The sequence below is a fragment of the Mercenaria mercenaria genome, chromosome 17 (genome assembly GCF_021730395.1).
Source record: "Mercenaria mercenaria strain notata chromosome 17, MADL_Memer_1, whole genome shotgun sequence".
Taxonomy (NCBI): Eukaryota; Metazoa; Mollusca; class Bivalvia; order Venerida; family Veneridae; genus Mercenaria; species Mercenaria mercenaria.
Genome location: NC_069377.1, coordinates 44,571,163 through 44,715,341, shown reverse-complemented (window position 1 = coordinate 44,715,341; position 144,179 = coordinate 44,571,163). Strand labels below are relative to the sequence as shown.

General features: G+C 35.4%; 4 protein-coding genes and 1 long non-coding RNA gene across 9 annotated transcripts in view; 3 read left to right on the top strand and 2 right to left on the bottom strand.

Annotated features, from left to right (window-relative positions):
* LOC123536254 (choline/ethanolaminephosphotransferase 1-like) overlaps positions 1 to 33,030 on the top strand; it is a 40,824-nt gene extending 7,794 nt beyond the window's left edge. Inside the window, exons 2-8 of the mRNA XM_045319252.2 lie at positions 2,548 to 2,695; positions 11,345 to 11,486; positions 19,705 to 19,786; positions 21,961 to 22,092; positions 22,504 to 22,656; positions 26,582 to 26,707; positions 29,855 to 33,030. Coding sequence (XP_045175187.2) covers positions 2,548 to 2,695; positions 11,345 to 11,486; positions 19,705 to 19,786; positions 21,961 to 22,092; positions 22,504 to 22,656; positions 26,582 to 26,707; positions 29,855 to 29,995 — 924 coding nt within the window. The 3' untranslated portion in view covers positions 29,996 to 33,030. The remainder of the gene's footprint in view (positions 1 to 2,547; positions 2,696 to 11,344; positions 11,487 to 19,704; positions 19,787 to 21,960; positions 22,093 to 22,503; positions 22,657 to 26,581; positions 26,708 to 29,854) is intronic.
* A 220-nt stretch (positions 33,031 to 33,250) lies between these two features.
* Positions 33,251 to 42,814, top strand: LOC128550065 (uncharacterized). Its single transcript, XR_008368021.1, has 2 exons — positions 33,251 to 38,455; positions 39,268 to 42,814. It is a non-coding gene; the product is annotated as an uncharacterized LOC128550065 (long non-coding RNA).
* A 6,549-nt stretch (positions 42,815 to 49,363) lies between these two features.
* Positions 49,364 to 68,598, bottom strand: LOC123536478 (protein pitchfork-like). 4 transcript variants are annotated; one of them, XM_053528052.1, is made up of 9 exons: positions 68,439 to 68,598; positions 58,721 to 58,804; positions 57,792 to 57,875; positions 56,224 to 56,369; positions 54,143 to 54,241; positions 53,103 to 53,192; positions 51,779 to 51,915; positions 51,074 to 51,200; positions 49,364 to 49,530 (listed from the first exon to the last, which is right to left on the bottom strand). In XM_053528052.1, exons 1-9 carry the CDS (start codon positions 68,443 to 68,445, stop codon positions 49,462 to 49,464), a joined length of 843 nt encoding a protein of 280 aa, XP_053384027.1. In that variant the 5' UTR covers positions 68,446 to 68,598; the 3' UTR covers positions 49,364 to 49,461. The 4 variants fall into 4 exon arrangements, with proteins under 4 accessions (XP_053384027.1, XP_053384028.1, XP_045175615.1 ...); XM_053528053.1 differs by lacking the exon at positions 53,103 to 53,192 and having other exon boundaries at positions 68,439 to 68,597; XM_045319680.2 differs by lacking the exons at positions 57,792 to 57,875; positions 58,721 to 58,804 and having other exon boundaries at positions 68,439 to 68,596.
* A 5,497-nt stretch (positions 68,599 to 74,095) lies between these two features.
* On the top strand, positions 74,096 to 115,997 carry LOC123536154 (condensin-2 complex subunit H2-like). 2 transcript variants are annotated; one of them, XM_053528048.1, is made up of 17 exons: positions 74,096 to 74,215; positions 82,833 to 82,970; positions 88,688 to 88,845; positions 90,757 to 90,907; positions 94,178 to 94,257; positions 95,822 to 95,973; positions 96,495 to 96,572; positions 97,242 to 97,345; positions 100,702 to 100,776; positions 101,201 to 101,270; positions 103,347 to 103,457; positions 104,798 to 104,916; positions 106,580 to 106,667; positions 109,208 to 109,327; positions 111,045 to 111,103; positions 112,354 to 112,602; positions 112,849 to 115,997. In XM_053528048.1, the coding sequence occupies exons 2-17, from the start codon at positions 82,842 to 82,844 to the stop codon at positions 112,987 to 112,989; spliced, it is 1,884 nt and encodes a 627-aa protein (XP_053384023.1). In that variant the 5' UTR covers positions 74,096 to 74,215; positions 82,833 to 82,841; the 3' UTR covers positions 112,990 to 115,997. The 2 variants fall into 2 exon arrangements, with proteins under 2 accessions (XP_053384023.1, XP_053384022.1); XM_053528047.1 differs by lacking the exon at positions 74,096 to 74,215 and adding an exon at positions 74,453 to 74,598.
* Positions 115,998 to 128,502: 12,505 nt separating this feature from the next.
* On the bottom strand, positions 128,503 to 136,991 carry LOC123537295 (uncharacterized). Its single transcript, XM_045320965.2, has 2 exons — positions 134,769 to 136,991; positions 128,503 to 133,848 (listed from the first exon to the last, which is right to left on the bottom strand). Exons 1-2 carry the CDS (start codon positions 136,629 to 136,631, stop codon positions 133,633 to 133,635), a joined length of 2,079 nt encoding a protein of 692 aa, XP_045176900.2. The 5' UTR covers positions 136,632 to 136,991; the 3' UTR covers positions 128,503 to 133,632.
* Positions 136,992 to 144,179: the final 7,188 nt, after the last annotated feature.

The following is a 144,179-nucleotide window of genomic DNA, read 5'->3' as shown; positions in this document are numbered from 1 at the left end:
CAGATGTGCAGGCTGATCTTGGTCTGCACTGTTCGCAAAGGCAGAATCACTTGCCACTAGCAGGCTAAAGGTTAAAGAGCTTTAGAGGTATACTAAATCATTTGAACTGTGTGGAAACTGGACACTTTGGGAGAAGTTGAGTATGTTATGTATGTATGAAGTACAAGTTGTGAATGTTAAAAGAAACCATAAATTAAGGTTTTTGAATAGTCAGTCATTTGTTGATGTCCTCTGACAACACTCAGTGTTTTATATTTGAATAGTTTTGTATAGTTTTAGAGGCTTATTTGTCAGGTCATGGTGGGAAATTTGTTTCTTCGCAGGGTTTTAATTTTATTGATTTGCACAGTGACAAAATCCAGGAAAATTAGTCACCCATGGATAATTTAAATTATGATTTCACAGAAAATGCAGTATGATTGAAAACTTTAAAGTTAGTTTTTGTTTAATTTTTTGTTGTTAAAACGATCAAGGAAGTTTGTTAAAGGTGAATATATATATATTTGTGAGACATGAAAACAGAGATTTGAGTATATATATGCAAATGTTGAACCAGTATGAATGTGTAGTACAATTCGGGCTCGTATATAAAGCAGTATGGAAACTAATCTTATTGGGTTAGTGGACTTGCTGTGGCATGTGCGTGTTCGTTTGTACTGCTAGGCGCTTGGCCGTAATTGGTCTGGTATATTGTGGTGGTGATTTAGTTCGTATTAATTAATTCTCTCTACTATATAATAATTTATAATGCGAACTTGTATCCTAGCGGATCTCACGTATGGGAAAGTCAACTGTTCTGAATATAATTATATCCCTTAACGCAAATTATCTATATATATTCAATGTATCCTCGAGATCCAGTTAACTTTTAGAGAGAGAAAATATAGCTTCTCTGGTCCCAATCAGTTATAAAGACTAAAAAGTCACTACTGATTTGTGAGACATGAAAACAAGAGATTTGAGTATATATATGCAAATGTTGAACCAGTACGAATGTGTAGTACAATTCGGGCTCGTATATAAAGCAGTAGCGAAACTAATCTTATTGGGTTAGTGGACTTGCTGTGGCATGTGCGTGTTCGTTTGTACTGCTAGGCGCTTGGCCGTAATTGGTCTGGTATATTGTGGTGGTGATTTAGTTCGTATTAATTAATTCTCTCTACTATATATATATATATATATATATATACTGTCATACCTGTATTGAGCAGCCAGCAAAAGGTGCAGCAAAATTTGGCTGTATAAGACAAATAACTACTAAGGCAAGTTCAGTCGTATATGTCCATGAATTTCGCTTATGAAATGCAGCTGCTAAAGACAAGTAACTAACCACTAAAAGATAAATTCAGGCGAATATATGTCCGTGAATTTGTTTCAGTAATACTTTTTTTTTGATAATACTTTTTTGAAAGAACAAAAAGTCATTTTGAGAAGATAGCTGACAGGCTTCTAAAGGCAAGTGGATGCTTAACCCTTAGCCTGCTGCAGGCGAATTTAACAGCCTTTGCAAACAGCTTGGAACCAGATCAGACGCCGATTAAATCGGCGTCTGATCAGGTTCCAAGCTGTTTGCTACTCTGACAATATTTCTTCCAATTTTGGAGCAAATTGAATGAACTTTAGAATTTTAGCAGACGACATTTCCAGCAGACGACAATTTATCTAGCATGCTAAAGGTTAATACAGGTCAGCACTGTGGCAGGTTCAACTATACATGTCAATGGATTTTATACATGTCTGTGGATTGGTATAAGTAGTGGTTATGTTAAGGTGATTTTTTACTATTATCAAAGTATGAGTTCATTGTCCTTAATGACCTTCAACTGGTTAAACTGATAAATACATTCTGTCATGAAAACAGAAATACATATAAGATGAAACCTTGTAAATATCAACATTGCGTGATGAAGGATGTGCACTGCGTAATAGTTACTAAAATTTAACATTTGACAGAAACAAATTCCAGTTTACTAGACTTTGAATGGAATTATTTTGAGTAAAGAATTGCCATTTATAAAATAACCAGACTAAATAGAAACCTTAGCTCTTTTAATTTAACTGATTGTTTACAAGAACATTTCTAGGTTGTAGATGCAGTGAATTTGAAGGGGGTCTGAATCATAACCCAGAGATTGCAGGTTTGAATTCTTGTAAGAATAGGATTTGACTTTGGTCACAACAGTACCTTACCTAGGTGCGAGTACTGGTCAGTCATCAGGATAAGTTAACAGAAGTAAAAACTTTCTCTGCAGTTAAAGCATATTTATGATTTTAAACTAAAGTATTAAAGTAACATGTATAGAGTTGTTGTTGAGAAAAGTTAAAATGTTTTTAGCCAAACAAACTAAGATTTTGAAAAAAGGAAATACAGTTTAAACACGATATCTCGAACTCCCTTATCTCAAAGTTGTAGCTATGTCAAAGACGTGTTCAAGTCCCATCCCGAAAATAAATTTTTAGTCAAAATTTGGTTATCTCAAAGTAGAACGCTCGACCCCTTGGAGTTGTAGATACTGGGTTTAAACAGTATTTTGAAACTATTTTCAGGCTCCAGGCTGGGCATACCTAGGATGTGCTGTTGGTCTGTTCATATACCAGTCACTGGATGCTATAGATGGTAAACAGGCAAGAAGGACACAGTCTAACACACCTCTCGGAGAATTGTTTGATCATGGCTGTGATTCTTTATCTACAGGTATTTCTTTGCCGTAGCCTCTAGGTTGTAAGTCTTTCATGAAATTGGCACTGTATCATTTTGATTGAGGCATGCCAATTAATATAAGAGCTGTACTGTACAAAGTATATGGAGAACTATCCTACTTGTCTTGAGGTCCATGTCAACATCTTTGTTAAGGTTTTGTCAACACTTTCACTTTATATTTGATAAATTAGACCCTCTTTTTACTTGAAATTTCTGTTAAAGTTTTTCACCTTATGTGGGTTATTACTAAATGGATTTAATTTGACTTGAGATAGTGGTTCCACAATATCACCCAAGATACATTACTATGGATTGTTGCATGAATTATATTCTTACTATAGTTAAAGTGTTGGTGTACTTTATCTCTGTTACTTACTAAATGGATTTAACTCAAACTGTTGTCCAATATCATCTTTCATCAGATGGGGTGGGGGTGTGAGGTATTGGGTATTAATCAGTTAATTAATAGCTCTAGTTTCCTCAGATGTGCACTGTTTTTCTATCAAACACCAGAGTAGTCAGGCATGCTGTCTCCTCTAACCGCACTGGTCATGTTTTATTTTACCTTTTAATAAAAGCTTGAAGCTGACAAAGAGTACTTCATGGATACATTTTACATCCATATTAGATTCTTCACATATCATAAAATAATACAATAAAATGTGTCTTATACAGCTATATACATTTTATCCTGAATCACAATACGCGTCGAAGTACAGATATCTTGAGATGCAGCTTCCTTTGTTTAGTTTGTAAAGTTGGTTTAGAGAAAACAGAATCTTGGGGAGATTTTTTTCTTAATTAATTTAAACATACAGATGCCCTGCAGTGTTACAGGAGTGTTTCCAGACAATCAAGCTATCATCATTTCATTTTAAAATTTAATTTAAATTTGGGAAGTCCGATAAAGTACCTATTTTTAGCTAACCTGTCACATAGTGACAAGGTGAGCTTCTGTGATCACCCTTCGTCCGTCGTCTGTGCGTGCGTGTATGCGTGTGTCTGTCAGTCAACAATTTCTTGTCTGCACGATAGTGGTTTCATTTATGATTTTATTTTAACCAAACTTGCACACAACTTGTATCACCATAAGATCTCGATTCCTTTCTTGAACTGGCCAGATCCACTTATGGGTTCCAGAGTTATGGCTCCTGAAAGGGCCAGAATTAGCTATTTTGACCTTGTCTGCACAATAGCAGCTTCATTTATGATTTTATTTTAACCAAACTTGCACACAACGTGTATCACCATAAGATCTTGGTTCCTTTCTTGAACTGGCCAGATCTGTTAATGGGTTCCAGAGTTATGGCCCCTGAAAGGGCCAGAATTAGCTATTTTGACCTTGTCTGCACAATAGCAGCTTCATTTATGATTTGAATTTAATCAAACTTACACAAAACTTGTGTTACCATAAGAACTCGGTTCCTTTCTTGAACTGGCCAAATCCCTTAATGGGTTCCAGAGTTATGGCCCCTGAAAGGGCCAAAATAAGCTATTTTGACCTTGTCTGTACAATAGCAGCTTCACTTTTGATTTGATTTTAACCAAACTTGCACACAACTTGTATCACCATAAGTTCTTGGTTCCTTACTTGAACTGGCCAGATTCCGTCATGGGTTCCAGATTTATGGCCCCTTAATGGTCCAAAATTTGCTATTTTGGCTTTTGCAGCCATATAGAGACTTCATTTATGGTTTGATTTGATACAAACTTCCAAAATATCTTCAGCAACAATACATCTTGGATTCCATGACAAATCTGTCAGATCCAATCATAGGTTCCAGAGTTATTTATATCTGATTACCTCCCCTGATGGTAATCAAAATGGATTTATATCAGTAAGTACTTATAGGACTTATTTGAAATTTCATTACATTAGTTGAACTGAGACAATCAAGGTAAATAAGTATGGACTGATTTTATGTCAAATTACCTCCCTTTATTTCAAATTAAAATGGGTATATCTCCATAACTAATGAAGATACTGATCTGAAATTTCATTTATGTCAACAGATGGACTTGGACAATCAGTGAAGATAATATTGACTGAATTTATGACAAATTACCTCCCTTTATTTTTTATCTAAATGAATACACCTTAGCAGCTTCTAATGAGATTGGTTTGAAACGATCATATCAAATTGAGCAATGGTACTCAGGTGAGCGATACAGGGCCATTATGGCCCTCTTGTTTTCAGTTTGTATTAATTATTGTTGCACTTCTTACATGATTGTTCCTATCACATATATATTTCCTGTAGCTGTTTCCTCAAAAGTATTTCCTGTAAGATATTTCTTGCAAGATATTTCCTAAGATGGTTCCTGGACAATATTTCCTGCAAGGTATTTCGTATATGATAAATGGTAATATGAGCCGCTCCATGAGAAAACCAACATAGTGGGTTTGCGACCAGCATGGATCCATACCAGCCTGCGCATCCGCGCAGTCTGGTCAGGATCCATGCTGTTCGCTAACAGTCTCTCTAATTGCAATAGACTTTGAAAGCGAACAGCATGGATCCTGACCAGACGGCGCGGATGCGCAGGCTGGTCTGGATCCATGCTGGACGCAAAGCCACTATGTTGGTTTTCTCATGGAGTGGCTCATATATTAATGTTTCCTGCAGGATATTTTCTACAAGATAATCCTATGATATATTTTCTTAAAGATTTTTTCTGCAAGATATTTGATATTCAGTCTATTCTTGTTCAAATTAATGGCGTTATAAATCAAAGAAAAGCATAATAGATGTAACCTGCTTTTATTAGCTCATCTGAGCACAAAGTGCTTGGGGTGAGCTATTGTGATCGCTCATTGTCTGGGGTCCCTCCGTCCATCCACACTTTCCTTCAACAACATCTCCTCTGAAACCTTTCAGTGGAAGTTGATGAAACTTGGCCAGGATTTTCCTTGGGTGGTCCTCTTTCAAAGTCGTTCAAATTGTTCCGCTTGGTTGCACATAGGGGCCGCCAGAGCTAAAAAAAATTCTTCTAACAACATTTCCTCTAATACTGCTGATCCGATTTCAAAATAATTTCACATAAATGGTCCTTATATAACTCTCTGTCAAGTTTGTTCAAATTATCAGATTCGTCAAAAAAACGTGGCTGTCTGTGGACGTGGTCACTTTTCCCTAATTATGTATGTTGTGGAAACTTAAAAAATCTTCTTGTATGAAACTGCTGGCCCGATTTTTAAATAATTTTACACAAATGGTCCTTGTCTTACCCTCTGCCAAGATTGTTCAGATAGTTCAGATTCCTCAAAAAACATGGCTGTCTGTGGGCGTGGTCACTTTTTCCTATATGTTTATAGTGGAAACTTTAAAAACTTTCTTGTGTGAAACTTCTGGCACAAATTTCCTTGTGTGACCCTCTGCCAAGATTGTTCAAATTATTTTGATTCGTCAAAAAACTTGGCTGCCAGTGGATGTGGCCATTTTTTTCCTATATGTATATATTGTACAAAGTATGTCCTGAGGTCCATGTCAACATCTTTGTTAAGGTTTTGTTGCACTTTCACTTTATCTCTGTTATTACTTCATCTATTTGCTTCAAGTTCCTAGTCATCACCCACATCATACGCTTCCACCAATATTTGATAAATTAGGCCCCCTTTTTACTTGAAATTTCTGTTAAAGTTTTTCACCGTATCTTGGTTATTACGAAATGGATTTTATTTAACTTGAGATAGTGGTTCCACAATATCAACCAAGATACATTACTGTGAATTAATTTAAATTAATGTTACAAATATAATTCTTGTGTGACACTTTAAAAAATCTTTGTGTTGATATATTGTCATATCACATCATTCCCCTAATGTCTTACCCCACCTCTACCCCGCCCCCACCTCAACCTCAACACACACAGAGTACCTGCCAGTATTTATTTAGTAGTAACTTTTAACTGTTCAAGCAAGCAACTAAGCTCAGGTGAGTGATACAGGGTCATCATGACCCTCTTGTATATTTTACAAACTGCAAGAGTGCATAATAATAGTTTAAAAGTGCTTAAAAATGCACCTTGTTCTGATATCTTGACATAGTCTTGTCTGAAATGTATGTATTAATTGAAATGAGTAAAATTTCAGGGAATGATACATTTTAAATGAACGTACAATCATGATCATGAAATAGCGGTCAGATACTTATAAATACATCCTGAAGTACATGTATTTGTTATGAAAATGAGAAAGAAACAAAAGGAAATACACTCCTGATTAAGATAATTGTAGTGAATGTTCACTCCTCACATGAAATCATTGACCCCATATTTAATCAGCTGCCCTCCAAGTTCACTGAAATATTTATTGATGATAGTTAATACAGATAATTAAAGGAGGGGTTGTTGACTTTTGAACAACATTTGTTTTTCCTTATTAAACCAGATGCTATTTTTAGCTCATCTGATTTTTTGAAAAAAAATGATGAGTTATTGTCATCACTTGAGCGGTTGTCGTTGTCGGCGTCGGCGTCGGCGTCGGCGTCAGCGTTGCCTGGTTAAGTTTTATGTTTAGGTCAGCTTTCTCCTAACTATCAAAGCTATGCTTTGAAACTGGGAATACTTGTTCACCATCTAAGCTGACCCTGTATAGCAAGAAACATAACTCCATCTTGCTTTTTGCAAGATTTATGGCCCCTTTTGTACTAGAAAAATCAGATTTCTTGGTTAAGTTTTTTGTTTAGGTCAACTTTTCTCCTAAACTATCAAGCTATTGCTTTGAAACTTGAAATACTTGTTCACATCATAAGCTGACCCTGTACATCAAGAAACATAACTCCATCTTGCTTTTTGCAAGATTTATTGCCCTTTGGACTTAGAAATCAGTTTTCTTGTTAAGTTTTATGTTTAGGTCAGCTTTATCCTAAACTTCAAAGCATTGCTTTAAAACTTGCAACACTTGTTCACCATCATAAGTTGACCCTGTACAGCAAGAAACATAACTCTGTCCTGCTTTTTGCAAGATTTATGGCCCCTTTTGGACTTAGAAAATATCAGATTTTGGTTAAGTTTTATGTTTAGGTCAACTTTTCTCTTAAACTATCAAGCTATTGCTTTGAAACTTGCAACACTTGTTCACCATCATAAGCTGACCTGTACAGCAAGCAACATAACTCCATCTGCTTTTTGCAATAATTATTGCCCTTTTGGACTTAGAAAATCATTTTCTTGGTTGAGTATTATGTTTAAGTCAACTTTTCTCATAAACTATCAAAGCAATTGCTTTAAAACTTGCAACAGTTTTTCACCATCATAAGTGGACACTGTACATCAAGAAACATAACTCTATCCTGCTTTTTGCAAGAATGATGGCCCTTTTTAGACTTAGAAAATCTTGGGTAGGACAATATTTCTATTACACTAAAAAAAATCAGATGAGCGTCAGCACCCGCAAGGCGGTGCTCTTGTTAAATAATATTATAAATACGTACTCATTGGTAAAGTCACTTGCCTTGATTTTTATAAAGTTTTTTAAAATCTAGAAAATGCTTTTGATGGGTAGATATTGCAGTAGAAAGAATAGTTCAAGTGATTCTCATGTACTTACATATTTAGCATAGATCTTTGTATAATGGTCCTCTACTTAGTGTATTCAGATCATGCCCTGGCAGGGGTCAAATTGACTCTGTTCTAGGGTTCACTTTGCTTTACATAGACATTTTAGGAAAAACCTTAAAAAAATGTTTGTCTAAAACCTCAAGTGCTTGAGGTTAGATATTTTTCATGCAGCTTTGTGTAGTGGCCTTTTACCAAGTTTGTTAAAATCACGCCACTTGGATTTAAATTACCCAGCCCTGGGGTCACACTTGTTTATAGGAAAAAACTTTAAAAATTCTCAATAGATGGAGATCTAGCATTATGTAGTGGTCCTCTAACAAGTTTTTCCAAATTACCTCCCCAGTCGAAAATTGACGGTTTATTACCATGGTAATTCATGGTTTACCATGGTAGTTCATGGTCATGGGACAATGGTTTACCATGACCATGGTTGTGGTAATTGGCACCACAAAACATGGTATCAGACCATGGTCAAAAACCATGGTCAACCATGGTTGTGGACCACAGTCAACCATGGTTGACCAAGGTCCACGACCATGGTGATTATTGACTATAAAAAACTGTATAAAACTGTATAAATATAGAAGTCAGTCATTTATTTGTCATAAAATTGCTAAGATGACAACAAATTATAGTCAGACTATGAAAGTTTACCTTTGAATCTGTCTATAAATGCAGGAAAACTATTCTATAACTAGGAAAACTTTTGGAGCCAAAATGCAGTCAGGCGTCTTTGGTGCATTGTAAAACTTGATAAGTGTGAAAATTACTAACATGACCATGGTAGCCCATGGTCAACCGTGGTTGAAAAAAGTTGACCACGGTAGACCATGGTCAAATTGTTGATCGTCTTCTGATCATGGTCGACCACGGACAATCTTATCTCACCATAGTCGACCATGGCTGACCGTGCTCCTGACCATGTTTTCACCATGGTATTTGATGGTTGACCACGTTAAAACTTGGTCAACCATCAAAAATCATGGTGACCATGGTCAATCATGGTCATCATTCCGCCTGGGTCTGAGGTCAAAATTGGCTCCACCGTGGGTCACTTTTATATAAAAGAACAACTTGAACAATTGTTTTCCTTTAAGGGGTTTATCAGTTTAAACCACAAGTTTCTCTTTTCTTTCACAGTTATGTGAAATAAGGAAAACAGCTGTTTATTAATTCATATTTCATTGCATTTTATGTTTGACTGTTAGCATTGTAATACAGCCAATATAAATATTGCCTCTTTCTTAATATGAACTCAATCAATACTTTCTTCAGATACAAACACAACAGCTACTAGTCCTCAAAAAATGTTAGAATGTATGTTTGAAAGTCAAACAAGGAAAAACAGCAGAACAGGTTCTGTTGTTAAAAACAATGTTGATGTATGGCCTTCGTAACTGCTGTATTTTACATACTTTGATATATCATTTTTGCTTTTTAGTTTTGTCAGTCCACAAAATTAAATCCCAATAAAAAATTATGTTTTCCACTAATATTGTTTTTAGCTTGACTATTCGAAGAATAGGTAGAGCTGTTAGACTCACCCATGTGTCGGCGCCGGCACCTGTGTCCCGATTTCGTTAAGTTTTTGTAGGTAAGCTGGTATCTCAGTAACAACTAATAGGAATGGATTGAAACTTCACACACAGTGACTTTTCACTGTGATAATTTGACTAATATTGCACAGGTTCCATAAACTATATTTTACTTTTTTACAAAACTATGCCCTTTGTTCAAGTTAGCAATTTTTGGTTTAGTTTTGTGTGTAAGGTGGTAACTCAGTACCCACTAATGGGAATAGACTTAAACTTTACAAACTTGTCCTCTGTGATGAGCTGACATGCATTCTACAGGTTCCATAACTCTGTATTGCATTTTTGCAAAAGTGTGCCCCTTTTTCAGCTTTATATTAATTCAATTGACAAGGCTGTTGAATAGTCGAGCATTGCTGTCCTCCGGCAGCTCCATAAAAGAACCATTTTTGCAAAAACAAAAAAAAAATTAATCAATTTTGGTATTGCATATCCACAAATACAGATCCCTCAGAAATAAAGTCACCTCTTTATTCCAAAAGAAAAATTGTTGTATTTCCAGGAAAATACAACTTCTTGAAATACTGCTTTTTAATTTTATATGCTGTAATCAGAAAAATTCAGTTGTGTCCCTTTAACTTAACAAAATTCCTAATTTCAGTATATTTTGACAATTTTCAAGCTATTTCCCATGTACATCCAAGTATAACCATAGTTCCCAGCATATTTTATATCAACTATGTTAGAAATACAAATAATGAATTACTAAAAGATATTAATTAACCCTAGCCTGCTGCAGGCGAATTTAACAGCCTTGCAAACAGCTTGAACCAGACAACGCCATTAAATCGGCGTCTGATCAGGTTCAAGCTGTTTGCTACTCTGACAATATTTCTTCAATTTGGAGCAAACAGAATGAACTTTAATTTTAGCAGACGACATTCCAGCAGACGACAATTTACCTAGCATGCTAAAGGTTAAGAAGTAAATGCTATATCATTTGCATCATATTTTGTGATTTGGGCAAAAATGGCTTAGAATGTCCTGGGGATAAGAATTTGTAGATCTTAAAATTTAATGATGAAATAAATACAGGCTATTTCATGCATGTCTGTACATATTGAATCTTATAAAACAAGTTGAATGAAATAAATGAATGTGATATTCTTTTTATCACATATTGGCTTTTTTTCTGCTGAAACAGAATTCTGTTGACCAAGTCATTTTGACAGTAGCATAAGACCAAAAATATGACATTACTTTTTTCACTCCCACTGTGTCAGACATGTGATAATTATGATTTTGTTTGCCCATTGGGATTTATATCAAAATTTTTGTTGATTGGATTGATTTTACAACGAAATTCTCAAAATTAACTCTCCACCCTCTACTGCTTCACACACATGCACGCATTCATGCATGCACACACACGCACACCACTCGCAAACACTTCCAACAATTTCTTTTGATTAAAAAAGTATGATAATACAGTATTGTACTGATAATGTAAATTGAGACATTCTAATAACATGTTGCATTGTATTTTCAGTGTTTGTGATGCTTGGCTGTTGTATATCATTGAAGTTGGGACACGATCCTATGGTATTGCTATTTGAGATGTGTCTTTCCGAGTTCTGTTTCTATTTGGCTCATTGGCAAACATATGTTACAGGAACCCTCAAGTTTGGAATGTAAGTACCTGTGAAAAAGTACAGGTAGCTGATTCTTAGTTTGCCAAAATAGCAAAAATACAGTTGATACTTTGTGTGCCAAAATAGCAAAAATACAGAAATTTGCTCTAGTTACTTTAGAATTTTGATCATCTAGTTTTTCAGAAAATGAAATACTGCATACTTTTTTTGCAAGATAAACCATTTTTGAGGCATGCAGTTTTTCTAATATACTGAAATGTTTGTGTAAAATGTTCATTATTTATCTGGTTTCTAACACATGTATATGTCTGTGTTAAAAGTTAATTAAGTGTTGCAGTATACAAAGTAAACAGGCTTGAGTCAATGCTGACTAAAAGCTAAAAATATTTTCTAGGAAAACAGCTAAATGGTTAGGTATAATCTTGAATCACTTTTGTGCTTTTATATAGTGATGATTTAGTGAAAATATTAGTTTTTCTTCCGAAAAAAAGGGTAGAAAATGTTTATCATTCTTTTGATTTGTTATACCTTGGTCAGGCTATTATAACGTAGTCAAGATTGGTGAATGCTATTGTAGAAGTTTTAGAGTCCTTCATGCTGGCATACTGACAGACATTTTTAAAAATATGACAAGCACTTGGTGGTATTTATGTCCATCATCAGATGAAGATATTATCATGTGTTCTGGTAGTGAGCTTGAATTTTGAATAGTGGAAAAATGTCTCTAAAAGGCAATGGTAATACAGTGCATTTTATCAAAAGTTGGGTTCATTTAGCATGCTTTTTTTATGCCCCCAAAGGGAGGCATATTAGTTTTCAACTGTCCGGCCGTTAGTTCGTTCGTTCGTTCGTTCATCACAACAGCATTAACTTTTTGCATGAAGGCACTTTACTTGCGAACCACTGCACCCAGGACCTTCAAACTTCACATGCTGATAGTACTTATTGAGTACACGTCCCCTATTGACTTTGGGGTCACCAGGTCAAAGGTCAAGGTCACCAGGTCAAAGGTCAAGGTGCTGCGTGGGCATTTGTCACCATTAATGACAGCTCTTGTTTCAAGATTTATTCCAAATGTACATTTGTCTTAGTATGTCAGTAATTGTTTATCAAAAGTGAAAGCACTGCAGTGTAGGGAGTTTCAGGCATGAATGTAAAAAACAGCAAGTAACAGTAACAGTAGCACATTACCTTTACCTTCCCCCTCCCCTCCTCCACCCACACACCATTTGTGGAGAAATACTCTTGTGAAGATAGAGTTTAAACCTTGAGTGATTTTTTTTTCACTCTCATTGTTGGAACAAGTTACTGTGAAGTTATTAATATTTATGTGAGACTAATTTTATTTAATTTTTGATTTTGTTAATCCACAAAATCAAATCCCATTGAACAAATAAAATTCCCAAGGAGAAAAATATGTCAGTTGACATCCTTGATGTGACCTTCAAACCTTGAAATCCACAAATTCATATTCGCACTAGATTAGTTTAAACCAAGGAATTCCATCCCAGTGACATTGAACGATTTTACAGTATGATGTTATGGCATTTTATCAGGAGGACATTTCATTAACAAGTCTTACATGTTTCTGAGAAATTTAGAAGTGCCAATTAACAGTCATTATCTGAAAGTGTGGAATTTATACAAATAATTCTAGTGAAAGGTTATACACATACTAGCTAGGATATGTGTGTACATGAATCCTTTGGACTTTTCTCTAAGTTTTATAATGCTTTTATTTTCCATACTGGAAAAGAAAAGATACTGTCTTTTCCATTGTATTTATCATGGTCTGCATTGTTCACTATTCAGTCAATAAATTTTCAGTGAACACCTCTTTGAATAATAAGTGGTACTGCCCAAATGAAATGATGGACCAGTCCATTTTAGAAATTTAGCAGGGTAAAGGTTAATATTTCTCTTGGCAGTTTATAAACATAATCATGGACCAGTGGTTTGCACACTGGCCTTCCAATCCTGAGGTCGGGGTTCGATCCCCGGCAGCTACTCGGGAATTTTCAGAAACGCTTTTCAGTGTTTCCCACCCAACTAGAGGTGTACTGGTCAGGAACCCAGGCAATCCTTGCGTGTATCAGTGCTATACACTGGGCACGTTAAAGAACCAGGCTGTCTATTCGAAACGAGCTAGGCTAAGTTAGCCGGATAAGCCTGTATCTGATTTCTGATCTCTCTGTCGTGGGGGCTTTGTCTCACTCTGTCCCTCTGGTCAGATCGCTCTGTGTCTGTACTAGTAGAGGATGAATTATGCGCCCTGTGTGGCTGCATTTGAACTATGTAAAGCGCCTTTGGCGCTATATAAATCTGGTATAATTTAATGTACAACGCCGGTGAATATACTACACGGCTACTAAACGCTAGCGCCACCACCAAATTGTGGTGATAACGAAAAGAGCTATCGACATTTCCGTGGTGCAGCTATCGCCCGTCTCTACTTGTAAACAAGTGAGTAAAATTTATATTTTATCTTATATTTTCATTGATAGAACTTTTTTCGAAAATCGGAGAATGTAGTTCCGTGTAACAACACTTTTACAACAGGTTGGCTGTAATTTCATTAAAATATTATGCAGATCGTGGTGCCAGGAGCTTTTCTCCCGAATTTGACAGTGGCATATTTTCATATCGGCCAGTATTCGAACACCATTCCCATGATTAGAAACACTGTAAGAACATACTTGCGCATGCAAATGGTGTAGAAATGAATTACAGGTATTCCCATACACCAAAGAATTACGAAAAATACAGTAAAAAGTTAAAACACGACTATTTTTGAAAGTGGTGGCGCTATCATTCAAGTGGTGGCGCTATACAGTAGTGGTGGCGCTGTTGTATATGATTAGTGGCTAATATATTCAATTTTAATATATGAAAATGTTTGTCTGAAAGCCACAGAAATTTCTACAATAATCGATGTTATCAACCTATCCCACACTACACCCAAATTACGTTACTCAACAAAATACATGTAGTAACATCTACATGATCGCAAAATAATCTACATGTATATGGATTCAGATTGTACATTTAAGCTCTATTGATTAATCATATTCAATCGATTGGAACTGAAGATGCACTGTACTCACTTTTCAGAAAGAATTGTGACAGTAAGGTCTTTTGTTTACAATGACATGCAAACGACGTATAAAAACAAAGGGAAGTAACGTTCAGAATCTTAATATAACAAATAAATTCTACACTATCTTCGAATTATTTCCTGGACACAAATCTTTGTTTGAAATAAAAGTATTGCTACTATTTTTCTTGACCTGAATTTAAAGTACACTTAGGTTTGTATTTAAGTAGAATATTTAAAGGTTAGAAATAATTCTACATTAACGTTTTAAACAAAGGAAATTATTTACTTTGACTACAAGAGTCCCAAGGGTCTGTGAGTATTTTGTTCTCTTTTTTTTCTTCGATAGAGAATGTTTCATAAAGGTAAATAAACTATGATCGTGTTTTTCTTTCTTTAATAGCGGATATCTGACCTCTGTGACCTATTTGCCCTCAAGGAAATTTCAAAATGGTTTGAAAAGAATATCTTATTATAAAGTGTTGTGTCAAAAAATACATGTACATGCACAAAGATTCATTCAAAACTTATTTTAAAAAACGCAACAACATCATTATTGTTTTTGTTGTTTTTAAACCGCGTCCCGTTCACGAGGTCACGTAACAGAAATCTGCTTGCCAAAAATCGTTTTACTTCATATTTTTAAATTGCTGCCGCTTTTTCATTAATTAAGATTTTTCTATTCTGTTTTTTTATTTTTTGCACTTTCTGGTCAAAAGTCTGAATTTTATGCCTATGGTTTGTATCATTTATTTACTTTTAGAAAGAAATAAGTATTTAGGATCGCGCTGTTTGAAATTTTGCAAGTAATTTTATGAAAATTCGACCGTTTTTATAGAATTTTGCCTACATTTCTGTCGATACCTTTTTAAAATCGTTGTAGAATTCAAACTATATTACTTCTCAATCTATGTTGAAAATCTGAAGCGATAAAATCAAAAAATGAATGTGTGACGCGCGTTTTTTGTATACGTGTCAATAAACAAAAGTAACGGCGTTGTAAGTTAGACATTACGATAGGTCGCAGGTGCTCGTGGAATGGAAAATTACTGGCATGGCGTTTTGATAGCTGTACGATTCGCGGGTAAATTCCAGTCAGTGGTAAATAAAAACAACTAACTAACGGAAAACGGACTTCCTGGCTGCAGTAAAAATAAATATACAACACTTAAAGGTCCAATACTTAGGAAAGTGAACATTTTAATTTCTTTTAAAAAGCACAGAAACTATTTCATTTAATTGGAAAATGAAAGTTGCTATGTAGAAATTTAAAATATATAGCAGTATATGTACAGTTATTTTTCTATGAAGTATGAAGAAAGTTAAAAAGACCTGGGGGGTCATTCTGTCGATTCATTGAAATTTCAACATAATACACATACATTTCTTTGAGATCCAAAGACCTTCTGTAAATTTTGACCTGCCAATCTTCATTATTTAGTGTCTTGCAGAAGTCTATACACTGGCTATGAAAAAAATTGCCAACTCACTTTCTCTTAGTAATGGACCTTTAACTGGTATGGTAAAAAAACACTTTACTGTCAAAAGAATATCAAGTAAAAACACGACACGAAGATGTTAAAAAAATAGTCTTTGGTTCTTATAATTATTTAACATTTTGATCGATACAACACCATACAATGTTTAATAACGGTATTTGACTTATATCTTGAATCAGTAACAACCATAGTCCCAACACTTAGGGACGAAAAATATGCTGAGAAAATACATGTCCGAAAAATTACGGACAAGAAAAATAATTATTTTTCCAGATTTTAAGAGTGTCCCAAGATTTAGGGTGTCCCAAGACTTAGGTAAAATACGGTAACATAATTCCTTGCAGGAAAATTATCAGTTAGAGAATGTTGGTGTTTGTTTTGTTCCGGATGCGTCAGCAGTTCGTATTATTGTATGCCGTAACAGCGCCACCACTACTGTATAGCGCCATCACTAGAGTTATAGCGCCACCACTTTTAAAAATCCTGGTATATTTCTTCTAACCTGAGATTCTATTATTCATGGTGTGTGCGTATTATAGTTATTTATCATTTCTACACCATTTGCATGCGCAGGTATGTTCTTACAGTGTGTCTATTCATCAGAATGGTGTTCGAATACTGGCCGATATGAAAATGTGCCACTGTCAGATTAGGGAGAAAAGCTCCTGACACCACAATTTGCATATTATTTTAATGAAATCACAGCCAACCTGTAGTAAAAGTGTTGTTACACGGAACTACATTCTCTGATTTTCGAAAACAGTTCTATCAATAAAAATATAAGATAAATATAAATTTTACTCACTTGTTTACAAGTAGAAACGGGCGATAGCTGCACCACGGAAATGTCGATAGCTCTTTTTGTTATCACCACAATTTGGTGGTGGCGCTAGCGTTTAGTAGCCGTGTAGTATATTCACCGGCGTTGTACATTAAATTATACCAGATTTATATAGCGCCAAAGGCCATAGTACTATGTGTAAAATTAAGCGTTTAATCAAATAAAGCAGTTTCAGTTTCAGTTTTCAGTTTTACTAAAAATTGGTGTACATAAGTAACTCTCAACTTCTCCTATACAGTTGAACTTTGTTTGCTCCAACTCAACAGGACTTTTTCCAGCCATTGCTGGTAGAAGAAGGCCTTAGGGACAAGTCTAGGCATTGTTACAGGCACCTGGGTAGAACCACCAGCTTTGAACCCTCATTGGTGAGTGGTTTAAAGTTGGCAAGCATAACCACTTGGTCACAGGTTCCCCAAGATCAAACCTGTAACTTTTGTTGACACTGTGTTATGCTGGCATAACTTTGTTTATCTGGGAGACAATTTATTCATTTCACAGGAAAGATTTTGACATAGAATTCTTCATAGCTTTGTGTTAATACATTTTGCACTGGGGTGGTTATATCTGATCTGATATCACATTATGCAAAATCGTAATGGTTATTTATATCACCACGGTCCCAACCCCCTCTCCAGCCTGTAAACTTAGTTTAGGAGGGGATATCATGTAGTCACCATGTTGGCGTTTATGTACATCCCGAATCACCTGTGATAACTGTTGAAAGGATGGATGGATTGAGGTTTTACATTTTAGTACACTTGTATATGATTATAAGATACAGATTGAGGATGTGTTTGGTTAGAATCCACATTTTTGTGCCCCCCCCATGAGTGGTGGGGGCATATAGATTTGGTCTTGTCCATGCATCCGTGCGTCCGTCCGGCTGTCCGTGCGTCCGTCTGTCCATCCGTCCGTCCGAAGTTCGTGACACGCCTAGCTCAAAAAGTATTTGATATAAATTCATGAAACCTTGCATGAGTCTTTATCATGATATGAACTTGCGCACCTCCTATTTTTCGTCTGGCTCCGCCCCCTATTTTTAGCGTTATGGCCCTTGAAATAGTCAAAAATGCACATTATCACTTTGTGATGCGCCTAGCTCAAAAACTATTTGATATAGATTCATGAAACCTTGCATGTGTATTAATCATGATATGAACTTGCGCACCTCCTATTTTTCATTTGGGTCCGCCCCCTTTTTTCAGAGTTATGGCCCCTGAAATAGTCAAAAATACACATTTTCACCTTGTGACATGCCTAGATCAAAAAGTATTTCATATAAATTAATGAAACCTAACATGAGTCTTTATCATGATATGAACTTGCGCACCTCCTATTTTTCATCTGCCTCCGCCCACTATTTTTTAGAGTTATGGCCCCTGAAATAGTCAGAAATGCATATTTTCACCTTGTGACACGCCTAGCTCAAAAACTATTTGATATAGATTCATGAAACCTTGCATGTGTATTAATCATGATATGAACTTGCGCACCTCCAATTTTTCATTTGGGTCCGCCCCATATTTTCAGAGTTATGGTCCCTGAAATAGTCAAAAATGCACATTTTCACCTTGTGACACGCCTAGCTCAAAAAGTATTTCATATAAATTGATGAAACCTTGCATGATTTTTTATCATGATATGAACTTGCGCACCTCTAATTTTTCATTTGGCTCTGCCCCCTATTTTTTTGAGTTATGGCCCCTGAAATAGTAAAAAATGCACATTTTCACCTTGTGACGCGCCTAGCTCAAAAAGTATTTGATATAGATTCATGAAACCTTGCATGTGTATTAATCATGATAAGAACTTGCGCACCTCCTATTTTTCTTTGGGTCTGCCCCCTGCCTTTTGAGTTATGGCCCCTGAAATAGTCAAAAATGCACATTTTCACCTTGTGACACCCCTAGCTAAAAAAGTATTACATATAAATTGATGAAACCTTGCATGAGTCTATATCAAGATATGAACTTGCGTCCTCCTATTTTTCGTCTGCCTATGCCCCCTATTTTTAGAGTTATGGCCCCTTAAATAGTCAAAAATGCACATTTTCACCTTGTGACGCGCCTAGCTCAAAAAGTATTTAATAAAATGGTTGAAAACTTGCATAAGTCTTTATCGTGATATAAACTTGCACACCTCTAATGTTTTGGCTGGTTCCACCCCTATTTTTAAAGTTATGGCCCCTGAAATAGTAAAAAAATGCACTTTTTCACCTAATTATGTGCCTAGCTCAAAAAGTATTAGATGTAAATTCAGGAAACCTTGCAGGAGTCTTTATCATGATGTGGCCTTGCACTCTTGGCATTCTTCTTGAAAATCTTACTCTTATTACAGAGTTATGGCCCTTGAAATAGCCAAAATAGTGGATTTTTTGTTTGTGATGCTCATAGCTCAAAAAGTATAGGGCCTAGAATAATGAACCCTTTTCATAAAATGTTTGTTGAGGCCATTTAGACTGCAAACATTTGAATTATTGCCCCTTATTTGTGACTAATGTACCAGTGGGGGGCACACCCTGTGTCCTACAGACACATTCTAGTTTTGCCAGATTTATGCCCCTTTTCAGTTTTAATTCAGCAAAATGTCTTGTTTGGTAACTTGAAAGCATAAAAAGATTGAATTATTTTTGGTAGAGAGGTACTTGATTATAAAATGCAGGACGAATTTGAATTTGGTTTTGGTTTGGTGTGGGTATTATTTAGTTTGCAGAAAGGCCGGTAGTTCTAGTTTGTTTTGGACATATAGGCAGTATTCCAGTACTTTTTTTTTGCCACTGATGAAAATTCTCATTGCTAATTTCATGTGATTGTTTATATACAGGATAGATGTTACAGAAGGACAATTCTTTGTTATGGCTATTTATACACTGTGTGCAATATCACCTGGATTTTTTGATATCACTGTAAGTTTGTCTGTTAGACATTATATGCGATTATATAAATCATTCTAATGTATTATTTATCATAAAGTGTTATTCATATAGGAGTAAGGTAGTAAGAAAAAATATCAGTTTAGTGTTGAAAACTGTTAGAAATATACTATGTATGGTATATAAACTTTTTATGCCCCTGGCATCTACTGATGCAGGAGGCATATGTCTGTCCATTTGTTCGTCCGTCCATACGAGGATAACCAAATGGGACCGTTTCGTCTAACATCAATACCCCTTTCTAGAATGACTTGATACTAATGCAGATGTAACCTGTGACCATTCCTCATCTTCAGACATCACCTGACCTCAGTTTGACCATGACCTCATTTTGGACTTAGGTTGCTTTATATGGGCCATCTCTTGGTTAACCAAATGGGACCGTTTCGTCTAGCATCAATACCCCTTACTAGAATGACTTGATGCTAATGCAGATGTAACCTGTGACCATTCCTCATCTTCGGACATCACCTGACCTCAGTTTGACCTTGACCTTGACCTCATTTTGGACTTAGGTTGCTTTATATGGGCCATCTCTTGGTTAACCAAATGGGCCAGTTTCGTCTAGCATCAATACCCCTTACTAGAATGACTTGATACTAATGCAGATGTAACCTGTGACCATTCCTCATCTTCAGACATCACCTGACTTCAGTTTGACCTTGAACTTGACCTTGTTTTGGACTTGCTTTATACCGACAAGGATGCCACCTGGGGCATCAAGCGTTTATTGAACGCAGTTTCTTGTTTTTTGCTGAGAATAAGTGGTACCAAGCCTCTGTTATAAATACTGAGTTTAAGTTGAATATTTCTTGTTTTTGAAGTTGTTCCATATGTATTTTAGTTATTGCTGTAAAGCAGAATTACCTTGGATTTTTTGGGCATAAAACTATGTTGTGTTGACAGAATCAAAATTTTAAAGTTCCCTCCCCTTTTCATGCCCCCGTGCATATAGCGATGGAACTGTCTGTTTGTCCGTCCATACAAACCATATTTTGCCATTTGGTCATAACAGCCCACATTTATGAACCGATTTAGTTTATACTCATATTCAATGATCCTTGTGGCAAGACCTACAAACTGACCTATACATAGATGAACTTGAACCTCATATGACCTTCAGCTTGAAACTTAATACCTTAATACCTTAAACAAACAAATTTTATGGTTCTGCAGCCCACATAAATACCCAATTTAGTTAATACTCACACCTAAACCTTGTGGCAAATCTACAAACTGATCTAATATAGGTGAACTTGACCTTCATATCACCTTTAAACTTAAAACCTTCAAAAAATAACATGGTTAACCAGATTTGACCATTTCTCCTACAGTCCACATAGATGACCCTATTTAATTCATAGTCACACTCAACAATGCTTGTGGCAAGACCTACAAACTGACCTACAATGTATATCATAATAAATGACATTGGCTCTCATATGACCTTCAACTTCAAACTTCAAACCTAAACAACATTTTTGGTTCTACGGCCCACTTAAATGACTCAATATAGTTCATACTCGTATTTAACATACCTTGTGGCAAGACCTACAAACATACCTGCATGTAGGTGACCTTAACCTTCTTATGATCTTCACCTTTAAACTTGAAACCTCAAAAAACATCTTTGGTCATACACCCGGGGGCATGATTTTTCATTTTGAATATGCAGCTCCTTGTTAGTTTAGTTTATACTAATTTATTTTAGCTTGATAATGATGAAAGCTTCAAGCTTATTGTAACCACTCTTGAGTCCACTTCCTGGAAAAACCAGTACTGGTGTCATATGAGAAGTCATGGTTGTGACCCCAGTGGGGCTCGAACCCGCGATCCCCTGGATTGAGTGGCCAACACCTTATCCCCTAGACCACCTCTCCCCTTCAGCTCCTTGTTAAACAAAAGTTTGGTTGTTGTAAGAGAATTCAAGTGTTTTTTTGTTAAAAAAAACTAAATTCATTTGCTGAAAAAGTTCAGTTTAGAGCAGTATTCACTTATAATAAAAGAGAAAAAAATCTCTTTGATGGTAAAATAAAAACATCCTGCTGGGGTTTATGTACATGGAAATTATATTGATACAATAAATTGGATGCATGGATGGACACATTGAACAATAATGATTTCACGTTATATTTCTGTTGTTGCAGTTACCAGTGTTTGGAATACCTCTACGATACCTGTGTGTACTAGGCAGTATAGGTCCATCATTGTTCTTTGTATTTAAAACAGGCAGTCTTATTTTACAAGGCGGTGTGGGGAAAAATAAATCTACAGTAGCAGTAAGTTGTTTTTTACTTTGCCAAATACTACTGATTTCTGATAAATGTTTTTGTTTTTTTTAAGAAATTGCAATATCTAAACCTAACATTTAAGTGAATATTTTGTAATTCCTTTGAATAAGTCTAAACAATATTTTCCAAATTGAAAACTTCCTACAGCACTGTCTATCTTAGTAATTAGTGGCTGACCTTAAACAAAATGTATTTGTGTTTATGGTGAAAAGAGAGTCAGTTATTTGGGATGGGATCTTTTCTAGGTCTGTTTTTATTAAATTAAAACCATTTTCTAGATTTCTTAGACATCTAAGAATACTGATCCTACTTAATGAACCAGATAAAAAGAAAACTGTTTACTTGTCCTTAAATTGTGCATGATTCTGTGTAAAAACATAAACACTTATTTTGTTTCAGGACTCTAGTACTATATTCCCCATAGTTCATATAGGACTGGTGATAGTCTTACAAGTGATTATAGCAACAAAAACATCCATATATACAGACCAGCCATGTTTATATCTGGTCAGCTTTGGATTTGTTACGTCAAAAATTACAAATAGTTTAGTGGTAAGTGAAAACCATGTGTATATGTTAAGCTTATTTACACTCAATCTGACTAAAGTACTTGATCTTCTAAACGAAGATCTGAGAACGACCCATTCACATTCGTCTTCTGTATATTTTGGATTTCCAATATTGCTATTTTTATTTTCGCAAATCTATTTTTGTTTGAACCAACCAGACAACCTGTTTGAATGTCAAGGAGTAAGAAAAATTTGCAGTTAATCCAGGTCTCGAACCTGGGACCTCTCATTTACAAAGCAAGTGCCCTACCGACTGAGCTAACCGGCTATCTGACATCTTTCGACATAAAAATTGTTGATATCAAAACCCACGGCTTTTAAAGCTTGCAGGATATTGTAAGGTAGCTTTTGATTGGCTAGCAGAAGGGTCGTCAGAACGAGGCCATGAATAGCTCGTTGTCAGATCCTATGCGTAGCATAATAGGAGATGTACTTTAGTCAGATTGATTTACACTCATACGGGCAACTCCTCCAGAAGACTGCTTGTAACTTTCAGCTGGGATGATAATGCAAAATAAAGAGAATGCTGCATATGCAGAAGCTCTCCTGATTCTTTCGTTTGCCATGTGTAAAACACCCATACATGCAACTGTTATCCCAATGTTTGCAATGTTCAGTTAGAGGAAATGGGGATCAAACTCATGACCTCTGGTTTTTGAAGTCATTGTTATGACATTCTGTTCTATCAGAGGTTAGACATAGCTCCAGAGATGAAACTTTTGATTTCTTTGTTTCATTCATTTATCGAGCAATCAGGTAAGTTATTACTGATGGTAGATTTAACCAATGAAAAAGTCAGTTGCCTTCATCAATCTCAATAATAACTAAAGAAGGGCTCTGCACAGAAATGAACAACTGACAACATAAGGTTACAAAAGAGCATTAACATTATTTTTTGTTGCGGGTTTATCCCGCTACCAAAGTTAAGTGTATTTCTGACAATCATGTAGCATCTTTATTTGATTCCAAATCACATCCAAAGGAATTTGTTCATGTGCTACACAAAGTAGTCCCATTCATGAACAATGCGGATGAATTATCAATGATCAAGCAGTTCTTATTCATCCTCTGTCCATTCACACTGGCCATTTAGCTTATATAAGATCTGTTAATGATTAGGTATTCCAGCCCATGGTTACATCACTGACTTCCAGCTCATGTAAGGTCAGGCAGAGTTTATCTTAGATATGAAGCACATTAGTATTTGTTTCTTATACATGTATATTTATAGGTTGGCATTTAAAATTAAAATAACTAGCAAAACCCGCAACCACCAGACATCTCAAGGCTTTGATTTTCTGTGTTATAAGTACCACTGTCGCAAGTTTTTTGTTTTATTTTGCTTTATTAGTGGTATTGAACAGACAAAGTCTTTAACATTCAGTACTCACTGTCGTATACGTGCAACGGCTGGGATTTTCCTTGAGCCAGAGAGGACACACCAAGATGGCAGACGAAAGTGACGCTAGAAGGTAGGAGCTTGTTTTTGCATCCCGTTTTATTTAATTCATGCCTTTTGGTTCACACATTTAGTCGAGACAGATGCAGAAAACCTTCCTCCGCATGCCGTAATTGCTCATATCTCAAGTATTCCTATGATTTCCCCAAAAAGTCCTCCTGAACCTGACATTTTACAGGTCAGAAAAATCGAAGCAAAGGCGGCATGTTTTCAAGGACACAGTTTCTCATGCAGTAGAAACTAGATCCATATATCATGTCCTGTATGCTGAAATAAAGCACTCTTCATTTCTGACGCTGATTTTAGTTCGATGCACGTGCCTAATCTAAGAAAACAATGTACTTTCGATTTCAACACATACCGGCCGGGACACCACGCTCCGGGAAGGATTTTCCGGAAAATATTGCACAAAAATGAGCAAAAGTCATTTAATAACACCCTTACTTTAAACGTTTAAGCATTGAAGTTGATTTATTCCACCTTACTTGAGCACGGCGTGATAATGGTCTACCATTGAACTTTTAAAGAAGGAATTTTTTTCACAATTGTCAGCTTTATATTTGTCGGTTCCGCAAGCTATTCGAACTCTTGTTTTTACTCTTGTTACGGTCTTGTTCCTCTACATGATTCCAACAGGAACGGATATGTGGTTTAGAAGTAGTGCTCTAAGCTTGAAATCCATGTGATAGGTTTGGCGTCCGGCTCCTCTATTAACATTGCCATTGAGACCTTAAACTTATGTCCCAAGTATTAGCGCTATACATCCTGCATGAAAAAGAATCAGGATTGGGACACTATCTGTTTCTTGCGTAATCTTCTGAAAACCTAAAATAACTACATGTGAATTATTCAGGAGCGTTGGTCATTTGGACAACTAGTACCAACGTTAACAACTCAAATAGGAAAAGACCATTGCAAGAGTTTGTATCACATTAACAGTTAAGAACAAGAGTTCGGATAGCTTGCAGAACTGACCAATATAAAGCTGACAATTGTCAAAAAAATTCCTTCTTTAAAAGTTCAATGGTAGACCATTATCACGCCGTGCTCAAGTAAGGTTGAATAAATCAGCTTCAATGAACGAACAAATGCTTAAACGTTTAAAGTAATGGTGTTATTAAATGACTTTATGCAGTTCTTCAAGTTCCAAAAAGTGTGTCCCAGTCGGGTACAAATCAGCGATGAAGTCCCAACCGGTGCTCATTTTTGTGCAATATTTTCTGAAAAATCCGTCCCGACCGGTATGTGTTGAAATCAAAAGTACATTTTTTCTAAGATTAGGCACTTGCATCAAACAAAAATCAGCGTCAGAAATGAAGAGTGCTTTATTTCCGCATATAGGATATGATATACGGATCTAGTTGCTACTGCATGAGAAACTGTGACCTTGAAAACATGCCGCCTTCGCTTCAATTTTTCTGACCTGTAAAATGTCAGGTTCAGGAGGACGTTTTGGGGAAAACATAGGAATACTTGAGATATGAGCAATTACGGCATGCGGAGGAAGGTTTTCTGCATTTGTCTCGACTAAATGTGTGAAACAAAAGGCATGAATAAAATAAAACGGGATGCAAAAACAAGCTCCTACCTTCTAGCGTCACTTTCGTCTGCCATCTTGGTGTGTCCTCTCCGGCTCACGGAAAATCCCAGCCGTTGCACGTATACGACAGTGAGTACTGAATGTTAAAGACTTTGTCTGTTCAATACCACTAATAAAGCAAAATAAAACAAAAAACTTGCTATTTGTCTTACATTTTTAACAGAAACACCACTGAATTGAGTATTATGTTACAAGAGTGTAAAATGGACAAAATCTGGCTAATCTGTTTAATAGTTATAAGATAATGTTTGTCATGTAAAATCAATAATTATAAGATAATGTTTGTCATGTAAAATCAAACTATCTTTGCATTTTTGAGCCCACCTGCTTAGCTCAGTGGGGAGAGCGTTGGTCTATGGATCCCGGGGTTGCGAGTTCGATCTCCGGGTGGGGCGTATGTTCTCCGTGACGATTTGATAAAAGACATTGTGTCTGAAATTATTTGTCCTCCACCTCTGATAATTCATGTGGGGAAGTTGGCAGTTACTTGCAGAGAACAGGTTTGTAGTGGTACAGAATCCAGGAAATATGGTTAAGTTAACTGCCCGCCGTTACATACTGAAATACTGTTGAAAAACGGCGTTAAACCCAAAACAAACAAATCCTTGCATTTTGAACATCAGATCTTACATTTTCATCTAAGGCAATGCCACATGTGGAAATACTGCTTTTGGTGTTCACTTTATGAAAATTATTTCTACATAACACTGAAAAACAACAAAAAATCTGTTGTATCCCGAACACTGTTATTCCCTAGTATCAAGTTAAGGATTTCAATAACTATTAGACTGCTATGTCACTTCGTTTTAAGTGTTTCTTTGTTCACAATCTATTTTTGTGATGTTGTAGGTAGCCCATATGACGAAATGTGAGATGCCAGTACTAGACTGGAGTTTACTGGGTCCTATGATGTTGTTTATGAACCAGTACTTCAATTCCAAGTTTCCAGAATATATCCTTCTATGGATAGTATGTGTAAGTAACAATGGAATACTAATCATTTTGTCTCCCACACCACTGTGTGGTGGGAGATATATTGATTTACTCCTGTCTGTCTGTGTGTGTCCTTCCGTCTGTCATAAATCTTGTCCACACTCTTTAAGTCGGACATTTTTCATCTGATCTTCACCAAACTTGAACAAAATGTGTTCGCCAATACTTCATCAGCCAGGTTTGATAACTAGCCAAATCGGCCCAGGCACTTCAGAATTATGGCACTTGAATTACCGATAGGCTGTTTACTCCAACACTTATCTGTCACAAATCTTGTCCGCACTCTTAAGTCGAACATTTCTCATAGGATCTTCACCAAACTTGAACAAAATGTGTTTGCTAGTAAGTCCTCGGCCAAGTTCGATAACTAGCCAAATCGGCAGAGGCACTAGGAATTATGGCCCTTGAATTACCAATGACAGTACATGAAGACAGACTTACTATTCAGATGATCAGATGATTAGGCAGTTGTGGGAGACATGCGCTTTTCTCAAAAGCAGCTCTAGTTAGTTCTTGTTGTTGGTGTTTTAACCTTCAGCATGCTGCCTTTGCGACCAGTGGTCTGCGCTGTTCGCTATCCAGTCAGTAAATTAACGAACACACCTTTAAAATATAAATTGATACTGCTTAAATTGAATGATGGACTGGTCCATTTTAGAAATTTAGCAGGGTAATGGTTAATTGAGATTCTGGGATTTTGAGCTCAAATGAAGAAGGGGTACTGGTTGCTAGCTTTTAGGATCATTGAATGTCAGTTGTCCGCCCACCATCTGTTGTCCACAATTTCTTTAAAGGTGGATAATCAGACTTTGACCATGTAAGGGATTTGCTTGTAACTTTAACATCTGATCATTTACACTCATTTATGTTCACTAAACACTTAATACAAGTTAGATTTTCACTGGAGGTATTTTTAAAATTTGATTTTCCTATCCTGGTTGCCCAACCAAGATAGAGTTATTTTATCGTAAGTATAAATTTGATAAACATACTTTGCTTAAGGAAAGGTATTAATATTAGATATATTGTAATATATTTGTAAAATATTTTCATTAACAACTATGTATTTAGATGGAATTCGATAGAAACGCAAGTTTAAAAAATTATTATTATCTCCCTTTGCCTATCTTGGTTGCGCAACCAAGATAGATTAGAAATAAATGAATTCAGAAGCTACACACAGATTTAAAGCTTGCCGTTTGGTTCAGATTGTTAAATAGTTGGTATGTCTATCAAATGCAAACGTAAAACTAGAAATTGTATCGAAATAAAAAGAAATACCCAGCTTTTTATATACTTTCATATTAAAGGGGAGTAATTACAAAATTTTATAAAAATAATAAAACATACATTTCTAATAGGAATCCAACTCTGTGTAATGGGTCTTTTTGTTCCTTAAATAAATCTCTACCCGAATATACAAAAAGTAATAAATGGCATTGAATGTTGTTTAAATGTGATTGACCACCTTTAAAGCACTTATCTTACTAAACTAGAAAGTCTGTCCAACAAAACTTCACAGGAATGTTCCTATGTTGTCTCCTTTAGATCCAGGTAATTCTGGTTGCCATGGCAACCAAAATGAAAAAAATTCAAATATCTCCCCAGAAAAAGCTGGCTCAATTTCAGATAGTTTCTCAGAAATGTTCCTTGGGTTACCCTGTTCCAAGATCCTTCAAATTATTCTATTTAGTTACAAAACATGGCTGCAAGGGGACAGGGCTAGTTGTCCCAGTATTGAACGTGGCAGATTTTGAAAATGTTCTCCTCTGAAACTGCTTACTGCTTTCAGAATAATTCTCAACAAAATATCTTGGGTTACTGCGTGCCAAATTCTTTCAAGTTACTGTGATTTGTTTGAAAACATGGCCTTTGATTCGGTGTGGATGGATGGGGCAACTTATTTACTCTGTATAGCTATATGGGAAGTTTCCAAAATTTTCTCCGAAACTGCTTGTCTGATTAAAAAGTAATCTACAGTATTGTTCAAATTGTTATTCTGATAAAAAAGGGCCCTGAGAGCTGAAAATTATGTTATAATTGTATTAAAATCTTGTATGCTACTTCTGTATGAAATACAAAAATACTGAATTGCATAGAATGAATTTATGGTTTGAAATGTATTTACTCTGTAATTTGATGACATGGAATTATGCTGTAATTGTATGAAATAGATACACAGCTGAACCAGCACCAGTGGTCACCTTTATTAAGATGACACTTTCCACAAGCAGCCAGTCAGATAACCGGATGGACATTTTCTTCTAATTTCAGCTTGTCTTGAGAAGCCACTTGCCTTAAGCAGTCGTATTTTATCACTTCATTGGCGGGCTAATTAATATAGGTTTTGCTGTGTAAAATAGATTCATGCCATAATTTTTCCTTTTAACTAAATTCATAAAAAGAAACAGAACAAAAGTTATTCTGTTGAACAAAGGGCATAGCAGATATTATGTGAGACTGTGAAAACTTGTGACAAAATGTCAGATCCCAAAATGATGAGCGGTAAAGCTGAAGAAAAAAGTTGTTTTATACTTTGCCCCTGTTGCCAAGTTAGCATACTTCTATAAATGAATCTCACACACCATCTGTATAGACTTTTTTATATGCCCAAAGGGACATATTATGTTATGAAACCGGTGTCCATCTGTCTGTCCGTCCGTCCGTCAGTAAGCAATTTCGTGTCAGCTCTGTAAGTCTTGAACCCCTTGATAGATTTCGAAGAAACATGACAGAAATGTTCACCACATCAAAACGACGCGCAGAGCACATGTTTTAGATGGCTCGTTTCAAGGTCACAAATAGGGGTCAAAGGTCATTTATATGCCCAAAGGGACGTATATGTTACGACGCTGGTGTCTGTCTGTCTGTCCGTCCGTCCATTAGCAATGTCATGTCTGCTCTGTAACTCTTTAACCCCTTGAAGGATTTTGAAGAAACTTGACACAAACGTTCACACATCGAGACGATATGCAGAGCGCATGTTTCGGATTGCTCGCTTAAAGGTCAAGGTGACACTTAGTGGTCAAAGGTCATACCTTAGGGGATATATTGCTCCGCATTGCGGTGCTCTTGTTATATACTCCATTAAGAGTTAAATAGCTAATATTGGTGCCTCTGTATTTTCAGATATACAGCATTCAGGACTGGATCATGTATAGTTTGAGAGTGTGTCGAGAAATCTGTTCTCATCTAAACATTTACTGCTTTGATATTACAAGCAAACCAAATCCTGAGCGACGAAATTCTAACGGTCGAAAAGCACGGTAGACTTGTACTCTCAACAGAGACAGTGCAACATTGTACAGCAAATATTTATTCTAACATAGCTATAAAGGAGTGGAATGGCCCTTACTTTGTTTTATATTGTTTGTAAGTGAAAGGAGCGTGTATTTGGTGATCTCAGTCACAACTTTGGCCTCTTAATCTGTACCTCCATAGTTTTAACGTTGTTTCATTTTTAGCTCATCTGATTTTTTGAAAAAAAATGATGAGTTATTGTCATCACTTGAGCGGTTGTCGGCGTCGGCGTCGGCGTCTGCGTCGGCGTTGCCTGGTTAAGTTTTATGTTTAGGTCAGTTTTTCTCCTAAACTATCAAAGCTATTGCTTTGAAACTTGGAATACTTGTTCACCATCATAAGCTGACCCTGTATAGCAAGAAACATAACTCCATCTTGCTTTTGCAAGATTTATGGCCCCTTTTGTACTTAGAAAATATCAGATTTCTTGGTTAAGTTTTATGTTTAGGTCAACTTTTCTCCCAAACTGTCAAAGCTATTGCTTTGAAACTTGGAATACTTGTTCACCATCATAAGCTGACCCTGTACAGCAAGAAACATAACTCCATCTTGCTTTTTGCAAGATTTATTGCCCCTTTTGGACTTAGAAAATCAGTTTTCTTGGTTAAGTTTTATGTTTAGGTCAGCTTTTATCCTAAACTATCAAAGCTATTGCTTTAAAACTTGCAACACTTGTTCACCATCATAAGTTGACCCTGTACAGCAAGAAACATAACTCCATCCTGCTTTTTGCAAGATTTATGGCCCCTTTTGGACTTAGAAAATATCAGATTTCTTGGTTAAGTTTTATGTTTAGGTCAACTTTTTCTCTTAAACTATCAAAGCTATTGCTTTGAAACTTGCAACACTTGTTCACCATCATAAGCTGACCCAGTACAGCAAGCAGCGTAACTCCATCCTGATTTTTGCAATAATTATTGCCCCTTTTGGACTTAGAAAATCATTTTCTTGGTTGAGTATTATGTTTAAGTCAACTTTTCTCATAAACTATCAAAGCTATTGCTTTAAAACTTGCAACAGTTTTTCACCATCATAAGTGGACACTGTACATCAAGAAACATAACTCTATCCTGCTTTTTGCAAGAATGATGGCCCTTTTTAGACTTAGAAAATCATAGGTAGGACAATATTTCTATTACACAAAAAAAATCAGATGAGCGTCAGCACCCGCAAGGCGGTGCTCTTGTTTTGACATTCATTTTTATTGAGCTGATAATATGAGCCGCACCATGAGAAATCAACATATTGCATTTGCAACCAGCATGGATCCAGACCAGCCTGCGCATCCACGCAGTCTGGTCACGATCCATACTGTTCGCTAACAGTTTCTCTAATTGCAATAGGTTTGAAAGTGAACAGCATGGATCCTGACCAGACTGCCAAACGCGCAGGCTGGTCTGGATCCATGCAGGTTGCAAATGCACTATATTGGTTTTCTCATGGTACAGCTCATATATAGAACCAATATTCATCCATGTTTTTTTTATCTGAAATGTAGTTGCAGATGACACAGTTTTTAATTTAATCCAGCTTTCATTAGAGTACATATATTCAGATGAAACTTGGCTGGTATTTTAAGACTAATTTTACTCTTTGTTTTTGCTTTGTTGAATATGTGCAGATAGTATCTGTAATATTGGATTAAGATGAACACGGAAATACAATTTAAGCATTTTAAAGTCAAACTAAGGATTTCGAATGTTTTGATGACATTGAGTGCTACATGTATTTGGAAACTGTTCTGACAGTTATAGAGAGTACCACAGATAATACTGTACAAAGCAGTTTGACTTGAGGTTATATAATAATCTTAGTGACCAGTCTGAAAACACTAACATTTTATTATTTTATAACATAAATTTAGAGCCGACCAATAAGAATGATGCAGTTAGGGAGTGGTCATCATCTTGTGTTTGTAACCTCAGAACCTTTTCTTTCTTGACAAGATTTGACAGGTCTAGCATATTGGGGATGTTAAGGCACATGATTTTGTGTTGAAACAGTATTTGGAATGAAAAAAAAAAATCTTCCTCTGAAAAAATGAAATAAACACCCCCTCCAGCAGTACTGGTCTATGTGCAAGACAATATTTGAGCCTATAACCTACAGGGTAGAAGGCGGCTATATAACCTGTATCACTTAGCTGCCAGTAAAATGCATAATGCTGAAAGCGGTGTCCAGTCTGACTCCAACATTTTTGCTCAAGTGTAAGCTTACATTTTCTTTGATAACTGTCATGCATTGTTTGTGTGAAATGGCTTTTATTGAGCCAGGGTTTTTACACAAATATTGAAAAGACCTTGATTTTTTTTCTTGGAACTTTTATATGAACCATGCTGTCAAAATTTCATGTATAATTTCATAATTTCATTATTACAGAATACAGATATATTTATGCCTTCATTTGTGTATACCGGTACAGATTATTTTTATGTAGTATTAAGCAGAAAGATATTATTAATACAGCTTATCTATAGAGCCTGAACAAACATCATTATTTCATGCTTTTGAGAGACATTTACTGTATATATCCACCAATAAGTCTAGTCAGACTTGTCAAAAATTTAACAATGACCAGTATTCTTGTAATTTATTTGATCACACATTCTTACCATGTCTAAATAAGATTCAACAGAATTCATTTGTTTTGGTAATTGCTTACAGCTGTCAACATGTATTTAAGTCCAGGTTTTAAAACTTAGTTTAAAAACCTGTCCATACACTCTAGCATTTGATTGGTTGATTATGGACTTAGCCATAAAATTATCCAATGACACGGCTGCATTGTAAGACTGGTTCCCAAGCTCAGTTTTATAACCACGGAACAAGACTATATTGAACCTTTAATACTAAAACTTCAGAAATGCAAAACTTTTAACAAGAAGATGGAATTTTATGCTCCTGCTGAAATGTATAATAAACCTTTCATAGAATTACTTAAACATTTTTAATTAGTATATAAGTACGCCCACTTAAAGACATGCAAAGGTAATATGAGCCGTGCCATGGGAAAACCAACATAGTGGGTTTGCGACCAGCATGGATCCAGACCAGCCTGCGCATCCGCGCAGTCTGGTCAGATAATGCTATTCGCTAACGGTTTCTCTGATTGCAGAGGCTTTAAGCGAACAGCAGGATCCTGACAGACTGCGCATGGCAGGCTGGTTGGATCATGTGGTCGCAACACTATGTTGGTTTTTCATGGCAGGTCTATGTTTGTTAGATTTGATATTAAACTACATTCCTACTTGAACACCAAAATATTGCATCCAGCTTTCTTTTGATGTTAGATATTCAATTTTTATCTTATAACAAACAGACATTATCTGTATAAATTAAAAAAAGATATGATTACTTTGTTATATTCTTCCATATAGATGGGCCTTTATTTTTTAAATGAAAGTTGCTGTCATTTGGTCAGCACCATGTATCGGTATGTACCAGTATGTATATGCTATTAAGCAATATATTTTTGAATTCAAGTTTTGAAGATATTTTAAATGTGATTCTAAATATCTAAACAGTTAAGCATAGTTCTTTTGTTGAAACAATATGTCATTTCTGCTTGTGTTGAAAAGCTTTCATGTGTGCTATATTTATGCCCCAAGTGTCAAAGGCGTGAGAGGCATATAGTGTTTGAACAGTCTGTCCTTCCAACATTCTGTCACACTTTTTTGTGTACTCAACTTCTCATACAGATTTCATCCAGTTCGAATGAGACTTTATGTACTTCATCAGTATGTAATGGACATGAGCATATTTTTGGACCTTCATATTCAGTTCCTTTTATAATTGTACCTATTTTTGGGCTGATTTTATGTACTCAACTCCTACTGCAGTTTCCATCAGATTCAGATTGAACTTGGTATCCTTCTGCAACATGTACATGTTGTTGAGAATTTCATGTCAGATTTTTTTTAGTTTGCCCCTTTTTTGACTGTATATGTTACTCTGTGAAGCATTTTAAAGGGCCATGTGTCATACAATGTTGATATCATTCTTGTAGTGACATACCCTTGTTTTGAAAATGTCTGTGACAAAGACTTCTATGTTATTTGAATACATATATGTAATTTGCTTGTATCAAGCTCGTATGTTTTGTAGAATTTCTATTTTTATCTGTGTAATTCCACTTATTTTATGAATTATATTTTTGCACATATAAGGTTTCTGTATAAAAAAAGTTTTATGTTTTCATTTTATGTTAGTTTTATTGCAACTTAGTTAATTAAGTCAGCAATTATTTAATGGTAATTTTACTCATTTAATTTTACTGAAAATATGTATTTTGATATCAGTGCCGTAAAATGTGGTTTATATGGTAACCCTTGCCTTTTTGATCAGTACACCACTTCATACTTAGTTTGCATGCTGCACAAATCATATTTCCGTAGAGAAAAACATCAGGTACCAGGGTTTTTTTTCTCCATACATCGTATACCCCTCTCTAGTAAACAGTCCAGTCTGATATATACTTCTTTTTGAATAGGGCATCTTATTTTAGTGTTGTTTTATGTTGACTTTACTTTATTAAACAAGTTGAATAGAATGATAAAATGCAAGGCTGCGTTGAATATTTTATCAATTTTATTTAAGAAATTTAATAAATTGAGCCGTGCCATGAGAAAACCAACATAGTGGGTTTGCAACCAGCATGGATCTAGACCAGCCTGCGCATCCACGCAGCCTAGTCAGGATCCATGCTGTTCACTTTTAAAGCCTATTGGAGTTGGAGAAACTGTTAGCAAACAGCATGGATCCCGACCAGACTGCGCGGATGCACAGGCTGGTCTGGATCCATGCTGGTCACAAACCCACTATGTTGATTTTCTCATGGCACGGCTCAATTTAATGTGGAAAGACAGAAATGTAAGATTCTTTTTATCATATGTTAGCTTTTTTCTGCTGAAACATTCAAGCTACTTCTTTCTTTACCTACTTTAGATCAAGTCAGTTCCACCAACGTCTTGAAACAAAATCATCGTCAGAGTGTAATTACAAAAGAGTAATTATTGGTGCTAATTCACTGTCACAATGTCAAATATGTGATAAAATAATTTGTTCCTTAAGACTAATTGATAACAATCACTGCTTGAAATGATATGGTTGTTAAATTTCATTCATTTATAGCTTTGTTTGTTTGTTTTTGAGTGGGTTTGTGGGATTATACAGTAGGGAAAAACCCATAGATTGTTTCCCGAACAGGAAGTTTTCCCTACTGGTATTATGGTGATTGCTATAGTAACAGGTAAAACCTAGTTGATCCAGAGCCCAAAACTTTCACAACAAATGGCCAATATTTTTGTGGTTTCATTTTGTTTTTGGAATACACTTTGAATGCATGTTGTCTTCAGAATGCTGCTTGAATTAGTATTACAAGGTATCATTCATTTAAAAAAGTTTACTGCATTTGTAATAATGCTTCAAAATTAAAAACCTGTTTCAAGGTCTTGAAATAATTCCATAGATTGGGTATTCACTTCCCCTTTTTATCATGATTGAAGTTGTAAGACTTATTTGATAATTCAAGACTCATAAATGTTCATATTTCAAAACATAATACTGGAAAACATTCACATTGCTGTTATAATTATAAATTTATGTTTTTATAGATTTGATAACAGTTGTTTTAAAATTGTAGCAAACAAAGCCATGGGAATATTAATGAATAAGTATTTTACAGAGATATCCACTATCGCCATTTGTATAACATGTAGTTTTTGTAGTGTTTACTTCTTTATAATAGTATGCTATGTGACAATGGACTGAATTTCTTAAAATTAATTTGTTGTGTTCAGTGATTGACCTAACTTGCCATTCCTACTGAAAGGCTAAAATTAAGTGTACCAAAATGAAACAAAATACAGTAATTAACTATAATTTAATATGTTAATTGGCCAATATATTTCAAAAAGTCAAAATAAAATCACACAGACTGTGCCAAAATGTTCTAATTTACTGTTATTACTGATACTGCCGGTTAAAACAACACTAAATCTTGTGCAATCTCGATTGATTTAATTTGGATTTTTAAGGATAGTCATTAATAAATCTGGTAGAGGTGAAGAAAAAAATTACCCATGGTACAGCTTTTGCATGGTATTATATAATCAGATATTTCTTTGAGGTTAAAATTTGGCTGTATTTAGAATTGAAATTGCTTTGGGGAGGTAGAGTATTCACAATTTATGGCCAGTTTGTAAGACGTACAGTTCTATATATAGTAATAAAAATGGTTTTGCTTGCATATATTTTTGCGAAAACTAAGTCCATAAAATAAATCCATTGCAAAATTTCAGATTTTACAGTATAAAGCTTTAAGCAGTTTGATGAGGATGTTTGAGCTACTGCAGCTTTTGATATAACTTTGTGATAAGCTTTCTTGTGATCTTGTTTCCTTGTACCTGTCTCGTAATGCATTCTGTAACACATGTGCTTGCTTATCTCTTCTATATATTCTATGTAGGCTTAGGGTTAGGGATGGATGGGGTACTCTCTTTTGTGGAGCAGGGCTTAGTTGTGATCCTATGCCATTATTTATATTATGTAGTATGTAGAGGAATATGCTGTTCTAATTTCTATTAGATGCTCAAAATATTGTCATCCTTTTATTTTGATGTAAGTCATTGTTTTTTTGTTGTGTCATTCGGTAACCTTGTAAGCCAGGTTAGAAAAGCTCTGATATGGTGAGATATTTAAAGGCTGCCAAATCTTCAAGTGATTTTTGCATCAGTATTTAGAACAAGGAAAATTCATGTGTAAATGGACATCATACCAATTCATGTGTAACAGGAGATCATACTGTAACTCTGTTGCTTTATTAATACTTGTTTTATCTCTTTGAACATTTTGTTACTCAAATGGTAAATACCCAGTTGCAAACTTCCCAATATTTTAATGATATCATTTTAAATATACCCTAAATGTTGCTTTATAATTTGCTTTTATAACTATTGTTCATATTCATTTACCTGCAGCATTGTGAATGTCTGTACTATGTATGTAACTTTCAGTTTTGACATAAATTTTGCACACTGATTCCTTTGTGTATTGTTGTGTTATAAAGGACAATTTTACACAATAAGTTATTATTCAGAAACCATATTTGAGCCGTGCCATGAGAAAACCAACATAGTGGCTTTGTGACCAGCATGGATCCAGACCAGCCTGCGCATCCGCGCAGTCTGGTCAGGATCCATGCTGTTCACTAAAAGTTTCTCTAATTGCAGTAGGCTATAAAAGCGAACAGCATGGATTCTGACCAGACTGCGCGGATGCGCAGGCTGGTCTGGATCCATGCTGGTCGCAAAGCCACTATGTTGGTTTTCCCATGGCGCGGCTCATTTACAGTTTTGTTATGCTTTAATCATTCATTTCATTTTTGGGTATGCTTTGTGATAAATTCTAACGACAGTGCAACATCTATAGAGTGAACACTGCTTGAACACCTGAAATGTTTTTGTAGGACAGAGATGGTTGGTTTATAGAGATTAATATACCAGTACTAAACACTTCTCATCAGAAGTAAGATATCTGTCCTAGTAGGGAGGGAGAGGGGCCATGTGGTTAGTCGCTGACTTCACTTGCCCCTGGCTAACCACCCCCAGTATGCCTGAAACAATGTCTATAGTGGCACCTTGGATCTTCCTCCATTGTCATAAGCTGGAAAAGTCACCAATGACCTAAATTGTGTCAGTGCGACTCAACCAAAAAATCTTTTTATTTAATATATCATTTTAAAAATTGTGCCAATTCAAATTTTAAGACAACGTCAACAAAATGGTCTTTTTTAACATAGCAACGCACATTTATTTCATTAGTTTTTATCACCAGCATTGTGAATGAGGGTAATATGTTATATATATTTATACAGATCGTCTAATAAGTGTATGATAGCACTAAATCTTGTATCATTAAAGCTTTAACCTGAAAATTGAGTTAAATTTGTATTAGCAACAGTGGGTCTTGATGTGTATTGCTTGTTTATAAATGGCAATGACTTTGGTTTCTGTAGGTTTAAAGGTTAATTACTAAACTTTAAGAATTATCGTATGTAAACTAGCACTTGTTCCCTTCATTACATTAAACCTAAGAATGTGTTGTTTGACTTAAATAATTTTAACATATATTAGACAGCAGTCAGGTCTTCTATCAGATTAACCTGTTCCAAGTGTTTTTTTACTAATTATTTCATTAGAATAAATCTAGTTTGAAAGTGGAAAGGCATCTCATATTTAATCTTTGAAGGAATTACAGGTGATGGTATAAAATGTTATGGTGACCATCCTTAGAGAAAAATTTTTCAATTAGGTATGTGTAATTTTTGTTAAATGTTGAAACACATTGCATCACGGTGAGGATGCGTACACCGGATATTGCCATTTAGTGATAAGGTATTTTCCGAAAACGTGTTTATTTTTCGTCAACAAGGTAAGTAAAACACCTATTTACTATTGTATTATACTTCTATAGAAGAAAAGATCACTGTTTTTAATAACTAGATACTGTGTATATGCTCTCACAAGCGTAAAATGAGTCAATCTGATGAGGAAACGCTAAAATTTGTGATAAAATGGCATCTTTATCATCTGATAAATGCAGGTCGGGGACACATTTCTCCCGGTATCGTCACTTATTGTCTTGTGATAAAAATTCTGAATCGTATGATTTATTTAGTTACATACAAAGAAAATATGTGCAAAATTTCAGCTTTATAAATGTTTAAATGACGGAGAAATCGATGATAAATGAGCGTCGATGGTGTACTGTGTATTGTAAATACATGTACTGAGTATTGACTTGTATCACATTTTACTGTACTGTGTATTGTTAACATTATCGCTGAGTTTTATAGAATTAATCTTACAAAATGTACATAATCATTTCCTTTCCAAAGTACAAAACAGTAATTTCTTAAGCCCTGAAGATACGTGATGTTTTACATTGATATTTGTAGCGTTTACTCTGTTGTAATTCATGTAATAAGCTCTAAACGTATCTCTCAGTCACCATAGTGCAACAGCGGGCAATATTTTTTGTTACGTTTAGCAGTTGTAAATGTATATATATTTTCTATTCTTCCACTGAGCATTGATTAAGTTGATTTTACACGAATTATCTCAAAAACAGTTAAAGGTATCTTTTATAATTTTGCATTGGGATGCCACTAAGACTTACTCTCAATATCTAGCTGAAGCCCGGCCCTACTAATAAATACTATATTGTGATTTTTTTCGTTGCAGATTCAACTTGTTTATGTGTGTTTATGGCTGGCTCGACGAACGAATTTAAGGGCATTGTATGTCATTTTGTTGAACACCACCCAAAATACGAGATTATAGTACGCTAACGACCAAAACGGCAAAAAAGTAAATTGCATATGCAGAGAAAAAAGCAGAAAAGTACTGTTGATTCAGAAAATATTAACATACTTGTTTCAAAAAGGAATCCGGTTACAAAAGAGACCAATTTGCAACAGAAAGAAACCTTTGATTTGGACAAATGGTGAGTAGCCTGTTCATTGACGGCAGTGGAAATGTATGCTACCTATCTCGCAATTCCATGGACAGACAGGCTTTTCAAAGAGTATTGTTATACAGTCTATGAAAGAATGTGACAAAGAAACGTTTTCTTCGATTTTATAGTTTCCTATATTTCTTGACGTCGCAAAATGTTTTCATCGACAACTTGGTTAATATGAGGTATAGTGAAGACTGCAAGTTGTTTTGAAGAGCAGGCTTATAACTCTTCCACTGATTTTAAAATTATACAACTTCTTGCATAACAGAGACCGCATTTCTGACGCTAAATTAAGAGCAAAGAGAAAAGCAAGACAGACGAATACTTATTGACATTAAAAGAAGCAGCCAGTTACTGCATAAATGTGATGAGTGTACATTACTTCCACATAAGACTTGGCATTGATACTGAAATAGGTTCTGTTGTGACAGATTTATTTTACCACCAAGTATTATTGTAAAAGTCATGTTTTACTTTGATAAAGAACAAAAAGTCATGTACATTGAAATATTTATTAGATAAACTTGAAACGTAAACACAAATTCATAAAATAGCAAAGATAATAATAAGATAGTAGAACAACTCTATAAGATTTGTCTTTCGTTCTAATCCTTTCCACCAACTGTACTTGTAATGTTAGTATATAAATATAGTTATGTATATTGTTGGGAATAAATATGTTTAAACCAAAGATCATAAACATTTGACATTCAACAGTTTGAATACATGAAAAAAAATCGAAATGATCTTTAAGAGAGTTCCCGATCGTTTTATATAGTTCAAAGTTGACCTTGACAATAAATATATAGTTTTGGTCAACAGAGAAGTTGATCACATAAAAGTGATAACGAACTGTTTGCATAGAAATGACATATATCTTGCAAATGAAGTGTGCAAAATACTTTCAAGAAAAACACATGGCACTGTTTCCTCCTACTTTTAACACAAACTGCTCAGTGCATATGACACAAATTTTGTTTCGTATGAAGCAAGTTGTGAGCTAATTACCTTTCAGAACAAGGCATTTAAACCAATAAAAATAGCTTTGACTATATTATTTAAGAAAATTTCAAGTGAAACTAGTTCGAAGGTTTTACGTTGAATGAGTCTAGGGTTATTGAGGAGAAACAACTTTAAAAGTTCAAAGCCCCTACCATACTGACCTTTGAACTATTGACACCATAATCGATAAAGGTCGTCTGCTGACCAAGGTTTATGTCTCTTTGTAGTATGAAAGTGAAAGGATAACATATTTCCATGTTTGCTCTTCTTGTAATGTGAGACCTTTTCCACACTTGTCGTCATCATATCCTGTGTTCCATTATTATAAAACTTAAATTCACGGCTGAACTTGTGGCTGGGTCTTTACTCGGCAGTGGATAGTCTTTAGACAGTTTCTCGGAGTGACTATTGGCATGCCGCTGTAATTGTAAGTTGTAATATCAGTGTTCAAACTGGTGCTTGTTATTTTCGCTGTGAAGTCTAATTTCATCTGCAAACAGAAAAAGATATTCCGTCATTTAAGCCGACGGAATTAAGTGCCTCGTTTATCTAATGACCATAAATGCTGAAAATATGCACATTTTCCAATAACAATACTCAGTACACCAAACTGCAATACACAGTACAAATATTACTTTGAAAACTCAATACACAGTACACCATCGACGCTCATTTATCACCGATTTCTCCGTAATTTGAACATTTACAAAGCTGAAATTTTGCACATTTTTTCTTTGTATGTGACTAAATAAATCGTACGATTCAGATTTTCTCCACAATGCAAATAGGTTATGGTATCAGGACAAATGTTTTTACGGCATGCATTTATCAAATGATAAACTTGTCATTTTATCAAAATGTTTAGCATTTCTACTTAAGATTGGCCCATTTTACGCTTGTGAGAGCATATATGTAGTATCTAGTTATGAAAAGTAATGTTTTTTTCTTATGTAGTAGTATAATACAATAGTAAATCGGGATTTTACTTACCTTGTTAACGAAATATAATCACGTTTTCGGAAAATACCTTATCACTTGGCGGCAATATCCGGTGTACGCATCCTCACCGTGTGCATGGTAACAGAGTAACCTTTGACTACTTTACCTTATTCAGAACTCAATCTAGCTTTCTTGATAAGATTTTTCTCTTTTTTTCAGCCCATTTCATATTTTATCATACAAATTACATTGTTATTGCCTTCTGTTTAATCCATTCCTGTTTATGTGGCCCAAGATGTTGAAAAATTTAGTTGATAGTTTTGATGTGTTACATTTTATGTCATATAGACATTAACCATTTGTTTCAAATAAGCCATTAGACAGTTCAGGGGTGTAAGGCTGTCAACTTAAAGGGACATGCTTCCATCATGATACCATGATACCATGATTTTAAGAATAGATGGCAACAAAGAGGCAATTTAAAAATCATTTATTACTATTATTTAAGTCAATATATTAGGGGCTCCAAAATACAGTCAAACTCCCTGCTATTTTTACAGCATATTTGACTGTGTGACTGCCAAAAAAAAATGAAAACATAGTGATAACTGGCTGTTTTCTCTTTAAATCTTTTATTGCAATGATCATTCCATCAGTACCCAGGATGTTTATTAAGAGTGATAAAAGTGCCATCATCCAAAAACAAGATTTGGTTGCCACAAAATTTTACAAGATTTCTCTCTGATGTTGTCATGAGAATTTTATAATATTATCTGGTTTATTTCATAGATCTTTTGACAAACGCAGTATGGAGCTTTTTTACTTATTTTACAGGCTTTTGCAAACAAGTAATTAGAATTCATTGGGATTACTTTTGGTTTTACTTTCTATGTACTATAACTCACAATAAAGAAGTACATTCTAAGTTTGTAAAAAAATGTTGTCAGTCTGTAGGCATGCCCCTTTAAAAGATACTTCTCGAAAAATGGAGGACTTTTTTTTAAACAGCACGATTGGGTTAAAATATGGTTTCAATACATGAAGTACTATTTTATTACTAAGTATTTTAAGACGTTGATTTAGTAAACAGGCCTTGTGCTTAAACTTTTAACTGTCGTTACTGTTGCTTAAAAAGGCAGCACAAAGATATTAGTTTTCATGGACTTTGAATTGTGCACTACTTTTCCACCCAAAGAATCATTTTACTGTGAAAAGGATTATAATTAAATAATAAATATGTATAAAATATATGCTGAGTTTATTTTATGACCTCTTGATTGTTTGTGTGTTCTGTCAATAGAGCTAAACAAATACATCCATTCATCAACATTGTAAGCTTGATTTTTTGCTTTGTTCAGTGAAAATTCATGCCAACACAGCCCACTTTTCTGTTGGCTTAAGAGTCGCACATACACATTATACTGCGGCTTTTCCAACTTTTGATAGTGGAGGAAGACCCCTGGTACCCTCCTGGAATAACGACGAGCACCTGGGTACAGCCATCAACATTCTGTAAGCTAACTGGATGACCTTCCCATATTAAAGAGTTTTACACCCCCAAGCAAGGTTTTGAACTCTCAAAGATGTGGGGCAAATGATTGGAAGACAGTGTTCTAAATCTTGGCCACAGAGGCCCCTCTGATACAGTTCAGGTCATATGATGGCATTCCAACTTATAATATACATGTAGAATGAAGAGCCTAGTTGCCCTCTTGGTTTCATTTTAGGCATAGGTGGACATGCAGGTAGAACCAACAATCTTCTGTAAGTCAGTTCGATGGTTTCCAACCACGATACATAGAGCATGGCCTGATCCCCAAGTGGTTAAGGGCAAGTGATATGAAGTCGGTGACTATTAATCACTTGGCCATGGAGGTCCATGTAGGTCAGACTTTGAAGATCTAGCAAATCAAACTGAGGCAACTTCCTTCATAATGTACCTATACTGCTGAAAATTTGCAGACTTTTTTGTTAAAATGTGAACTTTCTTTCACAAAATTTCTATGAAAAACAATTTCATTGAATAGAAATAGTGATTTGGAAATTTAGAATTTGAAAGTCTATATTAGTCAGAAGTTTCTGGGATGAACAGATACCAACAGGTTTCTTTTCAAACTACTTCTGTTGAAATCTTAAAGCAAAGTCAAGATCATGGATGCTGTATTTATTTTGATTAAAAATAATTTCACAGTATCTTGGGATGAAAATCACATAGGCCTATGTCAAACATACACATGGCCAATCTAACTTCACATGAATCTTATGTTATTTAGAGCAGGTATATGTCACTCGGAGAGCTTCCTGTAGGCATGTGAGGCACTAGCCAACACAGACTTGACTAGAGGTAGCTCAAATATATACAGGTTGTGGAACAGATCATAATTATGAAAACCAACAGGGAAGTCTGTGCCTAGACCTAGATCAGTATTCTTGCACATCAACATTTAACTTGCGTGTTTTGCCCTTTTGTAAATATTTTTGAAGAACAAATCACTATTTGTCATCAGCAATTGTAACCTACCCTTCTTCAGAAGTATAGTAAGTCCATTTTTCATGGATACAAAACCAGTAATGTTGTTTTCAGGGGTTTTTTTTTGCCGGTTAATGCAACTTCCAGCAGTATTTCAGTCATATTTACTGCAGGTAACAACTATTACAGGTTCAAGCACGATTTTTTCATATATAGACATCTACAATGAAAATCTCAACACAGTTGGCTTTGTTATAGCTGAGTTACAATTGTTTAAACACGCAACACTCATATACACTGGTGTTATTTTATCATAAGCATGGAGGCTCTAGGTAGGAAGGAATTAGGTCCTACATAAAGATGTGTTGTTCTCCGAATATACCAGCCAAGCAGATCCTACAAGAATATGAAAATGTTAAATACAGTCACTGTGATTTTTTCCCATCCAAAGCCATTTTTGGAAGGTGATTTATCAAAATCACCTTCTCTATGTAACTGCGCAGAATTTAGTCAGGAATAGGCTGTCTCACAACTATTTTGTATCTATGCGCTGTACAATATAGTTCAATGCAGAATAATTTACCACCTCTGACGCCAGTATCGTTACAGACCGGAAAATTTGGCCTACTCTATCACCACCTTTGAGGCAGCCGTGGACTTGATCACAAACTTACTAGTACTCATGCCCAGTAAAAAATAGTTCAACATACTTTGAATATATACCAGTGGTGCAGTAATTTACTACGAATAACTATCGGCTGCATGCCTTTACTTAACATCTTTTTACCTTACAGGGGGTTGAATGCATAACTGTATATATCACCAAATCGCAGTATCATATTGATGATTATGGTTAGCCGAACCAAATCCTATATGTATTGGGTTTCTTACTATCAAAGCGCTGTTAGCGCTTGTGCCATTTTTGGAATGGATTCTTTTCTTACACGTACTAACATAAATCACCTTCCATCAGTACTGTACTATCAGTACTTTGATTTATAGGTGGGTTAGGGTATTGAATAAGGGAGAATCTAAAGTCCAAGTTCTACCTTCTGTAGGGTGCCCTAAAACGTCGACATCCTCTCATAACATTGCTGCTGTAGCATCCACTGTAGCAGAAGACTCTAGATAAACAATTTCTCAAATAGCTTTTCATGAAATTCTGATTGAACACTTGAAACTATTGAAGGTGTGTGCAAGGTGGGTACCCCATCTTTTAACAAAAGAGCCCAAAGGATGCAGTGTTGCAAATGACTTATAAAAATCTGTAAGAATACAGTTGAAAGGAGGTTTAATGAACTCACAGAGGATGAGACTTGGGTATATTATTTTGAACCTCAAAGGTGGATAAACAACAAACAGTAGCTTAGGAAAGGGAAAGAATGACCAGATATCACAAAAAGAACTAAAGTTGCAAACCGGTTGTTTTCACAATTTTCTTCAATTTCAAAGGTCCTGTTGTGCAAATACCCTGTGCACCTGGCAGATCTATAATGGGAAAGTTTCAAAGGGACAAGTTTTTAGAATCGGTTAGAAAACATGTTAAAGACGCTTGCTACAGTTTCGTAATTTTTTTCTTAATAATAGATTTTGATGAAATGTTTTGTATTAAAAGATCATGTTATGATGTATTGAAAAATGAAATAAAAATACTAGGTCACCAGCTTTGTTTCAATTTAATTTGCCCATAGATATGGTGCCATTTTAAACATTTTTCAAAATTTCTGTAATCCTAAAATATATTTCAGTAAAGTACAAAAATCAGTATAAATTTGATTATCTAAGCATTTTTATAATGGAAAATAATATATCTATTTGAAACATGCTCAGAGAAATCAAAAGAACATGATTTTGTAAAGAAAGGAATACTTGTTAAGCAGACCCAAGGGCTATTTTTGCATATTTTTCTCAGTTTTAAGTTGGTACTTCTGCTATTTCATCTAGTTTCACATAATAGAATTTAATCAAACTGATAATCAGATTTTAAGGTGTTTCTGAAGCATTTTGATGGCATAGAACGATGAAAGTTTCCGCCTTTTTTTCTAACAAAACCTATAGTTTACGAATGTACAGTACGGGTACGGTACGGGATTAGAAACAGCTGTGACTCAATGCAGAGTTGGAGCGTTGGTATAAATAACAGACTACAGTATATGTCGGATTGAAGCAGTTTGAACTAAAAGTACTTTAAATGTATATATTTTGTAACCATGGTGATACTTACCCTAACCTTTAGTCAGTATATTATACATTTTGTACATTAAATGCATGCGAACATACAATAATTTGTGAATTTTTGCCGTACGCGACATCAGATAATCACTTCCGGGCATGCGCAGAAGACCGCACCAACACTGTAGTGAGCTACATCGAAACCAAATTGGCACGGTGTTGGGGTAAATATCGACCCGTCCGGAAAAACTGTAGCGAGTGCCTTTAAATGCAGCTCACAAACTGGTTTATGGGGCATCTGCCTTAATCATGACATTGCATCTGTACAAGAGTAATATTGTACAGCAGTATTCACAGGACCAGCAGGTCAAGCAATTGCTGCACTCTCCATGTTCCCCCAACCTAAGTCCCTGTGATCCTTTTATTAATCAGAAGTTGACTTTCAGTTCTTCCCAAAATACCCATTGAAGACAAAAAAATGTTGTATGGTCTGCATCCTTAAAAACTCCCTGCTTTAATTTATAGGCCAGAAAACACAGTTGGTAACAACACTTACCCAACAAACGCACAGATCTTCCCTGATCAAAACCTCTGTACAATAAAAATACTTCAGTCTTCCCAGCATGCTTGCACTACATGTATACATATCTATTTTGAACTAGAAGATGCTTTTGTAGAAAAGCACATGTCTCCCCCAATGCATAGTCGTATAAGCAATAAGTCAACAGGGGACAGCCTCACCGAACAGAAGTCGAAGAGACACTGATGGCTGGCTACAATAGGGATCATCTACTTGGCATGTCCAATTCATTGGAAACTGTTTTCTATGTTCAGCCCCTATGACCTTGACCTTTGATTGAGTGACCCCAAAATCAGTATGGGTCATCTACTCTGCATGTCCAATCATCCTATTAAGTTTCAACATTCTGAGTCAAGTGGTTCTAAAGTTACTGATTGGAAAGCGTTTTCAATTTTCAGTCCCCTGTGACCTTGATCTTCCATGGAGTGACCCCAAAAATAATAGGGGTCATCTACTCTGTAAGTCCTATCACCCTATTAAGTTTGAAGGTTCTAGGTCAAATGGTTCTCAAGTTATTGAACCAGAAATGGATTTCAATGTTCTGTCTGCTGCAACCTTGACCTTTAATAGAGTGATCCCAAAATCAATAGGGGTCATCTACTCAGCATGTCCAATCATCCTATGAAGTTTCCACATCCTAGGTCAGGTGGTTCTCAAGTTACTGACTGGAAGTGGTTTTCCATGTTTGTGTCCCTGTGACCTTGACCTTTAACAGAGTCCAAAATCAATAGGGATCATCTGCTCTGCATGTCCAATCATCCTATGAAGTTTAAGCATTCTGGGTCAAACGGTTATCAAGTTATTGACCGGAAATGGTTTTCCATATTCAAGCCCCTGTGACCTTTAACAGAGCTACCCTAAAATCAATAGGGGTCATCTATTCTGCATGACCAATCGTCCTATGAAGTTTCAATATTCTGCGTCAGGTAATTCTCAAGTTACTAACTGGAAATGGTTTTCCATGTTCGGGCCCCTGTGACCTTGACCTTTGATTGGGTGACCCAAAATCGATAAGGGTCATCTACTCTGCATGTCCAATCATCCTACGAAGTTCCAAAATTGTGGGTCAAGTAGTTCTCAAGTTATTGATTGGAAATGGTTTTCCATGTTCAGACCCCTGTGACCTTGACCTTTAACAGAGTGACCCCAAAATCAATAGGGGTCATCTACTCTGCATGACCAATCATCCATGAAGTTTCAACATTCTGGGTCAGGTGGTTCCCAAGTTACTAACCGGAAATGGTTTTCCATGTTCGGGGCTCCTGTGACCTTGACCTTTGATCGAGTGACCCCAAAATCGATAGAGCGCATTTACTCTGCATGTCCAATCATCCTGTGAAGTTTCAACATTGTGCGTCAGGTAGTACTCAAGTTATTGATTGGAAATGGTTTTCCATGTTCAGGCTCCTGTGACCTTGACCTTTAACAGTGACCCCAAAATCGATAGGGATCATCTACTCTGCATGACCAATCATCCTATGAAGTTTCAACATCCTGGGTCAAGTGGTTCTCAAGTTATTGATCAGAAATAGTTTTCCATGTTTAGGCCCCATAATAAGTTTCTTGACATATTAAGCTATCTAGTTCACAAATATGAAATGGCTAGAATCATTCTGGATCATAAACAATAACATAAAGCAAAATTTATTCAAATATTTATTCTGTTCAATACAGTAACATGCTTATATTTTATGTAACATGAAAGTCTAGGTTCTGAAATCAATGCATTTTTCTGAATATAAAAGCTTAACACTATATCTAACAGAAATTGTCGCAACTGCCTGAACTTCAGGCAATGTTGCAATTCTCAATCTACTAGATTAATGTTGTAGATCCATAATAGGTCTGGCAAATTCATATTCTCCACATATGACATTCTTCCTACGGTTCTGAAGTTATCATTTGATAAAAAAATGTGTCCAACTTAACACTTCTTTTTTTACCCTAGAAAATTCATTTTAAAACAGTAATATCAAATACTCAGCACAAAAAAGACAATAAACAACTGTTACATTATGGGAGACAACCCGTGTATGTTTAAATATGTAAATTGCATGAGTTACTGATATTGACCCTTATATCACTATATGCAAGTCTGAACTGCTCAACTTGTTAACAACAAAACAAATATCATGAATGATTATATAAAATATTGTTTAAAATTAACACTAGTTTAAACCTCCAACATGGAAAAGACTATAAGAAGTCATAACGGTAAATACATTTTTGAGGATTAAAATATAACTTAATTTTAACTTCAAGTTATCACTTGATCTATACCCTATTAATTTATATTATCTAGTAAGTCTATCAACACAGACAGTCATTTTGTCATATTTTATACATGACTGAAAGTCCATTATCCTTCTTCCTTCTGATAAAGTTACCAAGAATAACTATAATTCAAAAATTATGTACACTGGGCAGACATTTTCACTGTAAGTGAGGGAAAAGTTTATTGATCGCGGCCTGGAGGCCGCGATCATATGGAATAGGTGAAGTATATGCGTGCTGGGGAAAATATTTCATGATGGACCTGTGAATTATTTACTTATGGGTGTTGGACTGCCTGGCAGTGTACAATAACACTGACCTAACACAGAGATAAACTCCATAGCTTTATCACAGGAATTACAAACATTAACAAAATAAAACATAACAAGTATTCATGTTGTATTCTTAAGGGTATGCACAAGTACAATTCTTTTAAAAAATATTTCTAACAAAATAAGGATATATAAAACATATCACAGTTTATTCATAGTACAACTTCATATATGCTAATTTTCTATTGTATTTCTTCTCCTCTTTTGTACTGTACAGCTGGAAAATAAAATAAAAAATAATCATATTTTAAAAAGCCCGAGAAAGCTTGATATGGTTTAGTGGAATGTTATGCAGGATAATTATTGCATTTAAGTTATATCCAGAAAGCGAAGATTGCAAAAAAAACTTTAAGTACAAAAGGGGCATACTTTTGTCAAAAATACAATTAGAGTTTTGGGGTTTGTAACCACACATGCAGATGATGATTATTAAGAAATATTTTTAATTTCAAGTCATTATCTTTTAAAGTACCAAAGATATGTCTATAAACAAAGCTTCCGAAAAAATTTAACATGAAAATAATTCCAAGTATAACAACTTTGTGACCTTGACCTTTGGTATAATGGGCCCTGCATATACTGTTTATGCTGGACAATGTTTATGTGAATTTACAGTAAGATATAAGCAACAGTAACAAAGATATGACAGAAAAACAAAGGTTGCCGAAAAAATTTTAACCTTAAAAATAACCTAAGTATAACACCTTGGTTACCTTGACCTTGGGTATAATGGGCTCAGCCCCTATACATACTTTGTTTGTATACTGGACAATGTTTATGTGAAGTTACAGTAAGATATAAGCAATAGTAACAAAGATATGACAGAAAAACAAAGGTTGCCGAAAAAATTTTAACCTTAAAAATAACCTAAGTATAACACCTTGGTGACCTTGACCTTGGGTATAATGGGCTCAGCCCCTATACATACTTTGTTTGTATACTGGACAATGTTTATGTGAAGTTACAGTAAGATATAAGCAATAGTAACAAAGATATGACAGAAAAACAAAGGTTGCCGAAAAACTTTAACCAAGAAAGGTCACGCCGACGCCGGGGCGAGTAGAATAGCCCCCCTATTCTCTGAATAGTGGAGCTAAAAATCAGTTTGGAAACCAGTCTCAAAACTCTAGCAATTGACTGGCTGCTTTAAAACAAACCTTTTGATGTTACCAATTGCAAAGCATCTTTCTGAGATAATTTTTGTAACCATGGAAACTGATTACAAAATTTGAGACGTAGTTACTTCAGATTACAAAAGCTTGTCTTGAGACTGGTCTCAAACACCAGATCAGCTTTATAACTTAAAACCAAGGCAACTGTAATGCATAAATAAATATTTTCTTAGAGTTCTCAAGTCAAGGTTTGTAACTCACATATCATTTGTACTCCTTGCAAGTGCTTAGTTTAATATAACTGATTTTCAGCACTGAGTTTTTTGGTAATGGCACTGACCCCCTTTTATTTAGTTGTGACCTTTGAGCTAGGGGTTTCGGCTGTGCATGTGACATGTTGTTGTCTTGTTAGTGTGGTTGTTTGTGCCAAGTTACTTTAAAATCTGAATGAACAAGTAAATTATTGGCCTGACACAATTTTATACACACACATTCATGCTCGGACATGCACACATGGATGGGGATAACATTATAAGCCCAATCCCACCACCTATTTCAATGACAGCAGCTTACAAAAGAAATGGCTTTTGTAAATTCTCAATTTTGTTTCAAAAGAGAAATGTAGCATAAAAACTTCTGCAATTTTACCTTTTCTGTGTTTTGGTCAATAATACTGCGGACCTGTATAGTGGGCATCATGATTGGGGTTCCACCAAACGACTGATGCCACTGTACCTGTCGATTTCTTCTTATATCATGTTCATACACTCCAGGTCTGCAAAGTATTGAATACAATATTATATAACATAGGTACAACAATGCATGACAGTCTAGTGAAAGGTTTGTATCTGTTTGCGGGTATCAAATTTTGCAACAAGTAGCAAAATAAACATTGCACAAAAAATAACAAAATCATATTTTTTTACTTTCACAAGTTTAAAACTGCCCTTTTTTCATTTCCAATGCTTCAGACTATCAAATATAATGATACTGATAGTGCAGCAAAGAATCTTTTAGCACCAAAAAGCATGCAATCCTTTACCCTTACCCTGCAAAATTTCTATAATGAACTTGTCCCTCTTTCAATTTCAACAGTACCATTTACTGTAAAAAGGGGTGTCTACCAAAACGATACTGACAGAATGGCGAACAGTGCAGATCATGATCTACACTGGTTGCAAAGGCAGAATCCAGCATGGTCAGGGTTAAGCTAATATGACAAAACATGGTAACACCATTGTGTATTTTCAATAGGAAATGGATTATGTTTGCAATACATGTATATAGGTTCAGCAAATGATATGTGACAGTTTTGTTATTGTTGATAATTACGTTCTCATGCACAATACATACCCAGGTAATACTTCATTTATATCTCTTCTGTATACTGGAAACCTGTCGGCTCCGACCAGGAAAGGCTTGTTTGACCTATCAAACTCACGGAGATCTGTACATGTTGTCTGATATGCCGTTGGACTAGGAGTTTGGAACTGTATAAAAAGGGATTTTATTCCATGACAATTAACTGAAATCAGTAAGTCTGTATGCTTCATGTCTCTTAATTTGCATAAAACGTCATTTTCTAAAACGTTAAAGCTTACATTTATAACAGTATCTAATGCAAAGTACACTATGGCTTTTTTCTTATTTAGTGTGTTCCTTTTTGTATCCAGATTTCAGCCAGCTTCATGATACAATAGGAGTACCTTTAAAACATGCAAACTATATTTCTGTCAAAATCTGTATAATATTATAATGCTCTTTACATGACATTTTCAAATCAATAAAAAATATTTTTCAGCAATATCTATATAACATAGAAACTAGTGCAAAACCAATTGTCCACTCAGTTCAACAGCATTTGCTCAAATCTGTGCAACCTAGATTCCATATAGAATATAATTGTGCACAATATACTTAAACACTGCAGCAAGTTTTGCTAAATAATATTGTATTCTGTAAAACATTTTACTGCATACATATTTTTTCTGTTATTGTGTATAAAGAGACATGTCTGTTTGATTGATTGTGTTGTGATAAATCTGAAAGAAAATTCAGACAGGACTGAAAAGAATTTATCTGAAAATATCTTGCATACAGAATCAAAACATTCATGGTTAATATAAAATGATTTCATTGGAGAGTATTTTCGAGAAGTTTGTTTTGGTGAAATTCCTACACTTCCTTATAATTTTTTTTTAAAAGTTTGATTTTATCTGACTAACACAATTTAGATAGATCATTTTCCAGTTTTAGTGGCGAAGGAAGATCCCCGGCAGGACCCCTCAAGATGTTATTTCAGATACTGACGAGAACATAAAACTACCTGCAGTCCACCTGGACAGCTTCCTCATATGAACCTGCGGAGGTGAGTGGCAAGTGATTCAAGATCAGAAACCACCACTTGGCCATGGAGGCCCTTTCTTAAAATCACATTGTTGGACAGCCATGGGGACTTTACTTCACTACTCTAAATGTGATAACATGTAATGTAATAACACATCTGTGACTATCCAAAATTGCATAATCAAATCAAATTACTAATATATTTATCTAAATATGCAAAAAGAGAGTACTTCAGAGAGAAAGTAGCTGTCCCAAATGGTATTTATAACATTTTGCAAGTGCCATTCAAAGCCAAATAGTGTGCCTTTCATTTTAGTGCTACTATAGGTACCATTAAGGCAGTGCTTTGTCTTTGTAAAGCATTGATCTTTGTATCAGAGTCCATTAAGTCAAGCTTTGTACTCATTAGTGATAATGGTTCCTGGAAGAAAATACCAGCTTGATTAACATAATTTTATAGTTTCTTTGTATTACATGTGTATACATTATGTATCCTAAATACTTAGGTCAGAAAGAACACTCTAGATTTCAATTACAGTTGAACCCTCATGGTTTACATCAGAATGACAGAAGTGAAATTTTGAGCTGTGTTTATACTTTTGTATCAAAGTTTTTTGTCTAATAGCAGCAACTCACAGCAAACTTAATATTTTCTAAGCAATGTCATAGTGTAATCTCCATTCTGGAAATCAATCAATTTCATGTTACAACTAACAGCCTTCTAGCTTAACAGCCAGTCTACTAGTTAATTTCTAACAAAACAGAATCTAATCACTGTAAAATCATTTAATTCTACGAGCATGAAATTATGTGGTTTTGGTCAAAACAGCAATTTCGTGGGGATATGATTTGTGGACTTCAACTTTTGAACATAAAATGAACGGGAATTTTACTTGTTAGTTACGATTGAATTTTGTGGATTGACTCAACCATGAAATCCATGAAAATTATTCCCCCATGAATATTAACGATTTCACAGTACTATGTTTCTTTCCAAATAACAAATTAAAAGGTTCTTATTTACTGTCTAAACACAATGAAAACACATTGTTGAATATGGAATTGTTCTTTTGAATGATGATATGAGCCGTGCCATGAGAAAATCAACATAGTGGGTTTGCGACCAGCATGGATCCAGACCAGCCTGCGCATCCGCGCAGTCTGGTCAGGATCCATGCTGTTCGCTTTCAAAGCCTATTGCAATTAGAGAAACTGTTAGCGAACAGCATGGATCCTGACCAGACTGTGCGGATGCGCAGGCTGGTCTGGATCCATGCTGGTTGCAAACCCACTATGTTGGCTTTCCCATGGCACGGCTCAATTATTATCCTGACAGAGATCTGATGTAAAATACAGCAACATTCAACTCACGATATTGTCTTTTGGAAGTCTTGGACCTGTTCTAGCTCCCAACGTGTAACCTTTTGTAGAGTTGATCTTATGTTCTATATCATACCAGAAGTTTGTTTTCTGAAACAAAAACATATATTACCAAGAAATGTGACAAGCACAGAAGCTGGGATTTCATATGCAAACACCTACTTGTAGAATACGTCAACTTTGCTGCCACTGCTTTATAATTGTTTGCATTATCAGTCTCAGAATATAAACTTCTTACATTGATATACACTTTATTTGACACCCAAATATAGAAACATCCTCAAAAAATTACTACACATACCTTTAAAAGATAGTTGTTCCCTGGCAGAACATTATTACATGTACCTTTAAAAGATAGTTGTTCCTTGGCAGAACATTACTAGATGTACTTTTAAAAGATAGTTGTTCCTTAGCAGAAAATTACTAAATGTATTCTTAAAAGATAGTTGTTCCTTGGCAGAACATTACTAGATGTACTTTTAAAAGATAGTTCTTCCTTAGCAGAAAATTACTAAATGTACTTTTAAAAGATAGTTGTTCCTTGGCAGAACATTACTACATGTACTTTTAAAAGATAGTTGTTCCTTAGCAGAAAATTACTAAATGTACCTTTAAAAGATAGTTGTTCCTTGGCAGAACATTACTACATGTACCTTTAAAAGATAGTTGTTCCTTAGCAGAAAATTACTAAATGTACTTTTAAAAGACAGTTGTTCCTTAGCAGAAAATTACTAAATGTACTTTTAAAAGATAGTCGTTCCTTGGCAGAACATTACTACATGTACCTTTAAAAGATAGTTTTCCTTAGCAGAACATTACTACATATACATGTACCTTTAAAAGATAGTTGTTCCTTGGCAGAAAATTACTACATGTGCCTTTAAAAGACAGTTGTTCCTCTGCAGAACATTACTACATATACCTTTAAAAGATAGTTGTTCCTTAGCAGAAAATTACTACATGTACCTTTAAAAGATAGTTGTTCCTCGGCAGAACATTACTACATGTACCTTTAAAAGATAGTTGTTCCTCGGCAGAACATTACTAAATGTACCTTTAAAAGATAGTTGTTACAAGTACAAGACAGCATTTCATCACCAGAGGACTTGGTGTCATATATATTACCAAAATATAAATAATCTTTTTCTTTGAGCTACTTTGCAGAATGGTCTCTGATTCATGATTATTCAAAACTTTCAGCTATTCTGTTAAATTTCAAAAATGAAAAATTGAAGACAGTTAACTTGCTGAATTGAAAAATCTAGACCAGTAAAAAACTTTCATATAATATTATGAATGCCTATGGTCAAGTAACAAAAAAACATTCTTATAATATTGAAAATCCTCTATGATGGTTTCAGTGAGTCTTTTCACAACTAGAAATTTACTTACTAGATCTACTATCACCATATTCTTATATAAGATAAATGTGTATAAGGCTGCAAACTATTCAAAATCTGAGAAATTTGCCCTAATGTGTCAGACTTTTTAGAAGCTGACTTAGTCTTGGGGATTTATCACAAAGTTTGAAAGTGTTTCACATAATAACATTTCTACTAAAGTAATTAATATACAAAAAAAATACAGTTAAAACATCATTCTCTGCTTTCTATTTACAGAAAGTATTTCAGGATCAGCATATAGTCCAAACTTATGGACACTTAAGGCAGCCCATCCCAAACCATTTCCCGCAAAAATTTTAAATGTCGGCCAATGTCGTTTATTATCAGACTCTCTGGTAATTTCCGGATATTAACAATTTTTTTCGAAAAGTTTGAAAAAGATAATTAAATTTGTGTTTGATACATAATTTAAGATTTAACATTTGAATGCGAACTAATCACAATAAACATGTAATTTTTGTTGAAAAATAAAAAATGTAAGCGTTTTTCAAGACCTTGAAACTTTTACGAAATACCGAAGTTGTCAACAAAAATGTAGTTTCATGATATGAAAGGACGGTTTTCAAAGAAAGTCAGAAAAAAATGGCAAGTAAAAGCAACTTTGGATCACCAGTAGTGTGTTGTACCTTAAACAATCAGAACTACCTTAAAACATTATCACAAAGTTACCTCCTCATTCTCATAGCACCCAGGCCCTCTGTGTGGGGCTCCTCTCAATGGACAGATCTCGTTCCCAAATCTGTTCTGGGGCATTTTAGTAGGGAACAACTCCCTATCCAAAGTAGTCATGAATGACACTTTTGGTCCCTTCTCCACTGAAATATGTCATATTGAAATTTAAATACATTTGTTTTTGCATAAACATTTGATTACATTTTAAAAAAACTAATACAATAATTGAAATACAAGCAACACATTACAAACTTCACACTGATTTTAAAAAAGCAACATTTAACTAGACTAATTAAAGAAAACAAAACACAATGTTAAGTAAGTATTTAAGCCAAATTTCTAACATGAAATCACTTACTAATTCATCTACAGGCTAAACAATAAAAGATCTATGACTAGACTTAGATATTTGTGAACTGTCAGGTAAAAGGTACTGTAGACTTCTTTGCCAAATCTGAATCTATAATCTTTTCTCTTTATCTTATTACACCCAAGTTATTTTTACTCATTTAAACCAATAAAAATGAAATAAAAGATTGATAACAAGATACACCAAGCCGTATGTAGCTTATTCACTTTTGAGCATCAATACATGAGATTTTGTGTGTGAATAAGTCCATTTTTCCTTGATGCCTCACAAGACACTGTATGCCAAGTCCTCTTTTTACTAATATTTGTATGTTCCACAATAATCCTTTAATGCTTAAATCACTTTTAAAATGTGCTTTTCCATTTAATGCAGAAGTAACAAGAGCTGTCCGTAACACAGCCAATGCTCGACTATGCGAATTATTGTCCCAGAAGCAGGAATATTACCCTAAATGTTAAAATATATTTAGAGTTTCAATCCAGTATCTGCATTACTTTTGGAGAAAGTAACTTTCATTCAAAACTTTAACCAGAAGTTTTTAAGTTCAAAAGGGGACCTAATTTTGCAAAATACATGTCAGAGTTAAGGAACTCGATGCTATGGCCTAGTTTTATAAACCGGAAGAAAAGTGCGAAGTTTCAGTTCAATATTTGCATTAATTTTTGAGATAGTAACTTGCATGCAAAACCTTGACAAGAATTTTCAAAGTCCGAAAGGGGCATCATTTGGCCAAAATAAATGTCAGAATTATGGGACTTGATGCTATCACCTAGTTTTATAACCCCGATGACACAGTCATGAAGTTTCAATTCAATATCTGCATTAGTTTTGGAGATAGTAACTTGCATGTAAAACTTTAACCAGGATTTTCTAAGTCCAAAAGGGGACATAATTTGGTCAAAATAAATGTCAGAAATAGGACCTGACCCAGTGAGATTGGTAACTGACATAGAAAAAGAAAAAATAAGTTTCAAAGCTATATAATGCCTTTAAATGATAGCTATATGTACTTGCATGCAAAACCAAGGTGTGATGCCGTCGCCAGGGTGAGTTACTAAGAATAGCTCGAACTCATTTTTGAATAGTCGAGCTAAGAATGTGTTTATAGAAATATGATCTTCTATATTACACTTTTCTGTCTCTATTTCATAATATATCTTAAAATAAAGAGGACTTGCTGTTGAGTGAAATTTACCTGGTTCTCTTGAAGGTCTAGCTAAGACATTGAATTCTTGTGCAGTGTTAGCAGGATATCTATTAGCTAGAGAAATAGCTTCCACTACAAACACACAACAACACAATTAAATGTTAGTAAAGTAAAAGCAATGATACAAAGAAAACAACAAAGAACTGAAAAGAAATGTATAAACAAGAGCTGTCTCCATAGGATGACACATGCCCCAATGGCACTTTGAATTACTTTTGGAGAAAGTAACTTTCATTCAAAACTTTAACCAGAAGTTTTTAAGTTCAAAAGGGGACCTGATTTTGCAAAATACATGTCAGAGTTATGGGACTCGATGCTATAGTGGCCTAGTTTTATAAACCGGAAGAAAAGTGCGAAGTTTCAGTTCAATATTTGCATTAATTTTTGAGATAGTAACTTGCATGCAAAACCTTGACAAGAATTTTCAAAGTCCGAAAGGGGCATCATTTGGCCAAAATAAATGTCAGAATTATGGGACTTGATGCTATCACCTAGTTTTATAACCCCGATGACACAGTCATGAAGTTTCAATTCAATATCTGCATTAGTTTTGGAGATAGTAACTTGCATGCAAAACTTTAACCAGGATTTTCTAAGTCCAAAAGGGGACATAATTTGGCCAAAATAAATGTCAGAAATAGGACTTGACCCAGTGAGATTGGTAACTGACATAGAAAAAGAAAAAATAAGTTTCAAAGCTATATAATGCCTTTAAATGATAGCTATACGTACTTGCATGCAAAACCAAGGTGTGATGCCGTCGCCAGGGTGAGTTACTAAGAATAGCTCAAACTCATTTTTGAATAGTCGAGCTAAGAATGTGTTTATAGAAATATGATCTTCTATATTATACTTTTCTGTCTCTATTTCATAATATATCTTAAAATAAAGAGGACTTGCTGTTGAGAGAAATTTACCTGGTTCTCTTGAAGGTCTAGCTAAGACATTGAATTCTTGTGCAGTGTTAGCAGGATATCTATTAGCTAGAGAAATAGCTTCCACTACAAACACACAACAACACCACTAAATGTTAGTAAAGTAAAAGCAATGATACAAAGAAAACAACAAAGAACTGAAAAGAAATGTATAAACAAGAGCTGTCTCCATAGGATGACACATGCCCCCGATGGCACTTTGAATGAATAGTTATGGCCGATGTTTAGGACCTTTGACCTACGGACCTGGGTCTTGCGCGCGACACGTCGTCTTACTGTGGTACACATTCATGCCCAATAATTTTAAAATCCATGCATGAATGACAAAGATATGGACCGGACACGCCCATCAATGCACTATCATGAAATATGACCTTTAACGTCTAAGTGTGACCTTGACCTTTGAGCTACGGACCTGGGTCTTGCGCATGACACGTTGTCTTACTGTGGTACACATTCATGCCAAGTTATTTGAAAATCCATCCATGGATGACAAAGATATGGACCGGACACGAATGCACTATCATAAAAAATGACCTTTAACGTCTAAGTGTGACCTTGACCTTTGAGCTACGGAGCTGGGTCTTGCGCGCGACATGTCGTCTTACTGTGGTACACATTAATGCCAAGTTATTTGAAAATCCATCCATGGATGACAAAGATATGGACCGGACACGAATGCACTATCATGAAAAATGACCTTTAACGTCCAAGTGTCACCTTGACCTTTGAGCTACGGACCTGGGTCTTGTGCGCGACACGTCGTCTTACTGTGGTACACATTCATGCCAAGTTATTTGAAAATCCATTCATGGATGACAAAGATATGGACCGGACACGAAAATTGCGGACAGACTGACAGACCGACAGACGGTTCAAAAACTATATGCCTCCCTTTGGGGGCATAAAAATAAATAAAGGAAACAAAAGCACAAAAAGTCCAAGTTCTGACTTCTTTTTGTTACAATATGACTTCCTTTATAGATGAATAAATATTGCATAACATGTCTACAGCAAAATTTTGTTATTTTACTTCTGAAGACAAAAATAGCATAAATCTGCAGGCCTGCCGCTTTGAGAAAAAGAAAACGAGGGCATAAGCTCATATACTGAATAAGTTTTCGGCTTAAAGCAGCATTATACTGTTAACCTGACAAATATTGTTCAAGGAATGCAAGATAATATTTGTCTGTTTACAATCAGAGTGAAAAAGTAAACTTTATGACAATTAAGCATGGAAAGGAAAGTAAAATTCATTTTCTACCGGTATTTAAAATTTTGGGATAATCATAATTTTTTCAACTATTGCAAAACAAGTGCTTCGCTTCATCAAGACACAAACTAAGCCAAATTTACCTAGCTGTTTTAAACTTTTGAAAGTCTAAAAAATTCAAAATATTTTAAATTTTAATTAGAACTAAGAGATGTGTTATCTTTCTACTCAGATTGTAATAGACTAAAGCAAAATAAACCAGAAGTGTGCATTAATGTGTGGAAACAGTAGTGAATCTGAAATAAAGGGTGCAGATTGTACAACAGTGAAATGATTAACATTCTGAATTTTATTATAAAGAGTCAGTAATAATTACCAAATGAGTCAACTGTAGACAAAATATAAAAGTTCGGTATAATTGCCATTCTTATACCTGTACGTTGATCTTAACTTTGCTATAGACTATAGAAATAAGACAGATCTATTTTGGCATAAACTTATCACATGGTCATAAAAACATGGTACAAACTGACAATAAAACTACTAAAAATATGTACAAAATAATACAAAAAGAGCTATCAGATGGGATAGCTGCAGTGACTATTGATAAGCCCTGTAGGCAAAAGAAAGTCATGGGACCTGTGCATTGCATGTCATATCATCATGGTGAACAAGTGTGTGAAGATTCAACCCATTCTAATATTAGGAGTTACTGAGATACCAGCTTACATAAACTAGATGCCCACGGGCAACATGTCAAGCCCACCAAGCTGTCAAAAGGACTGGGAGTTGCACAGGACAATCTGTCTCATTGAGGCAAACATTTATGCCAAATAAAAACAAAAGGGCCATGATGGCCCTAAATATCGCTCCCCAGAGTTGCTCTGGCCTACTGACCTAGTTTTTGACCCCACATGACCAAGAGTCGAACTTGACCTAAAGATAATCAAGGCAAACATTCTGACTAAATTTCATAAAGATTTGGTTATATCTGTGGCTTCTAGAGTGTTCACAAGCTTTTCCTTTGATTTGACCGGGTGACCTAGTTTTTGATCCCACATGACCCAGATTCAAACTTGACCTAGAAATGATTAAGACAAACATTCTGACCAAGTTTCACAAAGATTGAGTTACAACTGTGGCCGCTAAAGTGTTCAAAAGCTTTTCCTTTGGTTTGACCAGGTGACCTAGTTTTTGACCCCACATGACCAAGATTCAAACTTGACCTAGAAATCATCAAGACAAACTTTCTGACTAAGTTTCATAAATATTGGGTCACAACTGTGGCCTCTAGAGTGTTCACAAGCTTTTCCTTTGATTTGACCTTATGACCTAGTTTTTGACCCAACATGACCCAGTTTCAAACCAGACCTAGAGATCATCATGAATAACATTCTGACCAAGTTTCATAAAGATTGGGTCACAAATGTGGTCTCTAGAGTGTTCACAAGCTTTTCCATTGATCTGACCTACTTGCCTAGTTTTTGACCCAACATGACCCAGATTCAAACTGGACCTAGAGATCATCAAGGCAAACATTCTGACCAAGTTTCATAAAGATTGGGTCACAAACGCAGTCTTTACAGTGTTCAAAATCTTTTCCTTTAATTTGACCTTATGACCTAGTTTTTAACCCCACATGACCCTGTTTCGAACTTGACCTAGAAATAAATAAGATTAACATTCTGACCAGGTTTCATAAAGATTGGTTTACAAATGTGGTTTCTAGAGTGTTCACAAGCTGTTTCTTTGATCTGACCTACTGACCTAGTTTTCGACCCCACATGACCCAGTTTCAATCTTGGCCTAGAGATCATCAAGAATAATATTCTGACCAAGTTTCATAAAGACTGGGTCACAAATGTGGTCTCTAGAGTGTTCACAAGCTTTTCCTTTGATCTGACCTACTGACCTAGTTTTTGAAACCACATGACCCAGTTTCAATCTTGACCTAGAAATTATCAAGACTAACATTCTGACCAAGTTTCATAAAGATTGGGTCACAAATGTGGTCTCTAGAGTGTTCACAAGCTTTTCCTTTGATCTAATCTACTGACCTAGTTTTTGACCAAACATGACCCAGTTTCAAAGTACACCTAGAGATCATCAAGACAAACATTCTGACCAAGATTCATAAAGATTGGGTCAAAAATGTGGTCTTTAAAGTGTTCACAAGCTTTTCCTTTGATCTAGCCTACTGACCTTCTTTTTGATCCCACATGACCCAGTTTCAAATTTGAACTAGAAATCATCAAGACTAACATTCTGACCAAGTTTCATAAATATTGGGTCACAAATGTGGTCTCTAGAGTGTTCACAAGCTTTTCTTTTGATCTGACCTACTGACCTAGTTTTTGACCCCACATGACCAAGTTTCAAACATGACCTAGAAATCACCAAGACAAACATTCTGACCAAGTTTCATAAAGATTGGGTCAAAAATGTGGTCTCTAGAGTGTTCACAAGTTTTTCCTTTGATCTGACCTACTGACCTAGTTTTTGACCCACATGACCCAGTTTCAAACTTGATCTAGAGATCATCAAGACTAACATTCTGACCAAGTTTCATAAAGATTGGGTCATAAATGTGGCCTCTAGAGTGTTCACAAGGCAAATGCTGCCGGACGCCGCACGACGCCTGACAATGACCAGTCACAATAGCTCACCTTGAGCACTAAGTGCTCTGGTGAGCTAAAAATGATTGCAAAAAGTTACAATATAAGTTATTATAGTAACAACAAAGGGAAGTAAATCTTAAAACAAGAGCTGTCAGTGGACAGCGCGCTCAACTATTCTCAGTGCTTGATAGTATAAGCTATGAGTAAATCTTTAACATTACAATAAGCATATTCTAAGTCGAAAAGGGGCCATAATTCAGTCAAAATGCTTGATAGAGTTATCTCCTCCTTTTTTCAGACTGGGGTCATGATGGTAAACAAGTATGCAAAATATCAAAGCAATATCTCAATGGACTTTGAAAATATTTGGAGTGGTACGCAAACTTTAACATTACAATGAGCATATTCTAAGTCGAAAAGGGGCCATAATTCAGTCAAAATGCTTGAAAGAGTTGCCTCCTCCTTTTTACAGACTGGGGTCATGATGGTAAACAAGTATGCAAAATATCAAAGCAATATCTCAATGGACTTTGAAAATATTTGGGGTGGTATGCAAACTTTAACATTTGTGTGACGCTCATGCCGATGCCAAGGTGAGTAAGATAGCTCCCCTATTCTTCGAATAGTCAAGCTAAAAAATCAAAGTCCACAAAAAAATCCTTACCAGTAGAGATAGGTTAAAATACACCTCAAAATCTGATGTAACATGCATGTTGTACTACAGAAAAGTGGTCTTGACTTTTCCCTACTACCAGTAATAAAAAAGTTACAATATAAGCTATTTATAGTAGAAGTAATTCTAGGTTCTTGCGCATGACACTCTGTCTCATGACGGTGAACAATTGTGCCAAGTTACATCAAAATCCTTCCATGCATGAAAAAGAAATGCTCCGGACAGTCATTCTTGTATCTGACCTTTGACCTCTGAGTGTGATCTTGACCTTAGACCTAGGGACCTGGTTCTTGCGCATGACACTCCGTCTCATGGTGGTGAGCATTTGCGCCAAGTTACATCAAAATCCCTCCATGCATGAAGAAGAAATGCTCCGGACAAAAAACTTTGACCTCTAAGTGTGACCTTGACCTTTGAGATAGGAACCTGGGCTTTGCGCATGACACTCCATCTCACTGAGGTTAACATTCATGCCAAATATAAACAAGATTGCTCCATGCATGTCAAAGTTATGGTCCAGACAAACAAATCCGGACAGATGGACGGACGGAAGCACATACACCTAACAGCCATTTGGACAACTATGTCTTCGCTTCTGCAAGCATGCTTGACAAAAATGACCAAAAATTGCTTAAGTCTGAAAAGGGGCATAACTAAAAAAAAGCCAGATAGAGTTATGAAACTTGTGCCTCACATGTCTGATCATTGCAGTAAAGATACATGTGAAATTTCAACCGATTCCCACAAGTGGTTACTAAGGTAACAGCTTACATATAAACAAGAGCTATCACAGGAGACAGCGCACTCAACTATTCGATGCTCAAAACATTTACTAAGAATAAAAGGGACATATTTCATGGAAATGTTTGCAAAGGTAATGCACCATGGCATTGTGTCATATCATGTGGCTAATTATGCGGAGCATCAATTTGAAGTTTGAATCAAGTAAGTGAGATACAGCAGAAATGCATCAAAACTTGAACCTGAAATTCTAGTAAAGAGGGGGCATAACTCATAGTAATTTGGTGCCAGCATCATGAACATTGTGTCATACGGTATATGATGTGGGCGATCATGTGGAACAACCGTTTTAAGTTTGAATAAAATCTATTTAGTAACAACAGAGATAGAGTGAAAAAGCATCAAAATTAAACTGAAATTCTAAGTAAAAAGGGGACACAAGTCACTAAATATTTATGCTAGAATTATGGACTTTGTGTCATATGATGAGGATGATGATGTGGAAGAACTATTTTAAGTTTTAATCAAATTCATTAAGTAATAACAAAAAGTAAAAGTGCACCAACATTAACCCAAAATTCTAAGTAAAAGGGTGCATAATTCATAAAATATTGGTGCCAGAGTTATGATGTGCTATGACTATTTAAAGTTTTAATCAAATCCGTTTGGTAATAACAGATATAGAGTGAAAGTGCATCAAAACTTTAACCTGAAATTTTATGTAAAAAGGGGGCATAATTCATGAAATATTGGTGCCAGAGTTATGACTCTTGTGTCATATGATGTAGGTAATGATGTGGAACAACCATTTTAAGATTGAATCAAATCTCTTCTGTAAAAACAGAGATATAATGAAAATGCATCAAAATTAAAATGAAATGCTAAGTAAAAAGGGAGCAAAATTCATGAAAAATTGATGCCAGAGTTATGGACCTTGTGTCATATGATGTGGGTGATGGTGTGGAACAACCATTTTAAGTTTAAATCCATTTAGTAATAACTAAGATAGAATTATAGTGCACCAACACTTTAACCTGTAATTCTATGTAAAAAGGGGGGGATAATTCATAAATTGTTGGTGCAAAAGTTATGGTCTTTGTGCCAGATGATGTGGGTGATGATGAGGAATAAATATTTCAAGTTTGAAGCAAATCAAGTAATTAACGGGGTACAGAGATAAAGAGAAACAAGAACTGTCTCCGTAGGATGACACATGCCCCCGATGGCACTTTGAATGAATAGTTATGGCCGATGTTAGAGTTTAGGACCTTTGACCTACGGAGCTGGGTCTTGCGCGCGACACATCATCTTACTGTGCCACACATTCATGCATAGTTATTTTAAAATCCATGCATGAATGACAAAGATATGGACCGGACATGCCCATCAATGCACTATCATGAAAAATGAACTTTAACGTCTAAGTGTGACCTTGACCTTTGAGCTACGGACCTGGGTCTTGCGTGTGACACGTCGTCTTACTGTGGTACACATTCATGCCAAGTTATTTGAAAATCCATCCATCGATGACAAAGATATGGACCGGACACACCCATCAATGCACTATCCTTTAACATCTAAGTGTGACCTTGACCTTTAAGCTACGAACCTGGGTCTTGCGCAGGACACGTCGTCTTACTGTGGTACACATTTATGCCAAGTTATTTGAAAATCCATCCATCGATGACAAAGATATGGACCGGACAGGCCCATCAATGCACTATCCTTTAACGTCTAAGTGTGACCTTGACCTTTGAGCTACGGACCTGGGTCTTGCGCACTGCATGTCGTCTTACTGTGGTACACATTCATGCCAAGTTATTTGAAAATCCATCCATCAATGACAAAGATATGGACCGGACACGCCCATCAATGCACTATCCTTTGACGTCCAAGTGTGACCTTGACCTTTGAGCTACGGACCTGGGTCTTGCGCACTGCACGTCGTCTTACTGTGGTACACATTCATGCCATGTTATTTGAAAATCCATCCATCGATGACAAAGATATGGACCGGACACGAAAATTGCGGACAGACCGACAGACTGACAGACCGACAGACGGTTCAAAAACTATATGCCTCCCTTCGGGGGCATAAAAAGAAAAGAACATCAAAACTTGAACCAAGGTGAAGACGCGAAAGGACGCCAACGCCAGGGAGAGTAGGATAGCTAAAATTTCCATATACTTTGTATAGTCAAGCTAAAAATTGTTGAATTGAAAAAAGGGGCATAACTTTGTAAATATGCATAAAAAAGGTTATGAACTTTTCACACTGCATGTCAGATCATCACAGTGAACAAGTGTGTGAAGTTTCAATTCATGCCAATAAGTCGTTACTGAGATACCAGGTCACATACATAACTTATTATATAACGAAATTGGGACACAGATGTAGACACAGATGACCTGATGAGTGCAATAGCTCTACCTATTCTTCAAAAAGTTGAGTGAAATTACTTAAGAAGGAGAGAAAAGAAAATTTTACTTTTCATAAAATTCAACTGTTACAGATGTCACTATGTCTTGAAATGCTTTAATTTCTTAGATACTCTTATACAGCAAATAGAAAATTACAATGTGAAAATATGTTGAAAGCAAAACAAATCAATCTATGATTGACATTAAGTTTTAAAGTATAACCACATACCTTACAACCTTAACCTTTACCCTGCTAAATTTCTAAAAAGGACTGGTCCATCATTCAATTTGGGCAATACCATTTATTACATGAAGGGGTGTTTGCTGAAAATTTACTGACTGAATAGCGAACATTGCAGACCATGATTAGACTGCATGGATGTGCAGGTTGATCTAAAGTTGGTCTGCACTGGTCACAAACGCAGAAATATTTGCCGCCAGCTGCAAAGGCCAAAGGTTAAAAAATACCACCAAAATGCCTAAAAGTTGTTAATAAAAATGTTTGTCTAATCTAAAGTTCCCTGATTTCAGAATTATTTGAATAACAATATAAAAACAACATAAATCCACGAGACAATATTCTGGTACCTTGTTTATTTTCATTTCCTGGCAGAACACTTAGGTGTTCACCTGATTCTGCCATGAGTAATAAAATCCCTTCATCTTTTGGAAAGCAGTAAAATAAAAATATCTTATTATCAAAATAACATTCATTTACATTGTTCCAAAGAAGAGTGATTTATTGTGCTTTTTTACTTAAAACACTGCCAATTCACAACTATGTTCATGAAATAATATTACATTCTAAATTCAGAAGCAGTCATATTATGTGAGCTAAAATTTGTATTCTGTTCACTTTAAAAATGAAGAAAACCAGTGCCATAAAGTTGATTTATTTAGATTTTGTTTACAATTTAGTAAAGGAATTTGCAAAATTGAAATAAATAACAGGTGGGAAACAAACTATGTAACAACTTTGACTATACAAGCAGTGTTTCCCACATGATAAATACCCTAAACTTACAAACCATAGTTCATACCATCTTCAAACTTCTTTGATTGTACAAAACCAAATATAACTTAGTCATAGTGGCCACCATCAGCTCAACCCTATCAGGAATCAAAACTTCCTCATTCCACATTCATGCATGCAATATTACTCCAACTGCTTTTTTCCCGAGCAGTCTGATTTTGGAATACCCTCCCAAGTGATGTACAGTCCAGCCCCAGCCTTGGTCTATTTGCTAAGCTCCTGGCTATACAGTAACTGTACCCCATATTTCAGTTTGTTTTTGTTTTGTTTTCAGCCACAGTGCTGCATTTTTATTTGTTTAATCTTGCACTATGGGAGATCTTTCGCACACTTTTATAACAACTGTCATGTGACATGTGCCTCCACTATATAATCATTAATGATAGTGCGGAGCAGGGAGAAGGTGGAAGTTGCAAAGGGTGGAGGATCTTGGAAGTTGGAATCCTCCCATTTGTTTGCTACATGAAATGAAGCTGGGGGTTCAGACCACTATATCTCGGTGAAATTCCTACCCCCAGCACTCACATAGTCAGATTTAGGTTGTGACTATTTCCGGCATGACTTCCTACTGATGACTGTCAAGATTATAGATTATGCCAGGAATTCAGTAAGAAACTTGAAAATTAAAGGGTATGCTTTTAAAGCATTTATGATGGTAGAAAGTATGAGGCAATACACCAAAAAGTTGGACTTGCATGTGGACAAAACTGGACAGAAAACTTGTTAAGTGGTCAGAAACTGGTTGTACCGGGATAATTTTTATCTCTTTCCAGGTAAGATACACCAATTTAGATATATTTCTCTGGGTCTGACATATCAGGCTCAGAGAAGATATAAAACATAAATAGGAAAAGGCCATAAATGCTGCTATTAGTGTTAAATAATACATGTGTCATGTAGCCTTTATAGATGATGTTAATTGGTTAAACTTTTCTATCCGAAACACGTATTGTTTTGACAAACAACGTTAAATTTCAAGATATCTATCGAAATATTCTTACCTTCCATTGCTACTTATTATGTTGTTAATACAATATTAAAAAAGTGGGTATATATTTCATTTGATGTAAAATCTAGCATCAAATTTGATTTTTCAGCGGGTACAGTATTTACGTGTGTTGCTAGGCAAGCCAAAACCAAGAACCAGCAGCTTATTAGGTTATTAATAAAACCCGGCCCAACCCGGCCCGGCCCAAACCACGGAAATAGCCGATTCCGCTTGTACGGAAACCACCGGAAACTTACGGACGGAAGGCTTATATAATTACGAATGGTGATACCGTCATCTTAATCAAGGCAAATTTATGTGTATTTTATTTCATTATTACAAAAGTAGAAGCAAAGTATTTAATATTGATGATACGTATGTTTGATGAAGTATTGCACTTGACATAAGCAAAGACCTAAAATAACAAGATATTTGAATCACTCTCAATCAAAGAAGTAATACGTTCGGCAGTCGATGTGTCTTTTGTGTACCGGACAGACACGAGAAAGCAGTTTGCAGGATACTTTCAACAGAACTAGACAGGATAGTTAATGGTACGTCGTTATTTCACACCTAACGATGTGACACTAGGTTGTGTAGTACGGCGAAGGGGTCTATACCTTGCACTGGAAGTATTTATAAAATTTGGTTGCCCGACCAAGATAGCGTTTTAGCATATTAAGTATCAATTTAATAAAAATATCTTGCCTTAGGGAACATATGAATATAAACACTCCTATATTAAGGTTGTCAAAGATTTGCATTGATAAGTACACATTTTGCGAAAATTAACTAGAAATGTAAGTTTATGAAATTATTATTATACTCCTTTTGCCTATCTCGGTTGCGCAACTTCGAAGCTATGCGCTTTTTTCATACTTGCCACTTATTTCAGGTTGTTGAAGTATTCAAATTTGAATATAAAACTATAAATTATATCAAAAGCTAAAAAAATAGTCCACTTTTTACATTTTTTCATATTAAAGGGAGGCAATTACAAAATTTCATAAAAGTATCAAAGTAAACATTTCCAGAAGAGGTATAACTCTATGTAATAGGTCTTTGTTCCTTAAATAAAAGGGAACACTGAAAAAAAATATCATAAAATGTTGCTTAAATGATAATCATATGATTTAGCTTTAAACAAACCGGGTGAAGTATGGAGAGATACCGGAAAGTTACAGTAAGTTGTAAAAATGAATGAACTGGAGTATAAAATATGAAAGATCGGTCGCAAAGTTTCGAACCCGGAACTCCCCCAACCCCCCCCACTGAACATCCCCGCTCAGTCTGTTTAAAACAAAAAAATAAAAAGAAAACGGTAAATATTTTATATGGATAAATGAAAGGGTAGTGATAGCAAATGAACTTTCGTGTTTTAACAATTTAGTGCTAACGTTATTTTTGTTTTTAGATTATCTAATTTTTGATTTCTCTTTCTTTTATGTTTGAAATAATACTAGCATATCTTTTTAGCACAGAATTAAAAAAAAAAAAAACGGTCTGGTCGGACTACGAAACTATTTCACCCTATGCTTATTCAACTATTCACACAATGTTAACTTTTTTGTTTTAAAATGAACACTTTAAAGCATGGGATTACAAATGTGTGCAATTGAGATGTCAAATTATTATACCCCACACAATGTCCAATGCAATTTTCTCATTAGTTTAACTGAATAATATATCATATTTACAAGCGTTTTTATATCTCGTGCGCAAAATTCGTTATTTTCAGTTTCTACGCATGTGATATTATACAAAAAGTGACTTTTGGTGAGGTCGATATGAGCCGCGTCATGAGGAAAAACCAAATCCGTGCAGTTGGTCAAGATCCATGCTGTTTGCTAAAGTTTCTCTAATCGCAATAGACAATGGGGTTTTTTTCTCATGGGTGGCTCATATGTGGTTTTCGGCCTGTTTAAAAGCAATATCAACCTCGGGCGAATTTACGTCTTGATATCGCTTTAACAGGTCGATAAATCACATATCGACCACACATAAAAGGCGACAATTTTTTTTACTATTAAATCCAGCCTACTCATAAGTATAAACATTAGATGCAAATGTCTGCAGCCTTAGGTCATCTTTCGTGGTTATTTGTATACGACGTCGCATTATTTTAACGTTTAATAACGTGTGGACGTCACAGCTGGAGGTCAATACGTGTGTTTGGTTCCGCCTTCGAGAAAATACGACTTTTTATCGTTGAACATGTGACTTCGTTTAGAACAATGGAAAGGCCTATAAATTAGTTTTTAAATGATTAAAATAATAATTTCATATCACATGCGCAACAACGCTATTTGTTTTTCTGCGCATGTGATATTACTTTTTCATGTCTCCCTATGAGAGATCGTTACTTTTGTACTGTTTAAAAAGACAAATGCGCTTATTTTTACATAGGATTAAATTACTTATCTTGTGTTCATACATGTGTGAACCCGGCCTATTTTTCTGTTCTGTTTTTGAATGATTTGTTCTACATGCAACATTTTGAAAACAATTTTTCATCAAATATTAAACTGAAACTATCACCATTAGACTGGAAATAAACTAACTGCTAAGAAAATGAGTGCTCTCTTATATGTTCCGTGTTATCGCCGTTTTTTCGAATGTTATGCTGCTGATTTTGTTGAAGTATGCCAATAAATACAGCGATATGTAACCTCAAGCTATACTTATCAAAAGTATTTTTATACAGCAAAGACGCGACAATTTCTAAGGCTTACTAGAAAGCCTTTCCTTAATTCTGTCTTCATTATTTGGAAAGTAATACTTTTTTAATGTTAAATAATCATTTCATTAATTTTTGGGTATTTTTAAATAAATAATGTATTCCTGAGAGGGTGACCCCTCGAAATAACTCTATCCGTGACTAATATTTTTCAATGCGACAATTGTAAGTTATGTAGAGAAAGAGTTATTTATCAAAAATGTAAATGCAAAATAAAATGTTGACAAAAATGGGCATAAAATCCTAAAAGGCCACAACAGGCTAATTCTGACTTTTAAGTTGGTCGGCACTTTGATATGCACAGTCAAAATTTTCCTAGCACCGCAGCATGAAAATGAACCTGGTAGTCATTTTATAATTTTATTTCATTCAAAAACATTTCAGGAACTTTTTCAGAAAATAAAAGATACATACTGAGTGGCGAACGATCAGTAAAATGTTTAATAGGAAGTACTATATTATGTTTTTCATTACGCCGCTTTTGTGTGTAAGTATTCAGGTATACCCGCGTAACAATAAGATCGGAAAGAAATCGAAAATGGCTAACAAAATAAGTAAAATTAAAATGAAATTTATGCTGTTGTAAACTTTTTTGTGGTGATTAATTATTTTTCCCTTAGATACAAGCATTTGTATATAAATCGAGTGTGCAATAGTTTGCGCGTGAAAATAGGGTAGGAGAAATTAGACAATACCGCGAAAACGAAGAGACCCCTGTTTTTTTTCGCTCATATTTCAATTCAATTTTTTTATCATAATTGTATTTGTGAAAAAAAGAACACACTACTTAGTCATTTTCCCTTTGAAAAAAATATAGGTTTCAATGGGGCCCGTTTTACCAAATGAAACATAATTACTTTTGGATTAATGGACAACCCAAAAATAAATTTAATCTCCGTAAAAACAGAAAAAGTCACAATTATATATATTTAGGGTTGAGCTAAACTGTGGGTTTCCGACGCGATTTGCGTAAGAAGTACGAATTTTACCTTTTCAATACAATGTAATATCGGGTGAGATCAACTTTTACTCTTATTTAAACAAGTTATGAAGGATGTAACTTGTTTTGGAAAAATCCCGCTCATTACACTTTTTTACCCTAAAGTTGAAAAAAATATGTAAGGTTTAAAACTTCTGAGATGCTTTTGGATTTTGGGCCCCACAGGTACAATTACTCTGTATATAAAAAAAAGGCAATTGTTTAGTTTGCATAATTACAATAGGTTTGGTTCTTTCCAAAAAAACTCACAAAACGTAGGGTCTCAAATGCGACAGCATTAAATTAAGCTGCTCAATATAGATCCAAGTACAGTTCACTTCCGGTTGTAGTCACGTGACCATAGTAAGTAAGCAATGTTGAGTAAATCGTCTGCAGTACACTGTGATATTTATAAATTTTTCAAAAAAAATCTTAATGAAGAAATTTTTGAGATTTGAAGAAACAACATCCATTCAAAGTTTTATTTTTATTTTTCCAGACTTATTTGTAAATTTTGGTTAGCAGGCTCAAATGATTCTTCTGTTGTTATGTATCAAAAATTTCCCGGCAATAGCAAAATTACTGAAAGGGCATTCTGTATACAATAATATACCCAAAACAACCCAAATAAATTGCAAGTTTTGCAAGATATGTCTTACCACTGAAGTTTAATCTTGAAGTATCTAAATGCATAATTGAAAGTGTAGGGGCACTGGTAAATATCCAAACGAACCTTAACAGTTTTACTGGTCTTTTTTCCGAAACAAGTGAATCGGTCTATATATTGAGTGCATTAAAAGGAATTTTGTTCCCTTCTTCGCGTCGAGTTATGGTTCACCCAAATAATGTGAATACACTCGATGACTGCTTCCTGGAAACTAATCAGTATTCGCCCGAAGAAGGGACTGTTGGAGTCACGGTCAAAATCCGCTGACAGGATTCGACCCCGCGACCTCCGGATTACGAGACATCTGTACAAAAATGAAAAAAGGTTAAAATTTGTATCTCAATTTACTCTATATAGTTTGAACTAAATTTGAATATACTTAAGTAAGTCAGTTTATTCAGGATTAATTGCAAAAATTGAAAAAAAAAGAAAGGAAAAAGATGTTAAAACATCATAGCAACCTGCCGAATATGAAATCGATTATCGAAAGTGCAAAGACTATGCCACAAACTGCAATTTTACCACAAATATTCAATGTGTGACTTTCATCGTACGTCATTCAGTCGACTAATTCAAGAGATACTCAGAATACTGCGTGAAAAACCTATCTCAGTATTTATTTCTATTTTTTATACAGGAATATTTTAAAAAAATGGGGTACCGTGTGTAAAACTTTTCAATGTTCAACGCTGCATTTTTCGTTGTAATCGGTACCCGACCTATCCTAAATTTTTTACATAACCCTAAATGTTTTTTGGTCTTTTAGATTTTTAATTTTTATAAAGTTAAAAAAAACTGCTCATTTTTATTCTTTAAAATTGGGAAAAATGTTCAGTGATATTAGAAATTATTCGTATTCATTTTTTTTACATAAAATAATTTCCGTAAAGTCTCATTGAACAAAAAAGTATAAAAAAAGCCCTGCCTTTACTACCTATTTTTAGGCATGTTCCGGACCAAGCATTTTTGGCTTTTGGGAATGCACAGGGGAAACAAAAACTCTTGAGGCCCGAAGGAATTCTTTTCTTCGAAATAAACAACTTTTTGGACAAAACGTGATTACAAATAGTAAATAATGATAACGATACAAATTTTGGGAACTAATAAAAAGGCTCGTCAAACAACGCTGTGAATAACGACTTCCCGCGGCATCATAAAGTTCAGTGTCTTAAAATGTATTTCGACCGTATCATTCGTAATTATATTAGCCTTCCGTCCGTAAGTTTCGGTGGTTCCGTAAATCGGAATCGGCTATTTCCGTGGTTTGGTTTGGTTTGGGCCGGGCCGTGCCGGGTTTTATTAATATTTTATTAATATTTGTGGTACCATCCTCAGGATTTCCGGTGAGTAAGTTGTCCAATCAGATTTCACGTTACAAACACGTCGCGGGAACTTCAAAACACGGAAGTAAGTCCAAAAGTTTTTCAATCTGTAAATTTACAGATCAAGTGTTTGAAAACTGCTAAAATTATATTTAGACACAAAATCGCAGCTTGAAATTAATTGATTACTTATGGTATGTATAAATAAAGGTCAGTTGTAAATTTCAGCCATTTCGTTGACTTTGATTTTTCTGAAAATGCCAAAAAAACCCAAAGTCAAAAAAAATGGCTAAAACCCACAAATGACCTTAATTTATGCATGCTGTAAATAAACCAATTAATTCCAAGCTGCGGTTTTGAGGAGACCTGATCAACAGTACTGGGATCGTCATTTTCCTTTTAGTACTTTACACTAAAACAACTGGATGACATGTTTTCTGACATCCGTAAATGCTGACACCATGACACGTAATTAACATTGACAAAATACACGCATTTTATTTCTACATCTACATCTATATGATACTTCCAACAATCATTAACGATTATGACTGGAAGGCGCTTGTCTGGGCAGTGTTGAAAATGAGAAAACTCATTAGGTGCAAAGAATAAGAATTACTACATGTGCTAAGTTAAAAAACATAGTGAAGGAAGTTACTGCAGATGTACAGTGACCAGCCGCTCAGCAAATATGTTGAGGCTGGGGCTGGACTGTACATATTGGGGAAGGCCATTCCATAGTCTGATTGTACGGGGGAAGAAGGAATTCATGTGGTATTGAGTACGGGACTGTGGAATTAGGTAGTTCAGGTTTCTGGTCGGAGTTAGATAGTTATGGTCGACGCATACATGATTTGTTCGGATTTTGTAAAAATAGATGAGAGAAGATTGTATGCGCCGTTGTTCTAAAGTTTGCCAGTTTAGGGTGTTAATCATCTGGGTTACACTGCTTGTATAGTTATAGTCGTTAAAGATAAACCGTGCAGCTGATCTTTGCACTTTTTCGACTTTGTATGAGAGGGACTTTTGCCAGGGGTGCCAGATGGATGAGCAATACTCAAGTTGTGGACGGACATAGGTGTTATAGGCTTTCTCTTTGACCTTTTTGTTTGTTGTCTGAACATTTCTTTTGATGAATTTAAGAGAGTTGTTTGCTTTAGAGAAATAGTATTAATATGTTCAGACCAGTTTAAGTCTTTAGTTAGTGTAACACCTAAGTATTTAGCGGTATCGGTAGATTTCAGTTCCTTGTCATGCAGGGTGTAAGGAAACATGACAGGGTTTCGTTTGCGAGTAATTCTCAGCACCTCACACTTGTCTGGATTGAATTCCATTGACCAGTCCTGTTCCCACTTTTCAAGGGCGTACAAATCTTTTTGTAGTGTTTGGGCATCAGATGAGGACTTGACTGTAAGGTATACTATGGTATCATCTGCAAACAGTCTTGCCTTACTTCTAATAGAATCTGGTAGGTCATTAATGTAAGCCAGAAAGAGACAGGGCCCTAGGACGGATCCCTGAGGGACACCGGACAGGACAGGCAGGGTGTCAGAAGTGCAGCCGTCTACAACTACTCTTTGGGTTCGACCCTTCAGAAATGACTTTATCCACTGTGATACCAGAGGGTGGACACCCAGCTCATTAAGTTTAAATATCAATTTATTGTGATCAACCTTGTCGAATGCTTTACTAAAATCCATTACTATTACATCTGTTTGTTGACCTTGCTCAAGGTTGTCGTAAACTTCTTGTGTAAAGCTGATCAGTTGTGATTCACAGCTATGCTTAGATCTGAAGCCATGCTGGTACTGGCTTAAGAGGTCATTATTGTCAAAATGTGTCATGATGTTAGAGACTAGAATGTGTTCCAATAATTTGGAAGCTATGCAGGTGAGAGATATTGGCCTGTAGTTACTGGCCTTGGATTTCGGGCCTTTCTTATAAACAGGGGCGACAACTGCACTTCTCCAATCTGGCGGGACACAGCCAGTTTCCAGGGATGACCTAAATATAATTGTAAGGATGGGCGCTATCTCGTGGTGTAGCTCTTTTAGAACTCTTGGTGAGAGTTCATCTGGGCCAGAGGCTTTGTTTGGAGAGAGCCCCTGCAGGAGTTTATCAACACCCTCTTCTGTAACGGAGATCATGGGCATGTTGGGTGCTGAAGTGTTTGTAGTAACTTTTTTGCAGAGTTGCTTCAAACTGAGTGGTTGTGGTTTTGAGAAGACCGACTCAAATTGCCTATTTAGTATATTGGCCTTGGTGGCAGGGTCAGTATATGTTAGACCCTCATGCTTAAGAGGTGCTACACCACAATTTTCTGTTTTCTTATGTTTGACATTCACAAGAATAAAATTTTGAAGTAATTTTCCTTTTTGGATGAATCATTTCAAGAAAGAGTAACGTGGAGTATTTCTTGCAGTATTTTCAACGTGAACAGTCAAACAATAGGGAAAGGATTAACTTCAACTAAATACAAAATGAGAATTCTAATGGTGGCACTACTCATGCCGATTTGACAACTTAAACTATACCGGAGGTTCCCAGGATATACCCAGAATGTCCTTCAAAGTTCCTTTGCACAGTCAGCACAGCAAATTTAGTGCAGAATCGTTTATTTCTACAGTCCAGATTGTGGTTATGATTTGACATTCAAATGTAACGGAGGACTTTCATATCAGCTTCAGATCTGTTTAATAAATAAATAAGGGAATTGGTAACTGAATAACTAACTTAAAAAAATATACCGGTAGTTGATATGAACGTCTTATTCAAAACTTTTTATCAGGGCTTATTTATAACATAAAATGAACAGTAAATGTCACTGTTGCTCACGTTTTTTACACCCAGTAAATCAAAATTTGATACATTGACTGTACTTTTACATGTCTAAATTAAATTTTGTTAGGAAATTTGGAAGAATTTAGTTTAAAACAAACCATTAAAAAACAATAAACACTTACTTTACTGAGTCACAGCTATCTATAGAGTTACAAGATCACAGAAACTCATGTTTTAGGTAATAGTTCATTTTATTCCTCTGACGAATCGCCTACAGTGTGCATTGTTGTATTAACTAGTTTCAGACTATGACACACACGCATATGTCACCCACAACTTCTGTTTTGTTGAAATTTTTATGCATCTGCTGATTTGCGATAACACTGCAGTGCCGCACAGTGTGTTTTAACGATTGCGTTAATTACAGATTGTGAAATAGTGATAATTTAGGTGTCTGTAGTGATATCTCATATAAGGTTCTGAAAGGAGCTCAGCAAGGAACTACATGTGGTATAATTAATAATTAGCACCAATTATCTCATTTGCACTCCACCCTTACAGAAGAAAAAGGCCTGCTGCGTACTCTTGCTGTGTACATACAGCGTATATGATGCGTACATGATGTGTACTGAAATCAATAGTACGCAGGATATACACCGCACATACACCGATAGTACGTTTGTAGTACACTTTTGACATGCAAATGAGCTCTGCCGCGTACTACTTGCTGCGTACATGCTGTGGACTACATAGTACACAGGATGTACGCTGGAGGAATTTAGTATGCGAGAAATAGTACGCAGCATGTACGCGGCACATACACTTTTCACATGCAAATGAGCCTGCGGTGTACTACCCCTGCGGCGTACATGCTGTGTACTCCTGCGGCGTACATGCTGTGTACTCCTGGCCCGAGTCCTGCGGCGTACATGCTGTGTACTCCTGCTGCATACATGCTGTGTACTCTTGTGGCGAAACTGCTGTGATAATGTAAATTCCTTACCCCACCAACTTTCGTATGCAAATGCTGATCATTTGGACAGAAAAAAACAGAACAAAGATAAGTGACATGCATCAATAAGTATTTACCCTTACCAAAATAATGTAGATTGATGTTATCAAATAAATTAGTATGCTTTTCTCCATCCACTTATCAATGAAATAAATCAATTTTTGTAGCATGTAATTTGGTAAACATTTGAAGAAAATGGCGTAACTGCATCAAGGGGAAACAACTTTAATGCAACTAAATATAAGTGTTATGATTTATTATAGACGATGTGTGCGTAGTATGTATTTATTTTGATTAAAATCCATCTGAGAACATTATCTAGGACTGGAATTATATAAGCATTTATACACTTTTACGTCCGTAAAAAGTAGTGCACCAATAAATTTTGGATTGATTTTTTCCAATGGGGCAAGCGCAATTAGCCAAAAACGTTCTGAAAATATACAAGCGGCAAATCCGATGAACAACTTTTTAATTTGGTGAGGCCTTAATGAGTTAACATAATGAGCATTAAAGCCTTTATAAAACATGATAGAGTGGTGTTTTGCTTAAGAGTATTCAAATAACAGTGAGAGCTATTAATTCTTCTCATTCGGGCGCTGTTGAGGCATTATCTTGGTAATTATTTCATGTATTACAAAATGTAATGCAACGAAGTTCAAATAAGGCTTTTCAATTATCCAAGTTAGAAAGCTCCAGGATTAATTCAAAATGAAAAAGAATATATTTTTACACTGCAAGCAAGGTGCAGCTCAGAAATCACTAAGATGTAAGCTTCACAAATGAACATTGCAAATAGTTTGGCAAATTTTTATTGTTCAGAATACCGGTAATCTGAACTATTCTATGCTATTAAGATAAAAGTTACTCGGAAATCAAGTTCTTGCTTCCAAAAAAAAAAAATGTACAAATCCTTCCTGCATGAAGTCCCTCCCGCGTATATGAAGTTACTTCAGACTTTAACTTATAAAAAAAAACTAAGTATAAATGCCAAAAGAAATTGTACAAGTCTTTCCCGCATATATGAAGTGTACTGCACAAATTTCAAAGTATCTGCGGTGTACATGCAGTGTACTATTTTCTTGTACAAGTCCCTCCTGCGTACATGCAGTGTACTCCTTAAATTTTCAGAGTCTGTGCTGCGTACTTGAAGTGTACTAGTGACCTCCTGCGTACATGCTGTGTACTCGTCGAAATAGTACACGGCATGTACGCGGCATGCGGTGTATGTAAAATGTACTCCTCTGGCGTACTACTGTGTTCGCGGCATATACACAGCAAATACGCAGCATGTACGCCACAGAGGCTTGCTTCTGTAAGGGCATCTCTATTATCTACCTCCATGATTTTATGTCTTTTCAGTGGTTTAAACAAAAATTTACACGTTAAGCTCACATAACTTCACACTTAACGTTGTGATGTCAGAGCAACATCAGGTCGTGACACTGTTCTGACATGTATAATACAGGGATCATCCTAGGTCAAAATTTTAGGGAGAAGTGACTTCTCTCTCCACAGAATTTAGGGAGAAGTTGAGGAATTTAAGGAGAAGAATCGGCATAGCATTCAGTTTCCTGCCTATATATATCCACTTTCTGTGGGTCTAGCTGTAACTTATAAACAGTAATTATTTAAGGAAATTGATTCTTGCATTATCATTTTCATGAATTTCTAAATAAAGTATAAACTTAGCTATGAAAAAGTCGCCTTTAAATTTTTATCCGAAATTTACATGTCCGAAACTCATAAATTTAACAGGTGCACGATCAAAACGCCTTGAAAATTTTCATTCATGTTTCGATTCTCATGGTTTTATAATGCCCGATTTTTGCATCAACTTGTCCAGATTTATACATTTAATTTATTTATTTATTATTTTTTTCGAAAATAATATCAAACTCGTAGATAATGGCGATCTTTTTACAATATTTTGTACGGCAGTTCTGATGTCCGCGAAATCATTTTTTATCCACAGTACCCGAGCAATTCATTTACAGAAATTGACTGTAATCATGGTAATTGAAATAATTTTTGAAGTAATCTTAAATAAAATGAAAGAATAATATACAATTGTTGCATAAGATCATACTCTCGTTAAGTTTATCGGCTTTTTACACGCCGATTGAAAATTTTCAAAATGGCGGCGGCTTACAATATTATTGATTGACACTGTGGGATATTAACGCTACGATTGGCTGAAGTTTGACAGGCGAGTAGGCAGGGTTGACTATGGATTTATCGATAATTTAATCTAGAATATGCATCAAGTTTTACAACTTTAAGTAAACAGATAATAACTCGCTGAAAAACTCGGCGATTTGGATTTCGCCCGGAGGCGATAATTGGGCGAAGTGGCCGACTTTAAAGCGAGGATATCACTCAAATCGCCTTGTAGGATGATCCCTGATAATAGCAAACTGGGAATTTTATTTCAAACCATTTTTTTTTAAAAAGCATATATTATTTGTATTTAGGTAATAGGAAACCAGTTTTGTATTAGTTTGGAACTTAAGTGTCTAGGCGTTCGGTATAGGTCCGGTTACCGGATGGCTAGCAAATTCTCAGGCGATTTTCTAGCCATCCGTTAATCAATTTCTTAATGAATCAGTATTGATTTAATATACTTTTACCTGTTATTAACTTTAAGAAAGTGAATACTTATCTGTAAACAAATTTTTTTGTGAATACATACCAAAGTATATTTTTAATCATCTCAAAGAGATTAATTACTGCCTTTTCAGTCGATAAAACGAACATTTGCTGAAATGTTTAAGGTTTCATAGGTAATTCTAGTTTTAAAAAGTTGAAAAATTCAACTAAAATGGGAATTTTAGCTTTGAAATTGGTCGAAAAACAAAATATTTGCCATTGGGATTGGGGCCTAAATTGGCCAGAAAAAAACCCACTGGATTATCTTAGTACTGCACACAAATGTTCCCCATGACATGATGATAAGACAATGTGTTGTGTCACTATTGAAATTTAAGTAAAAATAGTTTTTGTTTCTTAGCTCCTAAATGCATTGAAGCCCGCCCGCTTAGCTCAGTAGGTAGAGCGTCGGTCTACGGATCGCGGGGTCGTGAGTTCGATCCTCGGGCGGGGCGTATGTTCTCCGTGACTATTTGATAAACGACATTGTGTCTGAAATCATTAGTCCTCCACCTCTGATTCATGTGGGGAAGTTGGCAGTTACTTGCGGAGAACAGGTTTGTACTGGTACAGAATCCAGGAACACTGGTTAGGTTAGCTGTCCGCCGTTACATGACTGAAATACTGTTGAAAAACGGCGTTAAACCCAAAACAAACAAACAAACCTAAATGCATTGAAGCATGTTTAGTCCTAACACTTTGCCAGCAACCACAAAGACAAACACTAACAAGTTTTCCACGGGTAGGGGACTTCTCAGTATTGCTACTGCAATACTCGGTCACTTGTTAGCAATGCTCAGGTGAGTTTTTCTGATCGCTCGATGTCCGGCGTCTGTCTGTCGTCTGTCAACATTTAGCTTGTGTATGCGATAGAGGCTGTATTTTTCAACTGATCTTCATGAAATTTGGTCAGAATGATAACCTTGATGAAATCTAGGCTGAGTTAGAAAATGGGTCATCTGGGGTCAAAAACCAGGTCACTAGGTCAAATCAAAGAAAAACCTTGTGTATGCAATAGAGGTTGTATTTTTCAATTGATCTTCATGAATTTTTGTCAGAATGATTACCTTGATGAAATCTAGGCCGAGTTCGAAAATGGGTCATCTGGGATTAAAAACTAGGTCACTAGGTCAAATCAAGGAAAAACCTTGTGTATGCGATAGAGGCTGTATTTTTCAATTAATCTTCATGAATTATGGTCAGAATGATAACCTTGATAAAATCTAGGTTGATTTCGAAAATGGGTCATCTGGGGTCTAAAACTAGGTCACTAGGTCAGATCAAAGAAAAACCTTGTATTTTTCAATTGATCTTCATGAAAATTGGTCAGAACGATTATCTTGATGAAATCTAGGCCGAGTTTGAAAACGGTTCATCTAGGGTCAAAAACTAGGTCACTAGGTCAAATCAAGGAAAAACCTTGTGTATGTGATAGAGGCTGTAATTTTCAATTGATCTTCATGAATTGTGGTCAGAGTGATTGCCATGATAAAAATCGAGGTCAAATTCGAATAGGGATCATCTTGGGCCAAAAACTAGGTCACTAGGTCAAATCAAAGAAAAGCCTTGTGTATGCGATAGAGGCTGTATTTTTCAATCGATCTTCATGAAATTTGATCAGAACGATTGCCTTGATAAAATCTAGGTTGAGTTTGAATGTGGATCATCTGGGGTCAAAAACTAGGCACTAGGTCAAATCAAAGAAAAAAACAATGTTTAGCAATAGAGGCTGTATTTTTCAGTTGATCTTCATGAAATTTGGTCAGAATGATTGCCTTGATGAAATCTAGGTGGAGTTCGAATATGGGTCATCTTGGGTCAAAAACTAGGTCACTAGGTCAAATCAAAGAAAAACCTTGTGTATGCGATAGAGGTTGTATTTTTCAACTGATCTTCATGAAATTTATTCAGAATGACTGCCCTGATGAAATCTAGATGGATTTCGAATATGGGTCATCTGGGGTCAAAATCTAGGTCACTAGGTCATATCAAAGACAATACTTGTTTAATCTTAAGAGACCACATCTTTGGTCCAATCCTAATGAAAATTGGCCAGAATATTTGTTTCCATGAAATCACAAGGTCAAACATGTTTACACTGTTATGGTGTGTTTCTCAGGTGAGCAACCTAGGGCCATCTTGGCCCTCTTGTTCAATAAAGGGATTAGATATTCTGTATATTGAGGTCTGCTTTGAAAGTTGTGTTGACTGGCATTTTGACAATATTTAACTATATTTTACATTATTTAATACCTTGCAGTATAGCAGAATGGTGATTTCCGCAAGCCAGGTGGAAGGAGCAGAGGCCCGCTATGCTCACATTCTACAACCTATCAAAGACCTCACAAAGAATTGGGATGTTGATATTGCAGCTTACTTAGAGGACTATCTAGATGAGGTATGGACAATGTGCTATATCTACCTAACTTTTGTTCCTCAACCAAGACAGTTGTGGGGTCAACTTATCCATGCTTATCATATGTCATCATGGTACTCATGTATGTCTGCTAAGTCACTAAGTCTTCATACATCTTCAGATGGAATTAGTTATAGAAGGTAATTATTATTAGTCCCCTACTGGTTGAAAACCAGTTTCGTTGACTATAGGAATGCGCTTTTCCGTCATTCCGTCCGTCCGCAATTTCGTGTCCGGTCCATAAGTCTGTCATCCATGAAGGGATTTTAATATTACTTGGCACAAATGTTCCCCATGATGAGACGACGCGTCATGTGCAAAACCCGGACCCCTAGCTCAAAGGTCAAGGTCACAATAGGAGGTCAAAGGTCAACAGGGCTTTTTTCCTGTCCGGTCCACAACTCTTCCATCCTTGAAGGGATTTTAGTATTACTTGGCACAAATGTTTCCCATGATGAGATGATGTGTCGTGCGCAAATCCCGGACCCCTAGCTCAAAGGTCAAGGTCACAATTGGAGGTCAAAGGTCAACAGGGCTTTTTTCCTGTCCAGTCCATAACTCTCCCATCCATGAAGAGATTTTAATATTACTTGGCACAAATGTTCCCCATGAGGAGACGATGTGTCATGCGCAAAACCTGGACCCCTAGCTTAAAGGTCAAGGTCACAATTGGAGGTCAAAGGTCAACAAGGCTTTTTTCCTGTCTGGTCCATAACTCTCCCATCTATGAAGGGATTTTAATATTACTTGGCACAAATGTACCTCATAATAAGACGATGTGTCATACACAACTTTCAGACCCCTAGCTCAAAGGGTCAAGGTCACACTTAGCAGTCAAATGTTAACATAGCATGAACAGGGTCTGTTTTGTGTCCTGTCCATAACTCTAACATTCATTAAGGGATTTTAATATCACTTAGCACAAGTGTTCCCCATGATGAGACGACGTGTCATGCGCAAATCCCGGACCCCTAGCTCAAAGGTCAAGGTCACAATTGGGGGTCAAAGATCAACAGAGTTTTTTTCCTGTCCCATCCATAACTCTGCCATCCATGAAGGGATTTTAATATTACTAGGCACAAATGTTTGCCATGATGAGACGACGTGTCATGTGCAACACCCAGTACCCTAGCTTAAAGGTCAAAGTCACACTTTGAGATCAAAGGTCAAGAGAATTTTTTTCCTGTCCGGTCTCTAAGCAGGATTTAGATATCAGTTGGCACAAATATTCCCCTGGATGAGACAACATGTCATGCGCAAGAACCAGGTCCTTAGGTCTAAGGTCAAGGTCATATTTAGAGGTCAAAGGTCAAATTCAAGAATGACTTTGTACGGAACATTTCTTCTTCATGCATGGAGGGATTTTGATGTAACTTGGACCAAATGTTCACCACCATGAGGCACCCTTGTTTTTAGAATTACATCCCTTTGTTGTTACTATAAATAGATTTTATTGTAACTTTTTTATAACTGGCAGTAGAGAAAAATCGAGACCACTTTTATGTGGTACAGCATGCATGTTACATCCAATTTTTAGGTGTATTTTGACCCTATCTCTACCTGGTAAAGAGTTTCATGTGGACTTATATTATTATTATTTTTTTTTTTATTATTTTTTTTAGCTCACCTGTCACAAAGTGACAAGGTGAGCTTTTGTGATCGTGCGGTGTCCGTCGTCCGTCTGTGCGTCCGTAAACTTTCGCTTGTGACCACTCTAGAGGTCACATTTTTCATGGGATCTATATGAAAGTTGGTCAGAATGTTCAGCTTGATGATATCTAGGTCAAGTTCGAAACTGGATCACATGCCGTCAAAAACTAGGTCAGTAGGTCTAAAAATAGAAAAACCTTGTGACCTCTCTAGAGGCCATATATTTCACAAGATCTTCATGAAAATTGGTCAGAATGTTCACCTTGATGATATTTAGGTCAAGTTCGAAACTGGGTTACGTGGGATCAAAAACTAGGTCTGTAGGTCTAAAAATAGAAAAACCTTGTGACCTCTCTAGAGGCCATATTTTTCATGAGATCTTCATGAATATTGGTCAGAATGTTCACCTTGATGATATCTAGGTCAAGTTCGAAACTGGGTCATGTGGGGTCAAAAACTAGGTCAGTAGATCTAAAAATAGAAAAACCTTGTGATCTCTCTAGTGGCCATATTTCTCAATGGATCTTCATGAAAATTGGTCAGAATGTTCACCTTGATGATATCTAGGTCAAGTTCGAAACTGGGTCATGTGCGGTCAAAAACTAGGTCAGTAGGTCTAAAAATAGGAAAACCTTGTGACCTCTCTAGAGGCGATATTTTTCAATGGATCTTCATGAAAATTGGTCAGAATGTTTATCTTGATGATATCTAGGTCAAGTTCGAAACTGGGTCACGGGTTAAAAACTAGGTCAGTAGATCTAAAAATAGGAAAACCTTGTGACCTCTCTAGAGGCCATATTTTTCATGAGATCTTCATGAATATTGGTCAGAATGTTCATCTTGATGATATCTAAGTCAGATTCGAAACTGGGTCACGTGGGTCAAAAACTAGGTCAGTAGATCTAAAAATAGAAAAAACCTTGTGACCTCTCTAGAGGCCATATTTCTGAATGGATCTTCATGAAAATTGGTGAGAATGTTCAGTTTGATGATATCTAGGTCAGGTTCGTAACTGGGTCATGTGCGGTCAAAAACTAGGTCAGTAGGTTGAAAAATAGGAAAACCTTGTGACCTCTCTAGATATTTTTCACGAGATCTTCATGAAAATTGGTGAGAATGTTCACCTTGATGATATCTAGGCCAGGTTTAAAAGTGGGTCACGTGCCTTCAAAAACTAGGTCATTAGGTCAAATAATAGAAAAACCTTGTGACCTCTCTAGAGGCCATATTTTTCAATGGATCTTCATGAAAATTGGTCAGAATTTTTTATCTTGATGATATCTAGGTCACATGTGCTCAATTTGTTTAGGAAAGAATAATAAAGATGTTTTAGGCACATTCCGGCCAAATTAGTTTCAGAAAATGTCATTCGTTTTAAGTTTGAATGCTTTATAATAGATCAAACCTTATGTTTCACTGTGAACAATAGTTTCTGTCAAATTTTTTTTTAGGTCACTATGTCAAATAATAGAAATAACAATGTCATACTCAGTTGAACACTGGGTCATGTGGAGATAGGTGAGCAATTCAGGACCATCATGGTCCTCTTGTTTATTTTTTTTTAAAGATTAATTTCCCTTTGTTGATACTATAGATAACTTACATGATAACATTTTTATAATCAGCCAAAAAAATTCAATATGAAAACAACTGTGGGTTTTTATATATGCACATTTTAATCCAAGTGTGTTGTTATAACATATTGTATATGTAGTACAATATTGTTTATACATCATTGACAGATATCAGTTCATTATGTTATACTGCAGTAGAAAAAATTAGGTGCCTTCCAGTAGGGGACTTTGTATTGCATGGCAATACTTCATTAACTTGTTATCTTTTAAATTAATTGATTATAAGCGTCCTATCCTGAGGCTGTGAAAATCTAAGTATATAAAGGAAAGTTTAAAGCAGTTATTATTCCATGATGTATGGTATTTTGTTAATAAGTTGCAACCTGTTTTTAGCCCACCTGTCACAAAGTGACAAGGTGAGCTTTTGTGATCGCGCGGTGTCCGTCGTCCGTTGTTCGTGCGTCCGCCCGTCCGTGCGTGCGTAAACTTTTCCTTGTGACATCTCTAGAGGTCACATTTTTCATGGGATCTTTATGAAAATGGGTCAGAATGTTCATCTTGGTAAATTCTAGGTCAAGTTCGAAACTGGGTCACGTGCCGTCAAAAACTAGGTCAGTAGGTCTAAAAATAGAAAAACCTTGTGACCTCTCTAGAGGCCATAATTTTCAATGGATCGTCATGAAAATTGGTCAGAATGTTCACCTTGATGATATCTAGATCAAGTTCGAAACTGGGTCACGTGCGGTCAAAAACTAGGTCTGTAGGTCTAAAAATAGAAAAACCTTGTGAACTCTAGAGGCCGTATATTTCACAAAATCTTCATGAAAATTTGTCAGAATGTTCACCTTGATGAGATCTAGGTCAAGTTCGAAACTGGGTCATGTGCCATCAAAAACTAGGTCAGGAGGTCTAAAAATAGAAAAACCATGTGACCTCTCTAGAGGCCATATATTTCACAAGATCTTCATGAAAATTGGTCAGAATGTTCACCTTGATGATATCTAGGTCAAGTTCGAAATTGGGTCACGTGTGGTCAAAAACTAGGTCAGTAGGTCTAAAAATAGAAAAACCTTGTGACCTTTCTAGAGGCCATATATTTCACAAGATCTTCATGAAAATTGGTCAGAACGTACACCTTGATGATGTCTAGGTCAGGTTTGAAACTGGGTCATGTGCCTTCAAAAACTAGGTCAGTAGGTCAAATTATAGAAAAACCTTGTGACCTCTCTAAAGGCCATATTTTTCATGGGATCTGTATGAAAGTTTGTCTGAATGTTCATCTTGATGATATCTAGGTGAAGTTCGAAACTGGGTCACGTGCTGTCAAAAACTAGGTCAGCAGGTCTAAAAATAGTAAAACCTTGTGACCTCTCTAGAAGCCATATATTTCATGAAATCTTCATGAAATTGGTCAGAATGTTCACCTTGATGATATCTAAGTCAAGTTCGAAAGTGGGTCACGTGCCATCAAAAACTAAGTCAGTAGGTCAAATAATAGAAAAACCTTGTGACCTCTCTAGAGGCCATATTTTCCATGGGATCTGTATGAAAGTTGGTCTGAATGTTCATCTTGATGATATCTAGGTCAAGTTTGAAAATTGGTCACGTGCCTTCAAAAACTAGGTCAGTAGGTCAAATAATAGAAAAACCTTGTGACCTCTCTAAAGGCCATATTTTTCAATGGATCTTCATGAAAGTTGGTCTGAATGTTCATCTTGATGATATCTAGGTCAAGTTCGAAACAGGGCCATGTGTGGAAAAACCTTGTGACCTCTCTAGAGGCCATACTTGTGAATGGATCTCCATAAAAATTGGTCAGAATGTTCATCTTGATGATATCTAGATCAAGTTTGAAAGTTGGTCACGTGCCGTCAAAAAGTAGGTCAGTAGGTCAAATAATGAAAAAACGTTGTGACCTCTCTAGAGGCCATATTTCTCATGGGGTCTGTAGGAAAGTTGGTCTGTATGTTTATGTTGATGATATCTAGGTCAAGTTTGAAACTGGGTCAACTGCGATCAAAAACTAGGTCAGTAGGTCTTGAAAAACCTTGTGACCTCTCTAGAGGCCATACCCTTGAATGGATCTTCATGAAAATTGGTCAGAATGTTCACCTTGATGATATCTAGGTCAAGTTTGAAACTGTTTTACGTGCCTTAAAAAACTAGGTCAGTAGGTCAAATAATAGAAAAACCTTGTGACCTCTCTAGAGACCATATTTTTCAATGGATCTTCATGAAAATTGGTCAGAATTTTTATCTTGATAATATCTAGGTCAAATTCAAAACTGGGTCACATGAGCTCAAAAACTAGGTCATTATGTCAAATAATAGAAAAAACGACGTCATACTCAAAACTGGATCATGTGGGAAGAGGTGAGCGATTCAGGACCATCATGGTCCTCTTGTTAGACTTTTGTATCCAGAAACTTACAGAATAGGTAAAACTATTTCTATATACTTTTTCAACTTTTACAGCTGGAACATACAACAATATCATTTGATGGAGGTGTAACTTCAATGAATTTCGCTCAGGCAGCATTACTGGTTCAAAGTTCAGCATGTGTCTACAGCAAGAAAGTGGAGTACTTGTACAGTCTTGTACATCAAGTTCTGGAGACGCTTGCTAATAAAAAGTAACTAGTGATTCTGTAGAAATTTTTGTGCTTCCCAGAATTTTTGGGGGGATATTAGATTTGCCATTGTCTGTCCATCTGTCTGAATTGTGTTGTGCATATCTCAAAAAGTACTTGTCCGAGATCCATCAAATCTCGCAGGATTTGTATTCAGCATGGGAATGTGCACCAGGGGCTTTAATTTGAATCTCACACAGCCAGACCAGAGTTATGGCCCTTGACTTTGACAAATGTATGCATAAAAAGGGCCTAAGTTTGTGTTGCATGTATCTTTAGAAAAAAGAATTTGACCCAGGATTATGAAACATTACACGAACATTATTCAGCATGTAAAGTTGTTGGGTTTTGTTAGGATATCACTCAACCAAACTCGATCAAAGATATGCATAAAAAGGGCCTAAGTTTGTGTCGCATGTATCTCAGAAAGAATTTGTCCAAGGATTATGAAACATTACAGGAATATTATTCAGCATGTTAAGTTGTAGGCTTTTGTTATCACTCAATCAGTATGGCTCTTGTCACTTAGTCAGAAAGGCATGAAAGGTTGTGTATTACATATCTCAAGAAGTAGTTGACCTAGGATCATGAAACATAGGAATATTATTCAGCATGTGAAGTTATGCACCTGGGATTTTGTTCCAGATTTCTTCAGTCAGACAAGAGTTATAGCCCTTGATTGTCAAACATATGCATAGAGGGGAAACAAGTTTGTGTTGCATGTATCTCAAAAAGTATTTGACTTAGAGTCATAAAACATTAGAGGATGTTATATAGCATGCTGATGTGAAGTTGTGCACCTGGTGTTCTGTTTGGAGTTTTACTTAACCAGACCAGAGTTATGGTCATTGACATAGTGAAAAATACACAAAGTGCTTGAAGTTTGTGTTGCATATATCTTAAAAACTATTTCACCTAGAGTCATGAAACAATGTAGGAATATTATCCAGCATGTGAATTTGTGCTTCCGAGTTCTTTTATTATTTCACTTTGACCAGAGTTATGGCCCTTGACTAAGTCAAAAAATAGAAGTTTGTGTCCCATGTTTCTCTAAAATTTATGTACTTGACCTAGAGTCATAAAACATTACAGGATTGTTATATAGCATGTAAAGTTCTGCACCTGGTGTGCTCTTAGGGATTTCACTGAGCTAGGAAAAATGCACATAGAGTGCTTAAACATTTGTGTTGCATATATCTTAAAAATATTTCTCATAGACTCATGAAACCATGTACAGTGACAGGAGTTCAGTTTGTGGCATCTGCAGTGTTAGAAATAAGACAATGCCCACTTGCCCATGAAATTCAAATTTCAGCAGGGATAGATCTATTCCTACGGGCTTGATGGTCAAAAGATTATAGCTAATGCTGTGGTTGCTATGGGCAAAGCAATAACGTCATTCTTTAACTTTCCCTTAAATTGTTGTGTAATGTTTTTTCAGGTCTGTTGTGTTAGAAGTAAGACAAAACCCATTTGCTATAATAATTGAAAATGATAGATAATACCCTACAGACTTGTTGGCAAAACATTATGGGTAATGTTAAGGTTACTACTGTCAAAGCAATTAATTTTTTTTTTTTTTTTTTGAAAATGGTCATGCTCGTGTGTGACATGTATATAATGTATGTAATATGGGCTAATGTAAAAGAAACTTTGAATATTTTTTTCTCTAAATCCATAATAGCTAAAGCCTTGATATTTGTATAAACCTAATTCTGTACTTATAATATTACGTTATACAAACACACATGAAGCCTTCTACACAGGTGAGCGCTTTAGGGTCAGTGACCCTCTTGTTTGGTTGTATATGTTTTGGTTAATGGAAATACCAATATACCTTATTCCTACAATAGAGTGGAATATAAAAATGCATCTACTATCTCCATGTGACTTCTAATTATAAGTATGTTTCAGAAAGCAGGCCCAGAAATCATCTGTAGATGATGAAGGTAATGATGCAGATGCTGACTTCAATAATGATGATGATGATGAACAGTTTCTTAGTTTGGATGATATACAAGAGGGTAAAAATCTCAACTTAAAGGAGGAATTTGATGCTGGTGAGGTGAGTTTTACATTTTAAAATAGTGTTTCAAATCAGCTATCTGTATACAAACTTCACCAATGATTTGAAGACAGGAAGGAACAAGATAATGCAAGGTATGTTCTTTATAATTAGGGTTCAGTTTATTTAAATTTTTAGTTTTCAAGTGAATGTTTTAAACTTTAAGCCTGCTAAATTTCAGAAATGGACTGGTCCATCATTTAATTTTGGCAGTACCATTTATTAATCAAAAGGGTGTTCACTGAAAATTTACTGACTGAATAGCGAAAAAAAGGCAGGCTGAGCTTGGTCTGCATTGGTCACAAAAGCAAAATCTCTTGCCGCCAGTAGGCTAAAGGTTAACCTAATTTACTTGTTAACCCTTAGCCTGCTGCAGGCGAATTTAACAGCCTTTGCAAACAGCTTGGAACCAGATCAGACGCCGATTAAAGCGGCGTCTGATCAGGTTCCAAGCTGTTTGCTACTCTGACAATATTTCTTCCAATTTTAGAGCAAATTGAATGAACTTTACAATTTTAGCAGACGACATTTCCAGCAGACGACAATTTATCTAGCATGCTAAAGGTTAAAGACATTCAATTGAAAATTGTTACTTTCATTACTTTGTTGAATGCTGAAGCTGATTTTGTTTAAACAGAGAAAATTGCTGTTGAATTACTGACAGACTGGCAACATTTGAACTGTACAGATATTCTAAAGGTCTCTCAGGGTGATATTTTACAAATGTCTTGAATGTCAATTTTATGGCCTTAAATGTCTTTTGCCCATTGTAACATTTTTAGCTCGACTATTCGAAGAATAGTCTAGCTATTCTACTCACCCTGGCGTCGGCGTCGGCGTCGGCGTCGGCGTCACACCTTGGTTAAGTTTTTGCATGCAAGTACATACAGCCATCAGTGAAAGGCATATAGCTTTGAAACTTATTTCTTCTTTTTCTAGGTCAATTACCAACCTCTCTGGGTCAAGTCCCATAACTCTGACATGTATTTTGAGCAAATTATGCCCCCTTTTGGACTTAGAAAATTTTGGTTAAAGTTTTACATGCAAGTTACTATCTCCAAAACTAATGCAGATATTGATTTGAAACTTCACATGTGTCTTCGGGGTTATAAAACTAGTTGATATCAGCAAGTCCCATAACTCTGACTTTCATTTTGGCCAAATTATGCCCCCTTTTGGACTTAGAAAATTCTGGTTAAAGTTTTGCGTGCAAGTACATACAACTATTTCTAAAAGGCATATAGATTTAAAACTTATTTTTTCTTTTTCTAGATCAATTACCAACCTCACTGGGTCAAGTCCCATAACTCTGACATGTTATTTGAGCAAATTATGCCCCCTTTTAGACTTAGAAAATTTTGGTTAAAGTTTTACATGCAAGTTACTATCTCCAAAACTAATGCAGATATTGATTTGAAACTTCACATGTGTCTTCGGGGTTATAAAACTAGTTGATAGCAGCAAGTCCCATAACTCTGACTTTCATTTTGGCCAAATTATGCCCCCTTTTGGACTTACAAAATTCTGGTTAAAGTTTTGCGTGCAAGTACATACAACTATTTCTAAAAGGCATATAGATTTAAAACTTATTTTTTCTTTTTCTAGATCAATTACCAACCTCACTGGGTCAAGTCCCATAACTCTGACATGTTTTTTGAGCAAATTATGCCCCCTTTTAGACTTAGAAAATTTTGGTTAAAGTTTTACATGCAAGTTATTATCTCCAAAAATAATGCAGATATTGATTTGAAACTTCACATGTGTCTTCGGGGTTATAAAACTAGTTGATAGGATCAAGTCCCATAACTCTGACTTTCATTTTGGCCAAATTATGCCCCCTTTTGGACTTAGAAAATTCTGGTTGAAGTTTTGCGTGCAAGTACATACAGCTATTACTAAAAGGCATATAGATTTGAAACTTATTTTTTCTTTTTCTAGATCAATTACTAACCTCACTGGATCAAGTCCCAAAACTCTGGCATGTATTTTGGGCAAATTATGCCCCCTTTTGGACTTTGAAAATTCTGGTTAAAGTTTTACATGCAAGTTACTATCTCCAAAACTAATGCAGATATTGAATTGAAACTTCTCATGTGCCTTCGGGGTTATAAAACTAGTTGATAGCAGCAAGTCCCATAACTGATATGCATTTTGGTCAAATTATTCCCCCTTTTGAACTTAAAACTCTTTTGATATTTAACTTTTTTGGGTAATATTTTCCTGCTTCTGGGTCAATATTTCGAATAGTCGAGCTTGGCTGTCTTACGGACAGCTCTTGTTATTTTTAACCCTTACCATACTGGACATGATTTTGCCTTTGCGACCAGTGTAGAGCATGATAGCCTGCACATCTGTGCAGTCTGATCATGATCTGCAATGTTCACTATTCAACCGGTAATGTTTTTGATAAGCACCGCTTTTAACAGTTAATGGTATTGGAAGATGGACAAGCTCTACAGAAATTTAGCAGGGTAAGGGCTAAATATCAGACTTAAAACATTGATGAATATGGACCCTGCACTTTGTAATGCTATTTCTTTGCTCACTGTGATGAAAGCTGTCAGATCTACTGGGATGTTTGTTTCTGTTTCTTGTCTAGACACATGTTAATGATTTTCAGCAAACTTCTCAGCTATTATCAAAACTGAATAAGCTTCATACATGCTTTCCTCATGATAATTTCAACTGAATGAATTTAGGTTCTTTAAGTCTTGCATGCTTTCATTTTGATGAAATTATGTGCTGTTTTGTACTTAGCCATTTATTTTCAGCAAGTTTTAATTTGTGTTCTTTTCAGTCATTTCACATATTGTCAGTGATACTTTACACTTGTCTTTGCCATTATATGTGCCATATTTAATTCAGCACTAGGTGAGGTACCTGGCTACTGTTCCAAGGATTCTGTTTGTAATTTATATAACTGTGGTGATTAAGAGAATATATAGTATGTCATGTATTTAATTTAAAATTTTAAAACAAACAATCACTTTATTTCATTGTCATAAAATTTTGTGGTTTGGGAAAAATGGCTTTTTCATAGGGACATGAATTACTGTGGATTTTAGATATTATACAAAACGAACAGAATTGGACATTTATTAGTTCTTCGGGATTAAATTTTGAAGATTTTCACAACTACAAACTTTAGTTGCCCATTAATATTAATAATTATACAGTGTTCAGTACAATTTTGAATGCAAGTGAAGTGATTATTACTGTCCCAGTATCAGTATTCTTTAGTTTCATCAAAATATACTTTCTTGTTACCAGGAATTTAAGTTGTTACCAGAGATGCCTTTGTGTTTGATACCTTTGGATGAGGGAGACAAAGGTGAAAATCCTTTACTGAGGTAAGTTGCATGCTCAAATATAATATCTGATTTTAATGAAGGACAATTTACTATGTCGACAAAAATCCACCCCCACTCATTTTATTGGTAGACAAAATCACTTTCTGTAACTTCAAAAGTTCATTTGAAGAGAAAAAGGCAATTTAATATATCAGTCTTAATTGAAAGTATGGTATTTTATATATCCTGTATTTCTTCTCCTCCCAGGGGTAATAACAGAGCTTTCTTTTGTTCATCCTTTGTAATTCAACTTGCTGATAAATAATATTCCAATCTTTTCATGTAGTTGTCCCACGTGCTTGATAAATTAGTGTTTTGTCCCAAAACTTTAAATGGTTTTGGTGGTGGCAAGTCCAATCTTCTGGTAGCCATCTCGAGAGAATAGATCAGTCTTGATTCTTGAAGAAATTGTATTATAAATATTTATAATCCTTTATGGCACTATTTTTAATCCCATCCTTGTCGCCAAAAAATGTAATGTTTTTGTGGGTTCTTAATAGGATATAATCTTATATAGTCTAATAGAAAGACACAAGTCACTTTGATAGTTACTAAATCTGTACTAATTCTAAAATTCAACAACATAACAATTATATTGGTATCAGAGAGGCAGTTACAGTGGGCAGGTCTTATCATAGCAGTGGCCAGCTTGCTGACCAATAGTCTTAATACATTACAGTCACCTTTTAGCAGCCACTGTCTGTTATCAACGGGACGCTATGACTCATAAAAGTATATCCAGGTCTCATCTCCTGTCAGAAGCTGTGACATTGTGTGATCATCAAAATTTTAGAACTCTTTTAGCATTTTGTTAACACATTTGACCCATTTGGCCTATTGCTCCTCGGTTAACATGTAAGACACCCATTGGACACAAACCTTTCTTAAACCCAAGTACACAGTGAGACTTTCAGAGTTCTCCCCATTGACATGCCAAGAAAAGACACTATCTTGTATACCATGTACCTGGCATCTTCAACAATCGGACATCATGCAACAGCAATGTACTTTGATGTCACTGCTGTTATGGGCATGCTAGGACGAGCACTGTCTTTAAGGACTGCTTGACTATTTTCGAAATGATACTGTATGAAATAATCAGTTCACGGAAGTTCACTGAATATCTACCTTGCAGGTATTTCTAAAGAACATCATACTTTAATGTATGCTCTAATTTCAGATTTTTGTTTGCTTTTCGTAGCTACATGTGTTTTGCTTAGTGTATATGACTACACCTTATACAAAACTAAATATCTCCGAAACGGTACAATACTTTTCGGTACAACTTTACAGGATTATAAAGGAGTCATTCTTGTGTCATTCTTGCAAAATAGAGTTTCTTGCATGTCAAATTTCTACGAGAGAGCCTGATTGTCATCAAATTTAGAATGGCCCTCATATGGTATTAAAATGAAAATGTTCTACACCTAACAATATATGTCAGACCTACTTTGCTGTTCTAACATTGGTTTGTCAACCTTGTCCATTTTGTGGACTGAAATGTATGTTGTTGTAATTCATTCATTACTATTGTTAAAGCAATATAATAAAGAATTTATTGCAGTAAAAGTGGTGAAGTGTTAGCCAGTCGCAATGACTTCAAGATGAACACATGTTGTATACATCCTCAAGGGACGCTACTCCTAGACATGTCACACTTAAAGTTACTGGAGCAGTCATTAAAAATACTAACAGAATTAAGAGAAAAAAATCAAGGTATTACTTGTTTAAAAAAATGAGAAAAGTGAGATAGTTTAAACTGAGTGAATGTATCATAGGTGTTAATGTTTCAGATTATATTCTGTAGAGAACTTTAATTCGATTATATCTTTCTCTTAGTCCATAACTGTGAATATTTCAAGGTGAAAATTTGTTAAAGACACACAGACTTTGGATCATTTTTGAGAATTATGTATTTTTTCACAATTTTGTTTTTATTTTCAAATGGTTAATGAAGTGATCGACAGCATGAGCTGTGATGTTATATATATGATGACTTTCTTGTATTATGTTATTTAGAATGTAATAAAATGGCCTTTTCTCTTGGAAAGAACATTCCAGACCAATAAATTTAAACTTTAAAGGCTTGTCATAGTCTTCCCTTATCCAGGATGTTGACTTCAAAAAATGAAGTATTTAATCATTGCTTAATAATATAACTATCCTTTGTGATGGATTTACGTGATACCTAGTATAAAGAAGAGTATGTTAAGTAAGTACCATATTGTATTTTACAGGAGAACAGTCAAATGGTGTAGAGGATATGGGGACTTCAGACGAACCATTACCTGTAGAAAGTATACAAGATCTTCCAGGTAGATTTCTCAGTTTGATAATAGAATGATAAAAAAGTAAATAAAAGAATAAATTACCACTTGGAAAAAGGGAACAACATAAAGAATGTTTATTAGGCATCTTCATAATGTTGTCTTAAAGGCTTTCTTATTGTATATTTGAATGAGATCTGACTTTATTTTCACTTTTATTCTAAACAAAAAAGACTTGGGTTGCATATTTTTGTATAATATTTCAATGATATATACCGGTAAGCATTGAACTGTAAAAGTATATTTATAGATAGAAACACATGCTTTAAGTAAAGTGTTATATATTTTTAGTTCAACTTTTCGAGGAAAAGGTAGAGCTATTGCACTCGCCCCAGCGTCAAAGTCGCCGTTGGTGAAAGTTTTTTATCAGGTCAAATATCTCTGTTACTAGCAAAGCTATTGACTTGAAACTTAAAATAGTTATTTACTGTTAGTGTCTACACCAGGAGAAACTATCCCCATAACTCTGATTTGAATTTTGACAGAGTTATGTCCCTTTTAACTTAGAATTTTTTTGGTTAAAGTTTTATAAAGTTTTTACTGGCAAAGCTCTAATTCAGAGTCAAGCACTGAGGAGTGCCGAGCTTGCTGTCTTACGGATATGATAACAATTCATCCACAGTGCCAGTTTTTAAGAAACAGTTTCCTATTTTTCAGGTGGAGACAGTCACCATGACGATGACAATATGGGAGATGAAGTTGATGGAGGCCCTCCATTGGCTGACATTTCTGTGAATCAGCCAATGGAAACAGAGCATGTGGTTGGTTATTCTACTTTGTCTAGTACCAGACAACTGAATTTTTATTATTTTTAGCTCTTTTGTTCAATTTGATTTTTTTTTATGAATTTTTATGAGTTTTTAATGAAAAGTGTTTTATTTAAGAAAGCCATCTAGCATGTCAGTTGTATTCATATATATCTATAAATACTTATTCCGTGAATTGGATACTTGTAGATATATATAGATCTACTAAAGTCATAGTTGAATAGAAAAAAAAACATAGAAAAAGATAAAAATGGATTGCAAGAGTTATAGAATTCTTCTCCTTTCTGGACAATAGACTTTTGAGCACAATTTTTAGCTCATCTGATTTTTTGAAAAAAAATGATGAGTTATTGTCATCACTTGAGCGGTTGTCGGCGTCGGCGTCGGCGTCTGCGTCGGCGTCTGCGTCGGCGTTGCCTGGTTAAGTTTTATGTTTAGGTCAGTTTTTCTCCTAAACTATCAAAGCTATTGCTTTGAAACTTGGAATACTTGTTCACCATCATAAGCTGACCCTGTATAGCAAGAAACATAACCCCATCTTGCTTTTTGCAAGATTTATGGCCCCTTTTGTACTTAGAAAATATCAGATTTCTTGGTTAAGTTTTATGTTTAGGTCAATTTTTCTCCTAAACTATCAAAGCTATTGCTTTGAAACTTGGAATACTTGTTCACCATCATAAGCAGACCCTGTACATCAAGAAACATAACTCCATCTTGCTTTTTGCAAGAATTATTGCCCCTTTTGGACTTAGAAAATCAGTTTTCTTGGTTAAGTTTTATGTTTAGGTCAGCTTTAATCCTAAACTATCAAAGCTATTGCTTTAAAACTTGCAACACTTGGTCACCATCATAGGCTGACCCTGTACAGCAAGAAACATAACTCCATCCTGCTTTTTGCAAGATTTATGGCCCCTTTTGGACTTAGAAAATATCAGATTTCTTGGTTAAGTTTTATGTTTAGGTAAACTTTTTCTCTTAAACTATCAAAGCTATTGCTTTGAAACTTGTAACACTTGTTCACCATCATAAGCTGACCCTGTACAGCAAGCAACATAACTCTATCCTGCTTTTTGCAATAATTATTGCCCCTTTTGGACTTAGAAAAATCATTTTCTTGGTTGAATATTATGTTTAAGTCAACTTTTCTCATAAACTATCAAAGCTATTGCTTTAAAACTTGCAACAGTTTTTCACCATCATAAGTGGACACTGTACATCAAGAAACATAACTCTATCCTGCTTTTTGCAAGAATGATGGCCCTTTTTAGACTTAGAAAATCATGGGTAGGACAATATTTCTATTATACAAAAAAAATCAGATGAGCGTCAGCACCCGCAAGGCGGTGCTCTTGTTTATTATTAAAGATATTCAAGATCAGTGTAAATTCTTGTCTGGGCAGTAAGTAACTCTGCCATCCAGAAAGGGATTTTGAAATAACTTGGCATAAATGTTCACCATAATGAGATGATGTGTCTGCGCAAGATCCAGACCCGTCTCCAAGTTCAGGATCACACTTAGAGGTCAAAGTTAACAGGGTCTGTTTCGTGCCGGTCCATAACTCTGCTATTCATTAAGGGATTTTGAAATAACTTGGCATAAATGTTCCTCATAATGAGACAACATGTTATGTACAAGGTTCAAACCCCTAGCTCTAAGGTCAAGGTCACGCTTAGAGGTTAAAGATTAACACGGTCTGTTTCTTGTCTGGTCCATAACTATGCTATTGATGAAGGGATTTTAAAATTACTTGTCATAAATGTTCCCTTTAATGAGATAAAGTGTTATGCTCAAGACCCAGACCCCTAACTCCAAGGTCAAGGTCACACTTAGAAGTCAAAGGTTAACATGGTCTGTTTCTTGTTTGGTCCATAACTCTGCCATTTATGAAGGGATTTTAAAATTTACTTGGCACAAATGTTCCCCATAATTCATAACTTTATCATGACATCATCATATATTAGGGGTTCTACCTGACCAATCAGAGAGCTGCATTTTCGAGTACCTGCCAATTTCCACTTGGGTATAACGAAGTATATTTACAATGAACATATAGTGATTTTAGAAATAAGTATCACACTATTTTAGAAATCAAATTAAAATTTTTCACTGCACATGCCCCAGATGATGCTACTAACAACAGAACTTTGAAGTTTCATTGAAATATTGTATGGATTTAATATCTTTATTTTAGTTATAAATTTGAGATTTTACACTGGGAGTCTATGATAAAGTCCGAGTAAAATGTAATCATTACCCTAGTGAAATTTGTATCATTCCACAATGTTTTGGACATGATAAAATTATGAATTAGTGAATTTATTGTGTGCAAGATCAAGACCCCTAGCTCTAAGGTCAAGGTCACCTTTGGACATTTTTATTAAAATCACACTGTCCGTTTGTGTGCGTGTGTGTGCATGCATCCGTGTAAATTCTTGTCTGGGCTGAAACTTCAACATTCATAGGGGGATTTGAAAATAATTTGACACAAATGTTAACCATATTGAGAAGGTGTGTTGCACTTATGACCTGGGTCTCTCAGGTCAAGGTCAAGCTCACAAAATAACTTATACCTAAAATATTCTGGCATATTTTGCACAGACAACTGTAGCATTCTTGGGCACACTTCGGGGGCATTTGTCACTAATAGTGACAGCTCTTGTTTTAAACATCGACAGTTACTGCTTGACATTCAGTTATAAATGTAGCTCTTCGTACATAATTAATTTATATGTTTAGAAAAGTCAAATACATTTGATGCGTATTTTGAATATTTGAAGTAATATTTGTATTTAACTGTGTGTGTGAAAGATGGACATAGAATATCTTTAACAAGATACATGTAATAATGAGCTGCGCCATGAGAAAACCAACATAGTGCATTTGCGACTGGCTGACGGTTTCTCTAATTGCAATAGGCTTTGAAAGCGAACAGCATGGGTTTTGACCAGACTGCGCGGATGCACAGGCTAGTCTGGATCCATGCTGGCCGCAAATGCACTATGTTGGTTTTCTCATAGCGTGGCTTAAATAATGTATTATTATTTTATTAAAAGTTTATTTTCAAAATGTTGCGTCCCTGCAAATTGGGATAGCTATACAAATCTAGATTTGCCCTTGTCAAATAAATAACAATCTGGTGGCAGAGTACTCACTCGCTACTCCATATCTTGACAGATATGTAGATTTAGGTAAAAAAGTGAAAAGCAATAGTCTCAGTATCATGACCAGTTTTTTCATTTCAGTGTGTGCCATTTAGTGTGAGCGTATTTCACAGGATTACACATATAGACTTTTGTAGGGTCAGACTTTGTGATAAAGCAGTTAATATTTTAATGTTGAATACTTGCAGGATGTTGGTCAGGATGGTTTAAGAAGATCTGAGAGAAATAAAGAGAAAAGGCCAGTGGCTTATACTGCCAAACCTGTAAGTCTCTCTTTGTCATTAGATAAGCATGCCTTTTGCTATGTTAGGGCTTTTTCTGACTTAATGGAAGATGCCCTGGCATTTTTTCCTAGAGACATTTTCATGTCAAGTTTAATTTTAGGGATAATTTTAACAGTTATTACAAAAGCTGTCCAAAGAAGAGATGTGTTTTACAGTGTATGCATGTTGAGTTCTTGTAAGTTAGACGGTATTTTTGTCTTTGAGGGTTTAATCTTCTTTTGATTTGGAAACAAACAAATGAATCATAGAGAATTACGTAAACATTGAAAGGATCTGATTGATCAAGGAAAATAATATCATTTCAGCATCTTTTTAAGAAGAACTGTTTTAAAGCCTTAGAATTGATATATACCTAGTAGAATTTTTTTGATCACTGAATTTGATTATATAACCTTTTATTTAGTATGTTGATCCTTGGAAGTGCTTAGATCCTCATGAGGAAATGAAGAAGGCCAAGCCAGTGTCCAAGAAAGGTCAGTATATTGCTGATTTGTATGGCAAAGATTGGGTAATATTCAGGTTATGAGTGAAACACAAGCTTGATTAACCCTTATGCTGGACACGACTGATTCTGCCTTTGCCACTAGTGTAGATCATGATCAGCCTGCACATCCGTGCAGCCTGATCATGATCTGCACTGTTCGCTATTCATTCAGTATCTTTTTGGTAAACACCCCTTTTAACAGTTAATGGTACTGTCCAGATTGAAAGATGGATGAGTTTATTGTAGAAATTTAGCAGATGATTAGTAACCAGCATTATGTCCAAAAATATAAGAACAGTTACAAGTTACCATTGCTTGAGGTAGTTCTGAACAATTTCATCATCCAGAAGAGACAGTGTCACATCATTTATACAGGAAACATATATTAATGCCATGTTGCCATATGGGTTGCAGAAATGAAACACTGAATCTGAAGCCTTTAGTGGAATTATTATAGGATTGAATATTCTAACAAGCTTATTGTACCCCCCGACAACAAAGTTGTAAGGGGGGGGGTATACTGGTTTCAGTTTGTCTGTCCGTAGACGCAATCTTGTGCGCACCATCTCTCCTTATCCCCTTGACACAATTTAATGAAAATTCACACAAGTGATCAGTACCAACAGTAGTTGTGCATGGGGCATGTTAGGTTCTTTTAGAAAAAAAATTTGCAGAGTTATGGGACTTTGTTTTTTTTTTGTTACTATACTATATACATAGACACAATCTTGTGCGCACCATCTCTCCTCATCCCCTTGACACAATTTAATGAAACTTCACACAAGTGATCAGTACCAACAGTAGTTGTGCATGGGGCATGTTAGGTTCTTTTAGAAAAAAAATTTGCAGAGTTATGGGTCTTTGTTTTTTTGTTACTATACTATATACATAGACACAATCTTGTGTGCACCATCTCTCCTCATCCCCTTGACACTATTTAATGAAACTTCACACAAGTGATCAGTACCAACAGTAGTTGTGCATGGGGCATGTTAGGTTCTTTTAGAAAAAAAAATTGCAGAGTTATGGGACTTTTGTTTTTTTGTTACTATACTATATACATAGACACAATCTTGTGCGCACCATCTCTCCTCATCCCCTTGACACAATTTAATGAAACTTCACACAAGTGATCAGTAACAACAGTAGTTGTGCATGGGGCATGTTAGGTTTTTTTAGAAAAAAAAATTTGCAGAGTTATGGGTCTTTGTTTTTTTGTTACTATACTATATACATAGACACAATCTTGTGCGCACCATCTCTCCTCATCCCCTTGACACAATTTAATGAAACTTCACACAAGTGATCAGTAACAACAGTAGTTGTGCATGGGGCATGTTAGGTTTTTTCAGCGACAAATATTGCAGAGTTATGGGACTTTGTTTCTTGCTAACATACTATGTACATACAGTCTGCATATGCAATCTTGTGTGTGCCTAATCTACCAAACCCTTGCACACAATTTAATGAAACTTCACACAAGTGATCAGTACAAACCCTAGTTGTGCATGGTGCATGTTACATTCTTTTAGATAAATATTCTGCATATTGTTTTTTGTTACTATACTGTATACATACAGTCTATATACATCCAGTCTACATAATTATGCAATCTTGTGTGCGTCAAATTGCAATGTACTGTGTCAGTGCATGCGGGGGGTACATTCATCACCTTTAGTGATAGCTCTAGTTTTGCATGGATAACAGGACTCACAGAGTTTAGGACTTAGTGTTGGGTACCAGTCTCAGAATGCAGTGTTTTCATTGGTCAGTTTCAACTGTGTGCTGAAAACAGCCAATCAGTTGCTTTAAAAAAAATTTGAGGCTGGTCTCAGTTTTATATAAATGTTAAAGTAGATGAGAAAAGATTTAATTGAAATGTTCTTCCTGTGTTATACATAGACCACGGTCTCTAGAATATAACAACATAAAATTGTATTTATTACTTGCTTTGCAGACCATTTGATTTATGGCGTGAAATTTTCAGGCTGTGTTGCTGTTTTGATTATCCGTTGTAAATAACATTATTTAAAAGCAGAAGATAAATAAATGTTTTTTCTCACAGGTACAATATACAAGTTGTGTCCAGGTATTGAAGACAAATCTAAGAAAAGAAAAAGGACGAAAAATCAGCTACCTCCGAGAGAAACATTATCCAAATATATAGAAAGAGCACGTATGCAAAACATTTACTTCTTAGTCAATTAATTTCCTTAAGCCTAGAAAATGTGGGTGTGTTTCTGATGGCCTGATCTCCGGTACATTTTGATTGCCGACCATATCTTTGTGTTCAGGCCCCTACTTCCACCAGAAGATTATGAATTTATTTTCTTCACTTGATGGATAGTTCAACGTGCAGTATTGAATATTTTCTGTTCATGTTTATTTACAAGCCATGTATTAACAGGAATTTTTGAATAATTTCTGTGTACTAAGAAAACATACATACATGTATATTTTGTTGTTTTTGTCAGAGTCTTATTGTTTTCTGATATACAGAATCTTTAATTTGTTTACTCTGCTCCTTTTTGCAAGAAATGAACTTATTAACTTCACTGACAGACATGCATCTTAATCTAGTGGAATATTGGCCAGTATACAATTCTTTATCTCTGGTTGAAACTGTTTATAGCAATAGATGTGTCAGTACTCATCGATGATGGAAGTCTGGTGTTTAGAATTACATGTGCACTTCAAATTGCCCAGTATTAAATGCCATGATGTGTAATCATTAATGTTCTTGGGAGAATAATTCTCCCTGATTTTGTGGTTCTCAGTCATGAAAGTAAATCAAAACAAATAGAACTTGCTTTCATTAAATTACTTCAAATGTTGAAAGCCGCTAATTCTTATTCCCACAAAAAATTTGTTCTGCTCAAAACCCCGAAATGTCCTGCCCATAAAACACAAGGGGCTTTCTTGTCTGGCTGCTTTAGATTGCTGACTTCAGATGACTTGCCCCTTGATTATCTCTGCCCGGGTTGTTGTGAGGAAGTCTGGCTTGCAGGTCAGTGGTTCTACATACATGTAGATGCTTGCCAAAGCCTAAAATACTGCCAAGAGGGTACCTGGTTCTCAATCATTTAACCCTTATCATGCTGGACACGATTGATTCTGCCTTTGCGACTAGTTAGATCATGATTTGCACTGTTCGCCATTCAGTCAGTATCTTTTTGGTAAACACCCCTTTTAACAGCTAATGGTACTGTCCAAATTGAAAGATGGACAAGTTCATTGTAGAAATTTAGCATTGTAAGGGTTAAGGACCCTGGAGAATATAGAATTTTACCAATATTGACCACCATGTATTATGGCTGATTGAATGGATGATTACTGGTCATTAGTCCAGGAAGCAGTCTTTGAGTGTACCGGTAATAAACAGGAGATGTGAAAACTTTCATGAGTCAGTATTAAATAATTGTCTAAAATGTAACTAACTGTACACAATTGAATTGGCAGATATAAACTGAAGCAGTGATTTGAATTCTTTTTAGATAATATATATATATATTTTAGTTTATTCACCTGCTCACAAGTTTCCAAAGAATCAGCTGAAAGTACCAACGTTTCAGGACTTTGAGAGACTATACTGGGAGGAGTATAAAAGACGACAATCCGTTCGAGAACAACTAAAGGTAATGTCACATATTTTAGCTGTGAACTTTCTGAGTATCGAAAACATCAAAATTGTTCAAGGTATTGTCACTCCATGTCCAGCCATCATCCTGCCATTTTCTTGAGACAACATCTCTGAACAGATCAGAGAAAGTAAATGAAACTTGGTGTTGATGTTCCACGGATGGTCTTCTTTGTAAGTGTTGACACTTGACATGGGATAATTGCACATAGAATCTGCCACAGCTAAATATAGAGTTGTTGCACCACATTTCCACTGGTTCAATTTTGAAATTGTTTCACACAAATGTTCCTTAAAATTATTTAAAGTGCATCATTTCTGTGAAAAACATGGCCACCAGGGAGCTTCATTACTATTTCATTCCTGTATTTAGTAGAAACTTAAAGTCTAGTAAGAAATTGCTTAAGTAATGCTTTACCAAGATTGCTTATATATTTCAACTTTGTCAAGAAGCATGGCCACAAGAAAATGTGGTCACTTCTTTCTGTATGTCAGCAACTTACCTGATTTGTCAACAAACATGGCTAGCAAAGGGCTTGGTCAATTTATCTTAAATGTATGAAGTGAGAACTTAAAACTGCTAGCCCAAGTTTGAAATGAGTTTTACACATGTGATTCTTAGTTGACCATGTACTGAGAGTGTTTCAGATTATTCTGATCCGTTGAAAACATTGCTGCCTGAGGGCATTGTCACTTTCTTACTGCCTGTCCAATTTTAAATTATTTTACGCGTAAGTTTCTTGGATGACCATTTACCAACAGTGTTCTAGTTACTACACTTTGTCAAAAAGCATGACCACCGAATAATAAAAAAAATCCAAACATCTTAACTGTTTTTCCAATTTTGAAATGTTCCTATAGTGTCCCTCTACCAGTATTGTTCATATTAATCAGATTCATCTAAAAACATAGCCATTGGAGCTAAAAATAGGAAAATCTTTTATGTCATCTCCCTACCTAACAGCTGATCTGATTTTGAAACAATTTCATATAAATGTCCCTTGGATATCCCTCTTCTAAAGTTGCTAAAAGCCATCTTGATTTGTGAAAAAACACATGGCTGTCAGGTCTGGTCTAATTTTCCCAATTTGGCTCTGTGGTAAACATTGTAAATCTTCTTTTAACCTTTAGCCTGCTGGCGGCATGTGATTCTACCTTTGCGACCATTGCAGACCAAGATCAGCCTGCACATCTATGCAGTCTGATCATGGTCTGCACTGTTCGCTATTCAGTCAGTAAATTTTGAATAATAAATGGTACTGCCCAAATTGAGTGATGGACTGGTTCATTTTAGAAATTTAACAGGGTAAAGGTTAATGTGCTGTCAAGTTTTGAAAATAATTTGGCAGAGAGGTTTCTTCCTGTTTTAGATGTGAATCTACGGTGAGAGATATAGTTATCATAACCCTCTTGTTATCTTTATTTTGATGAAGTCATTATATCAAATAATGTTAACAGAAGTATTATTTGATGAACACTTTAAACATAAACTTGGCACTGTTGTATAATTGTATATTTGCTTGATAGGGAGTCAAATATAGGGACACCTGCTCAGGAGGCAAAAGGTTTCTCTCCACATTCATGCGATATTCTTCAGTCATTATGAATTAGAATAAACTAAATAAAGCTTTTATTTGACAAACATATTTGTTGTTTAACAGAAAAAAGAGAAGGCTGTGGCTGAAAATAATGATGATGAAGACGACAATGATGACAACGATGATGCAGAAGAAATCGCTTCATTACCAGGTACTGTGAAATTATATTAATTTTGTGGAATCAATTTTAGTGGATTGTATGGTTGCATCTATTAATAAAAACAAGTAACATGTAGATTGATATATTTAAGAAATAATAAGTTTCCAAGCGTGGTTTATCGTAGAATAACCTGTGTTTTGAGTTCTTATGCGTAAGAATATATCATGAAGGCTGTAGGCAGAGATATATTGTTTTGCATAAGAACGAAAAACTCGGGTTATTCTACGATAAATCATACTTCTGAACTTGTACCAACAGTGTTTGTGTCAACAGTGTTAGAAAAAATTGTGACTACTTTTTATGTCATGATCTATACTTAGTGCTACGCACCAGGATTATTCTATACATAGAGGATGACGTCACTACTTTGCACGCGCATGGGTTATAGCAAAATAACAGTTGATTGATTTTTCTCCTATGTGTATATAGGTTATTTGCTGGTCGTGTTAGAATTGTATTTATAATTTCAAATTCACAAATTCATGTATCCCATGCAAAAACTGTATTAGTTTTCTCTAAATGGCTATATGCAAAACTTCTACCAGATTTATTGAAGTTATTTGTTTTGTTAAAACATGGCCGCTTTGGGGCGGGCCTAGTTTTCTTTATATAGCAGTATGAAAAAAAATGAAAATCCTCTGAAACCATCGACCTGATGATTAGATAATTTTCATTATTGTTTTTTGGGTGACAGTCTACCAAATATCTTCAAACCACTTTGCTTTGTGTTATAAAATTTGGCTATCAGAGCGTTGGACCAGTTTTCTCTATTTAGATATATGGAAAATTCGAAAATCTCTTAAACCACTTTCCTGATTTTAGAGTTATTTCATTCAAATGTCCATGGGTTAAAAATCATGGCCGCTAGGAAGCAGGTTAGGTTTCTCGTTATGGCTGGGCTGCATGGAAAATTTTGAAAAGATCCTCTTAAGAAACTGATAGTCAGATTTCAAAATAATGTTACAGCAACGATCCTTCGGTGACCTGCCAAATTCCTTGAAGTTATTTTGATTTGTTTAAAAAACATTGGTGCTATGGGGTTAGGCTGGTTTTCTTTATTTGGCTTTTTGTAAAACTTCAAAAGTCCTGTTCTCATTATCTCATTAATCACTTACATGATGGACTGGTCAGCCGGGTGTCAGTGTAATGTGACTGGGTGGGATATTATGCTACGTGTCTACGGTGTGATATTCCAGCAAGGCAGCACTATAAAGTTGGGCATTGTGCTCACTGCTACAAGTAGACACCGTCGTTTATATGACTGAAAAATTGTTGAAAAAGACGTTAAACCTCCCCTCCCCCCCACACATACACTTACATGATTTTAAAATAATTTCACACAAGTATTCCTGAGGTTACATGTACCTCCGACCAAAATTCTTCAGATCATTCAGTTATATTAAAAACTGATCGCCAGATATTTGTGCTCCACCCTCCCCCCACCACCACCTTGTCCGTTCAGATGTCCATCTGCTGAATTTGTGTCCATGCATATCTCAAAAAGTATATGACCTAGAGTCATCAAACATCATGGGATTATTATTCACCATGTGAAGTTGTGCACTTGAGGTTTTGTTTGGGATTTCACACAACTTGACCGGAGTTACAGCCCTTGACTAAGTAAAAAAATATGCATAAAGGTTTTGAAAGATATACTGTGAAATCATTTAATTTCGTTTTGGCCAAAACGGCTGTTTTGCGGGGACATAAATTCATGGATTTTCAATTTTTGAATTTTTTTTTTCATAATTTCCACAAGAATAGATCTAGTATATCACTTTGTTCTTACATGTGAAACCTACATGTGTCAAACAGCGCTACCATGGTTACTGAATTTGAAATCTACATCGCGGGAGATGAGCGAGTGATCATGTGCCAATTAAGGACCGTGTTATCTATAATTATACGACCCCTTATTTGCAAAATTTAATGAAACTGTGAAATATTTAATAAGAATAGTCTGGGCCAATTAAAATGTGTCAAAACCGTAGCACCTGGGATTTAGTCTTGCACAATTATCATTCATAATCGAAACAAATATAAAGTTCATCACATTGATCATCTGATCGTGTTTCAAACAAGAACTAGTAATTGTATTGCAAATTATTTTTTTAAACTAACCAGGGGTAAGTGTCTTAATGAAATAGTCAGCTTTGTTCCGACACATACCTATGTTTATTGTTGATGGAGCCTCCATAAACTACACAAAAGCTGCAGGTCGGTACTGCCGCATGCACACATCTATGGACCAGATCGGACGGCTGTCGTGTCTTTTTGGCGACATTGAATACAATTTACATTATCGTGGGCATAATTTGTTCGTTGGTACTTAATTTCGTGGTTTAGCTGAACCACGAAATCCATGAAAATTAATCCCCCACAAATAATAATTATTTCACAGTACCTCACTATCTAGCTTGAGGTTAACATTTTTCATATCACTATTTTTATATGATATTGCAATTTAAAAGCTTTACTTCGAACAGATTTCTTTACAATAAAGGTCTGATAATTTTATATATAATTTGTAGATGTTGCTGAGGATGATGAGATAGAGGACCTGGTTGATGATAACTTATTGAATGCTATAGACAATGCTGTCAGATCAAATGAATCCTATATCAATGAGCAACCACACAAAACTTGGGCAGGTAATTAGACTATTGCTCATTGTGATTTTGCAGTTTTTAGCTCATTTTATGCTCCCGGAAGGTCGAGCTGCTTTGTCCGTCTGTCCGTCACACTTTTGTCCGGAGTATAACTTGAAAAGTATTGATGGCATTTGATTGAAACTTCACATAGTCATAGAGGCCATTGAGACAAAGTGCAATGTCAAAGAATCATAACTCTACATCACCTAGTTCCCTTTATTATACAAAATAAGGCTTGTCCAGAGCATTACTTGAAAAGTATTAATGGCATTTCATTGAAACTTCACAAAATGATAGAGGCCGTTGACGGGAAGTGCAGTGTCAAAGAACCATAACTCTACCTTACGTAGTTTTTAGCTCATCTGATTTTTTGAAAAAAAATGATGAGTTATTGTCATCACTTGAGCGGTTGTCGGCCCCTTTTGTACTTAGAAAATATCAGATTTCTTGGTTAAGTTTTATGTTTAGGTCAACTTTTCTCCCAAACTATCAAAGCTATTGCTTTGAAACTTTGAATACTTGTTCACCATCATAAGCAGACCCTGTACATCAAGAAACATAACTCCATTTAGCTTTTTGCAAGATTTATTGCCCCTTTTGGACTTAGAAAATCAGTTTACGTAGTTTTTAGCTCATCTGATTTTTTGAAAAAAAATGATGAGTTATTGTCATCACTTGAGCGGTTGTCGGCCCCTTTTGTACTTAGAAAATATCAGTTTTCTTGGTTAAGTTTTATGTTTAGGTCAGCTTTTATCCTAAACTATCAAAGCTATTGCTTTAAAACTTGCAACACTTGTTCACCATCATAAGTTGACCCTGTACAGCAAGAAACATAACTCTGTCCTGCTTTTTGCAAGATTTATGGCCCCTTTTGGACTTGGAAAATATCAGATTTCTTGGTTAAGTTTTATGTTTAGGTCAACTTTTTCTCTTAAACTATCAAAGCTATTGCTTTGAAACTTTTAACACTTGTTCACCATCATAAGCTGACCCTGTACAGCAAGCAGCGTAACTCCATCCTGCTTTTTGCAATAATTATTGCCCCTTTTGGACTTAGAAAATCATTTTCTTGGTTGAGTATTATGTTTAAGTCAACTTTTCTCATAAACTATCAAAGCTATTGCTTTAAAACTTGCAACAGTTTTTCACCATCATAAGTGGACACTGTACATCAAGAAACAACTCTATCCTGCTTTTTGAAAGAATGATGGCACTTTTTAGACTTAGAAAATCATGGGTAGGACAATATTTCTATTACACAAAAAAAATCAGATGAGCGTCAGCACCCGCAAGGCGGTGCTCTTGTTGAATTATCTCCCTTTTCAATTTTCTTCTTTTTATTATCCATTTTTTTGTTTGTTTCTAATAAGTTATTCCCAATATTGGGACAAGCACATGCATTGGGGAGCATCATTTGGTTTACCGATTCCTTGTTGCAAGATATTCTTATATATAGCCAAAATTATTGTGCAGAAGGTAGTAAACCATTGCAACGCTTTTGAAATTATGCAGAAAATTTACATTCTTCTTGCATTTTTACAAATATATAACTTTTATTATCACCAACTTTATCATTTTTCAGTATCATATATACATTCTATGCTTAACTTGGTGGAATTGAGCATGTTGAAAAATTCAACAAAACTGTTGGCGAGTAGCTTTAATACACAGATGAAAGTAATATGCCATCTTTTATTGAATTTATTGAATATTTTAGAGACGATTGATGAAGGCATTATTGTAACCAGTTATGAAGATCTTGTGAGGAAACATGTGGTAAGTTCCCTTTTCATAGTGATTAACCAAAACTTAGTACACAAACAGATCATGAGCTTTACTGAACTGTTTGTAGTTTAGTCAGTGTTTTCCTACAGACTACACTGTCACTGACATCCTGTTCAAGTCAACTTGTTCATTGTTCTTTTATTATTTAATGAATTCAAAGGGGAACACCATCAAAGTTATGTCAATGTAAAAGTAAATGTGAAAGTAACAATGAAGTGACTTAGTGTTTCAGGCAGGATTCAGTTAGAAAAACACTTTGTGAAGACTGTGAAACATAAAAAAAAACCAAAGAGAATTTCAACTGAGATTATTAAAATACTAAAAATAACATCAACTTGGAAATAAATATCTATGCATTTTTATATATATGTTATTGTTTTAAATACCTTGAAATTTCAATATTTCTTGGGAGGCATGTTCCATTCAGTCGGGGGGAAAAAGCTCAGGCAAGGGCATAATTTTCTAGTATTGCACATGTACAAAACAGTACAGAATTCAAGATGATTCTCACCTGCAAGGCTTTACATGGTTGTCTCCCAACCTGTATAAAGAACATGATAGAAGTATAAACCATTCTGGAACCGAAGATAAAAAAACCCATTATATCATTAGTTTTATTAAAAATTTCAACATAAAAGTATGGCAGTGTACTTTTGCGTACACTGCTGCAATGACAGTGAAACTCTCCCTAGCCAAAACACTGCCTGCTTTCAAACGCATGTTAAAAACACATTTCTTTTTATAGCATTTTGTAATCTGACCAGTTAATCTTGTTTTCAAAAGTTTTTTTTTATCTCACTCCATCTGTCTTGTTGATATATGTCTTTAATTTTAGCATTTGCATTCCTTTGTATTCTTTAGAATGTCTTTGGTAAAACATTTTTGGACTTGCTTACTTAATGAAAACGTCCCACCCACTTAGCTCAATAGGGAGAGCACAGATATACAGATCGTGGGGTCATGAGTTCACTCCCCAGGCAAGGCACATGTTCTGCGAGATGATTTGATTAAAGACATAGTGTCTGAAATCATTCTTCATCCACCTCTGATTCCTGTTGCTAAGTTGGCAGTTACTAGCGGAGGACAGGTTTGTACTGGTACAGAATCCAGGAACACTGGTTAGGTTAGCTTCCCACTGTTGCATAACTGAAATACTGTTGAAAAATGAGATTTAACTCAAAACAAACAAACAAACTTAATGAAAAGACCACTGTATAAATGTGTTATTATAATAATTTCAGGAAGAATACATGGCCAGTGCTCAGGAATACGCCCAGATTACGGAGCTATCTAAGCGGGTATCTGAATGGGAAGATAAAGTACTCCCAATATTACAGGAGGAAGAAACACACCGGCCCTTTGACATAAACACATATGGCTCATCTGTTATAGATAACTTGGATAAAGGCAATGTTATCAAGTTTCATAAACTTGTCCAAGGAAAACCTCACTTCGAGATTTGCCGAACATTTTTAGCTTCACTGATGTTGGTAAGTTCTGTATATAAAAAAAGCTTTCTTATTTTTTCCTGAAAATGTTACAAGTCTGCCTGTATAATGCCTGTAATTTTACATGAAAATTAAAAAAAATTCTCTGTAAGTTTAAAAAAAGTGTCTCGTATGGTTTAACATTTTCTTATAAAAGTGTGCCCCAAACTTCTGAAAAGTTCATGAAATTTTACTGTAATTGTACTATTTGTTTAAATATCACTAAATTTTATGATTTTTGTTTCACAGGCAAACACAACAAATGTTAGAATAGAGGAAAAGGGTACCCTTGAAGAAGGAATGGACAAATTTGAACTGGAACTTTTATCTCGGAAAAGACATTTTGAACAGTTACAGGAATACACAGCTCCGTCATTGACACAGAAATAAAGTTTGTGTTGTATGTTGATAATGGATAACAGTCAGACCTGTATATGAAGTTCATGTTTGGAATGCAAAATAGAGGTCTATATTTGCAGGACTGGTAGTCTTCACAATTTAAAATACAATGATGATGTTTAAATTTTTGAAGGAACTTGGTGTTTTTTAGTCACAGTCATGTTCTGTGTTCACAGATGTGTCTTAAATACAGGTTTGACTGTACCGTAATTACTGGTGCTGCAAAGAATAATAGATAATAATCAAGATTAAATACGTTAGGACTTGAGATCAGGACTGTCCCCACAGATAGTTATATTGAAGTATGAAGAGGTCAGTCACCTGTTTTGATATACAATGTACATACAGCAAAAAGAACAAAAGTACCAGTGTATGGAAATTAAATAGATCAATACTTTCTTAGATATATTACATTGTGAAATATAATTGTCAGTGCTTTGTATGATGAGTGGGTCACAGTCTGCAAAAATAATTGATACGGCCTGTTGCATTGTGTTCAATGTCAGTGGGGTTTATCTAGTAACTGTGGTAAACAAGGACTGCCAGGAATATGTGTATGAACTATTTTTATCTGTGATATACAGATACATGTGTGTAGGACATAAATGCAACAGAGATGTTGTTAGAAAAGAAGGGCTCTGGAAATATCCATTTTATGTCAGAAATACAGTACAACCCACGAAAGCAAAAATTGTCCTCATCTTTTGAACCATTTCTCAGTCAGTTAGCATATGAACAACATGTGACAGTATAATTTTGTAAAATTGTACAGTGACAAGAATTTTACACAAGGAAAACTATTATTTTTGCAGTAAAATTGGCATTATTAAAGGTTTATTTTATGTTTTTCGGTGGTTTATCGAAATATAACGGTGAATTATATCCTGATAAACTCACTGGCCACTCAGTGAAAATTATCAAATCTGATACCCGGATTAACGTCAAAAAGTTTACCGAGCGTACTGAAAGCTGGAAACAATATGACGATGACGTCGTTAAAATGACGTCATCTTTGTGATGCTTCCTGATAAAATTTCTTGCAAATTTCGACATTTTATTGAAATAAACACAACAGAAGTAGAGTTTTAGACATAAAATAAACAGAAAAATTGTTGGTATCAATGTAATATCACGGTAATTTCACTCGTGAACACCAAAAGTTGTTATTTTCACTCGTGGCTGCGCCACTCGTGAAAATATCACTTTTGGTGCCCACTCGGTGAAATTATAACGTGATATTACACCGAAACCAACAATTATCCTCTATATCTTAAAAAGTGAAAGTACCATCTCTGGGGAAGAGAATGTTGTTTAACTTATATCTGGATTTTGAAAATTCATAAAAAAACTGTTTCAGATTTTGTGGATAAGTAAGATGTTAATCTGGAGTCAACTGCGTGTAGGAAACTATGCACACTTGTTTACCATCATTAGGGAACTATGAAGGCAAAGAACCATAACTCTGATATGCGTTTTGTTAGAATTATGGCCTCTTTTGTACTTAGAAAAAAAATTGAGTTTCTTGGTTAAATTTTTTGTTTAGGTCAAACTTTGCACACTGGTTTATCATTATTAGGGGACTATGTAGACCAAGACCCATAACTCTGATATGAATTTTGTCAGAATTATAGCTCTTTTTGTACTAAGAAAATTTGAGTTTATTGGTTAAAATATTTGTTTAGGTCACCTTTTCTCAAAAACTATATGATCTACAGACTTGACACTTGTTTATCATCATTAGGGGACAATGTAGGGTCAAGAACCATAACTCTAACCTGCAATTTGTCAGAATTATGGCCCTTTTTGTACTCAGAAAATCTTAACTTTTACTCTTTTCGTACATATTGTCCAGCACTTGCAGATGAGCGATGGCTCCCGTAGGCTGTGCTCTTGTTATGTTATATAGTGATTTTTTTCACACTTGAGGTTGACATAAAAAAACTTATGCAGATGTCTTTATAAACTATAAGAACTATATTTTAGATGGAAAAAACAGTTCTTGGAATTTTATGAATATTTAATACAGGCTTTTGTCACATGTTCAGTGTTGTGGGAGCATAAAACTCATGTCATTTTGACTCATATGTTTGATATTCTTGTATGAAAAAAAAGTGTGTATATTTTCACTAAAACACAATTATATTGACATCATGTCTAGTAACATTTGGTGCCATACAGGTGCTGAGAAAGAGTGCTAAAAAGATTTGATCTGATACTTTGTAGGAAGATGTTTCAGAATAACTTGGCAGTGTTACACTTAATTCACGCACTCTGAATCAATTATTAGGCATGCAGTTATAACTAACTACCCTTCTGCACTCCAAAATTATTCACCAGCACATGACCTCAGTTATTTTAACACTATTAAAACATACATGCATTTATGTCATGTCCGCCAACTATATTTGGCACCATACATGCTCCATGAAATAGTACACCTCTGTTCCATCTACATATTAGAATCAAAATAAAACATTGCAGGACCATGTTTTAATATATCTAAACATTCAAAATCAGTTACTGTAAAATCTTTAATTTCGTGGGCATGAAATTTCGTGGTTTTCGTCAAAACAGCAATTTCGTGGGGATATGAATTTGTGGATTTCAACTTTTGAACTAAAATGAATGGGAATTTTACTTGTTCATTGGGATTAAATTTTGTGGACTGACTCAACCACGAAATCCACAAAAATTAGTCCCCCATGAATATTAATGATTTCACAGTAATTCAGTTGGGCTACTCGGAGACGCACAGGTGTATCATACTCAGAAGTGTTTTTTTTTTTCAGATCAGCTATCAACAAGTATATAAGACCTGTAGTTTTTGTTTTTGAAAACATACAAGTACAATGTCCTGGCTTTCAAGGATGAAAATGTGTTTTAATATTTAATCTTGTATGCATACCTGTCTTTGTATGAAAATAAAATGTGATGTTTTGTTTTAGTCATGCATACCAGTAACTTAATATCTTGCCTATTAAAATTGAACTTTACAAATGTTCAGTATTTGTCTTTCTTAAAATTCAGGTGACAGTCCAACTGTTACTGATGCAGGACTTTCCTATAGTAGTTCGAGTACAATTGCACACAATTTAATGCCTGCATGTAACCTTTTGTTTCAACTGACATGCTGGTCCTGGAACTAACAAATTGTTTATTTTAATACTCGAAAAGATTACAACTAAACCATGCTTTGTACCTTTTAATTACTACACGATAGGATTTTATATTGTAATGTTAATATTTCAATATGTTACAGATCAAACAAATAAAATATTTACTAAATGAATACAAGGTTGGGTAGTTATTGGCCGCTCAAAAACAAAGATGTACTTGACGAGGTATCTCGCCAAGTATGTGAATAAAGTAACCGGAAGGAGACCAGGCGCGTCTTGCTTAAATTTGCAAACTATTACAACGAAACTCTGCACTGTCACATAATTTACACTCTCATAACGTGGTAGCAACACTGGCTGATTTCAACATAACGTAACTCTGCACTGTCGGACATAACGAGGTAGCAATACTGACTAACTTAAACATAATGTGGCAATTCACGGCAACTTCGGTGCCAGTAGTCACGGTATGATAGTTACCAGACATGACCAGGTATCCGGGAATGACGGGTCAATACATACCAAAACCACTGCGTGAAGGAAAGCAGTAAGTTGCATGCTAGAGGGTTGATAACGCAATACAAAGCAATACGCAATACAAAACCAGATTTCGCCAGGTACTATGGGCAAAACCTATTCAACCCTAGCCACATAACAACATAAGAGTAACCACATAAGAGTAACACACGCCGAAAATACAGTGCTTTGTAAGTTCTCGCCAGACAATAGATGTATTTTTATGAAACAATATTTATTTCCAAATTATACTTATCAGTTTATTGTAAACTAATGTAAGCAGACACACCTGATCACCTTCCGGTTTATAGAATTTTCCGCCACAATAAATTGAAACAATTTATCCCCTAAAATTCTATCTTTTGTACTTAGAAAAAAATTGAGTTTCTTGGTTAAATTTTTTGTTTAGGTCAAACTTTGCACACTGGTTTATCATTATTAGGGGATTATGTAGACCAGGACCCATAACTCTGATATGAATTTTGTCAGAATTATAGCTCTTTTTGTACTAAGAAAATTTGAGTTTATTGGTTAAAATATTTGTTTAGGTCACCTTTTCTCAAAAACTATATGAGCTACAGACTTGACACTTGTTTATCATCATTAGGGGACAATGTAGGGTCAAGAACCATAACTCTAACCTGCAATTTGTCAGAATTATGGCCCTTTTTGTACTCAGAAAATCTTAACTTTTACTCTTTTCGTACATATTGTCCAGCACTTGCAGATGAGCGATGGCTCCTGTAGGCTGTGCTCTTGTTATGTTATATAGTGATTTTTTTCACACTTGAGGTTGACATAAAAAAACTTATGCAGATGTCTTTATAAACTATAAGAACTATATTTTAGATGGAAAAAACAGTTCTTGGAATTTTATGACTATTTAATACAGGCTTTTGTCACATGTTCAGTGTTGTGGGAGCATAAAACTCATGTCATTAGCTCATCTGATTTTTTGAAAAAAAATGATGAGTTATTGTCATCACTTGAGCGGTTGTCGGCGTCGGCGTCGGCGTTGCCTGGTTAAGTTTTATGTTTAGGTCAGCTTTTCTCCTAAACTATCAAAGCTATTGCTTTGAAACTTGGAATACTTGTTCACCATCATAAGCTGACCCTGTATAGCAAGAAACATAACTCCATCTTGCTTTTTGCAAGATTTATGGCCCCTTTTGTACTTAGAAAATATCAGATTTCTTGGTTAAGTTTTATGTTTAGGTCAACTTTTCTCCTAAACTATCAAAGCTATTGCTTTGAAACTTGGACTGCTTGTTCACCATCATAAGCAGACCCTGTACATCAAGAAACATAACTCCATCTTGCTTTTTGCAAGAATTATTGCCCCTTTTGGACTTAGAAAATCAGTTTTCTTGGTTAAGTTTTATGTTTAGGTCAGCTTTTATCCTAAACTATCAAAGCTATTGCTTTAAACCTTGCAGCACTTGTTCACCATCATAAGCTGACCCTGTACAGCAAGAAACATAACTCCATCCTGCTTTTTGCAAGATTTATGGCCCCTTTTGGACTTAGAAAATATCAGATTTCTTGGTTAAGTTTTATGTTTAGGTCAACTTTTTCTCTTAAACTATCAAAGCTATTGCTTTGAAACTTGCAACACTTGTTCACCATCATAAGCTGACCCTGTACAGCAAGAACATAACTCCATCCTGCTTTTTGCAATAATCATTGCCCCTTTTGGACTTAGAAAATCATTTTCTTGGTTGAGTATTATGTTTAAGGCAACTTTTCTCATAAACTATCAAAGCTATTGCTTTAAAACTTGCAACAGTTTTTCACCATCATAAGTGGACACTGTACATCAAAAAACATAACTCTATCCTGCTTTTTGCAAGAATGATGGCCCTTTTTAGACTTAGAAAATCATGGGTAGGACAATATTTCTATTATACAAAAAAAATCAGATGAGCGTCAGCACCCGCAAGGCGGTGCTCTTGTTTTGACTCATATGTTTGATATTCTTGTATGAAAAAAAAGTGTGTATATTTTCACTAAAACACAGTTATATTGACATCATGTCTAGTAACATTTGGTGCCATACAGGTGCTGAGAAAGAGTGCTAAAAAAATTTGATCTGATACTTTGTAGGAAGATGTTTCAGAATAACTTGGCAGTGTTACACTTAATTCACGCACTCTGAATCAATTATTAGGCATGCAGTTATAACTAACTACCCTTCTGCACTCCAAAATTATTCACCAGCACATGACCTCAATTATTTTAACACTATTAAAACATACATGCATTTATGTCATGTCCGCCAACTATATTTGGCACCATACATGCTCCATGAAATAGTACACCTCTGTTCCATCTACATATTAGAATCAAAATAAAACATTGCAGGACCATGTTTTAATATATCTAAACATTCAAAATCAGTTACTGTAAAATCTTTAATTTCATGGGCATGAAATTTTGTGGTTTTCGTCAAAACAGCAATTTCGTGGGGATATGAATTTGTGGATTTCAACTTTTGAACATGAAATGAATGGGAATTTTACTTGTTCATTGGGATTAAATTTTGTGGACTGACTCAACCACGAAATCCACAAAAATTAGTCCCCCATGAATATTAATGATTTCACAGTAATTCAGTTGGGCTACTCGGAGACGCACAGGTGTATCATACTCAGAAGTGTTTTTTTTTTTCAGATCAGCTATCAACAAGTATATAAGACCTGTAGTTTTTGTTTTTGAAAACATACAAGTACAATGTCCTGGCTTTCAAGGATGAAAATGTGTTTTAATATTTAATCTTGTATGCATACCTGTCTTTGTATGAAAATAAAATGTGATGTTTTGTTTTAGTCATGCATACCAGTAACTTAATATCTTGCCTATTAAAATTGAACTTTACAAATGTTCAGTATTTGTCTTTCTTAAAATTCAGGTGACAGTCCAACTGTTACTGATGCAGGACTTTCCTATAGTAGTTCGAGTACAATTGCACACAATTTAATGCTGCATGTAACCTTTTGTTTCAACTAAATGCTGGTCCTGGAACTAACAAATTGTTTATTTTAATACTCGAAAAGATTACAACTAAACCATGCTTTGTACCTTTTAATTACTACACGATAGGATTTTATATTGTAATGTTAATATTTCAATATGTTACAGATCAAACAAATAAAATATTTACTAAATGAATACAAGGTTGGGTAGTTATTGGCCGCTCAAAAACAAAGATGTACTTGACGAGGTATCTCGCCAAGTATGTGAATAAAGTAACCGGAAGGAGACCAGGCGCATATTGCTAAAATTTGCAAACTATTACAATGAAACTCTGCACTGTCACATAATTTACACTCTCATAAGGAACACCGGCTAATTTCAACATAACGTAACTCTGCACTGTCGGACATAGCGAGGTAGCAATACTGACTAACTTAAACATAATGTGGCAATTCACGGCAACTTCGGTGCCAGTAGTCACGGTATGATAGTTACCAGACATGACCAGGTATCCGGGAATGACGGGTCAATACATACCAAAACCACTGCGTGAAGGAAAGCAGTAAGTTGCATGCTAGAGGGTTGATAACGCAATACAAAGCAATACGCAATACAAAACTAGATTTCGCCAGGTACTATGGGCAAAACCTATTCAACCCTAGCCACATAACAACATAAGAGTAACCACATAAGAGTAACACAGCCGAAAATACAGTGCTTTGTAAGTTCTCGCCAGACAATAGATGTATTTTTATGAAACAATATTTATTTCCAAATTATACTTATCAGTTTATTGTAAACTAATGTAAGCAGACACGCCTGATCACCTTCCGGTTTATAGAATTTTCCGCCACAATAAATTGAAACAATTTATCCCCCAAAATTCTATCTAATAAAATGTTTAATTTATACAATGCTTGAACACGGACACTTCAGCATTTATGTTTACTAAAGTGTCATACTTATATTAGCTTTCTAATTGAATCTCTTAAATAATCTAGGAAGAATTCTAACCCTACGAGATTTAAATGAACGCCGTCATTTCTAAAAAAGGCTGTTTCTGCGTCAATATCGGGGCTTATGACGTCACTTTTCCCTGATTCTATTACTATTTTCCGCGCTATGCGGTAAAGGCGTTTTCTTTTCTTTTCAATTGGCCTTTTACCGCCTAATGCCCCTTGCCAGTTTTGTCTCTCTAATATGTCTATCCAAACTATTGTTGCATTTGGGAATGCTTCACGTAAATAGTTTATCTCTGTTTCAATCATTCCTCTTAATTCACAAGTATTTTCATATACTAAGTCATTTCCGCCTAAATTAATGTATATTATTGAAGGAGGAGATGAAAGTAAGACCTGAGTTTCAATTGTATGTCTGAAACCTCTCCAACGAAGACCTCTGACTGCCCACCAAACAATAGAAATGTTCGGGATACTTAGATTTGGTTTCCTAGTCGTCTTTGCATGTTCGCCGGCCCAGAACGGGATAGAGTCACCCAGAACCCATACGTCGGCATCTGTTTGTAGCAACCTCTCGTCTACAGCATCCTTGAGGTCAGCCGCAGGCCTTTTCTGCCCCCTGGTGCCCGTGACGTCCCCGTGACCTTGGTCATTCTGCTCCTCTCTGGTAGCGTTCCTTCTCAAGTTACGCCGGGCATTTTGCACATTCAGCTCCTCGTCCTGCTCAACGGCTCTCTCCTGCCTTTCCTGCTCAACGGCTCTCTCCTGTCTCGGTATACGCCTAGCCTGTGCCTGTCTTCGGCGACCGCGTGGCATTTTCAAGCTTTTAAAGTCAAACTTGATCACTTGAATACAACTGTGTAGTATTATACATGTAGATCTAAGTTTTCTCCTGATACAACCGGTAGCAATACAAAGTGAACGAAGAGCACGGGTTAAGCGGTATTTATAGTAAACTACCTGTTCATGCGTATTAGCTTGAGACCGGTTTAAAGTACGCCGGTACCCAGAAGATAAAGAAGAGCTACGGAACCAGTTATTCATCAATATTATTTTGCTTAGCAACCAATAACGTGAATTCTCGAAAATAAATAAAATTATTTTTATTCAAAATAATTTACACTAATTTAAAGGGAAAGTTTTGCAAAATAATTCCAAAATTATGAACTTCAGTAATTTTATTGGTTTAGCCAAGGTATTCACACTTTGTCAGTTGAACCCCTTGTTTATATTGTTTGCATTCATATATATATTTCAGCATTGCATAATGGCCAAAAAGACAAGGTCCAGTTTTGTTTCATCACCTGCACAACAAAGTTACGCATTTTTTGTAAAATTACAAAATTTTATTCACCGAAAATCACACTATAAGGAACAAAGAGGAACTATCATTGTATTTGGTTTTCATCTAGTTTTACATAAAGATATAAAAATTACTGCACGAATCTACTACATAAATGTTTATTATACACCATATAGAGCACAAGAGCTAGCTTAAACCCTTGAGATTTCAAGTATACATGAAAACACCAGAAACCTCATCTGGAATGCAAGAAACTGTTTTTCTTTAGGAATTCTGTGAATGTGTTTTTCTTTATTGGTCCATGAAAATAAATTCCAGTAGTTGAGTTTCAAAACGAATCTGTTTGTTTTGAAAATAAAATATATGTATTACTATCTTTGAATTTTTCAGAGTGATGTATAATACCAATTGTTATGAAGCATTTTTGTATGCCAATGAAATGGAACATGTGATCACCTGTGGTGGCTGGTGTCATCAGCTTAAGTTGTCTGCTCTGTTAATTTGAGCAGTTCCTATCCAGTGTTCCTCCCAATGTCCATGGGCATAATGTCTTGGCCAAATTCAATAACCAACTGGATAGTCCCAGTTGCTCTGTAGAGATATGGCCCTTGAATTACTCAGAATTGCCAAAACAGTCTGTGTAAACTATTTAACTTAGTTCTTATCGGATGTTCACCAAACTTGGTAACTATGTTTATGAGCTATAATCTCGGAATTGTCTGATAACCAACAGGAAAAAGGTTTTAATACAAGCTTTTAGCTTACTCCTCAGTCTGTCACATTAATAAATGTTTGTATGATACATATTTGGAAAATAAATATTGTTTAACCCAAACTGAATATGCTTCCTCAGTTTAGAGTAATGGCCCTTGAATTACTTAAAATTGCAAAAAATGAGTGTGGCAATTGCTCTTATCCAGTGTTCACCAAACTTAGAATGTTTATTTGTATATCATCTTTGCTAAGTAACTTTCAGTCAGTATTTGCCTCTTGAAGATTGGCCCCTGAATTAGTTGAAACTGAGAAAATTGACAGCCTGTCTGCTCAGTAAGTAGAGTATATTAAAAGTCAAAAGTAATTTGCAGTGACAGGCATATTTTGTGATAGTTTGCCACTCTTGTTCACCAATTCAAGGTGAATCAGTACATTAAAAAAAAACTAGAGCTGTTGGTAAAACATATATGATTATACCCTTCATGGTGTCCTGTCCTTTGAAGTTTAGACCTCCTACAGACAGCCTTCTCCAGTTACTGAGCAGAAGTGGTTTCCATTTTCAAGGACAGTCTGACATTGACCTTTGGATCCCCTAAAATAAAAGGACCAATATGCAGATATCCAGTAAAGTTTGACTATTTTAGATCCGAGTCTTCTCGAGTGAAAGGCATTTTTTTAGAATGAAATTAACCTTGGACATACTGACCCCGCAAAACTTAGGTCATCAATGAACTGCAGGCAGTCATCCTATGAAGTTGGACCACTGTAGACCCAAGATTTCTCCAGTTATTTAGAAGAAACCGTTTTCAATCTGAATGCCAATATGACCATGACCTTTGATCAACTGACCTCAAAAGAACTACTGATCATCTACTGACCATAGAAAATCATCCTGTGAATTTCAACCATTCTATATGCAATAATGATCAAGTTACTGTATAACAACTGTTTTACATCTCCATGTCACTGTGACTTTGTCTTTGTAGCATGAATCCTAAGAAGAGTCATCTACAGATCACAGGCATTTATCCAATGAAGTCTGACCACTATAGGCTAAAGTCCTCCAGTTAGTGATCAGAAACAGTTTTTCAATCTGAAGGACACTGTGACCTTGATCTTTGACCTACTAATCCAAAAAATAAAGGTCATCCACTGAACACAGGCAATTATCCTGTGTATGTCCAAGCCTTCTGTAGTTACTGAGCAGTAATTGTGTTCAGTTGGAAGGTCATTGTGACCTTGATCTTTGAGTTTCTGATTAAAAAAACAATAGGGACAATCTACTGACCACAGGTAATCATTCTCTCAAGTTTTAACTTTTATAGGTCTTATGATTCACTAGTTACTGACCAGTAACATGTTTCAGTTTGAAGGTCAATATGACCTTTACCTTTGACCAACTGACCCCACAGTGAAAGGGATCATCCACTGATCATAGACAATCATCCTGTGGAGTTAAGACATAGTAGGTTCATGATTCTCCAGTTACAGAACAGAAACAGTTTTCAGCCTGAAGGCCATAGTGACATTGACTTACTTCAAAATCAGTAGGGGTGTTTTTACTAACAACAATTAATCATCCTATGACTATAATAAGGCTATGAAGTTTGACTGTTGTAAGCTAAACTGTTACTAATTGGAAACCAAAATAGCACTGCCTGTTTACCTCCAGTAACCTGTTACAAATGTTTTTCAATTTTGAACTGACAAATTAGTAAAACAACTAATTATAACGTGTTTCCATAACTTATAATCTGCCTTCTCAAGAAATATGGCAATAATTTTCTGATACTGAACAATTATTTTCTATGTTGTTGTAATATCTGAAGGTCAGTACTTTAAAAAATCTTTTACCAATGCGGATGCCAACACCCAAGTTGAGTGCAATATCTCTCCTTATTTTTCAAATAGTCAAGCTAACAAGAGCTGTCAAAGGAGACAGCGCGCTGGACTATTTCGATGCTGGATAGTGAAACTGGGCACATCTGAGGAAACTAGAGCTGTCACTGGAGTGTTTGATGACTCCAATTGTGGATGAAGATATTGCACAACAGCCTGAGTCTATGTCAAAAATATCAACTTAGAGTAATAAGAGAGGTAAAGATAAAATGTATCAAAACACTATATAAGTATATCCTAAGCAAAAAAGGGCATAATTCATTAAATATTGGTGCCAGAGTTATGCAGCTTGTGTCATATAGTGTGGGTGATGATGTTGAACAACTATTTTAAGTTTGAATCAAATTCATTCAGTAATAACAGAGACAGAGTGAAAGTGCATCAAAACTTTAACCTAAAATTCTAAGTAAAAAGGGGGAATAATTAATGAAAAATTGGTGCCAGAGTTGTGCACCTTGCGTCATATGGTGTGGGTGATGATGTTGAACAACTATTTTAAGTTTGAATGAAATCCATTCAGTAATAACAGAGACAGAGTGAAAGTGTATCAAAACTTTAACCTAAAATTGTAAGTAAAAAGGGGAAATAATTCATGAAAAATTGGTCCCAGAGTTATGCACCTTGTGTCATATGATAAGGGTAATGATGTTGAACAATTGTTTAAGTTTGAATCAGATCCATTCATTAACAAGAGATCACAGAGTGATCTTGGCGCCCACCAATGTGCCATTTTTGAGAATTCCAAATTTTAAGACTTATTGACTAGCTCAAGGTCAAATTTCATTTCCGTACAAAACACTGTGCATGTGGTCAAAATTCAAAACCTGTAGCTTGAGAAATGTGAAAGTAGGTCACTATATCAATTTCAATGACAAAGTTCTTTGTACACAAAACTATGCATGTGCATCAGGTTTGAAGGCTGTAGTTTGATAAATCTGAAAGTAGGTCACTAGGTCAATCTTAAGGTCAAAGTTTATTTTGGTACAAAAACTATGCAAGTGGTCCAAATTTGAAGGTTGTAGCTTTAGAAATGTGAAAGTAGGTCACTAGGTCAAAATCAAGGTCAAATTACACTTCAGAATACAAATCTATACATGTGGTCCAAATTTAAAGCCTGTATATTCAAAAATGTGAAAGTAGGTCACTAGGTCAATGGCAAAGTCAAAGTTTGCTTCAGTACACAATCCTATGCATGTACGTCTAAATTTGAAGCCTGTACCTACAGAAATGTGAAAGTAGGTCATTAGGTCAATCTTAAGGTCAAAGTTCATTTCGGTACACAAAACTATGCAAGAGGTCCAAATTTGATGGCTGTAGCTCGAGAAATGTGAAAGTAGGTAACTAGGTCAAAATCAAGGTCAAATTTTATTTTGGAACACAGAACTATGCATGTGGTCCAAATTTGAGGCCTATACCTTCAATAATGCGAAAGTAGGTCACTAGGTCAATGTAAAGGTCAAAGTTTGTTTCGGTACACAAAATTATGCATGTGGTCCAAATTTGAAGGCTGTAGCTTGAGAAATGTGAAAGTAGGTCACTAGGTCAAAATGAAGGTCAAATTTCATTTCGGAACACAAAACTATGCATGTGGTCCAAATTTGAAGGCTGTAGCTTGAGAAATGAGAAAGTAGGTCACTAGGTCAAAATCAAGGTCAAATTTTATTTCGGAACACAGAACTATGCATGTGGTCCAAATTTGAAGCCTGTACCTTCAAAAATGTGAAAGTAGGTCACTAGGTCAATATCAAGGTCAAAGTTTTTTTTAGTGCACAAAACTATGCATGTGGTCCAAATTTGAAGGCTGTAGCTACAGAAATGCGAAAGTAGGTCACTAGGTCAAAATCAAGGTCAACTCATGTAAAGGTTCATCTTGCCACTCAAAACCATACAGGTGGTCCAAACTTGAATGTTGTAGGTTATTGACAAGAAGATTTTAAAAGCTTTTCCCTATATAAGTCTATATGAACCATGTAACCCCCAGGGCGGGACCATAATTGACCCTAGGGGATGATTTGAACAAACTTGGTAGAGAACCACTAGATGATGCTACATTACAAATGCCAAAGCCCTAGGCTTTGTGGTTTGGACAAGAAGATTTTCAAAGTTTTTCCCTATATAAGTCTATGTAAACAATGTGACCCCCGGGGCGGGCCATATTTGACCCTAGGGGAATAATTTGAACAATCTTAGTAGAAGACCACTAGATAATGTCGCATACAAAATATCAAAGCCCTAGGCCCTGTGTTTTTGAATAAGAGGTTTTTCAAAGTTTTTCCCTATATATGTCTATATAAACCATGTGAACCCCGGGGCGGGGTCATATTAGACCCCAGGGAAATAATTTGAATCATTTTGGTAGAGGACCACTAGATGATGCTTCATACCAAATATCAAAGCTCTAGGCTCTGTGGTTTTGGACAAGAAGATTTTCAAGTTTTTCCCTATATAAATCTATGTAAATTATAGAAATAAACAAAGGACCATAACTCACTAAAGAATTGTTGAACCAGTCTGATTTTCAGAGGGACACAACTAGGGTACCAATACATCATTCTGACAAAGTTTGGTCAAAATCCCCCTGGTAGTTTCTGAGGAGATGCGATAACGAGAAATTGTTAACGGAAGGACGGACGTCGGACCACGGACGCAGAGTGATTTGAATAGCCCACCATCTGATGATGGTGGGCTAATAACAGAGATAGAGTGAAAGTGCATAAAACTTTAACCTGAAATTTTAAGTAAAAAGGGGGAATAATTCATGAAAAATTATGCCAGAGTTATGCATCTTGTGTCATATGATGTGGGTTATGATGCTGAACAACTATTTCAAGTTTGAGTCAAATCCATTCAGTAATAACAGAGGTAGAGTGAAAGTGCACCAAAACTTTAACCTAAAATTCTAAGTAAAAAGGGGGAATAATTCATGAAAAAATGGTGCCAGAGTTATGCACCTTGTGTCATATGATGTGGGTGATGATGTTGAAAAACTACTTTAAGTTTGAATCAAATCCATTCAGTCATAAAAGAGATAGAGTGAAAGTGCATCAAAACTTTAACCTAAAAATCTAAGTGAAAAGGGGGGATAATTCATGAAATATTGGTGCAAGAGTTATGGCCCTTAAGTCAGATGATGAGAAATAAGTATTTCAAGCTTGAATCAAATCCATCAAGTAATTACAGAGATAAGTTGAAAAAAGAGAAAGTGCACCAAAACTTGAACCAAGGTGGCGACGCGGAAAGACGCCGACGCCGACACTGGGGCGAGTAGGATAGCTCTCCTTATACTTCGTATAGTCGAGCTAAAAATGGGTTTTCAATTCTGCGTATTAATTTCAATACGTGGAAAATAATTAAGTTCCTTTCTATGAAATCTTGCCAAGCTGTTTTGTTAAAAATCATATTTTGCCTACTTGTTTATTTCACCTGCTTGATTTATTTCACCTGCTTGATTTGGTGCTATTTTTAGAAACAAGTTTTAGTTTCTGTTAGGAGAAAACACTTTTTTGTATTTGATATGTACCCTTATCAATTGCATAAGATACACACCGTCCAAAATAAATGGCAATAGAATATAATATATCAGAGTTTGTAAAAACATAAAAATGAATTAAAGGGGCATATCCATTGTTTCATTTCAGTCTCTGAAGTCACAGATTTGGGCTAGGTTTGGACATGCCATTAACTATTGCAATATTGCAACAGTATGCAGCAGTATCAGAAGTACTGCAGTAAGCCTCAAAAGTCATTTTGACTGTTGAATATTACTTGAACCTGTAAATTCTTAAAAGCTTTTTTGCGGAATAAATACATTTTTTTGTATTCTAATTTTTTCTGTATGACTAAGTACTATTTTAGTTTCTTTTATTTGATTTCAAGTACGTAAAAGTTCATCAAGAGCAGTTATAGATTATTTATGACAGCTCTTCTTTTCACGCAAATTGAATTTCCGACTTAGAACATAGGTGAGTGCTCCAAATACCAGACCATTGTATAAATCTAAACATGAAAGAAAAACAAAACAGTATTATATTTATTCATTGCGTGATTGCATATTTTAATCATTTAACTTAATATTAATGAGGTCGACATAAAACAATGCAAATGATCTATCACTCAACTGCATAAAACAAATCAAACTTCCATCAAAATAGCATAATTGAGCCGCGCCATGGGAAAACCAACATAGTGGGTTTGCGACCAGCATGGATCCAGACCAGCCTGCGCATCCGCGCAGTCTGGTCAGGATCCATGCTGTTCGCTATTAGTATCTCTAATTCTATTAGGCTTTGAAAGCGAACAGCATGGATCCTGACCAGACTGCGCAGGCTGGTCTGGATCCATGCTGGTCACAAAGCCACTATGTTGGTTTTCTCATGGCACGGCTCATATAATTATGTAATGCAAATGAACTAACATCAAGGTTAATTGTCAAATTCAAATGTAACAGAATCAGTTCTGGGTACTGTACTCATACATTTTACATGGTACCAATGCATCATTAAAGTTTTCAAGGTCGGGAGAATTTCAGTCAAGAATGTCTGTTAGTGTCTAAACAAAGCAGTAAACATTTTAAGGTGTTTTTTTAAATGACCAGACATAAGCCAATGTTACAAAAGGAGACTAGTAAAACTATTCTGAATTCTTTAAACTCAGCCAGTTTAACTATATTTTCAACTATAATGTAAAATGTTTATCGTAAAATTTTCTGGGCAAGATTTTGATTCTTATGACAATGTGAGGGAATTTTGGTAGATGCCAAGTTTAAAAACCAGATTTTATTTTCTGTCATCCAGTTTTTGTTAACACGACTATTTTCAACAAATAACTGTATTACACTACAATAAATGCAAGACTCATTGCATAAAAGTACGAGACAGGTTCTTCAATACTGTGAACAGCATTATCAGTTCATTACATACACAACACCTGTATGAGGTAGGAAGTTGTGGAATAAAATATCGCTTCTCTTTTACTCTTTCTAATAACTCTTAATAACGTAACAGATTAAAACTTAGTGCAAAAAACCCTCAATTAAACTGAGCATCTGCATACATGTAATTCACTATGTTATACTTATGTTGTATTCCTAAATTTCAATAGAATACACTTATACTTTATACAGACATAGCAGGCACGTGTCCAGGTGGGGGGCCAGGGGGCCCGGGCCCCCCCAGCTGGCTGCCTAGTTACGATTTTTATTACTATGGGCCCCTCAATTAACAAATTTATACACCAGCGCAACTGGCTTGATTTGACAGCAATACACAGGCTAAAGAGCCATAAAACCGTGTCCGGTAGAGGAAATTAGCCCCAGGCATGTCACAGGTAAAAGTTTATCTGTACATGCTTCATTGATCGGTACTTGATTGGGTAGTGGAGAAACTATTATGTTGTTTACTCTTTGGAAGTGTTATAAAATGATCAGAACATTGTTAGTTTTGTTAAGTAAATCTTAAAATGAATCTGAAAATTGAAACATTATGATGGTTGTATTTTGTTTCTACATTAAGGCACATTCCCCAAATTTATTAAATTGATAGATATTTATCCTATCTTTTTATTTTACGACAATTATGAATTTGAAACTACTGTATCAATTTTACTCTTTTGGGTCCAATAACCTTACTTAAAAACACCCATAGTTTTAAAAGTAGTTTCTCAGTAAATCTCACAAAACGCATCTAAAACTCGTTACTTATGAGGGGTTTTATACATAAAAATATCATTTAATATGTGCTGTGATGTTATAGTTTGTACAGTCAAAGAAGTATAAAATACACATCTATTTATTTTTATAGATCTTTGGTACAGTTAAGAGTTCATTGTCATTTGAAATCTATGATGTAAATAGTAACTGTCATAATACTTCGTTTGTTTTGTTGGAAATCTAAAAACATTTGGCCATTTTGCAAATAGGATACCCTTAATAATTAGACTAGCCACTAGACTGATAATTACGATATTTCTATGATTTTTTTTCTTTTTTATGTTCATAGAGACAAAAGCCAGTCTATTCTAGAGATTTTCTAAGAGGACTGATGTTAAAATTGTAATATTAGACATAGTATATAGACTGACTCAGTTCACTACATGAAATCATAAAAATGTGGAAAAAAATTATCATAGTCTAGGAGCTAGTCTTCTTAATAATCATCTTAAAACTTCAACATTTTTTTTCAACTGGGTATCATACAGAAAAATAAGTCCATACACTGTGACTGTACAATCATACATACATTGAAAAAGGCTTGATGAAATGATTAAAAAGTAGACTTTTCCTTAAATATATGATACATTCATGCATCCATAAAGGTGTTTCAGGTAGCAGGAAAATGCATCTATTCATGTGCCATATTAAAAAAAATTCGCAATCGGGAGGGGATACCCCTCCCGAACCCACCCCAGGTTGGGCCCCCCCAGCAAACAAATCCTGCACACGGGCCTGCATAGCATTATCTTCAAATTCAGCATAATACTGGCTTCTGCATTTTGAGTAAAAATAATTTTAAACAAGAAATTCTGTTGCAGTGATTTTTTCTGGATCTGATGAACATAACTTGAACTAAATGATTGAGGAACCTTATTTAGCTGTATTGTTTTCAAAATGGCAGTATTAAAATGGTTTCAATTGCTGCAACCTTTTGTTTTACTTTGAAACATAGGAATGCAACTTTTGGAATGAGGAAAACTTCCATGTATATGAAAGAACACAAGTACATGTACCGTACATTTCCGTGAACTTAACATAGATACTGTATCCATATGTAGTAAGGTTGAGTATAAGAGTGCACTTATGCTGCCTTGCTATATCAGCTAGCTTTTATAGCGACATGGTAGAGTGTCGTCCACCTTAGGTTTGAGAGGTCCAGGGTTCGATTCAAATTCTGGACTGAAATATTACTAGTTACAAGTTTTCAGAAAACTGAAAATTAAGGTGACTTTAAAAGGAAAGCCAGAGTGTCCTAGATAATAAGCAAAGGAAAGAAATAAATAATTTGAAATTCTGGTATGTCAATGACCCTGAGACATGTCTTATCTTCCAAGATGTTGACAAATATCACATTCACAAGAAATGGTGTGTGACAAACAACAAGCATACTCATGCTTTACCCTAGCACATATAATTAACAAAATAGATCTACAAGTGCATGGACTTTGTATTCAGATTGTTGTTGTTTGTAAAAATTGGATATAAATCTTCCTGAACACAGATTACACCAGATTTATCTTTGGAATAAGAACATGATGTATTACCAGGTTGTTCCTATTCAAGTAACAATAAAAGAACAAAACATTCACATAATATTATTCATTTAGTGATTATGATAATACCAACAAATTTTTGACATATAATAAATATATTATATAGTATAGTCATTCATTGTCCTCTTCTTTCTATCAAAGCTATATTAAACCATTTGTAATTTTGGCAAAAAGCCACTCATTTTCAACTTTTTTCTGATGCAAAGAAGGGTATGACATTTCATCATTTACCTTAACCTTTCTTATCAAATATTTAAATTACTGTTGTAAATGCACTGACCACTCTTAAACCAAGAGACTGATTTCATATTCACCAGACCTTGCAAAATACATCAATATACCTTAAGCCTTCAACATATTAATTGTACATGCTTGTAAATTAATAGGCCTTCAACACTGAAAACAGTTATCATATTAAGCATACTTTAAACAAGTTTATCTAGACCACCAAATCTGTGTATCCACCTGTATTGCATCATGAGGTGTGCCTACATGTGTTGACTCAGGCACATGTTACTAACCAGTACATATTTATATCCTGGTATGCAACACATGAACATAGGTCATAGGTTATTTAACAGTATTAATCAAAATGCAATAAGATGAAAAATGTTAACATATTGAACATGTTGAAAACAAGTTTAAATTTTCAGAAGTTTTTAAAGTCAGAATTTAAGTACAACCTGCATACATGACCGCCCTGATAAGAAATTTAACTCGTGTATAAACCTGTCCACACCGAAAACAGTTTACCTAATATAAAAATAACGTGACAAACAGATGAGCTTTTCTCTTCACCTTTTTACTTAAAGTATTCATACCTTTAAAACGTGGCCTGATCGTGACTGTGAACTTAAATCTGTACAAAGTTACCATTCATATATCGCAATTTCTCTAAAATATTTTCAATTTCTAAAAGAAAGTGGCACAGCTGAATAATTCAGTGAAATGCAACAACATTAACAAGCTGTTTGGAACAATACAATCTACTGAACATGAACAAGATCGATATAGATTTTTATAGATGTTTTGAATGACAACTTTCATATTTATTTGCATTTTACAAAATAACATCTGTTACTCATCTTTGAACATTATGTGAGAGTACTGACTGGTCTATTGTTGAAACAATTTTCAAATCTGTTGTACAGAAAGTTTTTTATACCACAGGGATTTTTTACTGTTTTAAACCTGGGAGCCCGGGACCCATTCAGTTGGGAAAAATGACGCGTAAGACCTGAAAACTGGGAAATTCATAAAAATAAGTTTTACCATCATACAACCTTTATTTCAGAATTGTTTAATTTTTATTTTTGTTGTAAGTCACATCAAAAGTCTTTTTTTTTTGTCTTTTGAAAGTTTTGGAAACTTGAAAATTGAGACTACCTAAAAATTGGTATTTTTTGGCAGATTTTTGGGAAATTTATACCTCAAAATTGGGAAAATAAGCAAATTTTTGGAATTGGGATGGGGCCCATATTCGGCCCCAAAATCAGCCTTAAAAAATCCCTGTACCAGTAGTGTGAACTATGATGAGTGAATACAAGGTCAAGATACCTTTTATGAATACGATTTACCTTTTTTCTCAATTTTGAATATTTTTGCTTTTGACAATTATATATCTGATTAGTCACCATGAATTAGTGTATACTGTGGAATGTATATGAGTTTTTGTGACATGTGATGTCCCAACTAGACGAATGAAGCTTGACAAAGCCATGCAGTGATGTTTTGTAAAGTTGTACGATTAACTGTTAGCACTGGGCAGACTCATATGGCAGGAGTAATCACACTGAAAGAATTCTTGTCTATTGTATGGTGAATTAATTTCTGCTGATAATTTTCCTTGACATTATCCAGCAAATATCACAGATTGGAACAGTTCTCCGATTTATCGTTCACAGAAACGTTCTCTGAAAATTAAGTCTCTATGGTTTTTATGTAGCACTGGTTTCAGTAATGTTTCACTGTCTGTAATTCTCCGTAGGAATCGTCCACGATCACGAGCGTACTGCTCCCAGGGTCCTTTTCGTGCAGCTTGGTATGCATGTGACCACGCAATTATTGGATGGACTGTAATGAGATCGTTGTCATCTGCAAAATGAACCTGAAAGGAAAAATTGGGAGTATGTGTATCATACACACAGTATGTATTGTACAAATGACTAGTACAATTAAACATTTTAAAAGGTAACATAAGCAGTATATAGAATACATTATCATGTTAAAATATCTGTATCTTTTGTACATGTAGCTCAGTAACACAGTGATATTATAATCTATCCTTCATATGATGAACAGTATAAATAAAGAACAGATTACTCAGTGACGGTCTGATCAAGTAATCCGTTCTTTGAGTCAGTCCCCACTTGGCCATAAACTTATTTGAACTCAGAAGCATTTGGATAGTTAATAAATTACATGAATGTATACACTGTGTATATTCAAAAAGGCTAAGCGATTAACTAAGTACTGATCAATACAAGTGACAACTTAACTGTGATGAACTGCATTAATATTATTTTATTGGCCATGCTCGTTTGACATGATTTATGCAAGACAGCAAATTATCAATAATTTATACTAGTCAGTTGTACAATTTTGTGGCAGCTTTAATGAAATGTACATGTATTTTATCATATCATAGTGCTGAAAATTCAAGCTGGTACTTAAATAAAATCTGATATCATAAAATTAATTATTTACCACAAGTGATGGATACACATGAAGTGAAGTGAAGTTCTGTTGTTGTGAACAACATGCTCTGATCATTTTTCCGAACCTCACTAAATTGAGCCGTGCCATGGGAAAACCAACATAGTGGGTGTGCGACCAGCATGGATCCAGACTGTTCACTAACAGTTTCTCCAACTTCAATAGGCTTTAAAAGCGAACAGCATGGAGCCTGACCAGACTGCGCGGATGCGCAGGCTGGTCTGGATCCATGCTGGTCGCAAACCCACTATGTTGGTTTTCCCATGGCACGGCTCAATTATAAATACCTACTGAAGACATTTTCAAACCTACCTTTTTGGTTGTGGATGTCTTCTTCTTAGGTGACTCTGGTTCAACAGAGAGCTGAACCCTCCATGACAAATTTATTTTGTCTATTGCACTGGAATCAGATGACAGATTGGAATCTTCAGATGGTTGCATTGTGCATTTTACTGTGAAGCATTGCATATTGCTTAAAGGGTCATTGCACTGAAATCCCAGTCCACTTGCAAACATCATGGTTTCATCATCTAGCGAGGACAAATTTTCATCACTTTCAAAGTCACTATCAGACCAGTCTGAATCACTTTCGATATCACAAGAAACATGGAATGAATGGGGGTCTTTTACTGAACTGTCAGTACCATATCCAAGAATAAAAGCCATTGTACCGTTGGGAGCACTATTTGATTTAGGCACTGAGCTTGATTTATCACTTGATGGTTGTGCTTCATTCTGCTGGGCTTTCTGACGTCTTCGTTTTTTGGCTGATGGCCTTCCTCTCCTCCCAAAACTGCGTACATAGAGCACGTAATTATTATCAGCTTCATTTATATCCTGTGACTTGGATTTACATCTAGATGAAAGTTGTTCACTTTCAACATGCTGTGATTTTTTTATTTCAGCACATTTACCTGTATCATCAGACATTTTCTCTACAATCTGAATATTTTCTTTTTCTATACAATTTGAAGTATCGTTTTTATCACACAGATTAGCTGCATTCTTAGCTAGACTAGAATCAGAGTTTGCTGCTTCAATACTAAACCAACTATGCAACTGCTGAATATTGGAATCTAAGTCCTCAATATGGTCATTTTTGGTACACTTTTGAGATGCAAGTTGAATTTTCTCCATGGATAGAGGGATACATTTAGCATTATCACATTCATAGTCAAACCAGTCTGTTTCAGTTTCTGAGGTAGCTGCCTCTGTCTGGTCATCAATAATTACTTTGTCACATTTACTTTCAAGTTCACATGAAACAGTGGAGTCAAGTGTACAATGAAGCACAGTCTCTTGATCAGGGCAGCAATTCTTGACCTTTTCTTCACATTTTTTTCCCAGGTTATTTCCAGATTTTACAATACCATTTGTTTTATGAACCTGTTGTTGATAATTTTCAGCAAGAAAGTCCTTTTTAACATTTGAATGTGACTGGGGTCTTTTGCTTTTTTCAAGAAGTTTGGCATTGTATGGTGTTAATGCTGGATCAACAACTGAGGTAACGTTTCTTGTCTTTGCTTGATTGTACCTCCGCTGTGGAGGCACATATTTTTCGACATTAACACCTTTCATTTTTTCTGACTTTGCAGGGCAGTTACTCAAGAGACTGTTTTGAAGAGCTCCAAAAATATTGCCTGTCCAACTCATAGTTTTATCTATTTCTTCACAATGTTTAGTTTCTGCACACTTACAAGACTGTTTAAAACAATCTGGCTCTGTATCTAAGTCAGTAACTGGGTTTGTACTATTATGACGAGGCTTGCTTACTCCACTTATAATATTCTTTAGGTAATTGAATGATGTATTATCACTATGATTTCTAGCTAAACCTCTTGAAGTCTTATATGGACACAAATTTTCTATATAGGATGTTGCTGAATCCAAATAGGCACCTGCTGAATTTATTAAAGAACCCATTGTCAGATTACCTACAATCTTTTTGTAGGACTTTTGGTTGTATCTGTGGCTGTCTTTTGAATTCAGACCATCATGATTAGATGACAGATTTTGACAATCTGAAACTTGTTGAGCTGTAGTAACTTCGCCTGTACTGTCAAGACGTAATAAACCTTTTATATTGTGATTTGCACTGGATCCTCCTTTGAAAGTTTTGTTTTCAGAGTGTGTCGCCTTCTGACAGCCGTTATATTTACATCTTAATGAACTCATTATGAAACAATTGTAATAAATAGATGAAACGTTTAACTAGTGTTTTATCGAATCAGTTACAGTTTACCATATTGTATTTACGCAAGTGTCCAAACTTTGGCGCAAATTTCCACTTTTCATAGCACCATACTGTCCACTTTGAATCTGGAATAATTCTTGAAATTACACTTTCTTCCCGAATATTTCTCTTTAATCCGCTAGAGTTTATACACAAACTTCCTCTTTTATTATTTTCACACGCCATATTATCCTAAAGTTCCTCTGTTAAGCACATATGTGAGCGAATTTTCGTTGACATGTTGTTTGTTTCTGTGTTTTGTGTGTTTTAACGGAAGTAGAAACAGATAACTATTGGTACCGAACGGGAAGAAAAATAGTACCTCAGAGACATTGTACATTTCTTTCTTGTATTTTTTAAATGAAAATAATAAAAGTTTATATAATGATACAGGATACATTTTTGTCTGTGTTCAATAATATTTCAAAAGAAATATTTCCCTCAGACTGCGAACAGATGAATCGCGTATTAATCTCGTATCAAGGTTAAGGTCAAGAGATATTCTTAGTAGCATTGCATCAGCCGGTATGCACAAAAAAACTAAATAACGTATCAGTTTGTGAAAATTGAGTCAAGAATTTGTTTTTAACACGATATAAACATAACTTACAGTTGTAAACCACTAGTAGCTACAAAACATCCATACACAGAACTGTCTGTACAGAACAGTGTCATAATTTTCTATTTTTAGAAGTCTACTTTCGTTTTCAATAAATAGACTCTGATTCACGAACATTCCTGAGGAATACACAACTGACAAGACGTCATTGGGTTAGTTCCCTTGAATTCAATGATGATACAGGGGTTACACTCTACCAATTCAAGTCCTTATTTATTTCATATTAATAACAAAACATTCAGACCTCATTTTCAGCACTTTAGAGCATTTCAATGATATGAAAACCATATATGGTCATTTAGTATAACATGTCTTCTTATCAAAAATAGAAAAATATTGACATGTTATGTTGAATATAAGAAAAATAATCTGTTCTGAGAAACATCACCCTCTAAAAATGCCCCCATGAAAACAGCCGTTTAGCAGTTACGCGTAGGTAGACATTTTTCGCAAAGAATAAAACTTATTCCAAGAAATTTACAATGAAAATGGTCTAGATCTATTCTCAATACTATAAGCAATAAACATAAGCCAAAAATTTAACTGTCACCTCCTCATGTCACTCATTATACCAGATTTCATCCATAGCATGGAACTACATTTTGGACTACTTCACATGTAACACTGAGTAGTCACTTCCGGTTTGGTGTAATCCGTCCTTAAAGAAAGAACAATGTCCGTACTACAATCAGGGACATTTATAAATAGATAGTATACATTATGCCTGCTACAACTAACAAGCCCGTTTCAATAGTCAATGTTAATTGCACAAATGTCTTTACGAAGTCCCTGACGCTCACTTAATCAATTCTTAATATCACTTATATTATATATATATTTGTGTATGTTAGAATTTGTATTTTTAAGTTTTTAGATATTTTAAACAAAACTCGTTACTTGCTGATTTTTAATTATATACCAGATCTCCTTGATTGTGCAATGCTATTATAATGTTCTGTCTTTGTGCTAGATGTAATTTTAAGGTTAATTTGCAACAATAATTATTTAAATGTTCATATGTTTTTTTTAACCATGTCCTTCTTTTACAGCTTGTTTTACTTTTGTTCCTTATTAATTTGTTAACATATAGTCGGTTCAAAAGCACCTAGAGTGCTTATGTTGTATTGTTACTTGTCTTGCCGACTCAAAATAAAATTTATCTTATCTTATCTTATATTTCTTATGATCGAACTAGCCTGTTTTAGGACCCTTACACGTGACAAAACAACTAATTGGGAATCATTTTATAGACATTTGGTAGATGGCTTTATACTATCAAGCACCTTTTTGTTGCAAACTTGTACTTCAAGCAATTTCGGACATAAACTTTTACTCGGAAAATAGTGTCCAATTCTCGGAGATGTTGATTGTGTTACTTGTACTAAATTTGTCCTGATCAGGGTAGTACATTTTGTTAAGCATCACGCGGCCCTTTGATGTCTTAAAAGGTCCCGGTTAAATTTAGCAAACGAAAAGCAAGAAAGTGCAATAAACGGCGCATAAAGAGGTGCCGGACAGTAAAAAAGAGATGCACTATTTCCACTCCAAGACTCGTAAAGTGCATCTAAACGAAAATGTTTTATAAATAATGTGCGATGGACTGTCCAAAAATTAAGTGGTACTTATAAAGAATAAACATTAGAAACTAAAAGATGTGATAGGAAATATTCTGCATTAAGTATTTCATGTAAGTTTTTCAAAGTTACCTTACAATGGTACGATTGCAAAACGATTTCTGAAATGAGGTATTCTGAAGGAACTGGACAGGCCAGAGCTTATGGGGAGTTTATGCGTGGCTTTGTCCACAGATGCAGTTGGAACTGGTAATATTTGAACAAGGGATTCTAATAGGAAACATAGAAATCTATAGGAAAGCAATGAAAGATACGTCGTTCACAATTATGTTTAATGGGGAAAAATAACACCAAACTCAGACGACATTTCTATGTTTTCTTTAAGAATCCCTTGTTCCAATTTATCACTACCTAATGCAGTTGCCTTTGATCTGATATCATTTATACTCTGTCTTACGGAACAGGAAGACTGATGTCGTTTTTCCTTCTTGAACAAGCCCCTGATGGACAAAGCCGCGCATGAATCTGACAAATTATCGTCCCAATAATCTCTGACCAGTCTAAAAAATTCTTTAATTTCTTCAGAATACTTCATTTAAATCGTTTTGCAGTCGAACCATTGCAAGGTATCTTTGAACATTTTAAATGAAATACTTGGATGTAGAATATTTACCATCCCGTACCAGACGTGTAAAAAATGAAGTCGCATCATTAATTTCACCTATAGTTTGTTGATATTCTTCATTTTTATCATCGCCGGTATATGTACGATTGCTTGCTGAAGGTTCGCTATCAGTTATTACAATTTCTTTTTCTTTGATCTTTTTTTTTTTAAAATGATTTTCACTACATTTAACATTCTTTTATAGTTTCCATTGATTCCTCTTTATCAATACCACTTAATTTTTGGACAGTCCATCGAATATTTAGTTTTTGCAAAACATTTTCGTTTTGGAGTTTTTAATGGCGAAAGTCATGTGTCTCATGACAAAGTAATGACATTAAACACCATGTCTGTTTAATTTAGAGACGTGTACCACTTTATCCGTTGTCATCAGTACACGTGTACTATGACGGGCAAAATTTTCCAAATCAGTAAAATCAGTGATATTCAAACGTTTAGGGAAGCAAGAAGACATAAAAATAACTTAAAAATAAACTCATTGAAAGAAAGATTAACTTTTCTAGTTTACTTCAATAACTTAATAAATGTTGTGACATGATTATAGATATAAGAATATATCATTTTAAAAGACCATGTGAAGCTTACAATCTGTCATTTCCTACAGAAATCAATGGGACTCGGGATCAAAATTAGTTACTTATTTCAAACGCATAGGGAAGCAAGAAGATCATATTTTATTTTATCAAAAATTATATTGAAAGAAAGTGCAAACATTGCAGATTACTTCAATAACTTAATAAATATTGTCAGATAATGCTTTTGATGTCATTTAATGTGTTAAAGTTTTTCTCCTTCTATATTTCAATAGGCGTAAATTGACCGATAATGGCTAATCGATACACTCGATAAGCTGTTTTCAGGGGAGACAATTTCGTCAATAAGCCAGCAAATTGGCTTAGATTTCTGGGTAAGAAAAGAAATTCTGCACTTTATGAAACTTAGAGAGGAAAAAGTGCATCTCTTTTTTTACAATATGCATAACTGTCACCTTTTCATTGCGCCGTTTATTGCATTTTTTTTTTTTTGCTTTTCGTTTGCTAAATAAATCTAGGTATATTTTTATATCTTGGCATGATGGAAATGCGTCTTCAACCGAAAATATAAAAAGGACATCAAAATATTTTCAAACTATTCAGGCTATTGTTTAATGAGATGCAAATGCAGCATTCTACTGTTAGTCGCGCAATACTCTCAAGTTTCATGAAAATATGACAAGATTTTCATAAAAAATGTTATTTTAAAACATCAAAGGGCCGCCTGATGCTGCACAAAATGTACAACCCCAGTCAGGAGAAATTTTGTACAAGTAACACAATCAACATGGTCCGAGGGTTGGACACTATTTTCCAGGTATAAGTTTGCATCCGAAATTGCTTGAGAAACAAGTTTGCAACAAAAATGATCTTGAACAAGATTTATTTGAGTAAAGAATCATCTGTGAAATACGGTGTTCTACGGTGTTCCGTTTGGACAATCGTGACTTTTTATTTAATACTAAACCGCGATGCACGATGGTACGATGACGAAAACGCGATGGCACGATGGCACGATGATGAAACAACGATGGTACGATGGTGAAAACGCGATAGCACGATGATGAAATCGCGATGGTGCGATGGTACGATGGTGAAATGTCGATGTAATATCGCGTTTTCATCATCGTACTATCGGGTTTTCACCATCGTGTCGTCGTACCATCGCGTTTTCATCGTCGTACCATCGCGTTATCACCATCGTATAATCGCCTTCCGGTGGTCATGCGCAGTGGTACAGTATATGTTTCAGTAAAACACAGGCTTGATACAATCTCATTTTCATATTGCACTATGTACCTTCTACATCCTAACAAGAATAAGCTGAGTTTGAATAATACCATGTGACTTATAATTACACCCAGCTTTTTATTTACTTTCATGCATACATAAAATACAAAGGACGTGGCCTTGAAGATTTTACAGTTTTAATGAACTGAGCACTGAAAATTTTGTAAAACATTTTGCAAAACAGCAGAATCTAAATGGTAAATTTCGTGTCACAAAATACATTGTGATACATTCATCAATTGTTGACAAAAATTCAAGTGTACGGGACTACGCATTTCTAACCGGAAGGCGATGGTACGATGGTGTAAACGCGATGGTACGATGGTGAAAACGCGATGGTACAATGGTGAAACCACAATGGTACGATGATGATAACGCGATGGCACGATGGCGAAAACGCGAAGGTACGATGGTGAAAACGCGATGCTACGATGGTGAAACCACGATGGTACGATGATGATAACGCGATGGCACGATGGTGAAAACGCGATGGTACGATGGTGAAAACGCGATGGTACGATGATGATAACGCGATGGCACGATGGTGAAAACGCGATGGTACGATAGTGAAAACGCGATGGCACGATGATGAAAACGCGATGGCACGATGGTGCGATGGTACGATGGTGAAAACGCGATATTACCTCGACATTTCACCATAGTACCATCGCGATTTCATTATCGTACCATCGCGTTTTCACCATCGTACCATCGTTATTTCATCATCGTGCCATCGCGCCATCGTGTTTTCGTCATCGTACCATCGTGCTTCGCGGTTTAGTATTAAATAAAATGTCACGATTGTCCAAACGGAACACTACGGTGAAACATGCAGAAACAAATTGCTATGAAATTCTACATAATTAGTTGTTTTGTCCCGTTTAAGGGCCCCCAAAACCGGCTAGTTTATTCATAAGAATTAAAAACCGGTGAAATCACGATGGTGCGATATGGTACGATGGTTAAATGTCGATGTAATATCGCGTTTTCATCATCGTACCGTCGCGTTTTCACCATCGTATCATCGTATCATCGCATTTTCATCATCGTACAATCGCGTTTTCACCATCGTGTCATCGCGTTTTCATCATCGTACCATCGCGTTATCACCATCGTACCATCGCATTTTCACCATCGTACCATCGCCTTCCGGTGGTCATGCGCAGTGGTACAGTACATATATATGTGTCAGTACAATACAGGCTTGATACAATCTCATTTTCACATTGCACTATGTACCTTCTACATCCTAACAAGAATAAGCTAAGTTTGAATAATACCATGTGACTATTACACCCAGCTTTTTATTTACTTTCATGCATATACATAAAATACAAAGGACGTGGCCTTGAAGATTTTACAGTTTTAATGAACTGAGCACTGAACATTTTGTAAAACATTTTGCAAAACAGCAGAATCTAAATGGTGAATTTCTTCTCACAAAATAATTGAGATACATTCATCTATTGTTGACAAAAATACAAGTGTATGGGACTACCAATTCTAAGCGGAAGGCGATGGTACGATGGCGCAAACGCGATGGTACGATGGTAAAAAACGCGTCAGTACGATGGTGAAACCACGATGGTACGATGATGATAACGCGATGGCACGATGGAGTAAACGTGATGGTACGATGGTGAAACCACGACGGTACGATGTTGATAACGCGATGGTACGATGGTGAAAACGCGATGGTACGATGGTGAAACCACGACGGTACGATGATGATAACGCGATGGCACGATGGAAAAACCACTATGGTACGATGATGATAACGCGATAGCACGATGGTACGATGGTGAAAACGCGATGGTACGATGATGAAAACGCGATATTACATCGACATTTCACCATCGTACCATCGCGATTTCATCATCGTGCCATCGCATTTTCGCTATCGTACCATCGTTGTTTCATCATCGTGCCATCGCGCCATCGCGTTTTCGTCATCGTACCATCGTGCATCGCGGTTTAGTATTAAATAAAATGTCACGATTGTCCAACACCGTAGTGAAACATGCAGAAACAAATTGCTATGTAATTCTACACAATTTGTTGTTTTGTCCCGTTTAAGGGCCCCCAAAACAGGCTAGTTTATTCATAAGAATTAAAAACCGGCAAGAAACGAGCCCGTTCAAATATCAAAACATGAACATGACCATTTTATACCTTCAACAACTTTGTCATTTCGAAATCTACGACGCTGAAACGCAAAACCGAGTGTGACGTAGACATAGAACTGATGCATGAACATAACCTTTGAGTTCAAAATACCATAGAAACCCACTTACCTGATGAAAAAGAAAACAAACGAACGTTCGATAATTTTAGCAAATATCCGCCATTTTGTAAATTTGCAACCATTTCGGTGTGATATATGAAGCAATAAGTAGCGGTACGGGCAGTCCACACGCATATATACATCAATTGATTCTTAAGATTTGACGAAGGTGATGACTGACTATTTGAACTGTCTAAAAATCATACTTATTTAAAAATGTTATCACAGATATGCATATCTAGAATTGAGTAGAACATTAAATAGTAGTAGTCAAGCTATTGAACAGAGTCGTCGTTGTTGCTGTTACACCAGAAATGACAAAGATACAGACTGTAACAATAATCAGTTCAACTATGAGTCATATAAAACTAGAGACCATCTACTTCATAAGCCCAATCATGCTATCTAGTTTGAAGTTCTAGGTCAAGTGGTTCTCACGTAATTGAACGGAAACCGTTTACAAGGTATAGACCCCTGTAACCTTAACCTTTGACCAACTGACAAA

What these genes read in the sequence shown, in the direction of transcription:
- LOC123536478 (XM_053528052.1), bottom strand. An exon ending in TAGACCTTCAAGAGAACCAG is followed by an intron (nt 57,876 to 58,720) that starts GTAAATTTCTCT and finishes GTGTGTTTGTAG; the next exon opens with TGGAAGCTATTTCTCTAGCT. An exon ending in GACTTCCAAAAGACAATATC is followed by an intron (nt 53,193 to 54,142) that starts GTGAGTTGAATG and finishes ATTTTCTTCCAG; the next exon opens with GAACCATTATCACTAATGAG.
- LOC123536154 (XM_053528048.1), top strand. Translation starts at nt 82,842, where the DNA reads ATGGTGATTTCCGCAAGCCAGGTGGAAGGAGCAGAGGCCCGCTATGCT. An exon ending in ATTAAGAGAAAAAAATCAAG is followed by an intron (nt 95,974 to 96,494) that starts GTATTACTTGTT and finishes TGTATTTTACAG; the next exon opens with GAGAACAGTCAAATGGTGTA. An exon ending in AAGTATACAAGATCTTCCAG is followed by an intron (nt 96,573 to 97,241) that starts GTAGATTTCTCA and finishes CCTATTTTTCAG; the next exon opens with GTGGAGACAGTCACCATGAC.
- LOC123537295 (XM_045320965.2), bottom strand. Translation starts at nt 136,631, where the DNA reads ATGAGTTCATTAAGATGTAAATATAACGGCTGTCAGAAGGCGACACAC. An exon ending in AGACATCCACAACCAAAAAG is followed by an intron (nt 133,849 to 134,768) that starts GTAGGTTTGAAA and finishes TTTTCCTTTCAG; the next exon opens with GTTCATTTTGCAGATGACAA.